The following is a 144179-nucleotide window of genomic DNA, read 5'->3' as shown; positions in this document are numbered from 1 at the left end:
GCAGGAAAATGCATGCACTCATTTTGCAGGGAAAAAATTGGGATTAAATGGGTTAAAGCTGGAATTTTAAACATCTGAAATGTAGTAAAGGAAAAAGAAGAAAAGGAAAAACTCAAACTTAATTAGTTTGATTTAGTATTATTATTTTTAAATATTAACCCTGTCCATCCAACAGCAGAAAGCAGAATCATGGTTTGAATACACTGAAGATGCTTCTTGTTTCCCAGCAGGAGCTCTAAGACTCTCTATAGGCTCCTCTTGTGAGTCTTTTTCTGAAATTTATTTATTTATTCACATTATTATGTATTATATGAATTATTGGTATTGTTTACATCTGCATACTTGTGCAATGACAAGCAGAGACGAGCAGATTATTAAAGGGTGGAGAGGTGATAAAGCTTTGCAGGCTAACATGAGTCCCTCTGATGTTAGAAAATAAAATAAACTAAAAGTTTCCTACTTTGTTAATAAATAAAACATAAAGCAACTGAGAATATCTGGAGAGTAAATTATTATTATTATTTTTTACTATTTATTTATTGTTATTTTTAGATATTACAGTTAGCTTTTTTAATTTTAAAAAAAAAACAACCTTATTTTACTTGAATTTTACTTTGTTATTATTGTAATATTAGACCCTCCAGTCATTATGAAAATGAATGAGAAACATTCTGGTGAACTGCACTGTCTTTATTTTACATGACAGCCAGAGGTTGACTGTATACAACAGACAGAGCTTTGTAATGTTTTGATTCTTTAAAATAAAATTGGTCTGCATGTCTGTGTTCCTGTGGGTGGGAGTGGGCTGAGGGGGCGGGCCGTCTGTTGTCTGCCTGCTGCAGCTTTAAACACTCACTGTGACATTTTCTCGGGCTGATGAAGCAGCTGTGAGTTTGCCACTTGTGCACCATATGTCTTTAATAAAAGCAGAGTGTACCTTCAATTTTGATTTCTTTTCATATGGGCCTACGATATGTGGACAGTGCTGGACAGAAGGTTTTCATTACTCTGTTAAAGTCACACTGAAGTGAAATCTTCGATCATACAGGACATGCGTTTGATGAATTAAGCCCCAGATGTGTTTGTGGATAAATACTGAGATTTAAACCTGAAAGCTCCGGCACAGCTTCTCTGGTTTTACCTTTATTTTAATGGTTGGATGATCCCAAGGGTTTGGGTAATGTAAATAACATAAATGCACCTAATCAATAAGAAAAAGGAAAAGTTGCAGGTGCAGCAGTCTGAGCAGTTTTCCCCTCCACCAGCTTTTCCAAGCGTCTGCCCAGTTCCCCCCAGCTGCAGATGCCCCAAACCCCTCACATATTGGGGGTCGAGGTGTCTTAACTTGTACTCGGCTTCTTGTCCCGCCTCTAAAATCTGTTATTTTAAATTAATCGTCTAATTCCTTCAACAAATAAGCACAAAAACCTTTCAGTGCCAAAAAGTTGATTGTGTTCATCTGGACGTTGGGACGTCCTCACCTGGATGATTGAGCATGAAACACATGAAACGTTCAGTTTTGGCTTTTATTATTGTCTCCTGTATTTAATCCTCACCTTTATGTCCTCTTGTTTTAAGTTATGGTAGTGTATCATTTCCTGTTTTACTCCAGTGACTAGTTTCCTTTTGTTTCTTGGTTGTTTAGTTGTTCCTCTCATGTGTCCAGTCTTCAGTCGTCCTTCAGTTATTGGAGATTCATTTTGCTTTTTCGGTTCGTTTGCTCTGCACCGTGTTTGTGTTCCTGTTGCCTCCTTGTTCCTTGGATAACTTTGCCCTTTTGTTTCCGGACTAATATTAATTTGGACTTTTTAAATTTGATTCTTGCTTGCTTTTGTTTTTTAACTCTGCCTGTTGCTTCCTGTATTTCTGTCATATGCGAATCACAATACTAGTGGAGTTTCTTCTGAACCACCTCATGTCACTTCCTAAAATGTTTTATTCCTGCTACGGTACCTGAGAAAGAAATTTGGCCTGTTTAGTTCACATATCCGGTGTATGTCTACTGTAAGACCATTAACGACTGACGGTGTCTGAGTCGTGTATATGTGATCTGAGTTACAGCAGAAGCTGATGTCCAATCCTCTGCTGACATTTCAGACTCATCCTAGTTTATAATCAGAAGAGGAAATGACTTTCCTTAAAGTCCTCTGCCAACATCGATTCTACAGTTTTAACAAATACTCATACCTCATGCACGTATGGTATCAATTTCAAAATCATACGTCACCTCGCTCTCAAGTTATTGCATTCTCAAGAATTTCAGAAAACCTGACCTATGACCTTTAGCTCAAAGTCACAGAGACTCAAACCTGTCCCACATTTAGTGGATACACATATGGCATCAGTCTGAAACTCCTATGTCGCCTTCTTCTTGAATTATTCTCAAGACCTTCAGAAAAGTTGACTCCTGACCTCTGACCTCGAAGTCAAGGTGCCCAGGATTCAAACTCATCTGAGATTTTTAGATGTATCCAACTGATTTTCTTCTTAGGTTGTTGCATTCACAAGATTTTAGGAAAATTTGACCTTTGACCTTGAGGTTGAGGTCACTGATATTCAAATTCTCAGCAGACACACAGTATCAGTCTGTTCTCGAGTTCTCGCATCCACAAGACTTTCAGAAAACGTGAGTCCTGAGCACTGGTCCAGGTCACTGAGAGTGGACACATCTATGGTATCAGTTTCAAAATCATACGTTCTCTTGTTCTCGAGTCATCTCATTTTCAAGATTTTAGGAAGATTTGACCTCTGACCTTGAGGTTGATGTCACTGAGATTCAAATTTTTTGTAGATACACCCATGGTATCTATTTCAAACTCCTACGTCGTTTCGTTCTCAAGTTATGAGAATCACAAACTTGTGGGTCGAAGCCGCCCACCCGCCCAGCAGGGTGTCGACAGAACCCATCAGCCTTTTAGGCGAGAACATTAACAGCATTAACCTTCTGTTCTCTGCAGAAGGTCAGAAAACTTGAAAAGTGTCTCTCCAAGTGTCTTTAATGTTTTGCTTTTTTCTGCCCATCAATTCAAAACCAAACACCTGTTTTAAAATGATCCAAAACCACGAAAGTTCCCAGAACTAGGAGACAAAAACAAGTTCTTGGAAGTGTTTCTTTAAAATTATACTGTTATCAAAATAGTGTCTGTTAATCTTGTTTTAATCACTAGCACACCTTCACTCTCACACTGAGCGAATGTACCAGTTTGTGCTTAAAATAACTTCAAACAACTGGAGCTTAAATACCTGGAAATAAGATTTTCTTGATACCAAAAATCCAGTGGAAACCTAAGTGGAGCGGAACAGTTTGAACATCACACTGAAAAGCGACTCTTCCCTATGGGCGGAAAACTGACGCTTTTTTCTGCTTCCCAGCTCTCTTTTTTGATTGGTCTAAAAACAGTTTGGGTTCTGAGGAAACGTGTGTGACTTCTGGAAAATGATGTGTGCTATTAAAACCTGGATTTTATGGTATAAACCATTACACATATCTGTTTTGATAACATTTTACTCACGAAGATACATTCTGATGAAATTCTGATTCCATGAGGGCAGCAATGATAAAGATGATTTAGAGCACTCGCCTTTATTTTCTTTTAAATCTTATTATTTCACCTTATTTTCCAAGTTAAGGATGGAAAAGGAAGTTATCTCACCCACAGCTGACCAAAGAGAATCCAAGTCATGAAACCAGCGTAGTAAAGATCATCATCTCTGCCAGTAAATCCTTCAGCTCAAAGGTATCTGGAGCCGAGTTTGACCTGATCTCAGTTGGAGGCCTGGGGTCAGTTTGACTCTGTGCCAGTCCTGCCAGATAAATATGCTTTGTGCTTCCAGAATCTCTCCAACATAAAGAGATCTCTCACTGCTCTATGAATCTCCAAATCTGTTCTCCATCTTAACTACGTTACATTCTGCTGGATCAAACACGCTTCCTTGTGCACGCTGCTGCATTAATAAATCAAATCAGATTAAAAGCAGCCAAACCAGCTGTGATGTCCTCACTCAGAAATGACAGAAAGGGTTTAGAAAGCAGAGATTTTGACAAAGTTGCCAAGACAAAAATTCATTTAAAGCTTTTAATGCTTTAAAGCTGTTAAAAGAAACATTGCATTAAGCCGTGCAAGCATCAGTGACATGACTTCATGTCAGAAATCTAAATAATGATGTCGAATAAAGTCAAAAATTAACTTTAAAATAAAGGAACACATCCCGTTAGGCCTTATGTGGGCCTGGAGAACAGTTGACTGGTGAGTAGTTGTTGGAAGTTGCTCACAGTTGCAGCGAAATCGGTCAGTGACTGTCAGTGTTTTATCCCAGAGCAGTTGGTGAGTGGTTGCCAGATAAAATTGGTTGCCAGGTACACACTACTGAATCAAAAACCTTGGTCACCAGCAGATTGCTGCTGTCATCAATAGTTTACATGAAGGATGCCAATATGTCTGCAAATACTTGCCAACTGCTCAACTTTTACTCTGAAGGGACGCCGTCCTGAGCGTCCCTTCAGAGTAAAAGTTTCACCTGTTGGAACATGTTTGCAACAATAGTTTTACCAAAGCAAACCAATGAAATTTTGAATGAAACTTTTACTCTGAAGGGACACTCAGGACGGCGTCCCTTCAGAGTAAAAGTTTCACCTGTTGAAACATGTTTGCAGCAATAGTTTTACCAAAGCAATCACAGGAAGTGTTACGAGGCAGCATCTTCTTCTAGAAAAAGACACAACCACTTACCAACTGGTAGGCAATAAACATGTCCCCTAGCAACCATGGTTGCCAAGGGGTTGTTGACCAGTCACTAGCCCTGTGTACCCGAGGCTTTATGAAATGATTTACTGGTATTCACTGGTTTGGCACACCTCATCCCTGACTTTCCGGTCCAAAAACCTCTCTATGAGTCTGATGCAGCACATCAACATTGTCTCCTTTACAAAATGAAACTCTAGATGAGCTCAGATCAGATGCAGTTCAGAAAACACCACCTCAGTCTGAAGGGGGATTACACCATGGATTTGCTGCAGATGACACAATCACTCACGCTCTTAAATCTCACGAATTATTGAAATTCTGTCTAACAAGAAGATATTTTTCCGCTTTTTGGTGACTCGGTGTGACCTGATCACTTAGAAAAAGATTAAAGGCAGAGAATGGGAAACAAATGTGAGACAACACCGCGGGAGGTGGAGGGACAAAAGAAAGCAGGTCTCACACGGTCCCTGCCAGATACAGAGTGCTAATGGAAGCAGGAAACGCATATTAATTTTAATACTTTATACGCAAATATTTCTGTGCTCTCCCACCGGCTTGTGTTACTCAACGCTCAGAAGACGAAAGCCAAGCGCTTCTCATGTTTCTGACCACAACAAACCCTTTTCTCGTGCACGTCCAGCTTCGGGCCGAGTGTGCAGGGAGGGGAGTTAGCTGTGATTGGCTAATACCTCGGCCTGTTGCTCCCCAGGGAGGACTTCGCTGAGGTGAACTACATGGACGATTCTTCTTGCGAGAGTGCCTTCACGTGCTTTTTGTTTTGCAGCCAACGTCCTCGTGTTTGTGGAAAACAGGCGGCGATGGGGGGCAGTGAGCAGCTGGAGCAGAGGCGGCCGTGGGGACTTTCCATGAAATTGGCTACTTTCAGACTTGTTTCCATGAGACAAAGCATTTCTTTTTATAGTGGAAAAATTGCCAAACTTGTGTTGCTATTCCAAACACTATGTGTCATATTAGATGAGGCCACTATGCTGACTGTGGAGCTGGTAGCATGAAAGGAACTTGCTCACCTGTGAAGGTTATTTTTAAAGCTGCTTTATGGCTGCAGGTCTTTATGGGGAAATAATTTAAACATGCAAAATTTACAGACAAACAAACAAACACAAATAGGAATTCCAAGTGAATCACTGAATAAGCCCTGATATTGCTGCATGTTTACTAGTTGAATTCACCGTATCATTAGGAAGCATAATGATGCAAATCAAAGTGACAACAGGTGAACTGGAGGAGCAGCAACAGGACAACCCTTTAAAGGAGATGGTTTGTGGTGGCCACAGACCATTGCTCTCCGTATCCCTACTGAGTGATTGTTCTCCAGTTTTGCTTTTTGACAGTGAATTCTTGTCACTGTTAATAATGCGAAATGTAATCAACAAAAAAATAAACATGGCCACCAATCTGCTAGTTTTTGGGTATTTTGAATTTAGCTAATGCTAAAAAGCTAATGCTAGCAAGCTTGGTTAACAAGCTGCATTTATAAACTGTGCAAATAGCAGACTAATAAACCAGCAGAATAAATTCTGAACTGAAGTACAAATCATCTTGATGGTTTGCAATATATAAAACTTGTCAGATTATTTACTTAAAATGCTCCAAAATAAAACACCAGCACAGCCGGGGTTAGCGGACTAATGCTTAGCTACAGATTCCTACATCGGGAGACCTGTCAATCAAAGCAGCCGTGCCTGTCTCAAGCGTTCAGATGGAGACTTGGGGATTTATTTGCCTTTAAAATGAGTGGCCACTAGAAGAGCTAACTCCTGGGTTAGCTTCATCTTTAGGCCCCAGAGCTTGGCGCTACCTGCAAGGAGATTTTTTACTGCATTATAAATTTTGAATCCATAAACCTTTCCTTTAAGTGAAATCTATCACATATTACATATCTGTATTAGCCTCCTTACTGTCATGAATGAGGAAATATATCCAGTGTTGCTAACCCCTACTACAAACATTTATCCCCAACGATGGCCAGAGATTAGATTGTATTCTGAAAAGGTGATTTAAATTGAGACCCGGTTAAACAGTGAATGACTGGACTCTCCAGCACACGCTGAAATAATTCATGTTGACTTTCAAAGCATCAGAGAGTTGAATCAAAGAAACACTGACACTTCCCATAAACTTAATGCTGAGCTGGAGGGGGAAAAACCAGATCTGTGGTTCGAGAGCGAGTGGAGTGACCCAACCTGGTCAAGTGTAACTGAGAAGGCCATGTCTGGTAACCCCAGGTGCACCGGAGGAGTTAAATGATGTGAGGAAATAAGCAATAACTGCAGAGCGTGTGTGTGTACTTTTACAAAAGCGGTGTCAGGGTCGATAAGTGTCCCGCGGTGGCAGCGAACAGCTGGAAACAGACGATCTCCGACTCTGAGAGCAAGACTTGTTTCATATGCAGCTGGTTAAAGAAGCAAGGACTTCAGCACAAGTTAGTGCTAAGTGCAGACAATGTGGCTGTTTGAAAATCAAACATGAGATAATGAAGAGCCGAAGCTGCAGATGCTGTGTAAAAGTGAATGTTTTTATAGTGTTGTTATACAGTTTCCTACATGTTTCTGCCAAAAGACTCCTGGCAGCCTGAGAGCTGTGTGGTAAAAAGTTTAGATTGACTGGGGACACTTTCGTGACTCTTTTACTTTAATGTCTGCGCCTTGAGCACCCCCATAGGATCCAATTAGGAGATGCATTGGACTCCTGAGCTGCATCCCCAAGTTAAAAAAGTGCAGCTTGATCCCTTAATAAACATTTTGCCATACAGAATACATTATTAGCCTTATTAGAGTTCATGAAAATGCCACCAATCACCACCAACATTTTACATGCTGTAGTTTTCCACAAAGGAGGAAGTGCTGTTCTTGATTTATCCAAACTCTTTAGAGACTTACAGAGGAAATGTGAACACAATTAGCTTAATACTGTTTATATGTTTGCCTTAAAATCACTGGGTGTCATTAACAGGCCGCACAAACAGGGCATAAACCGCCTGAACCAACATTTCACACACAAATCTGCTAATCATTGAAATTTACTTCCATGAATTTTCTCGTAGTCGGCCGCTGACCATGAGTACAAACCAACAACGAAGGACAAACTGCAGACACACAACTTTACACTACTGTTACTTACTAGCATGATTATTAATTATTAAGCTGATTGATCTTTGGTTGTTATTTACAGTTTTCCCAAACACCGTCAGCCAGAATTAGAATTAAATACTTACCAGTAAGACATTAAATTGGATATGAAGAATACAACATACTAACTGAAAAGGTTGAAATTGGCATCATCGTATGGTTGTCGTCACTTACAGTCTCATGTCCTGGTACTCTCCCGATGCGGGAGAAACTGGAATTTTTTCCTGCATGTCTTTATCCTGTCTTCCTTCTCTCACCCCAACCAATCACAGCAGATGGCCCCGCCCCTCCCTGAGCCTGGTTCTGCTGGAGGTTTCTTCCTGTTAAAAGGGAGTTTTTCCTTCCCACTGTCACCAAAGTGCTGCTCATAGGGGGTCATATGATTGTTGGGTTTTTCTCTGTATCTATGAAGCGCCTTGAGGCGACTTTTGTTGTGATTTGGCGCTATATCAATAAAATTGAATTGAAATTGAATTTCTCATCTCATGCTAACAGATCAGCTGCTCCTTATCTAGCACCTCTTCTTTTCCCCGTCTCATCCGTCTGTGGAAACACTTCAGCCTCAGACACTAAAGGTTCAGTCAGACTTTCTCCTGCTTTTGTCTTGAAACATCGTCAGATTTTCATGACTTCAACAAAACGTGCTTATATTAGTGAATAAGGCCCGATGTTTGAGTGTGTAATATTGCTATCAGAGATTCCCAAACCAAGACTAGACCCAAAGCCAATCGTGCCATTTCTTCCCCATCATTACCAACGCTGGTACAGACGGTGTGATGGTCAAGTCCCACGAAAGCTCCCAGACTGGATGATTCTGACAAATGTTATATTTAACCAGTCTGCAGGGAAACAACCACCACAAGAACTCAGATTTCTCTTAAAATCAGGCAAAATAGAGCAAATTCTTTTTGTTAAATGTAACCCTGGGACAGTTAGAGTCTGTCCCAGGGTTACATTTGCAGCTTTGGAGGGGCTGCAGCTCATGTATTGTGTGTCCTGGCCCTATAATAAGTCTGGGCTTATATACATGTTACACTGTCTGCTGGTTCAGAGATGAGTGCTGTACTGATTTGGTATCCACTGAGCCAAACCAACAGGAAGTCCCTTTTCTTATTTTATCACTAATATGCTGCAATGATGTTGAGAAATCTGTAATTGATCTTTGATACAGTGTAGTTAATGATCACGATAACAATGAGTGACATTAAGCATTTTTCTCAGTCTCATCTCAAACGCGTGTTCAAAAAACAACATTATTATCAGATTCATAATGAACGGCACTTAGGACCAGAGATGGGCACGTTACTGTAATCCGATTACTTTTTTCAAGTAACGAGTAAAGTAAGGGATTACTATTGCAAAAACGGTAATTAGATTACCGTTACTTTCCCGTAGGAACGCTGCGTTACTGCGTTACTAAAACCGTGATTTTTTTGCGAGAATGTCTCATGACAGTGACGTAAGCGAGTGCGACGTTCGTGACAACAGCTGTGTGCAGATCAACAATGGATCATATATCGAGTGCAGAGAGAGTATGAGCGTGCAGCGTTTAAAGCGTGGAAGTACTGACCTTACTTTGAGTTTGATTCCATAAAAAGTGACAAAAACATTAGTGTCCGTTGTGCGTGGGAAGAAAACTTCTTTTTACAGCAAAAAAACCCCTAAACTTCCAAACAAGCACCGAGTAGCTACGACGTAATGGGAAACTCACAGAGAAACTCGCGGATTCTTCCACTGACCGCTGCACACCTGCACCAGGGTAAACCTCCGCCTACCCCACTCCTGCTTTACAGGTGAAAATAGAGCAACAGGACCGCTAGTCTTTGACTTTATTTATTTTCTGCTGTGTTTTACTTGCATCTATTTGAAAGACTGAGTGTAAACACAAAAAATATTTTATTTTATGTGCTGGAATGTGCAGAAAATAGGTTTAAATATTAAACTAATTTCTTCCAGTCAGAGAATGTTGCAGATAATTAAATTTTTGCTTGATGCATAAAGTTAAAAGATTAAAACTAATAAAACAAGTTTTAAAAAGAGACTTTTCCATTTGATTACATTTTGTATGATGGATTATGTAGAAAAAGTAGAATTGGGCTGAAAGATCTATCACTTTATCACCTATTCAGGTTGTAAATCGTGTTTTTAAAAAGTAACTAGGTAACTAAGTAATTAATTACTTTTGAAAATAAGTAATCAGTAAAGTAATGGGATTACTTTTTGGGGAAGTAATCAGTAATTAGTTACTGATTACTTTTTTCAAGTAACTTGACCAACACTGCTTAGGACACAGATGTATCTGTGCATGGACGGGAGGAAACACAGGCTCATGGTATTAAATCAGTATGCACCTCTGTAATATCAAATGGCAAAGAAAGAACCAAATGCTTTGCTGATTATGTGGAAATGTTTGTGAGAGTGAATGATGGATCTGTCAGCTGACGCTTCAGTACAAGCTGAGAAGCCCACGCAGACACTACGGTTTCATCCGATACTCATGAAACTGGTGAAATCATTGCTGGAATTGTTCCTCTTGAAACTCTATTTCATGTTTCACACGGTTTCCCAGGCGGAGACGGACCTGAAAGAGTCCCACACTCAACAGTGCTGTTAAAACTGAAACAAGTGAACTGAATCTCCGAATAAAACGCTTTCTGTGTTTGGACCGGAATAAGTGAGATCCTCTTAATAAAGTGTAAAGTTACCGTTACACCAGTCAGCCATGACGGCGGTTGACTGTCAGATGGTGGAAGTAAATACATTTTCTCACAGTGTCTCTGGTGGTGTAGCAGGAACAATCTGCATTTAATGAGCTGGGAGGAGGCCGGAGTTTAGCTTTCCAAAGCGAGAGCAGCAGGAATGGATTCATCAGTGAAAGCATACATCCAGCAGCATTTCACTGCTACTGCAAAGACAGCATTCAAATACACAGACACTGAAATTATGTTTTTAATCAGATTAAAAAGGAAAAGCTGGGACTAGTTTTCTTAGTTTGAATTCACCTTTTCTCATTATGTCATTGAACCAGGGCGAGCTGTAGTACCAAATTATAGCAAAGCAGTTCCTTTATCTGCAGGTCTTTATGCAAAATATGACCTGGACAAGAAGTGACCACAATAATAAATAAACCTGAACTCATACAGAAAATGATTACAAGTTATTAAAGTCAAAACTTTATTTTTCACAAATAGAATATCAAGTAAATTTTACATTAACTATTTAACTTCTGAGATACAGGATAAAGTTTTAAAATGAATAAATAAAGTTTGCACTGAACGTGACGGGAACACATTCCCGACACGATCTGGTGCTCAGAGTAAGAACACACTGCTGACATTCGACTCGCAGCCCCCTGGTGTTAAATTATGCCAAACGATGTCTTGACTTTCCCACTGTTACATTTTCTATTCTATTTTAATTTCCATACTCTTGAACTCACACCGGGAATGTATTCCTGCAGACTGAGTAATGATTTTGGGAAATGCAGTCAGGTCTCGGGAGGCAGCCGTAAAACTTTGCTCCCTGGATCCACTGGAAAGATGGAATAATCAAAACCTCCAGTTTTCTTTGATCTACAAAAACATCTCTCTCCGTATTACCACTGTAACATATTCAGATCAGTAAAACTGAGCAAAGGTCCTCCAAAAGGAAATGTGAAATTGGAACATGAGCCACTACTCTGCTAAAACACAATATTACACTTTCATTTGATGACTTCTTAAGTGGGGAAACCATAGAGACAGAATAACTCAATATGAAGATGCCGTTTATGAGCGCTGATGTCATCGTGCAGAAAGTCGTATTGCATGTTGGTAAAAGCTTTCACGTTGGGAATAAAACACGAGATTAGCACTGATCTTTTTATCCAGAGTCAAAGCATGTGAAGAACCTCTGAGTGGCTCCAGGCAGGTTTTTTATATCCAAAGACGCTGCTTAAAGCAGAGTTAGTGACCGCAATCATTTTTACAAGCTTCACAAGGCTTTCAGACGTTACCATAATGAGGGATTTTATTTTGTTTTTAAACTGTTAATAATGATGTAAAGCTATGAAACTGCCAGATATTAAAAATGTGTCTATTATTATAAGATGGATCTGCAGCAGTGACCACAGTTGGACATCTGTTCATTAAAGCTGTGCAGGTCATTAGCGATGCATGAGAGAACGAATCTCAAAACAAGTGTACAAGAGACGCAAATATGTCGTCCAAGTTATTTCCTAGTTAGTTCAAAGGAAAACATCATCTAGTGCACAGAATATGAACTACAGTTTGACAGAGCCAGAGCAGAACGATGATTTCAAAACTAAAGAAATGTGAGAAAATGTAACAAAATGACAAACCGACAGATTTCAGTTGGAACCGACTGAGGCTCCACGACACAAGTGCAGACGTACTGACTGCTGCTTTGTTACACGACCACTGTTTCTGCACGGTAGCAGGTGGAGCCTGAGTTCAACTGTGAAAATACCAACCTTCAAAATAAGTTTAGCAACTTTTTTCCTGCAAGTTAAGATTGTGATTTGAGTGAAATGAGATAATTAATGTTCAGTTGTTGGTGTAACTGGTAAGCTGAGAGCACCTATTAAAACACCGGTGATCAAGTCAGCTAAGTAACTACCAGCTTCTGATCATCTTACTGTAATAATTCTAATATATGTAATATACATATCTATTAGGGGTGCAACGATACACAAAATTCACGGTTCGGTTCAATACTTTGGTGTCACAGTTCGATATTTTTTCGATGCTTAAAAAATGTTCATGCTTTTTTAATTTGTCATTTATTAATATTATAAATATATATTTTAACTCAAAAGTACAGTTTTTAAATTTAATGTTGCTGAAACAACAAAGTAATAAAATAATAAATCTATCTGATGGAGAAATCCCTCATCTTTGGAAAAGAGAGTTTATTACAGAGAAACGTCTCTTTCCAAAATAAAAGCTATACTATACGCTTCTTCTGGGCTATATTCTCAGCAGCATATTAAACATATCAGGTCCCCATAAGGAGAATCATGTGCTAACAGCTGTCTAAATGACTCGGCTAAAGTTTGTAGCATGCTTGTTGTTTTTCTCTGCTTCCACTTGTCTTTGCACTAGGATGATGTCCGTGTAAATGTGCAGTCATATTCGTTGTGTTCCCACTAGTGCTGTCAGCGTTAATCTGAAATGACGTTAACGCCACAACACGGCAAATCTCCGTTAACGAGCTACCGCGGATCGCCCCGTGCATGGGGCTGGACGGCAACACCTTAACAAGCTAACTGCGCTAACACACTAGCTTCCACCAATTGGAAGCTAGTGTGAGCATTGCTGGCACATCCAACATACTGTTTTACTTTAGTCCATGACGCGCTTACCTTCAGGGTAATACGTCACATGAAAACCAAAATAGTTCCAAACGCCAGATCTGAATGAGGGTGGGGGAGGTTCAATTTGCCATGTTGCAACGAGCTTAGCTTCTGTCTCGCTAGCTTGCGCTGCGCTCAGTGGATCTGCGCTCGACAGTGCAGCCTAGGCGGAGTAGTCGAACGCAGATCCACTGAGCGCTCAACACAGACAGCATCGTCAGAAGAAAAGTTGATAAAATAAATTAAAAATGTTGTATTGTTATTCACACATATGTATTAAAACAGATAAATTTTCTTCTGCTTATCCGAGGCTGGGTCACCGGGAGCAGCCTAAGCAGGGAAGCCCAGACCTCCTCCTCCCTCATCCACCTCCTCCATCCTATCTGTGGAAACATCAAGGCGCTCCCAGGTTAAGATATATCATTTCTCTAGCATGTTCTCCCCATAGACAATTTTTAAACTGTCAGTTTAAAAAATGCTGATTATTAATCCCAATTCTTTATGTCATTATGTTCGTTTCATCATCCCCCTGTGATGTAATCTGCTCAGCGTACGTCGCCCATATTTAACTTAACTGGAATTTTGGTCGACTCACTGATAATCAATACAATACTAATCTTTGCTTATTGCTGTTTGCCAGAATTCTATTCAGTTCACTTTTTTCCATATAACTGAATCACGGTTATTTTAAGGGACTTTATATTGTAAGGCAAGGACCCTACAACTATCCAGAGAAAACAACAGCTAGACAACTCCCTATAAGCAAGCAGTGGCAACAGTGGGAAGGGAAGCACCCTATAGTGCAACCTAGGTCTTGGCTGCTTTTGCTGTTGTCGCACCCAAATTATGGAGTACTCTTCCTCTTGGCATTCGCACATCTGATCCTATTCAATCTTTTAAATCACGTCTAAAAATGTACTTTTTTAGCTTAGCATTCGAGGCTAATTAGGGTGATTTTCATCTGGCTCTGCATTTACATACATGCAATTATTTTATATGTGTAATTTATTTTATATTTGTTGTCTGAACTGAAGAAGCTTCTTGGATGAAGGTGAAACGTCTTCAAGCAATTTAAAGAAGTCCAGACGCTTTTCTTTCTAAGCTCCTGAGACTCTGTTTTACATTGTGATTTTATCTGAATTGGTATTACTGGAAAGCACTTTGGTGTACTTTGGCCTTTAAATGTGCTATACAAATAAATCTGATATGATATGTTAACAGGAAGACACCGGGACAGGGAGGGGCAACCATCTGTTACGCCGCCTAGTGAGTGTTCGACTTTTTGCTTCTTGGGCTGAACCACAGAAAAAGACAACTCACCTGCAGAAAACCAGGAATCAAATGCAGCACAGAGAAAAAACTAAAAAAAGGTTTTTGTGTGTGTGTGTAGTCATGTGACCATGGTATTAATAGACACAGGAAACTTTGGGCAGATGTGTCGCAGGGAGACAGTGTGTACTTTCCCCCCTGCAGATGGAAAAAACATAGGAAGCAATTAAAAGCTGGAGGTCACGTGCCTTCTCACCCCGACACTTCAGGAGCAGGAGGATGCCTGCTAAAAAGATAAAGCTTCTCTTTCTTGAGCTTCTATTACAAAGAGACTCCTCCACCCTGCTCCACCCTCCTTAGTGCACGGCTATTTATTTGCTTACACAGCTTTCCCAAACCCCATTCAGCCTCTAAAGGTCAATAACCACACAACACCTGTCTCAGGCCACACTAACTGGAACAAAGTCTGTTTTTCTGTTTGTGGACAACAAGAGCACACACACACACACACACACACACACACACACACACACACACACACACACAAAGCTGCCTGCTTTTGCGCAGTATTTATGGTGAGACGAGGTGGGCAGACATGTGGGAACCCAACACCACATTTACATCCAATTGCTGTGCAATGATGAAGTGGTCCATTTGGTTCAGATTGACTGTTTGTCCACGGCAGGCTTTGTTCTGCAGGCCTGCAGATCCATCATGTGCAGGAGTCGGTGGGACGTCTGAACTCAGCCCCTCATCGTGACACACGTGATGATATTTATCAGCTAAAACCGACCCGATCGTCCCAAACAGAAGGCGTTTGGTTGGATTTCTTTGCAGCGTTATAGCTTGGATTTATAATGTGGTCTAATATGATCCGAACCTGTATTTTAATGATCTAAGCTGCAGCTGGAGCCCATGTGTGGCTGTCTGCTGTCCTTTTTGTGGAAAATAAGTAAATAAAAAGTGTGTAGTTCAAAAAGCACTGTATTCAGATTGAAGCTATTCCACCTGTTCTCAGTGCTTCTCATTTATTTTCCTTACAGCTAGAGAGAGAGAGAGAGACGGGTGAAAATTAAAGCAGTGAGAAGAAACATCTGTCCGATATGAAACAAAAACAGCCGTCAATCTTCAGATGTTGCATTCAGATAACAAAAACCTGTTTTGTTGTTCGTACCTTTATCATTTTTATTTTTCTGTAAGTCACCCAACGCCAGCGAACTCTGCCAGGCACCGAGAAGCATAATGACATCTAAATCAACAGGACTCAGCAACTGCAGTTTGTTTTAACTTGTGCCTGCTCCCAGTTTTACTGCCAGACAGAGTTTGGCTGTGGTCTTCCCTTTGCCGAGGCCTACAATCCGCACCAAATGTTTCACATTACCCAGTGTGAAAACCCTCCTCTTCCTCGGATTCTTTTTTACTGGTCCATGCATCCATGGAAACTTGATATTTCATATTTCATTCTGGTTTGTGGATGTCATTGCAAGTGGACGCCGGTTCACATGCAACCGCCCGACCGCTGCCTTTGATCGGCCTGACCGCGACTAATTGTGGACGGTGAACAAATGAAAGAAATATCGGGAGATTTCATGGGAATTGCCACCGCGGCCGCGCTGCCCGGTGCTGCTGTTAGCAGTTAAAATAACCTGTGACTACTTCGTTTGTTTCCTTTTACAGTTCAGCAGAGATAATTCTGATCAAGCGGAAGTCCACGGAAGCGTTTGCGGCTTAGAGGAATTCTGGGATTTAAAGCCGTAGCTCCTCATTCACATTCCCAGCACATGGAAACACAACACTTGCACTGCACTGCTTTTTAAAAGCCTCGAGCACAAGTCGGAGCACCTCCTTCACATGTCCTGTTTGAGTCTGTAATAAACTGCGTACAGAAACACAACACCACAACCACAAAATCCCCACATGTTCTTAAAAGGTATTCACGATAGAGAGCTGAATTGTTCTGGCAAACAAAATTCATTCCTCGCATAAAATATCAAGGGAAAGATGTAGAAAAAATTTAAAGCAGCATAAATGTTCCAAATGTTTAAGAGTGGCCGGCGGATCCCGAGGGGCTCGTTCGCGATCGCTCTTTGTTCCTCGTACAGGATGTAACTTTGCAAGCTGGTTTTCATTCAGGCTCAAACCAACAGCTCACTCTCTTCACATTTATCTTCGCTGAGGTTTGCGTGCAAGTGTCTTCCTTTTTGCGTTTCCTGTTTTTTTTTAAATGCATTAAACCATTTTCCTGCTGCTTTGGTGCACAAACACGTCGATAGGTTTAAGGTATGTGTTCGACCACGTAGCATGTTGACCTGCGCGGCTTCAGGGAGTGTTGGTAAAAAGGCGGCCGATTTTCCGGTTAGGAGGGCAGGTTAGCCACGGTCTCAGCAGCAGGTGACTGGAATGAGGTCATGATTTGGTCATGGGAGGGGGGACGGCAGCCCCCGTGTGTGTGTGTGTGTGTTGAAACCTCTGAACAACTGCTGTGAGGAGACATCAGAGGGCCGAGCTACGCTGCTTTTCTCCACCGTCCAAGGTGTCGTTTCACGCCGCCGAGCCCAGCCGCTGTGAATCCTCCGGATTGATTTGCTTATCCATGAAAGAGATGGACTGCTGCTACGAGCCCCCGGAGATAACACGGGAGGAGCCCCGTACACACCGAGGAGAAAGACTCTGAGCTGCCTGTGTAGCATTTACACCACTTTATCTCACACCCCTGACTTTCCATAAAAGGTTATTTGCAGAAACTGACCTCCTAGAGTCCTGTGACATTTGCCATTAAGCTTGCGCGAGTAAAGCTTTTCCATGTGCTGCTTTAAGCAACTGCTGCCACTCAAATAACTTAATAACATCCACATTTCAACCCTGACCACCCTTTACTTGCAAAGATTAGTTTTTATTTTAAAGTTACTTTGCTCTGTGGTTGGGTTTTACTCCACCTGTGTCCACTGCTTTTTCCAGATTTCTTTTTCAATCTCGTGATCCTGCAGCTTTCTTATGACCGTCTGCTGAAAGCTGCTGCTGGTGTTAATGAGACCAACGCTGCTAAAGAGCAGGAGATGCAGAGGAAGCTGAAGGTTTACGCTCACTGTGTCATGGAGCGTTCAGGTTCAGATGCTCAGTGTAAAAAATTTTACATAAAATTTAAAAAGAAATGTAAAATGGCCATGTTATATTATATATATATATATATATATATATATATATATATATATATATATATATTTAAATAAATAAATAAACATATATATATATATTTATTTATATATATATATATATATATATATATATATATATATATATATATATATATAAAAATAAATAAATATATATATATATTTAAATATTTAAATATTTAAATATATATTTAAATATAACATATATATTATATGTATATGTTATATTTCTGACATTTTACACATAACTATAAAATTATTACAATAAAAATATATGCAAAGTAGATTTTTCCTTAGTAGAAATTCATGGAGGGATGGCTGGAACATTGTGACCATCATCACTGTAAATGTTGTTTTTCTTAATTTATTTTATAACTTCTGAAAAAAAATTAATGCAAAAACATTTAAATTCCAGAAATTGAACTCAATATCTGTTCGGCTATATTTTTGCATTATTCAAAGCAATGATTCAAAGGATGGTTTGCAGCTGACTCCTGTGTGTAGTTTCAGGATGCTGTGTGTGTTTAACAGCTACAGTTTCTGGCTTCACTTTGCAAACCGTCACGAGCTCTGTCCACGCCCCTGCTGACACAGGGCCCACTGAGCGCTGTGACAGTTTTGCAGAAATAAGCTTTTAGCTGGGATTCAGGAACCACGTGTCCACTCGGTGTGACAGCATCAGGTTGCTGAGAGAAAGGGAACAATGTGCAGTTACACACAGACAGATTCAATTTGGTTAAACATCACAAAACAGCCAACAGCTACGAGCTTAATTATAAAGTAAATTAAATATAATTTCAATGTTTTTTTTATTGTACACTACAATTTACGAATAAATGCTAATAAAAATAGATGCAATAGAATAACGGACTAACAAGTCAGGTTTATACAAGAAACAAAGAAACAATTACAGTGTAAGTAAATTTAAAAATAATTTAAAGTGCAGCATAAGTAAAAAAAGGAAAACTCATGATACATAATAGAGGTGGGAATCACCATACATCCCACGATACGATATTATTGCAATTTTTAAAAATATTTTGCGATATTCAGATTCTGTACATAAAGGTAAACTTTATCAATATTCATTTTCTCTAATATCAAAGTCTCACACTCAGTCTTTCTCTCATTTCAGTTTGATTGTTGACAAACTGAACGGTTTGTATTACAGTCTAGTCCAACTTAACTGAATCAACCATCTGGTACAATTATAGCTATTCTGAACTATGCAGTTTATGAAAACTATGCAGCCCCTTCAGCAACTGAAGAATTTGAAAGTAAATTAAAACAAAATATAATTTTACATTAAATAAAAAAGTTTTAAACGTAATTAAAATAAAACATGTCTTAAATTAAAATAAGTAAACTGTCATGTTTATTGCTGCCAAAAACAAGTTAAACACATTTGGACAGTGAAGGAATGTCAGGATTCTTGCTCAGAAAAAGGATCAACATGCTCTGAAGTCAGAGCACAAAAACCTTTTTGTAACAAAATATCGATTTCTGCTGTCCCTGTATCCATACATTATTAGCAAACAAAATATCACCATACTACACAGTATCCATTTTTCCCCCACCCCTACTACATAATGAATATTAATTAAGAATTTAAAATAACAAAGATGTAAAAAAAGTTTGAGTCCCGCCATAGTTTGGTACACGCTCTGAAGAGTTCACAGTATTATGACGTAAGACAGAGAAATATTGTTTTTACATATAGTTACCAGATAATTACACACTGCTTAAAATTATTTATGCCGTGCTTAAATTTACTTACAGCACAGTTTGTGACTTCCCTATAAAATACCTGATTTCTGCTAAAATACCAGGAAATTATGCTTAAAATGACTTATTTTAAATGTGCAGTGTAATTATTTCTTTGTTCTACAGATTTTGAAACGTCCGCACTGCACAGGCTGCCCAACTGTCAGCATATTAATGGATGTGTCTACACCAGCTGCTGTCTGAATGCATAAATATGGGATGAAAATAAAGTACTTGGTGCTCGTCATCACATCTCGTGTCTCGTTTTTAGTGACTCGGTGTGTTCGGCAGCAGATCTCCGGGCCGCTCACTGACTTCGCCGGGCACCAAATCAGCTTGGCATGCTGCAGCAAGCCTTCTATAAGACATTGTCTTCAGTGAGGTATCGCCTTTCACTCTTTTCCTTTCTATGCCGTTTGCTGTGCGAGGGCAACAAAGCGGCGTAAATCTCTCGAACTACCTGTTTGATAGTCGGCCAGAGGCGCCTGATCGCCACTGCCAAGTTGGGGAGGGGGGGTCGGTTACTGCTGGGAGCCTGAATCTCATTTGAGCTCGTAATGATGGTTAAAACAAAAAGCCAGCGTAAGGAGAGACGGGAGTGTAATTAGCAACAAGTCCAGTCTGTAAATACTCAGCGGCTTCAGCCTGTTATGCGATATGATTCATGGAGTGTGTTGAAGAAGAGTGAGTGTGAAATTTCCTCTGCTTGGCGTTCTCGGCCTTCAGATCCGACAAGATGAATGAGCTTGATGAGCTCTTCGGTTTCCGTCTCAGCCTCCTCGCATTTGGCCTTCACGGTTTCTTTCCTCCCTCGCTGTGGAGCCACTTTACAGGAGCCACGAGAAATGCCGCCATCAAAGAATGACTTTGTTAGGATATTATAAGCTGATGTGAAAGTAAGAGAGGGGAAGAGAGAGGAAAGAAAGAAAACACTGGTAATGGATCATAAGTTACACTTTTAATGGAACGACGTGATTTGATCTGGGTGTCAGCTCTTTCTAACCGATCGGAGCGAGGAGGGCCGCGAGGTTTCCTCGGGCTGTTTGTGCTCCAGATGATGTAAAAAGTGAGAAGGAGGAGGACAGTTTAGCCCCAAACAATTAGTCTCTGCAGACCAGCGAGCCTGCACGGTGCCAAAGGCCTGCCAGAATGAGAAAGTCAGATGTTCCTCAAAGCAAACGTCAAGTCAGATTGACTCATTTGTGGATCGCGTTCAAATGTGAACGTATCTGTCTGGGAAGAGCTCCGACTCCATAAAAGCCGTCCCTCGTGTCTCCCCAGTATCTAATTGTATCTAACAGGAAATGAATACTTGATTCACCAGCTTAAAGAGGCAGAACTAATCAATCCCAGAGAGCCAACAAAAGGATTTTATGCAAAATTACTGATGAAAAACGAGCTTCTTAAAGATACAGGGACCCTGCGCCGCTCCAAAATCGGAATCAGACAGACTAATGTGGGAATTATACATTCACAAGCCATAACTTACAGTTCAGCATAAAAATAATAATTAATCAAAAACTAAGAATCAACAATAATGATATTCCATCATTCTTATACAGAACACAACATGGGATGTTTTTCATGACCTCACTCTAAAGTCAATGTTTTTAAGGTTTGGACTCCTGTTATGTTGGTTTCCAGGAACACCAATTATGTTCCTGGGTTAATTTGACCAGGGGCGTGTTTCCTCATCCAGAAGTGTCAGACACACTGGCATTGATTATTTTACAATTTTCTTTTATGATTTTGATTTTTTTTGTTTTCTGTAGTGATGCACATGACGTGACATCTCTTCTGTTCTGGGTCAATCTGACCCGCAACATAGAAACATCTATGATTTATGGCTTTTAATATTTACTGTTGAGTTTCCTTCAGTTTATTGTTCACTGAATATTTTTTTTGGCACAAGCTTCTTTTATTTAATTAATCTACTCAGTCCAGGTCTTAAGTGATGACGTATGAACCCTGCCTTCAGGTCCAAACTGAGTTTATTAAGGCTGTTGTGTTTTTAACATGTTTTAATGTTTTGTATCTTGTTCTGTTTAATCTGAACAAGCTCTGAAAAAAAGTCAGTGATCACTGTCGGCCTCTTTTGGTTTTAATCATCACTTTTCATTTTAAAACCTTACAATGTAGCTACAGCCCTCGTATTGTGGATGGATTATCTCAGTTGTTCTCCTGACTGAAGTTTGGTCCGTTTACAGCATCCTGCCATGCGACTGTATTTGTCTCTAACCATCAGGAACCCTCACTTTAACTTTTATCGAGTGGAAAAGTGTTAGTGTTCATCCTCCAGCTTCACTGTTTATGCTAACATAGCTGTGTCGCTAGCGATCACGTAGCACAACATTATATACCAGCTAGTCCAACTTCAGTAACCCTACAAACGTCACTGCTGATTAGTTTCCTGTCTTCATTTATGTTGGAAGTGATAGCAGAGCTGTACGTCTGAATTTTTCAAAAATCACTCAATCAGAACATGCTATATCACATTTAGATGGAGCTAACTTCCTGCTAACTTCTACCTCCGTTGCACTTAATAAATTCTGTTTTCATGGACGCCTGGATGTTAAACGTACCTGGTAAAGCAGCCACACTGATCATTTTATTAAAGATGAAAGAATTTAGACAGTTTGTAGCTTTCAGTGATGCCGCAGTGTTCGTTTGACTTTGGGACCTGAAGCAGAGTTTGGACTCAGAAATAGCTAATGACGTTAATGACGGCTAAAGACCGGATAGTAACTTCTTTAAAAAGAGATAAACACAAAAAAGTGGAAGTTAAGATTTCTGACCAATTAAAATCAGGATGCCTATAAACATGTAGATTTACTTCAATTCAATTTGGAATTCAACTTTTATTTATATACAAATCACAACGACGCTTTCCCACTTGTGCACCATCACAGCGGCTGAGCTGACTTTGTGTAAATTCTTGCCAGCACATTTTTATCCTGCAAAGATTTGATACACGGAAGAAAATTTGTTGTGTAAAACACCTGACTTCTTTGCAGTTCATATTCATTTTTCACAGTCAGGTTGGATCCTGACCAAACTCGAGCAAAAAAACTTTCCTCTGAGAGGGAAATGTATTTATTCTTTGCTGAACCTTAACTGTAAAGCTTCACTTTTTCCTGTCTAAAAGCACAGTGGCTAATTTCTTCATGTGACAAGAAGTAAAAAATGTGTTTTCCACATTTCTCTGGTTCCTCTGATTTCCTTCAGCAGACCAAATGCATGCTTGTTAGGCTAATTAGTGGTTCTAAATCGGCTGTGCTTGAGGATCTGAGCATGGAGGACTGTGTGATTTAGCCCTGTGATGGACTGAAGCCTGACGAGGGCGTCTGATGCCTCTTTATGTAGGCTGGGATAGGCTTCAGACTCTCTGCAACTCTTGTAGATGAGACAGTAAGAAAAAGAATGGACAGATGGATGGAACGTAATTTTCACATACGCATCGTAAATTATTATTTTTTCAACTTAAAGCTCATTTTTCAAAAATGGTGAGGCCGTACTGTAGCGAAACCATCCCTGAGAAGGGTATCATAACCTCCTGAAGCGAAGAACAAAACATCAGGCGGCTCAAGAAGAGTCCCAGCAAGTGCAGCCGCCACATACCACATTTTAACAAGTATCTTACCACACTCACGCTGTAACCAAGTCAAACCATATGGACTGAGGAGAAGGGCGGGTGCACGGCCCAGCAGAGGTGTCCCATCTCAGGATCAAGTCATAAGTCATGTTGAAATACCTCAGAAGACAACAACATGTGGACAATTACCATCCTGGAGGTGGAAAACAGAAAACAGACAGAGCTAACAGAGAGATACGAGCTTTTTGTTTTCATGGAATAAGTGAAACAGCAGTTGTTTTAATGACTGAACTTCCTCTTTTTCCTTGTTTTATTTCCTGTTTTGTTCCTTTAGCTTGTTAAATTTCAGCCTACATGGCACGCTCACATTTATTTTGAACAAACTTGTTGCAGCTTGTCATTAAACACTGAAGTTTACACTGAGTGATGATGACTTCAGTGATGTCAGTACGCTGAGCAGAAGGAGCTACACTGCGTGTGGAGGGGTTGGAGCACCCACACCTAAAAGATGTTTACACCAACGGCCCGAGGAAGGAGGCCAGCAACATCATTTAGTCACCCTCTGTTTGAACTTTAGCCATCAGGCAAACAGCACAGATCTGAAGCAGCGTTTTGCCTCCATCACCTCACCACAACCACCCATACACTCACTATCATCATCATCATCACTCTATGTAATCATTCCTTCGGAAATCAAAATATTTTTATAATCTGTCTGTTTATTATTGTTATTATTAATTGTTTTGATGGGTGTAGCAGACATGCTAGTCTAAATTTAGTTGTTCTTGTATAATAAAGTTTATTGTTTTGTATTCTATTAATAAAGTTGCTAAAGTTAATCTTCTCATTTGTGATTGGATTATTTCTTTTTTATGAAGGTTTATAAACTTTATCAATAACAAACTATAACTAAAATAAAAGTTGGATATAGAAAATCACTTGTTGGTTCTGCTGATCTTTGCATGTTAATGTTAGCATTAATGCTACTTTGCTGACTTTTTGAAACCCAGAGTGATCGTGTTTGGAAGTGAGGGACTAAGCTAATAGCTAGGCTAGCGTGCTAGCATGCTAGGTGTGTGCAGACATGCGTGCCTGCTAATTAGTGTAACAGTAAAAGTAACAGATAAAGAAGATGCTGAAATGGGTTGGAAGTTCTGTCAGAAAAGCCGTGGTATTTGTCAGATACAGACGAGAGGTTCAGGGACTCTGACAGAGGTGTGCTTCAGCTAGGGCTGCTCGAAAAATGATAATCACGATTATTTGACGATATTTATTTAACAATAACAATGTGTTGAATAATGACTTTAAAAAATAATATAAAATAGTGCAAATACTGATAACAGTGCAAATGTTTGCAATATAAGAAATAAATGAAAAATGTAAACATCTATGTTTAGTGAACTTTGCAGCGTTGCTCTGTGGTGCAGCTACGACGCTGTAGCAAAGTTTACACACTGTGTCTACTTGATCCACGTCTGACTCCGTGAGCCCATAATGTTTCCACACCACTGAAGTTTTTTACCTCTTTTCAACCAACGGCAGTCACTCTCCTCTCCAAATAACTTCTGCTTAACTTTCTGAGCTTCCCTCGGGTCCTCTTAATTGACCCTGTGCACAAGAAAATGCTAACTTCCTGGTTTGAGACCGGATGTGGGGTTGTACATTTCCGGTAGCTTTACTTTGCGGTCAATCGCTACTGCAAAGATATTCTCCAAAATCATGTCCAAAACTCGAAAATGGAAAGATGGCGTTAAGTTACAAAGAGAAGGTGTGAACACTCACCACTGATGTGTCACAAAAAATCTAATGATCAACTTTGACGTTTAAAGAGTTTAGATCGATCAGTTGTTTACATCACTCAACACAAGCAGAACTGCATCACTGCAGCAGACACATCGTCCACATTCAGAAGCACATCTCTGTATAGTGACTGGTCTCATGATCTAAACAGGCAAATGTTCAGCATTCAAACTACAGGTGAAGAACAGTCAAACCAGATGTTTTCCCGTTATGTCGATATCAGCTAGTCAAGTACACACGTACACAGCATGTTAACAAACCGTGAAAAAAGCCACACAAAAAACTGAACGATTGCTGGTAACGGTTTCTATACATTAGTATTTACGAAGGGTATGTTGTGACTTACCTTCAAAATTACAGTGGTAGCGGTTCACCTTTCACCTCGCTGTTTCACAGATTTTTTAGTGCAAGTTTGCAGGCTTATTTTTTTACGTCACATTGTGTCCTGATCGCTGCAGACGATCTCCTCCGTGACGTCTCTCCTGTACAGAATCGCTGCATCGATGCAGCAGTGTGACTCTGAAGTGCAGTGCTGTACGTCCACGATGTCCACGAAACGTTTTGCACCGTCAAAAAATAAAATTGGCTACTTGATTTCACCTATCGCTGGTTATTTTTAGAACATAACACCCGCGATAAAGGAGGGACAGCTGAGAAATATAACATTTGAATCCATTTTCTCTTTTGCTCTGAGGCGCGGGAAAAATATCGACAAGTCGATGAACATCATTTACAGATATATTGGGTAAATGCCCGAGACATCTATAGAAATGTAAATCGCCGCTTGATTCATTCATTCGTTTGCTTAACTTGTTTCTGACCGTAAACAGGGCGCGAATAGGACACCGGAAACAAAGCTCCACACAGGAGTTTCCGCACCGGAAGTAGCATTTGCTAACGTGCACGTCAATTGTTGTGACGCGTGTTCGAAATGCAGAGAGGTGCGCTCGATTTGCCACATGGAGCAGCGCGAGAGTAAAGCACGAGGGAGGGGCTAATAATCGGCTCAGTCATTTTTAATGAAGCCCAGATCGTAATCGAGATTAAAATTCGATTAATTGAGCAGCCCTAGCTTCAGCTCCCAGCACACACCACGCCCCTAAAAAGGGAAGAGGGATCAAGGTAGAGGGAATTCATCTATCTTTTGCACCAGGCCGTGATTGTGCTTATAAAATCCTATGAAGTTGGGTATTTTAACATGTGAGTGTATGGGGACTGACTCACTGTTGGTGCCAGCCTCAAGTGGACACTAGAGGAACTGCAGTTTTTGGTACTTCCAAACCGCAAAAGTAGTAAAGCTCTGTGATTTGCCCTTGGCTGTTTATTTTGGCTTTCACTCGACATTTGGTTGGTGTGGTTTGGCGTACACCCCCATCACCTTAGTGGTGGGTGAGGCCACCTGCCACGTGACGGCCTTTTGCTGCGTATCTTCCCGTTCTCTTTGTCCTCAGTTTCAGGTCTTCATTGCTAAACTATCCAATAGAGGCAAAGAAATACTAATAAAAAATACTTATGACATTGCGCCCAATAATGAAAAAGTGCAAATGAGGAGAACACGACACAAAATGCACGGCTTTATCTCTAAAATGCTAAGCTTAACATTAAATAACACCCTACTCTAAAGTCAAACAAACGTTCTCACGTTGCTAATGGAGATAAACAATTAGTCGTCTGCTGTGACAGGTCAGCGCTGTGAGCAGGCCGGTGAAAAATCGGGCCACTGCTGACAGCTCCAGTTAAAAGTATCTGTGGCACAAAGTAAAACATGACCTTTGTTTAAAATTGCCCAAACATTCCTCCTCCAGAGACATGCAAAACGTTTTAGTTCTACACAGCATGTGCACATAATGATCAGCCACCTGGCCCCGCTACGTTTTTTTCCTATGTGGGAATTTCAGACTAATTCAGCCAGGAATGTCAGATGGCTTCTCAAGATGATGCACCTGATACTAAAAAGAGCTCCAGTACAAGATGGATAGCTCCCCGGAGAGAGCTGCTCTTCTTTCCACCCTAGAAGTTTCAGCCTTTATTTTTTCACCAGCAGAGGTGCTTTGATGGCCTCCCTTTATGTCATTTAATTTTGAAGATACTTCTCTTAAGAGGAGAGCTGGCTCGGATAAATCTCACATTATCTGCAAACTTGCTAAAGCTACAAAGAAGACATAGTAAAAAAAGCCCTCTCGCTTTTTTGTAGCCCTGAAGATGACGGTTTGAGGCTGAGACAAGGCTGCACTCAGTGGGGGACCAGGAATATAGCCGAGGTCTGGAGGGGCGGGGGGACTTTGTAGCAGCAACTTCAGAGAAGGTGGGACACCTCAGGATCAGGTCGATTACAGCTTGCGTGCCCGTGTCCAGGTTTATGACGGCGTTGTGCTGGAACAGATCTTTGTTGGACGGAGGGGCGAGGCAGGTGTTTCCCCCCCGCTTTCCTCCTCCTCCTCCCTCATCACCAGGTCATATAACTCAATGACACACACACACACACACACACACGAGGATGAGCCGCCAGCTTTCTTCTCTTTTAAACTAGAGCCTCACTTTCCTTCTGTTTAACCTTTGACCCCAGTGAAACAGTTCACAGCTTAGAGACACTTCTTAACACCAACATGCCCCCCCCACTGTGGGAAGTCCTGACACACAGGAACACTTATTATCATCATTTTCTTCCTCTGATTAGTTTTGGTGCCTGAAACAACTGCAGCCGAATAAAAATGAAGTTTTGTTTTTTGTTGTTTTTTTTAAATAATAAATCCTGGACATAAAAATTGAATAAGATCAAAAATTAAATGTTAATGGTTTAAATTTTTTTTTTTTTTTAATGTAAGTACAGTCAAAAGATTTATGCCCTAAATACTGACTTTAAGTAATTTGATTACATGTAAATTTTCCATTTAATCAAAACATTAAATCTGGAGATTTTTTAAGTATAGTAGTTTTCCATTAAGACTAGTTAAAACAAGTCAAGTGAATGAAGCGCTTTAACTGCACTTCCACATTTCAAGTTGTCAGCTGTGCTCGTCGTCTTGTATGACGACAGGATATTAAAATCAAAGCTTGTGTGAATTTTCTACTTTTAAAATAAAATTAAATCTGTGAATTCATCTTAAAATCGCACCGAGGAGGTTATGTGATTTTAATTTGCAGCAGCACTCAAAGTAAAAGTGAACATTGTGCATCATAAATGTTAAACTCAGACAATAAAGTTTTCTTATTGTTTTCAGATCCAGAGATTCAGGTTTTGCATGTTTTGGACGACCTGCTACATGAAGCATTAGCATGGTGATATCCCACTATCATGCTTACGTTTTTATGCTTGTATAAAGTCATTTTGTTTATTTAACATCTTTCTGAAAGCATTTTCCATCTGTTTGATATTTTTTGTTGGACTTTTCAATTCAATTCATTTTGAACTAAATGTGAAATGTTTTTCAATTCAATTTTATTTATAAAGCACCAAATCACAACAAAAGTCGCCTCAAGGCGCTTTATATTGTACAGTAGATACAGAGAAAAACCCAACAATCATATGACCCCCTATGAGCAGCACTTTGGCGACAGTGGGAAGGAAAAACTCCCTTTTAACAGGAAGAAACCTCCAGCAGAACCAGGCTCAGGGAGGGGCGGGGCCATCTGCTGTGATTGGTTGGGGAGAGAGAAGGAAGACAGGATAAAGAGATGCTGTGGAAGAGAGACAGAGGTTAATAACAGATATGATTCAATGCAGAGGTTTTCACACAAAGTACATGAAAGCTGTTCTCTGTACCAGCTGTAGCTACATTACCTGTCCACAGTTTTAGCATGTTAGCATACATGATGGAGAGGCTGCGACTAAAATGTTTTTGGGATTGTTTCATTTCTATTACACAGAATTTGAGTTTTCACCTGACAATGTTAAGCCCAGGTTGAGCATTTGTCCACACATAGGACTCAGTTCTGCTTCCATGTGCCATCTTTGTTTACTCTTTCCCACCCAGGCTTCTAGACTTCTGGTTGGCCAACATTTCTGCACGGTTAGGAATATATCGCCACCTGCTGCTTTGGCATGTTCCTAGCAGCGTTTTTCTTTATTTTTGCGTTTACGTGTGGACGGGATTTAAAAAAAAAATGAAAACAGAAAATCTCCGTTTGCAAAAATACCAGTGTACGTGTGGACGTAGCCTTACAGTGCTTAAAAAATCTTTAATTTAACAATAATATTTTTGAAAATATGAATCTCTTTTCAAACTACAAGATGTATATAATCTGGAGTTTGCATTATAGTCAGAAGGTAATGGGTAACAAAGTATCAAAGCAGGTGTAAAAGCTGCACAGTGACATTGAGCAGCAGTCGACAACAGGACTGGCCCTCGAGTCCCTGGAGGCCTTTGACTTGACAACTGCCTTTATTCGGTTGTTTTAATGGCCTGTTGCACCACTGTGCTCTGCTCGCAGAGAATAAAAAAAGCAAATTGTGTTTGTGTGTCACTGACTGTCCTTCCCTTCTGAACAAGTCTGAGGATCAGAGGTCTTTTCTCTAACTCCACTGGGGGGGCCATATGGTGAGCAAAGAGTGAGCAAACCTGCACATGGCACAGTCTCCCACCGCTGCAGGAGAGCAAAAGCAACCCAACACATCAATAAAGCGTGCGTCTTTCACATGCAGAAATACCAAGCTATCCGTCACACCGCAGGGGGCGGGGCCAGGTCACTGGACTCCTCTACACTTGATCTCATGTCGTCCTCCGCAGACATGCTGCCCTTCTCTCATTCTCACATCTGAATCCAGGCGCTGTTAGTGCAGACTGTACATCATGTTTCATACTTTGTTTTTCTTTTTTTAAGCGGGCTCTGAAAACCAACCCTCACTTTATCGCAGGGAAAAAAGCCACATTTGTAATATTTGGAAATGGAAGTGCATCAGGATGGGGCTGCTGTTAGTAAGGACACAAAGCTTCATGTATTTCACGTGTGCACGTGTGGAAACCAGTTGTTGTCTGAACCGCTCACAGGGAGAACTCGCAGGTCTGAACCCAGGCAGCCGATATACGAGACTGATACAGAATGAAACTTGTCAGCTTGTATTAAAATGCTTTTCAATCACCTAAATGTAAACAGTAAAATGAATATTCGCCCTCATATCTTTCGTATTCTGCAAACACTTGACGGTGTCCTGATAACGCACCTTAAAATCTCCTGTGAGAGCGTCCGTGAACTTTTCCCGTGCCCCTTTTCCTTCCTTTCATTGCTCCAGGGATTGTTTAAAGATGACATCTTTATTTTGGGTTTCATGCTTGAAATGTTAAATCCACAGATAATCTTGTTCTTTGTGAACCCGCAAAACAAACTGAAGGAGCCTGAACTTAACTCAGCTTTGTGCTACTGTACTCTGCACTACGGGCATGCAGGTATTTGGATAATATATGATAAGCGATTGCCGTAAACCACCACCAAGGCAGATATGATTGAGGTGACCAAGCTGATAACGGCCCTGAACAAAAGGCCCGTTTCTGATAAAGGAGATGGCGGAGACAGATCTTTTTCGGGACACACGATGCTTGATTTACACGCTTTCGTGAGTAGAAATGTGTTCATCTTTTGATGGACGACTGCGATCTTTATCTGACTTCCAAACTATCCAAATGCCATCATAATATCAATTTTTTAGCACGAACGATAAACTGGTTCGTTGCGTTGCAGATGGGGAAATTCTCCCGGTCAGGGTCTTTACTTTGATCACCGCCTCAGCGAGCTGGCTCCTCAGGTCTCAGATGCACCAACACCTGCGTCCATGTTGTTTAGCCATGCTCCATTGGCGGTCTGTCAACACGAGTGCTGATAGACCGCCAAGGACTAATTCAAAATAAATGACAAACCTATGGGGAAAAAAATCACGTATAGAAGAGAGACAGTCTATGTTGTTAAAAAGGAAGCTGTGTGTTCAACTGGACACGTATGAAGGTTCATACAAATCTCTCTTAGGGATGAAAAGCATCTGCAAACATCTGCATGCAAGAACAAACTGTGTTCTTTGGACGAGGTTTCCTTAACATTTGAAATGATGGTTTCTGCTCCTCAGCTGACATTTGAGTGATTACCTAATACAGAAAATATTATTTTACTTTTTAAATACTTTTTTCACCAATTTTTATGCTTTTGTTTTTCTCAAATGAGTCTTAATCACAGCAGCATTATGGATCAAGTACTGTCCTCATATCCAGATCATCAGCTTGTTCTGATTAAGGCTTGTTTTGTTGATACGTTTTTTACAACAATAAAACTGGTTTTTATTTGAGGTTCTACTTTTTTAAAGTAACGAGTAAAGTAAGGGATTACTATTGCAAAAATGGTAATTAGATTACCGTTACTTTCCCGTAGGAACGCTGCGTTACTGCGTTACTAAAACCGTGATTTTTTTGCGAGAATGTCTCATGACAGTGACGTAAGCGAGTGCGACGTTCGTGACAACAGCTGTGTGCAGATCAACAATGGATCATATATCGAGTGCAGAGAGAGTATGAGCGTGCAGCGTTTAAAGCGTGGAAGTACTGACCTTACTTTGAGTTTGATTCCATAAAAAGTGACAAAAACATTAGTGTCCGTTGTGCGTGGGAAGAAAACTTCTTTTTACAGCGAAAAAAACCCTAAACTTCCGAGCAAGCACCGAGTAGCTACAACGTAATGGGAAACTCACAGAGAAACTCGCGGATTCTTCCACTGACCGCTGCACACCTGCACCAGGGTAACCCTCCGCCTACCCCACTCCTGCTTTACAGGTGAAAATAGAGCAACAGGACCGCTAGTCTTTGACTTTATTTATTTTCTGCTGTGTTTTACTTGCATCTATTTGAAAGACTGAGTGTAAACACACAAAATATTTTATTTTATGTGCTGGAATGTGCAGAAAATAGGTTTAAATATTAAACTAATTTCTTCCAGTCAGAGAATGTTGCAGATAATTAAATTTTTGCTTGATGCATAAAGTTAAAAGATTAAAACTAATAAAACAAGTTTTAAAAAGAGACTTTTCCATTTGATTACATTTTGTATGATGGATTATGTAGAAAAAGTAGAATTGGGCTGAAAGATCTATTGTTTTATTACCTACCCATATGGAAAAAAAATAGTAAAAACTTATATGATTTAACTCATGAAAGTGGCCACTTTCTCATTACTTTCAAATATTTTTTTAGTAAGTATCCAAAACATACAAGTTTCATTATATAATTTTTCAAGGGATCTTATATCTGTTTTCACTCTTGTATGCTTTTCATACAAGTTTCACACAAGACAGATACAAACTTTATAAGATTTATATATATCTTTTCCATATGGTATTCAGGTTGTAAATCGTGTTTTTAAAAAGTAACTAAGTAACTAAGTAATTAATTATTTTGAAAATAAGTAATCAGTAAAGTAACGGGATTACTTTTTTGGAGAAGTATTCAGTAATTAGTTACTGATTACTTTTTTCAAGTAACTTGACCAACACTGATTGTGGGGAAGAAGAAGCTGATCTACATTTCTACCCTCACCTGTGGTCACGAGCTGGGTCGAGCCTGAAAGAACGACGTCACAGGTACAAGTGGGGGAGATAAGCTTCCTTCATGGCTGGGCTCTCCCTTAGAGAAGGGGTGAGGAGTACTCGGAGTAGATCTGCTGCTCCTCCACATCAAAAGGAGCGACTTGGGGTGGTTGGGGCATTTGATTAGGATGACTCCTGGACACCTCATAGGTGCTTTGGGCATGTTCCACCAAGCGGTCTTGGGGTCCCAGGACTTTGTTACAGTTGCAGTTGTGTGTTGTCTCTTTACGACAGCCTAAGTTAATGTTAGTGATGTCACAAGTATGCACCACTGCCCTCTGCAGAGTGTGGGGGAAACATGCTGCACATGGAGGCACGGACTGAGATGGACCTCATATCTTTACCTCCTAACTCAAAGTCTCATTACAGGCTGAACACTGCTCCCTTCATGTATAAGACAGCAGTTGTTCAACCGGGCCTTGTAAGGTTGGCGAGGAGTGTGTTCATTAAAGGACGAGCCCAGTAACAGTGTGGTCATGACGAGTTTTTAAATGTCCTGCTGAGTGTTTCTGCCGCCTCCTCTCAACCACCGAATACAACCAACGTTACAACCAGGTGGAGAGACACCTCCAGGCTGGCTTGGGAATCACTTGGTGTCCCACTGGATGAGCTGGATGAGCTGCCTGAGGTGAGAAAAGTCTGGGCTCTCTGCTAAGACTAGTGGTTCATGTTCATGGATAGGACACTTCACTAAAAGGTCTTCATAAACATGTTAGTTATTTTTCCGGCTGACCTCTTTGCGTTGTCCTTTTCAGACAGAAATGTGGGGAGGAGGGTATTTAAATCAGCCGTACACCTGTGATTAACTGACTCAACTCTCCGGTAGTTACTGCTACACACAGATGAAACCAGTAAAAGCAAGATGGGTCTTCTCAAAAGGTGTCATTTTGAGTCCCGACAACAACAAACAAAATGTTAGTTTAAAAAAAAAAGAAATGCAAGAAGATCAATTTTAAAAAAGACGATCACCCCGTTCATTAGATGCTGAAAGAATTAGCTCTGCGCTGTTGTTGCTTTTATTACAAAGACAGAGAGAAGAGCAACACTTTAAAACACACAAAAATAAATGCACGACTCGAGCCATTTGTGTGAATCATCAGAAGGGTGATTTAAACTTTCCAGATCAATAACTCATAAACGAAACACAGCGACAGCATAAATGATCCCTCGCTGGCGTCTCTGTGGGGCCAGCTGTGGGACGAGCTCCCAGTTTTTAGGAGACTGACGTCGGCTCTACCTGTAAGATCACAGCTCAAACTTGACTTTTTGATAAAGCTGGTAAAAGTGTTTGTGGATCAGATGACCCATCGTTAATTATGCTGCTGCAGGCTCAGGCTGCTGGGGGAACTTCCCACGATGCACTGAGTACTTCTGCGTGTCTTTGACTTCTATATTATTTCTGCCACAGCTGATTTGTTCTTGCCACCTCTTTTTGCTCATCTTCTGTTCATCTGGAGGGGATAACGTCACTCATCCAAGAAATGTTTCCTCCACTGAACACGCTGTGCAACTTTGCAGGACTCGAAAATATGTTTTTGAAAAACAAATAATTTTTTTTACATTTACACAAATTTTTGTGTTTTTTACACACCAGACTAGTATTTTCCTTTTTTAAAAAACTTTGATTATTAATGTAAATCTGGTGCTTTCGTCACAACAACACAAACATGACACAAAGATCCAACACAGTGAGGACTGGCTGCTCAGAGCGTCAGAGCGCCATTAGTCAGGAAAGCGCTGCAGCTGCTGGAGCATTTTAATACCGGGGAGTTTATGATCTCGCCCATTCACAAAGTGCCTCCTTCCCCAGGGGGTCATTACTGAGCTCCCGACTTCATAATGGTGCTTAACATTACCAATAAAGGGGGGATCCAGTGTCAACAAACAGAAGTGGTGATGTTTAATCGTTTGTGAGCAGAGGAGGCAGCTGACAGATCTGAATCACGGGGGGTTAATCCAGGATACACAACAGGAGTTTTGGCAGATATGCACCCTTATGTGGGGAAAAGCAGCAAACAGAAAACAGCCAGTTTATTGGGCGTTTAACCCTTAGAAACCTGCAGGACAACGAGCTGCTATCTGCTCCTGTCTCCCTGCTAATCAAAGCAGGCGAAGCATCTCTGCGAGCTCCTTCCAAAGGTTCAGCGTTTCAACTTGTATCACTTTGGCTTGATTTGCATCGCTTCTAAAATAACACCTGATCGTATTTGCCTTCTGGGCTCGTGAGCGTGACTTGTTGATGTTCCCTCGGGCTGTTGTTATTTGTCACGTCAAAAAGTCAGTTGGGCTCTCCAACTGCCGAGATGTAATCTCTGTCCTCCCTGCAGGGACGACGTCCGCCTGAATCAAAGGCAGACGACGATTGTATATTTGGCATCACTAAATAAGCAGAGAAACAATTTAGGGCTTCGTCATTAGTGTGCCAAGTCTCTGCATTCAACCATGAGATATGCTGAAGTATTTTTGAATACTTCGAGTGTCTGCAGTCAGATACTTCCGTTTTTAGCGAGCTTTTCTTCTGAGCGTTGTTGCCTCAATATTTCATCTACTTTTTAATTCTTCTTTTTTTAAAAAATGATATATAAACGTGTTTATGCATGAAATAAATCGACAGAGTGCAGGTCATATTTATACAACAGCTTTTTATAAAGGGAATTCCTATTTGACATCAAACAAGTGTCAGCGGTGGCTGCTGTGGTCCACAGCCTGCAGCCCTGCTGTGTATCCTGTAAATATGTGCAAGAGGCTCTCTGCTGCTGTTTTTCTCTAACATATTGCACAATCTCTGTGCAATCACTACAACAACATGGATTTTAGCTGCAGGTACTGCAAACACCCTTCTTCTGATCATAGACACGTGAACGCTCTGCAGTGAAAAGGAGACGTAAATTAATTTGTGGATGTTATTAGCTCAGAGTTCTGAATTAAGCCAGAACTGAAAAACATCGACCCTTTTCTAGCTGTTTTTGGGCTTCCAGTCAACACTGGTCTAACCGACCCTACACACTTCAAAATATTAGCCTTTACATCACTTTTGGCTAGACGTTGCATCTTTCACTCCTTTGGAAATCTTCAAAGCCACCTTCAGTTTCTTTTTGGTTTAGAGATGTGATGTCATTTCTTAAATTGCAAAAGATAGGCCTTGTGGCGAAGGGCAAATACAGAGAATTTTATCGTATCTGGGGCCCCTTCGTAAATTATTGCAAGTCATTAAACGCTCTACCAGCTGATTAATATCATATCCCCCCCTTTTTTCTTTTTTTTTTTGTGTGTGTGTTTTGGGTTTCTTCTTAGGTTTTGTTTTGTTTGTTTGTTTGTTTTAATTTTATTTAAGCGTGTGTGTGTGTGTGCCTGTGTGTGTGTGTGTGTATTATCGTATCTGTTCATGTAAGAAAAACTAAAAAATATGTGAGGGGAACAGATTGTATTGTCACTGTAAACTAATGTACACTTGTCTCTCAATAAAAATATGAAAAAAAAAAAAAAAGAACTGAAAAACATCTTAATTTAAAAAAAGTGTAACCAAAGAAACTGCAAGAAAGCAACCAATGAAGCGAGCTGCATAACTCCTCACATGGCACTCAAATATTCACTTGTTCCTGTGAGCAAGCACACAAAATCTATTTCATTTTATATCTGTGACACTGTTCACGTGGAAAGCAAAAGGTTGCTGGTTCGATTCCAGCCAGAGACACACATGGTCTAAAACTTCACGAAGACAATCATGTGGGGCGACCTGCTGTGATGACCCCTTGTGGCAAGAGACGGAGCCAAAAGGAGCTCAAACTATAAGAAGATCCCAAGCTGCTCATTTCTTTTTTATTCACTCCCTTTGCCACACCATGACATGCAGGTAAGTTAGAGTTGTAATAATATAGTTTTTTACATGAAGTCAAGACCAAAAGGATTTCGTTTGTTTGTCTGACACACGGAGCCTTAACCTGTTAATATGACTGAGGGTGTGAGTTGGGGAAAGTTACAAAGTTACAGCTTGTGGGTCACAACAAAGAATGAAGCAGCACTAAAAACTCAACAAGAATGAGCAACGATTCATCAGGAACAAGCACGATGTGTGTGAGTCAGTATCAGTGTGTGTGTTTGCTGGCCAACGTAAAGAAAGCAAATAAGTAGCTTTCATTTATAAAGCATCTTTCACAGACAGGTGATCACAAAGGGCTGTACACATACAAATAAAAGAGCCCGTGTCACGGCCACGCCGCCCGCACGGTCACAGCAGGAAGCAGCAGAAGCTCCAGGCGTCCCGTCCGCATCCAGGAACACAAAGAAGATAAAGCTCCACGCTGCGAGGGCCTGCAACCAACTTTCCACAGCTTTTATGATCATGCATATGGAAAAGCTTTCAACATACGCAGTGTATGAAAGTTTCAGTTTCAACTTCCTGTTTTAATCTGATAGTCCTTCGTCTCATGTTCAGTCCCCTTGTTTCATTCAGCTGTGTTCCCCGGTGTTTCACATCTCCATGACTGCCTGCTGCTTTGATCTTTGTTGTGTCGTCCCTCAAGCTGTGTGTTTCTTCCTCGTGTGTCTCGTCACATTGCTTTGCTCCTGCCTCGTGTTGGGATTCTCAGCAACAAAACTGACTTTGAGTTTTAAACCTGACTTTCCGAGACCTGAGTTTAGGTCCAGCGCAGTCCGACACACACACAGCGAAACCTGACAACAATAATCTGTAATGTGTGCAAAGTAACTCCATGTGCAACACGTTCTCACTCCCAAAGCATAACATTTTATGCTAGGTGACAAATCGTCAACATATTGCGTTTTCGGCTATCCACCACGTTCCTAAATGACGACCTCGGAAAAATGAGGAAAAATGAGAACCATATGGACTCAATCTACACATGTTCGCTCTTTTTCTTCAAATCGCTTAGAAACACACTATTTAACATCATTAAAGTCCTGGTTAAGCTCAGGAAAAAGGTTATGGTTAGGGCTAGGGATAAGGTTAGGTTTAGAGCTGGAATACAGGGCTGGAACGTCTATTACCGCGGGAGCGTCATTGCACTGGATTTCGGCCATAACCCGGCGCGTACCATAAGAACGCCGAAGGTCTCCTTTCGCGGTCCTCAGGAACGCCGCGGGACGTGACAAAATGTCGGCATGTTACGCCTCGGGAGTGAGAACGGGCTGCCATGTGTTGCATAACTCCACAGTTTCACGTAATGCTGCCTGTGTGCTCAGGTAAGACAAGGAATAAATGAAGATATTTATCCTTTAACCTAATTTCAGGAGCCACAGGATGAATTTGTAGTTACGTGACAAAGCAATTATCCAGCACAGGTGCGACTAAGCAAACATTTACTTTGGTCCCTTCAAAATAAACCTGCATCTTCCAACCATGTAGAGGTTGCTTTATCATGCACTCTGCACCAGCTCCTCAGTGCAGCATATCTGCATCATTGTTGGTGTCGCACATGTTTGTGCAGTAACGCACACTAAAGCCCGCTCCGTGGCTTTGTGCTCGATCTCCCTGTAGCAAAATGTCAGAGCAGGCTGGCACTCGCTCAAAAATAAGATACAATATTGCAGTTTATCAAAGACGGAGCGATCAGCAGAAAGACTCCTGTGAGGCGCCTCGCCCTATAAAACAACATGAAATCAAACAGCTCGGGTGAACTCATTCAACATCATTGTTGAGATGACAGCTCATTCTTTTGGCAAGCGAGTGAAAAGGGCCTGTTACATGCTTCTCTGACACTTTTCATTAACACCTGCACAAAAGCAACAGTGAAAGACGAGGACGAGGAGAGGCGAACCTGACCGTATCCCCACGCTCATTCATCACAGCCAAAGGTATCTGCGTCCTGCGTTAGAGTCAATAAAGCCGCTGAAACTGGAGCTGATTTCTTGCTAAATTCCACCATTAGTCACAGGCCCATATTTCAGGATTAGCCAATCCTAAAAGGGGTAATTGTGGCTCAAGAGGGGGCTCTTAAGTCTGTCTGAAGCTGTGTGGAGTCAGTGTTTGTTTAGGTATTATTTTGGGGGGGAACTGGTGTCTTTCTGCGTCTTTATGCTGTAAAATTCCTGAGTTTGTGGCTCTTTGAGGTTTTGTGATTCCACTTTGAGGACAAAAAAGGGTTTCAAAGAGAATCCTCATGAAGAGTTATGTTTGAAAAAGTCTAATGGTTACCCCGTGAAAAAATTCAGTTGTCACATGCGAGCTGCTCAGCGTGGCCCGATCACGTTTCTCCGTTGAGGTGAGGCGCACACAAGACAACACGACGCCCGAGAGCCACTTAAGTTCCTCGCCGACATTTGATAGAAGCCTTAATCGTTATTTTGGGGCAAAGCGGGACAATGGCGCCTGCGGGAGCGTCGTCACGTCGAGCTGTTCGCATTACTGCTCAAATCTGTGTCGTGCCTGTTAAATCTTTGCAACTGGGGGAAATTTTTCAGCGCCCGGCTTTTCCCACAAGAGAAATCACTGGGAAACGAGCGATTATTTGCAACCCTATCCCGTTTGATTTCTCTCTGCAGTGAAAGGAAATAGTTCCCATTGAGCTTTGTGAAACAAGAAAACCATAACATTTGGTCAGTCGCTCTCGTGTGGTTTTAGAGAAAACCAAAATATCTCGTTCAGGGACAGGCTTCCACAGGCTCGCCGTGCACGGTGAACTTGGGCTGAACTGGTTGTTAATGATTATAACCCTGATATATGCGGGTACATATTGTAAATGAGGGCACACTTAGGAAACCACAGGGGCCTTGTTATCCTTTTGCTATTTTCTCGCTGCTTAAGGAGGTCCACCTGTTCCCTCTTAAGTCACACCGTGTTGCTGTTAACTCTGAGTATTTTAAAAGTAGCACGAAGACATGTAGAATCAATGCTGTCAGCAAGTCGGACCAAACATCTCTGATCCTCTTAGAATCACATTAAAATATGAGCAAATCCACAGTCAGGGTATTTTATCAAGGAAGATTATATTTGTTGCTTTTTGTATTTACACATCTGCAGTGTTTTTACAAAAATCGCTGAAGAATTTAAACATGAAAGTGTTTTGGCTGTTTTTCCAGAGAAGTGGAACTGTGCTGCGTGTCATGTTATTATAAGAGAAAACCGTTCAATGCAGTTGAAAGGAGAAAATATGAAAACTAAAAACATTGCATTCATGCTCACTTGGAGCTGTATCGAGCATCTGGTGAGGACTTCCCTGCAGGACAGCCTGTATTAGCTTGTTGGGAACAACTCGAGTGCAGCGGGTTGTCGTGCAATTAAAGTTTTAATCCCAAAGTAAAAACTCAGAGTTACATGAAAGTGTTCTCCTGAAAATGTGACACAGGTTTGAGTAAAAGGAGACGGATGTTGTGATGTAATAACCAGCAGAAATGAACGGACACCCCGGTGTTTCTGATGTTTTTACTTGGTGAAACCACCACAGAAGGAAGAGCTCAGGAACAAGTCTGCCCTGCTTAACTGAAGTTACAGGAACTGGTTGCCTAATATTTTGCTTTCAGTTATTGAATGTACATTTAATACAAAGTATTTCCACATATTTGTCTTTTTTTCTGTCATTACTGCACAGGGAAGAACGAGACGACACATGAACCGTGAACAGCACCTACAAAGTTGAGAGCTTCTACTTTATTTGTTCCTGTAAAGTCAGATTATTTTCACATTCGTCTGTTCCTGGAAACAGAAACATTCAAAGGTTATTGTATCGCCATCAAATGCTCGCGGCCCCTGTGTGCTTCAGTGTTGGGAGGCTGAAGTCCCACGCAGAGTTTTGCACACTCGTGCCTGCGTGTTGTACTTGTGTCCTGTAACCAAGCTCTTTGTGGTGTTTGTGAATTAGCTCCTGTAACGCTGGAAATCACACTATGCAAAGAATTTTGTTTTTTTTAATTTAGTGAAACTTTTTAAATGATTTGTTCCAGGTTTTTGATCTTTTTGTCAGTGTTCACTTGTAAAAATCAAGCTTTTTATACTTGATTGTTACGAGCAGTGTTGGTCAAGTTACTTGAACAAAGTAATCAATAACTAATTACTGATTACTTCCCTCAAAAAGTAATCCTGTTATTTTACTGATTACTTATTTTCAAAAGTAATTAGTTAAAACACTAGTTTTAAAACTTGATTTACAACCTGAATAGGTGATAAAACAATAGATCTTTCAGCCCAATTCTACTTTTTCTACATAATCCATCATATAAAATGTAATCGAATGGAAAAGTCTTTATTTAAAACTTGCTTTATTAGTTTTAATCTTTTAACTTTATGCATCAAGCAAAAATTTAATTATATGCAACATTCTCTGACTGGAAGAAATTAGTTTAACATTTAAACCTATTTTCTGTATTTTCTATATTTTTATTCCAGCACATAAAATAAAATTGCTTTTTTGTTTCCACTCACTCTTTCAAATAGATGCAAGTAAAAGACAGCAGAAGTGGGGCAGGCGGAGGTTTGCCCCGGTGCAGGTATGGCGCAGTGGTCGTGTCAGTGTCAAGGATCTCCGTGAATTTCAGATTCATGTGGCAGCGCACTCGGAGCTTGCTCAGAGGTTTAGGGGTTTTTTGCTGTAAAAAGAAGTTTTCTTCCCACGCAGTGAACAGCAGACGCTAATTTTTTTTGAGCTTGAATTTAGTGATGCAGATTTAAGTTACAGTACAAAGTTGTTTGTGAAGCCAAATAAATCTGTAATAAGTACAGCAACCTTTACAGCAAATGAAATTCAAGTGATGTTTAACATCCAAAAATTCTCTTACCAAATTTACAAAGACAACAAACAGCCTCAAGCACTAGCCTCACCTCCTCCAAACTCCCAAGATCCCACTCCAGTCCCTAAGTCTGACGTCATCAGCTGTTTCTGGGTCCAAACTCTGCTTCAGGTCCCAAAGTCAAACGAACACTGAAAGCTAAAAACTGTCTAAATTCTTTCATCTTTAATAAAATGATCAGCGTTGCTGCTCTAGCAGGTGTAACAGTTAAGTTTAACATCCAGGCATCCATGAAAACAGAATTCGTGAAGGTTAACGGAGTTAGAAGTTAGCAGGAAGTTAGCTCGCTAGCTTCCACCTAAACATGATATAGCATGTTCTGACTGAGAGATTAATGAAATAATTCAAACGTACAGCTCTGCTGTCACTTCCAACATAAATGAAGACAGAAAAATAAACAGCAGTGACGTTTGTAGGGTTACTGAAGTTGGGCTAGCTGGTATATAACAATGTGCTACATGGTGGCTAGCTACACAGCTATGTTAGCATAGCATAAACAGTGAAGCTGGAGGATGAACGCTAACTTTTTTCCACTCAATAAAAGTTAACGTGAAGGTTCCTGATGGTTAGAAACAAATGCAGTCACATGGCGGGATGCTGTAAACGGACCAAACTTCAGTCAGGAGAACAACTGAGATAATTCATCCATAATACGAGGTTAGTCATTAATATACGGCTGCATGGGCTGGGCTGTAGCTACATCTAAGGTTTTAAAAACTGGGCTTTAAAACATGCTGCCAATGAGCAGTGATTATAAAAACTGAGAGAGGCCGTCACTGATCACTGACGATTTTAGGGGCTTGTTCAGATTAAATACAACAAGATACAAAGCATGAAAACATGTTAAAAACACAACAACCTGAATCAACGCAGATTAGTTTTGACCCATAAGCAGAGTTCATATGTCATCACTTAAAGACCGGATACAGTGGTCCAAACTGTTTTGGCAGTGCAAAGCTAACCCACATAATGACGAGTCAGTTTACACACAGATAAATCTATCTATTGGATAATAAGCGAAACATCTGTTTTCATAGTCTGAGTAAAAACAAGTGTCAGAGGCCAGGACTACACTGGAAAGGTCTAAATGGTTTACTGGTACTAAATTGACCAGGGGTAAATCTGTGGATAACAGCAGTGAAAATATACCTGAGGTTATACTAACGATCTGTATGTGCTGGTTATGTTTTCCTGTACACACTCTAGCATGAACACCCCCTGATGTGTCAGGACCATGAGGATAATTACGAATTCTGAAACAAAAATATGCAGAATTAACATGAATGAATTACTTGATTCAAGTGTTTCCCTGCAGTTTAAAATGTCAGCAGGCTGCTTGGTTTTACTGTCAGTCTTAACACATTTTACCTTCTTTCATCAACAGGTTTCTACTGGTCACGTCGTTATTCCCTCCTCTCTCTGACTGCAAATCAAATTCCTCTTGAAGCCTGCAGTGGGGCTGGCTTCGAGCCAGGCCTGTCTGCATTTCAACGATGGACTCACACAGCAATTTGCCTGAACAAACTTATCCCAGCTGTACGGCTAAACCTCTGGAAAAGGCATCACTGCGACAATTTCAGGCATGTTTGACTTTTCAAATGGATTTTCAGAGATGTTCCTTCCTGTAGCTGCTGTTATTTGAGTCAAAATAAAAATAGAATCAAAGACGCACACCTCCTAAAGATGGCATTCAGTCCATGTGCGAGCTGTTTAAGTCAAAGTGGAAACATGTCAGGAGATGAATAGCAGGACAATAAAGGCTTTGACTGCACTACAAAATGACACCATCAATAATACCCTTACCATAATAATGGAGAGGTATAAAAACAGATGTTTTAAAAAGTAGAAGTAGAAGCAAACATGCCTCTGATGGTCCGGACTCGTCCTTCTGGCACTGTATGAGGTTAAAGGATCTACTACCCATTAAAACTGAAGTATACCTCGAAAAAGTACATGAAATGTGAACCAATATAAACAGTAATATTTCAATTTATCAAAAACACCTTTAGTAACATGACAACATTTTTATAAGAACCAAGACAAAGACATGCATGCACAACCCTGACATGGATAAGAGGAAGAGAAGGGATAAATTACAGATTCACCTTTTCTGTGTGCACAAACAAGGAAATATTACTTCAGGACGATCTGTGTCTTACAGCATTTATACTACAAACATCCTGAAAATTTAACAGTTTGGACGCTGTGAAATATTCACTGTTTTTGCTATAATTTCATGCATGTTTATTTAAAACAAAGATGCTTCAGTCCAGCTAAAGTGCTCAGTGAAAAATGTTCCTGTCTTAAACCCTCCCGCGAACTCTGGTCGTGCAAACATTTCAGTGTTCTGTAACTCTCACGTGGATTTATGCAGAAATATTTGCATGTTCTTTCTCACTTTGTGCTTTGTTTCTTTCTCTGTTGTGAGGACAGCTGAGACGTGAGTCTTTAGGTCTTTCATTTTCATTTGTAAATACTTTGTAAAGCTTAGCCAGTCGAGGTCATGTAAAAACATATCTAACTAATAACTATCTGAATTTGCAATTGTAATTTTAATCAAGTGTTTAAAAACATCTCTATTAAAAAACAAGCAGTTAGTTCATCTTATTCTTTAATCGTCTACTTAGATTTTCTAAATCACACCATAATCCATTAATGACCTTATATAGAAACACTGACTCTGTAAAGTTTAATGACGCTTAATCACATTATAAATGAGCTCATTGATCAGTACTAAAAAATATCTGAGCTCTAAATGATGAATAAAGTTTTAAATAATACTTTATTAGTGCTTAATAGCGTGTAATTAATATGAAGTTGTTACTAGCTGGTGTCTGGTCACATAAGAGATTCTCTCTTCCCAATTGGTCACAGCAGATGGCCCCGCCCCTCCCTGGGCCTGGTTCTGCTGGAGGTTTCTTCCTGTTAAAAGGGAGTTTTTCCTTCCCACTGTCGCCAAAGTGCTGCTCATAGGGGGTCATATGATTGTTGGGTTTTTCTCTGTATCTATTATTGTGAGTCTACCTTACAATATAAAGCACCTTGAGGCAACTGTTGTTGTGATTTGGCGCTGTGTAAATAATATTGATTACTTTGTGGTAAATTACTGCAGTATAGCTAACAGCACAGTCTAACAGCAGCTAACTGGTTTCTGATTTCCATCACTATGAAGCTGTTTCAGGTCGTTTTCTCCCCCCATACAGTATTTGAGTGAAATTTGACTCCAGACTTTGAATGACCCGTTGCATTACCCTCCTTTTCTTCTCTTCTTCTGATTTCTTGGTGGATATACTAATGTGCTCGGGATCATTATGCTGTTGAAAGCACCACTTGTGGTCCATCGTCAGTTTTTAGACACATGGCTTCAGAGTTCAGGATTCACAGTTTAATCGATTATTGCCTGCTGCCCAGTCGCTGATGCAGACGATAGCATGTCCGCTCATTCATGGCTGCTGTTTGGAGGTTCTTCTGTTAAAAAGCTGTCTGCAGTTTGTATCACACACTTGTATAACACACTTCAGCAGCGATACTTGAAAGCTGGTGGTTCTGGTGGGGCGCTCAGCTCTGGACCACCTGAAGATAATTTTCTTTAAGGGGGAACATGAGCATAAGTCCAATGTCAGAGAAACCATCATCTTTTTCTCTTCTTTGAAGGTTTCGTGCAGGTCTTCTGATATCTGCACAATAAGGTCACACATTTCAGTGGCAATTCACCTGTTGCTTCCTAGAAAAGGTGCACCTGATGTAAAATTTCACAAATATAGCACAAATATTTGATGTCAAAACAAAGACATTTCCTTCTGTTTGATTGCAAAATTTCGGTTTTGTGTGTCATATCCTCCTGAGACTCATCCTGTTCATTGTGTCCTCTGCAGTGGACAAAAAAAGTTAAACTGAAACATCCTTTTTTTTTCCTCGGTTCTCGGGAGAAAATGCTGCAACATTTACTGTGAAACTGTGCCTCTGTATACCAATCCTATTTAACCCTGTAACACATATTTGATACATGAGTTTTTGAGACCTCTCCATCCGGTCGTAGCAAAAATGATACAAATTATGATACAAATCATTATTGCAAATGCAAAGTTTCAACGAACATTTCAGTTTCAATTGTTCCCTGGTTCGGGCTTTGCATGGCCAAATTTTGTCTGTAATATATTTCATGACCCCAAGGTCGTCGTGAAAGGCCAGGGAAGCTGTTCTGTATCCAGGTGTCCAGGTGTGGCGTCTCTGTGCACCTGGGAATTCTGGGAAATTGTGCCTGAAACTGAGCTAAGATAAGATTAGAAATACTTTATTTATGTCAAAAGTGGTGAAATCACCGAATAAAAGCATCCGGTTGAATCTAAAGTGTTAAAAAGTGAAGAGATTAACAAATAGAAATCTAATATGATACAATAAGAAGGTGAAATATAAAATGAATGCAGGTGTTGTCGTGTTTATATGTGTAAAGTAGACACATACAGCATCCCACTATCATCTAGCTGTGTCCTCTGTGCAGCTGTGGACAGAAAAAATATTTTGGTCAACGATGCACGCAGGAGCAATACGCTGAAAAGCCTCGCATCCACCCTCTGTTTTGCTTTGCCATGCTTCGTTTTCTGTTTTCTGTACGCTCCAAATTGAACTCATCTTATTTTGGAGATGATTGCATCCCCTCTTGCCGACTCCAGAGTAAACATTTACTCCGAATAGGAAATAAAACTAGTTGAGTAAAGTGTACAGTACAAGCTCGCTTCTTGGAAAGGCCGCGGAGGAGCGGTGGTTTGGGTAAGAACCAATCGCTGGCTCTGCTCAGACTATCCTGTCAATGAGTCCCTTAATACCATAACAAAACACGAGGCTGACACGTACGACAGGCCCGTCTGTTTGTGAACAAGTCATCACAAGATTCCCATCCAGGGTTAGAAAGTTACATACACATCAGTCCTGACACGGAGGACAAAAAAAGCCTTTTAAACGGAGGCTGGTGGGGGGATTTGTATTGTGAAAGGCATGAGAGGAGCGAGGTGTGGCGCTTTGACGAGCTCTTTGTGAGCACAGGGCTCACATATTAATTGCAGCGCAGGGCGGCTGCCGTTGCTGTCAGAGAGCTTTGGTGCACAGCGCCGGGTGAAATACCGCAGGCTTGAATCAAACGCCTAAATACTTATCACACGTATTGTTCTCTCAAAGTGAGTGCTGAGTGTCAGGTCAATGCACGAAGGCTGATGTATCTGAAGGCAGCGTCTGATCCCGTTTGTCAGAAGCACGTCTGTCATTACCTCAGTAATGAGGAAGGTCTTGAAATCTGTCAGACTGCACGGAGCTGACAAAACACACATCATCTCCTTTTTACAAACTCTGATAAGAACGGTGTGCATTACAGCAAGTGATGACCTGTATAAACACTGAATACTACAACACTGTGTGGAAACATGCACGCCTAATCAGAGGAAATTCACCGTACGTGAGAGGCGGAGAAATAAGGAAAAAAGACACAAGGAAACATAAGAAACTAGAAGTGGGCAAACAAAAGGAACGTGGCTGTTTGACTGACGCTAACAATGGAAGCAGAGTTTACATAAAGGTCAAAATGCATGAGAAAATACACCACAAAGTAGCACAATATATCAACTGTGTTAGCTTTGTCACACAGCCTCCAGGCTGACGTACGGCTGTTCAAACACAGTTGTAGGAATCATCTCAACAAAACACATCAGCTCTCTGCTGTCAGACTAAAGACACTCTTTAGTGTGGGTGAAAAAATAGAAATTCATGTGTTTCATGTGCTGTTTTTTTGTCTGGGCTCTTTCTGAGAGGCAGGCTTGGTGATTAGCTCACATTGAAATGTTTCAGATCATTAAACAAGTTTAAATATTAGACAAAGATATAACAGGTAAACACAAGATGCAGTTTCTAAATGAGGGAGTTTATTAAGGGGAAGAAAATCCAAACCAACGTGTCTCTGTGTGAAAAAGCGATCGCCCCCTGAACCTGATCTGTGTTTGACTTAACCGTGTCCCAACATCTGCAATCAAACGTCCCTGAGTTTGTGTCTATGTGACAGCCTGTCACAAACAACCATTTGCACTCACATTCACTATTATGGGTAATTTAGAATCACCAGTTAGCCTAATAACTGCATGACTTTTAACTGTGGGAGGAAACAGAACCCACAGCAAACTAACCAGACTGAGGATTTGAACCCAGGACCTTCTTGTTGTGAGGCAACAGCACTAACCACCACACCACCAGGATGTCAGCCCAGGGTTAGCAAAAGTAGGAAAGTTATGATTACAAGGCTTTTCTGCACGCTTTTGTCCTTGGCAGGTCAAACCACAAAAATAGCGAGAGCGTACAGGTGGTGTGATCTTGTGAATTCCTTGAGTCCAAGAAACGAACCACTCTGACTAGATTGTATCAGGTCATCTCAGCAAGAACAAATTAAGTTGTTGAATTTCATACAGATCCTACATGATTTAATTACGTTCATAGAAACATAAAATTATTTTGTTCAAATTACAAGTTAGACTTTTGTAAATGTGACAACAACCCAATTTCCTTGTTTTGAGTGCAGGACCAGGAAACTTTGTATAACTTTTTTGCCTCGGTCAGTGACATCACAACTGCACTTTGTATTTACTGGGTTATTTTTGTCTAATATTAAATGTGTTTGATGATGTGAAACAAGTAACAAGTGTAAGTGTGACAAATATGCAAAACACCAGGAAGTCAGGAACGGGGCAACACATTTTCACACGGTGATATACAACATTTCCCTAATGTTCAAAGCACATGGCAACAGTGGGGACGAAAAACTCCCTTTAAAGACAAAAAGCAGCTTCAATAGGACCAGACTGTGACTCAACAGGCTGCGGTGATGATGGGGTCATATAAACTCTGCAGCCTCATAAACACAAAGTGACAGACCACAGAGAGGAAAGAGCACCAGTTATGGGGGGATGCTGTGTTAATGCCATAAATAAATAAAGCTTGTAATAAGCGTAATAATAATAATAATAACAAAGAAATTATTTACAAAATGAGAAAATGTTTAAAATAAAGTAAAAATGCTGAACCAGGATCTCCACAAACACACACACACACTGAGTCACACCTTTGTGCGCTCATTGTAAACTTTCTATCCCACTGGGACAGACTGGTCTTTGCTAAAGAAAAAGAAAAAAGGTCAGTAATAATAATAATAATAATAATAATAACTTTGTATAATGTCTGTTAAGAAATCCAAAGAGTATAACTAAACAAAAGGATGGAGGTTAAGAGTCCCGTGATGAGACATCATGAGTAGGCAGTGCAGACTTTTGGACAGATCCAACGAAATCACAAATCAAAAGCATTCAGATAGAAAAAAGAGCACAACAACACCGTGATCTTAAATCTTACAGTTGACCTGTTAATTTAATATGTAGTTTTTACTAGAGTAACTTTGCCTCATCCAAAGTTCAACACAGTCATTTATCTGCCTTTGTGCTGCCACCATTCGTTTGCTGTCTGCAACAAGCCTGTTTAAGCCCCTTTCTCCTCCCTTTAGACAAAGGCTCTTCTCATTGGCTGCCCCTTGCAAACACAAGGTGTGATTTATATGTTCAGAGCCGGCGCTGTGTGCCCGAGATCATCATATCAGAGGAATCTATGCTCTCACTGAAGAGATACAGAGCCAGGTAGAAACAAACGACTGAAACACTGAGTGTTTAAGCTGTGTGACGTCTTATTCTTGATGGTACAGAAGTGGAAAGAATAACCAAACAATCAGACATTTAGCGCAGGTTTCTGCTATACTAGTGTTTTAGGAATAAAAGAGGATTTATTTGGAATATTCACACTAACCTGTGTGAGTGAAAACAAACACGTCATTCCTCAGAGGAACCACAAAACAAACACACATGTCTTCCTGAACGGCCGACAGACACATTCCTCCACAAATGCAGACAGACATGTTGCACCCTTCTTTACACCTCAGCACCGCTCAGCCCGTCTGTGCATGTGGTTAAGATGAAGTGGTCTTAACAGCTCGCAGATGCTCGCCGTGCGCTGACGGTGGGCAGGTATTCAGGGCTGACTTCATTCACTGTGACAAGTTTAAAACACATGCTGGCTTTGTAGCTTCAGCTACAACTTGAAAGGCCTGGAAACACATTTGGGTAAAATGAGCCAAACTAACCATTCTGCCCCGTTTGATCCGTTTCATCCAACTGCAGCTCGTGGTGAAAGAAGAGGACACAACTCAATTACAGGTGCCATTAACAGGCGTGGATCAGCTGTTTCTGGTCTGTTTGGACTTTAAAAAGTTATGTTTTTTAACTAAATTTCGAACATTATATTCCTGCATTTCCCCTACAGCTTTCCTGGTTTTCCTATGCACCTGTATACTTTTAGGGTCAGAGTGAATTGTCAGGATAATGATTGTTTTTATAGCTGGGTGCAAAAAGAGAAGCAGTGAGATGCTGTCCTACAGACCTTAAATGAACATTTTGGGTTTTAAACCGATGTCTGCCATGTTTATTGTGCTGTTCTCAACCCTTTATCATCTTCATTATCTTCTACAGGCTTCAGGCTAACGTTCCTTTGCAGTAACACCCCGGAAATCTGGGTAGGGACAGATCTTTCCAGGAAGTGCGAGTGGCAGGAAGTGTTTAAACTGTCAGGGCTCAAACTTTCCAGTTATTTATAGTCCTTCATTTATTTTTGTCATGATCAGGCTGTGTGCAGGCAGGAGAGGACCCAAACGCAAACTCACGGGAAAACAGGACTGAACTCAAAATACAGCTTTAATGCTGACAGAGGATAAAGGTGATACGAAAGAATATGAAACTAAACTAGGAAGTACTACGGAAGTGACTCACGAGGAAACACACGGAGGGGCACAGTTATGAGGGAGACGCAGACATGAATACACAGAGGGTAAACGAGGGAAGTGGGAGCACACGGGGAATACAGGTGACGCTGATAATCATAACAAGACACGGCAGGAGGAAATGCAACACTGACGGGAGACTGTCAAAGTAAAACAGGAAGTACACAGAGGTTCAGACAGGAGGAGAGAGAGCACGGACATAACGGGCTGGGGAAAACATGGAATAAAACACAAGGAGGGGAAACAAGGGTTCACAGATACACAGAGGGGCACACAGGGGGTAAATAAATAAGGAACATCTTAACTAAACAACCTAGGAACCAAGGCATAAATAAAGAACAAAATACAAAACACACGAAAAACTAAGAATACTGAGCCAACATGGCCCAGGACCATGACAACTTTATTTTTTAGAATGAGCCAACAATACTATTTCATACAGCAGCATTTCCAGATGCAGAGCTGTTTGTTTTTTATTGAAAACACTCAACTAGGGTGAAGATGCATGATTAGAAAATACTGGGCCATCCTCAGAGTGCATTTTCAGGTTTCATTTGGAGGATTCGGTTATGCAGAAGCGCCGAGTAAAGTTGACGTTTCAACAGTGCGCTGACTGATTAGACATCAACATCTGTGCTCGTGTGTAATCTGTCCAAAGATATTAGCAGGGTTATCATCGTGCTGCAGGCCACCAGATGTCTGGCAGGCTGTAATATTAAACAGCGTGCTTTAACAATGAATGGCAGAGCACCTGCAACAAAGGCAACTACAAAGGGGCTTCCTCTGACAGCGTTTCCTCTCTTCTCAGCCTCCTGCGTGGCCCCTGCACCATCTTGGAAAAAGATCTCAGGGCCGTTGCTCCGGACCAGACGCCGGTCCCCTGAGAACACTCAAAAGCAGCTCTCACAAATTGAGCACCGACAGGCAGAAACTGAGGCTGCGGTGAAGGAGGAGGGCACGGTCACCTGCACGTAAATCTCTCCAAGTTCCCCTTTCATGAGACCCGCTCGAGGAGAGCAACAACAAACAACGGTCAGAGGGTCGGGGATAAAGCACAGACCTGCAGCTGGACACGTTTAGGAAAATTATTTACTACAGATAATATTAGGCCGAGCCGGACACCCCTGATATCCGAGTCAGTCGCTGAACACCTGTGTTTCCCAGCAGTCTGTGAACATCCACTGTACGTGAAAGTTTAAAACCAATGACTTTTAAGGATGGAAAACAGATGCAGGTAGAATATTCGTAACCTGACACGGTCACATGGCTGCGATGATGAGAGCGACCTGATGATTGGAGAAGTGTGGATGCAGCTTTAAATCAGAACAACTGAAAGTAGGTGATGTCCAATAAGCATAGGCTGTACAAAAGGAGATGTCTGTTCCTATATGCAAAATACGCATTTATATACTATATATAAGCATATTGTATTCAAGAAATATTTAATTGTGCTGAAAAAATACATCTTTGCAGAGTTGATTTTGTGCGGTTGTGTCTTAAAAACACAAACTCACCAAAATCAGAAGATCATCATGAAAAAATAATGTGATCAGCACATGAAGACAGTTAAGTTCTGTTATTGTCACGATGATAATGTGACAAAACTACAACAGCGACACAGCTGAGCATAACTGAATGATGACCGACGTCCTAAACACACTCAACCTGTCACAAATGCACAGAATCATAACTTCCAACATGCAGTGTTGGGGAGTAACGGAATACATGTACCGCCGTTACGTATTTAAAATACAAAATATGAGTAACTGTATTCCGTTACAGTTACCGTTTAAAAAGGTGGTATTTAGAATACAGTTACTTTGTTGAAATAAATGGATTACACGGCGGTACTTCCCTGTTTCATATTGTGGCGGGTCAGGACTGTTTGGGTTTTGTTTGACAGCTACGTTCTGTTGTTCCAGGCGGCAGCGTTACGGTTGCCATGGTTACAGGGTGACACTCTCTCTGCGTGTTTCCTGGGTGAGAGAGGCCTTTTTGTTGTTGTGCTAAGCTAATAGGCAGAATGCTACAGGTATAGCTCTAAAGAATGTAGCATCATGGACAGTGTAGTCCGTGCTGCAGGGAGAATGGACTGCTGTACACGTTATGTGTCTGTGAGCGAGGGAGGGAGAAAAAGGAAAAGTAGGAGAAAACGGGAGCTGGAAGCATGTAAATATAATAATAACCACTGCAGCCAAGAAGAGTGCCTGACGAGCCCAGTTGTAAGTAAGCTATTAAGACTCGACTGTACACCGTGTTCGTGTTTTCCTCTGAAACAATAAGTTCTGTTGGAGCAGCCTTTCAACGCCTCTCTCTGTCTCTGCTAGCAAAGTTGACCCAGACAACAAAGTAAAGCTAGTTTTCGGCTACGAGCGCGACACAGAACCCACCGTATTAGCCAGAGGTCCCTTTACTACGGTTCGGAGCCGCGGACCTTCAGTAACAGTAATAAATCACAGCAATAGTACATTCATGTAGTTGTAAACAGCATGATAATATATTAAGTAATCCAAAGTATTCAGAATATGTTACTCTCATTGAGTAACGTAACGGAATACGTTACAGAATACATTTTGGGGCATGTATTCTGTAATGGAACACTGCCAACATGCCAATAATAAGTCCACCAATATGCCGTGAACGTGTGGGCTCTCAACGGTAAACATAAAACAACACGACGCCTAATTAGCTGATGTTCTTTAACGCCACCTGAGAACTTCTTCATTTGTGCACCAGCCAATTAGAATCCAGGGATCGAGACACTGTTTTTCCTGTCATGTGATGACGCTTGTGTCTGCCTACTGAGCATGTGCAGTTGCTGCATGTCCCTGACTTCTCTCTGAAACTGCTCAAACACATTGCAGTGCTGCTGTGTTTATATTAGCCTAACGGCACCTCTGTGGTTGGTCACTGTAATTATATGTCAACAGGCCCTTATTTCACTACGCAGCCGAAGCTTTGCTGGTATTTAGTTTATTATATACATTCAAAGTTATATCAGTGCTTTATGTTTATGTTTTTTTAAATATCAAACATTGTATATAATGTTTATATGTCAACTAGATGTTTAGCTCTTTGGTAACTTCTAAATCTGCTTTACTGTAAAAAAAAACTGTAAAAGATGGATGCAGCTTCCACGTCTGAAAAGTGAGGACAGCGTGGAAGAGCCACAAAGATGCATTTTTGTTAATGCCCAGCAGGAGGTAAAGAGACCTGCAGTCCAATAGAAGTCTATGGGAAGTGACCCTGACCCTGACCTGTGAACTCTGAGTTTTTAGGCTCAGTCACACATTTTAATTCATATGAAAAAGAAAAAAGAACTTTTCAAATGTTGGTGCCAGTGAGTGTGCAGCATCGCCTCAGACCCCCCTCACACTTATCACTTATTATGATGCTGATGGGCAGTTACGCCCATCTTCATATGTCACTGCAGTGGTAACACCTGGGAGAGCAGCCACACTGATCACTGTGTTTGAATCAGTTTGTTTTTTCTCTTTGCTTTTGAGAAATGAAGAATGTTGAAACCAAAAAAGGCAAATGACATCAGACTGAACAGGCAGTCAACAAGATCTTAACAAGATCTGGGAGTCAGTTCACAGTGTGTTCTCCTCTCACTTAACAGTGTCTTCTAAATAATAAATGAACGTGGTTATAACTAGAAATAAAAAGTCAAAAATGAATAAGCGATAAAAGGAAATAACAGAGAAAAGCCTAAGAACTCACGGAAAAAGTTCTTCCAGCTGCTAATATCAATAATAATTTGTATGTACTGTAATACAAAGATCAAGCAGTGACACATGTAATGTGAACTGTATCACACTAAACAAGCACATTTACTGGTATCTACTCATAACAAACATGGCCGCTTTATTATTTCAGCGCTGCCTGTCTGTGCTGTTCAAACAGCCACTCCATCATCCTCCTCAGAAATAAATCAAGTACACCACAATGTAAGCATTGGTTATTCAAATGGGACTCTCAGATAACACCGAGAAAAAGCAAACAGCTCGCTGCCAAATGTGGCTCATGTAAAACTAATTATAACACAGGCTTTGTTTGCACCTGTGGAGACGCAGTGTGTGCACAAGCCTCTGTTTCTGTTAGCTGCTGACGTGACGGCGCAAAATTAGTACTAATAACTTTAATACTTTATTAACTTACTTTTGTCTTTGCTACTTTGCTGTCTACTTTCTAATTCTGGAGACATTAATAATAGATTTGATTGAAACCTATTATTTATTTATTTATTTGTTAAGATATTTCATGAAGTGTGTGTGTGTGTGTGTGTGTGTGTGTGTGTGTGTGTGTGTGTCTTCAGGTTGGGATCTGCTTGGATTAGAGCCACCATACACAGCATCTTTTATCTGCATATGATTTTAAGCACATTTGTCATCTTGCGTATAGACATTTTATGTAGAATTAAAAAAATAATAATTGCTTGCATTTGCAATCCAAATTATTTTTCCTTTCATTTGGAATTTTCACTGAGGCCAATAAAGTCCTTTGTAAGGTGGGAATCCGTTTTATATTTTATATCAGGGGTTGCTGATGGGAAGAGACGTCTCTGAGTATTTCTGGTGTATATGAGCCTCGTAGAGCTGTGCAGGCTTTGTCTGTACACATGAGTCAAATTAAAAGCAGCCCACATTTAAATGAAAATAAAATAAATGAGTGAATGAGCAACACTGGAAATGGTTTGCTGACTATTTATTTTTACAAGATAAATTTAAAATATAGTTGCCAGGCAAACATCTAACATTAAAATGTTTTAACCATTAATTAATCAACTATTGAACTGATTTTATTCCACTATTATTAAGTCGGCCAGTAAGTAAAATGTATAAAATAAGAGATAAAAATAAAACATATAACAATGTAAAGCAATAGAATAAAACAACAAATTAAATTAAATTAAAAACCTGTATGTATAAAAATGTCTTCAGCTGGTTTCAGTGGAGTCTGCATGACGTGAAGACAGTGGGAGTGGATTCCAGCTTCTCTCCCTGAAAGCCCGATCGCCACAAATGTGGAACCGAGTAAATGTGGCCAGCAGCAGCAGCCTGATGTTTGAGTGTGTCAGAGATAAACTGGGGCTGAGACCATGAAGGGCCCAAAAAATTCAAACTAAAATGTTCTGGCAACCAATGAAGAGAAGCCAAAACTAGAGTATTATGCGATTTTCTGTTGGCCAGTTTAAAGTTCTGCAGTCTGAAGACCAACCAAAGCTCATTTATTAAAACATAAAAATAATAATCATCTTTCAGAATAATCAGAAACTGTATTTTATGCTGAATGCACCTTTCAAACCTATTTATTTACTATCAAAAAGGACTAAAAGTGTTTTCTAATTGCTGCTGGAAATATTTGGTATTTAAAAAGTAAAACTCTCACATGTGTTTCTTTATTCAGTCCCATTCGGCCTTTAAAGAAACTAATAAAGCAAAATAGGATATTTCAAAGCAGAGAAAATTGAAGAGCCCTTCTTTGCATTTCCACTTGAATGTTCTTTTGTTTGACCCTTTATTTAAAAACCTTTAGACTTTGAATAAATAGTCATGCCAGTGATTCCCTAAAGCCTTTTACGGAGGGTTTCAAGGTGAATGGAAGCCACAACCACTAGTCCTTTTACTGACAAATGACTGCGGCCAAGCCCTTTCCTGGCTCGGTGAATTTGAAGGGGGTGGTGGCTTTCACCACAAACTTAATTAGGTTTGTTTATTTGGGTAAAATTTACATTCAGGAACCCCGTGCACATCCTTTATAAGGACACGTAAGAAAGGGCAGAATTGTTAAGGAGGGGAAGTTAGGACAAAGTTTCGTGAGCAGCTTTGTTTATCGATCTGTGGGGTGCAGGCCATTCAAATGATGGCTGGTCAGGCCTTTGAATACCTTTGAAGGTCATCAGAGTGTCACTGCACGTGCACAGAAAGTTCACAGCAAATAAAACTATTTTTTCAAAAGACCGAAATTTGAAAAATAATCATTAAATATTTTATTTTTATTGCAAATCCTGTTGATTACATTTGAAAATAACCGTAAAACAGACAAGTTTTGTGCATATTTGTAGGATCTGGTGGATTTTATTTTTTATCTACTGTAAAAAATGAGAAATATAAACTTTCTAATGTGAAGCACATGCACATTTCTTCCTTTCAGCAGAAGACTGCCAAAAAGTTTTGGGTGTGTTAAAAAAAAAAAGCCAACAGGGCGTTAAAATAATTGACTTCCCTGAGTGGTTCTGAAAGCCTGACAGCACCAGTTTGTAGAAAGAGTCAGCCTGGAAGTAATCCAAGGAAATAGTTTGAATATATTACCATGCTGAAATAGGCTGTAATCGTTATTAATCGTTATTTTAATTCATTTGGATAAGATACGCTTCATGTAAATGCTCACAAATTATGAACTGTACTATGCAGAAAAATAATAATACTCTGAGTTTAAATAAACAATGTTCAGTAAAAACAGCTTTATCTTTTCATAATGAAAACAAAACACAGTTTCTGATATCAATAGGATGCAAATGGAGCTTTGCTTTGCCGTGCATTATTTGCATGGCTTGCCTTTAGACTCTGCTATCGTCAGACTTGCTAAGTTGGTCAATGTAAACGTGTGCTGCAGCACTCAATCACTCTGGATTTGGCGTGTTTGTTTAGAGCCCAGGCGTGCGCTTCTTCACAGGTGCTTGTGTCAAAGCAGGAGGCCGGCTCACTGAGGCATCCGCTGGTCAGTGTCTCCCTCTTGTGTTCACTTCAGAGACTGCAGGAGCGCTTTCCAATTCAATTCAATTTCTTTATTGTCCCACAAGGGGAAATTAGTTTAGCAGCAGGAGGATAAAAATAAACAGAACAATACTATAAAATAATAATAACAATAATAATGATAGAAAGTTCAAGGACAATTATTTGCCATTAACGAGACAAGACGCAGTAGGGATAAAAGAGACCTGGAGTCTTTTAGTCCTCCTCAGAGGTACTCTAAAACGGCGGCCAGGAGGCAACAACTCAAACTCACTGTGAAGTGGATGGTTCACACAGTTAATAATAGAATGAGTCTTTCTAAGCACATTTCTATTGTAAATGGCCAAAAGTCCATCTTGCCAGCGCCCTGAAATTTTGCTAGCAGTTTTTACCAGAAGTCCCAACCGATTCTTATTCTTCACCGTCAGGTTACCAAACCAGGCAGCGATACAAAAAGACATCACAGATTCGATAAAACTTCTATAAAATTAAGACAACATCTCAGATGAGACATTAAAAGATCTCATTCTCCTTAAAAAGAACAGTCTTTGTTGAACTTTTTTAGTAGTGGCATCAGCATGAGATTCAAAACACAGTTTATGGTCAAGTACCACACCTAGATATTTATAACTCTCAACGATCCCAATATCGACAGTTTTAATGATAGTAGGTGATGAGCTATAAGAGGACTTCCTAAAATCAATAATCATGTCTTTAGTTTTTGACACATTAAGTGAAAGGTGCTTTAATGTTACCACAGCAACAGCGTGCAAACACTGTGGTAAGATGTAGTCAGACTGTGACTGACAGCTGACAGCGACATGATCTCTCATATATTGTGGAGTTTTTAGCTCACGATATAAAGTCTGCAGAGGGAATGTTGTTGTGATTTGACACTATGTAAATAAAAATGAACTGAAGGAGGGTTTTTTTAATAAACTACAAAAAGTAACTAACAACAAAGAGTTCTATGAGATGAAATGTGCAACATCTGCATGTTGTTAGATTTGATTTAATCACTTAATTGATACATTTTAAAGAAGACGATGCTTCAAGGAGAGCAGAGCTGTGCTGACTCAGTGCAGCAGTTTTGTGTGATTGTGGAAATATCAAATCATATGTACAAGTGCCACAAGATGATGTAGGCTGTGATGTTTAATCTCAGTTTAGGTTTAATAATGTCAACTTACTGTTTATTGGCTTTTATGCTTTTTCCATATTTTGCACTTTTAATATACTAGCTACGCCTCACGGATCCCCTAAAAGTGTGTCATTTGTTATTTGCTATCAGGAGAATTTTTATGTTCTGTTGTATGAATGTAAATTATATCTGCATGAAAAGAGGTTGCTTGTTTATATCTTCATTAATGTAGATGTGTATTTATGGTTTGATGGAGGAAGAACAGCCAAGGCTAAGGCTGATAGCATATTTTCATTAAATACAAGCAGCTAGAATAAAAGCAAAAAAGCATAATCACACTTAAAAGTTACTGATGATACAGCAGAGAGGAGCCTCACCATGACATGGAGTGCTCAGCATAACATTTGCATATTTGTTGACCTTTGAAATGGAATTACTTAAGATTATAATATGATTTATTATTATTAGTGGAATTAATGCTGTGCCCCTCTTCAGACACCCCTCTGCGTCCCTTTCTTCACATTTAAACTATAATCTACTCTTACTGACTTACTGACCACTTTTAGACTACGAGTCAAATTCTAACCATATATTCATGTAGCACTTCATTCTATACAATTAAAGTATTTTATCTGCTTCACATCCATGCCCTGTTTTGAAGTTGGATTACCCAGAGGAATCCCACCAGGCACACGGAGAACATGTGAAATCCACAGAGCTGGGATTTGAGCCAAGAACCTTCGTGCTGCGAAGGATGGTGACAGCGGTAACTGCTCCATAACCATGCCATGTCACGGTCATATCAACTCCACATGGTGATTTAATGAAGGACTCTTATTGGTATTTTACTGTGAAATACTGACAGCAAGAAAAAACTACTCATTTATTAGGATCCTTTCAGACAGTTTTCTTTAAAAGAGAATTGAATGACCTACCACTTGCCCAAAGCTCACCATCCCACGGATTCTACGTTGGATCAGGCCTTCTGTCCATAAAGTTTGCTTCTGCATGCTTTTGAAGCTTCATGTATTAAATGTTAAATATGAATAAAACTTGAATTAAAACTTGAAACAATAAAAAAGTGAGCTTGTATTTTCCTGCTGTAGTGACTAAGAACATATAAAGGCATACATACGTTACATACATACATATTATACACACAGTGCAGTGCATATATGTACAGTCTGTATAACTAATTGCTAATTACCCTGATGTTAAACACAATTATAAAAGCAAAGTATTATTTTTTAAGTATTCATTTCTAAAGGCAGGGAGAAGAGCACTGACAGATGGACAGCATCAAATACGTTATTACAACACAAACCATGAACCGCGCGTTTGTAATAAACTTTTACATGAGCGGGATATTCGTCCAGGCTGCTGCTCTCAAAGTTACAGCACTGGTCACAGAGCGGACACACGCCCAAAAACAACACTGCAAGAGTGACAGCGATTCAGCCTATCACCGTTTACGGTAGGTGGGACTTCCGGTGACATTGACAAATCAGTAATGGCGACACAAGAACAACTTAAACATGACAGCAAAACAACACCGAGGGGGAGTGAACTTATGGACAGCAGTCATATTTTGAAGAAATATTATAAAAATTTCATCTAATTATCTGCAATTTCAATCCAGCGAAAAGGTAAAACGACTAACGGTGGTTCGGTTTTGATGAATACGGAGGTGTAACTACTGTTAGGAACTGCTAACTGTCCAAACTTTCTGACACGGACGCAGTTCGCTACATGGAAACCAGAGCCAGCTAACGGGCTATGCTAGCTGACGTTAGCAGATGGCTAAGTTACCCAACGATCGAGCAAAGCGGCGGCGAAAAAACGGCCGAATTTAGGGCTTTTGTGAAACCGCGTGTCTATAAACGCGATACACAAGTTAAATTATGCATCTTTAAATGTTAAATAGGTCATGTCAGGTGCTCGACTTTCATCTTAACTTTGATTTTGTCTGCATATCCGTTATGGCCACCAGTTTTTTGGGGAAGCCATGATCCAATCAGAGTGGGCTCTACAGTTGATCGAGCTAACGTTACTGTAACTGTACAGGGACGGTCGGAAAACAGGGCAGCTGGTCCTCCAACAGCGTTTATCTACGTGGCGCTGATTGTTATGCATGTTTTTTGTTTTTCTTATAGGTGTTTATGACATCGCTGTGTTTTCTAACGGTGCAGATACGTTTTGCAGTCACTATGCAGCTCTATAAGTCAATCATGCTATGGCTGTTGAGACCCTGGAAATTTCTGGCTCATAGTGACACTTGTAAGCAGAACATAACGTCAGACACATGTCAGCTAATTCTTTCTATATAAAAGAATCCTTTCTCGGGTGTTATTATTCTCTGTGCAGGAGAGCTTTGCCTTTAACCCTTGTGCCCTCCTCAAATTTTGCACCCCTTTCCACACCTTCGTGGACAAAAAATGTTCACGCACAAAATCTGCCATAAAATACAGCAATAATTTTTCTGCGTGTTTTCATAAATCACCAACTTTAACCTTTTCAAAATGAGCAAGCTTAAATGATTTTCAGAATTTTAACCCTTTAAATGCCGGTTTAGACATTTGAACCACTGCATTTTGTTTTTACCCCCCCCCCCCCCCCCCCCCCACACACACACACACAAGATGAATTATTTTCCGTATAATGAATAGAATTACGGACATGTCAAACATCAGCAACAAGTCTGATTTGAATGGATTATTATTTTTTGTGTAGTGCACATGTATAATCATAATCAGCATACTTTATTAATTCCTAGGGAAATTATGTGGGTTACAGTTGCTCCAGTACAGTAACATTAACAAAAAAACTAGACTATGTAACAATACAATATTTTAAGATATAAGAAATAAGGAATAATACACACCCAATCTGCCATAAAATCCTCATAAAGAAATACATTTTTCTGTCTTTAATTTTTCATAAAATCGCTTAATCAACTGGACTTTCTCTCAAAGCCACACATACATCACATATTATTTCAGTTCATATTTGTTCATATTTCATATGTTCTGTTGTGTTTTCAGTGTTGTTGCAGTTTCCATAATAAATGTTCTCATTGATGAATGAATGTGTTTCACACACACATCCATACAAATCACTCTTGGGGCTCCCTGGTGGTCACAGGACTCCATAATACAACTGGCAAAAATACAAGAATTTCATGCATTGGTCTACCACGGGGAAATGGTTGAATATGGTGAAGTTCAGAAAAAATGTCAAATATCGCTGCTTTTCTTCCAAATGAAATGCTAACATTACAGAATGCATGGTTTTATACTGCAATGCAGAGAGATTAAAAAAATGTTGTTTCAGTGGAAGTGAATGAGGCATTTCTGTCCACGAAGGTGTCGAGAAGGATTATCAGGCACTACACAAAAAATACGAGTAATGAAATTAAATCAGTCACCACCAATGTCCTATTCCCATACTATTTATTATATGGAATCATAATCAGGTTTAACTGTTAGACGGGCATTGAATTAACTCAGTGGCTGTTTCCGACATTCTTTGATCACTGATAAACATGATTGATGTTGTTCACAAACAACAGTTAACATATTAAAATCCATTTTCGGATGGTATGTGCCTCATCTTGTTTTCATAGAATTAAAATCACATCAGTCATGTTCTTATTTTCCTCCTCTAGCTGTCTGGTACTAGGCCTGGGCGATATGGCCTAAAATCCATATCGCGGTATAATTTGAAGCACGTGCGGTAACGATATATATCGCGATATATACATTATACATTTTCTTCTGTATAACGTATTTTCCACACTATAAGGCACACTTAAAATCCTTTAATTTTCTCGCTAGCTTCCACCTAAACATGATATAGCATGTTCTGACTGAGAGATTTTTGAAACTAATTCAAACGTACAGCTCTGCTACCACTTCCAACATAAATGAAGACAGAAACTAAACAGCAGTGGCGTTTGCAGGGTTACTGAAGTTGGACTACCTGGTATATAAAGTTGTGCTACGTGATTGCTAGTGACACAGCTATGTTAGCATAACATTAGCATAGTGAAGCTGGAGGATGAACGCCAACTTTTTTTCCACTCGATAAAAGTTAACGTGAGGGATTCTGGTGGTCAGGGACAAATGCAATCACATAGCAGGATGCTGTACACGGGCCAAACTTCAGTCAGAAGAACAACTGAGATTATTCATCCACAATAGGAGGTTAGTCATTAATATACTGCAACAACATGGGAACAGAGCAGCTGCGAGAGAATTCAACATTAATGAATCAATGTTACAGAAGTGGAGGAAGCTCAGTTTTTGGCTTTCCCCGTATTTCAAAAGTGCTTCATCTCTTTGCTATGACTGTCGCCATAATTTGCAGATGATAATGGTTTTAGCCGCTGCGATGCTTTCGACCAAAACAGGCGCAGCTTGATGACATCATCAACATGCGCTATCGCGATAGAGCGATATAGTCAAAATCTCTATCGTTGGCCAAATTTATATTGTTTCTATCATATATCGTTTATATCGCCCACCCCTTTCTGGTGCCTTCACAGGTATTCAGTAGATGTCCGGCCCCTCAGAGACATCAGGTGGTATGTCGCATCCTGGCCCTTCTCCTGGGGCGGGTATGTCCCCAGGGCCCATCTTGGGCCCCAGCCCTGGACCAGATCCCTCACCGAGCTCTGTTCACAGCATGATGGGCCCCAGCCCTGGACCCGGAACACCCAATGCACCTCACGGCATGCAGGGCCAGGGACAAAGTGATTACTCTCAGGACAGCATGTACTCTATGCATAAGGTACAGCGTGCACACAGTACTACAAACTATGTCGTGATGTCATTAGTGCTAAAGGAAACTGTTAAAGTAGATATTTATATCACTCTGATGGATTCAGTTTTTTAAACCTTTTAGTATGCTCACTAATAAACCGACCAAACTTTATTTATCCTTTTTTTATATCATATAAATATATATTCGCTTAGATGAAGGAATACAACATATCTGTTGTTTGATAAATTGATACAGACATAAATAATAAGTGAATTTTTGCAGTACTTTTATCATCTTTTTATACTCTTGAGTTCATGCAGTGGAGGGTGGAATAGATTTTTTTGTTATGGTAATTTTTAAAGATTTTGGCAGTTTCACAGAATTACTGATGTTACTTCTGCTTAGGCAGGCAGTTCATGTTGCTGCTGTAATAATCCCAACTTTGGAACTAATAAAGGCTGTCTTATTTTATCTTATTAATGTTTATTTTTTGATATGATTAGAACCATCGGTGTGCTAAATTCAATCGTAAACTGGCAGGAGTGTGTTTTTGCAGTTGACTTGTGTAGATCTGAAACATATTTTGCGTTTTCAGCCCATGGAGGGGATGAATGACAAGTCAATGGCAGAGGCAATGCACTTTGGTCACATGAAAGGTGTGGGGATGAGGTCTCTCCATAGTGGCATGGGACCTCCACAGAGTCCTATGGACCAGCACAGCCAAGGTTTGAAGCCCAAGTCCTTCAGCTCTCTAAGCAGCCTGGTTTATTAACTTAACCTCATCATCCACTTGTGGTGTTAATGTTTCTCAGACATCTTCTAAATAAAAGAGTTAATATTAAACAAGGAGGAAGCAGCAAGGAAATAAATAACCCAGCTGTGTGTTTTCCTCTTTCTAGTGTGTTAATGATTAAATAACCTCTAAGACTCGTTGGCTTTTGCTCTGATCCTGAGGTTGTGACCCAATTCTTCAAGGCTTTGATGTGTGGTTGGTTGTTTTTTAATACTGACAATGAAACCTCCTTTCTGTGCACTTAAGGGTACATGTCTCCCCACCCATCCCCAATGGGAGTCCATGAGCACGCTTCAAGTCCCATGTCAGGAGGCGGAGGTGGACCTACACCACCACACATGCCCCCTGCCCAGTCAGGCCCTATGATGTCAATGGATCCCCAAGGAGGCATGTCCAACATGTCCAACATGGGCCAGCAGGTGAGGGGGTCATCTGCTTTTAGTCCAGTACAGCTGCAGCAGCTCAGAGCTCAGATTCTGGCCTACAAGATTCTGGGTCGTGGGCAGCCGCTACCGGAAAACCTTCAGCTGGCCGTTCAAGGTAAAAGGAGCCTACCCACAATGCAACAGCAGCAGCAGCAACCACAACAACAGCCGCAGCCGCAGGCACCAAGTGCCAGTCCTTACAACAGGCCTCCAGGTACGATACAGATTTATGTTGGTACAAATATTTTGTGAGTTTCTTTGTTGTGAAGGTCTTTGAACATGAACAAGTAAAGATGAAGAAGAATTATGATTTGTTTTTGGTTCTTTTTTGTAGCTTAATGTGAGACTGTAGAAAGATGCCTCAGTCAAAATATAAACTGATCTAATTACATAGTTTAGTTTTGGGTTTACGTTGCTATTAATAAATTGAGTAAAAAGCTTGAAATTGTCATCGAGCCCAGATTGAATCATTCATATTGAACCTGCTTTGTCTGACAGAGAACAGAGATTTGTGTGATTAATGGTGTAATGACAGAAAAGAGGCGTGAAATAATTTTCCTTTACAGTTTCAAATTGTAGCAGACATATTGTCGAACTATGAAATCTGTTATTGTGTTGAAAGGTATGCCAATGGCACCTATGGGGGGTCCCCAGTCGAGTCCCTGCCCAGCCCCGGCCATGCAAGTACACAATCAAAGCACAGGACCCAAGCCTTGGGCCGATGGTAAGTTTGGCAGGTGTATGTGGTAAACCTGGGCTCTGTGACCGATAACACAGGGATCTGCATGTGGCTGCACAGTCAGTCCCACTTTTCATTCTGCTCAGTCTAATCCAGCATGCAGTGCCCAACAGGTTTTTCTGCATGACTCATTTTTCTGTCAAATGGCTTAAAGCAGATAGATCCCCAAGCATTTACTAAACTTCAGTAAAGGTGAAGAGAATAATGGTGCAGTAGTACTGCAAGAAAATATGACAAGAAGATGAAATATTTAGAATGAATAGTAAAACAGTCATCAATTAAAAACAGATACAGAACAAGAAAATCTCATCTTCCACTGTGGTCGATTTAAAATTGAACAAATAGAAAAATGAATCTGTCAGAAACATCAGAGGCTCAGGGAGATCTTTCTGACAGCTAACTGCTCCCAGGTGAGGACACTCTTTCCTCTGTCATGAGCTCTGGCGTTGTGTTGTTCAGTTAACCGTGTATGAGGAACAGAAAAAGTGACCTCCTAAAGCCAAAGGGGGAAACATCCATAAGATGTGTGTAAGTGCCAGGTTGTCTGTAAACACACAGGTGCATTTACTGAATTGAGAAAACCCTGGTTGATGTGCGTGTGTTCATTTTTCTCCCAAACTTCCCATGTAATAATTTGGTATTTAGGAGTATTTCCCAGTGCAGACATTTTTACAGACGGTATTTTTACCTAACGTATCCAGTTCGTCCCTTTAGAGTCATCACAGTGGATCCATCTCACCCTCTGCACCTTCTCTCACACCAATAATCTGCTCATCCTCTCTAACTACATCTGTAAACTTTCTCTTTGGCCTGAAAACTTTCTTGTGTGTTTATAATTCTTTGTCCAGCGTATTTCCTCTCTCTCCTCTGTAGATGTTCAGACCATGTCCTCTCCAAAGATCCAAGCTGAGCTGTCCCTATGATGTGCTCATTTCTAAATTACTTAGTGTCTCCAAACCATCATAGCAGGTCACTCACATCTTGTAAACCTTCCTTTTCACTCTTGCCGCTGTCCTTCTGTCACCGATCACCCTTGACACTCGTCTCCACCCCGCTGCACTCTTTTCTTCACATCTTTTGTCCACTGTCAGTTGCTTTGAATGGTTGCCCCCAGGTATTTAAGCTCATTAAGCATAAAAAAACTCATGCAGCTTGTTGTGGTTAAAACCAAACTGAAAAAAACGAAACCATACTGACACATAGGACTGATGTGAGGTTGTTGTGTTTTTAAACTTTTAAAAACCTTTTGGTACTGAAGGAATTTGAGATTTTGGTCATGTGAGACTGGACGCAATAACCAGAAGTCTTTGCTCTCCAGGTCAGTGTGCTGAAAATCAAACCATTGCACAGAAGCAGCTCACTCCTGTTGCTAGTGGTCGCCCCTCTCCTGCACCACCCCAGGCCTCTGCTGTGCCAGCCGGGCCCATGCCGGGCAGTTCGGGGACCCCTCAGCCTCCCGGGCAGCAGGGCTCCGTAATGCTCCCGATACAGCACAAGCAGAACCGCGTCACGCCTATCCAGAAGCCCCAGGGCTTGGACCCAGTGGGAATCCTGCAGGAGAGAGAATACAGGTAGACACATTCACGTATTCATCAGTGGTCTCACAATAGTGCAAAAACTTCACATCTACACAAACTGCCTGCATGAAATCAGTGGTAAAGGAAAGTTTGAAGATGAATTCATGTGTCTGCTGCACAAAACAAACTGCATTGCTCTGCATATGTGACATTACATGAGTTTAAGTCACAGATCCAAACATTGACTGTGACACGAAGACTTGCGAGCAGAGTCTGCGAGCATTTGACGAGGGTTAAGGTTACAAGCTTTACCCGTACGAATATGATAACGTGAGAAACACTTTGTGGTGGAGCCCCTATGGCCTTTCTTAAAGGTGCCTCGCGTGCTCAATCACAACTCACTGTTATCCCCGCAGCATGCGTATTTTTCTAAAAACAAAGATTCCCGAAAGAGACGTTGGGAAGCCTCCACGGACCTTAATCCTGCTTTGGCCCTAAAGCTCGTTTTTCTCTCCATAAATTTGATGTTGTTTCGATGATCTCTTCTTCATGTTGTCTTGACCAAGCTGCATTGGTTTAGACATGATTAGAGAGAGACTTGTCCTCAGTCCACCTTGTTTGTCCAGTGAATACATTGTGAAATACTGTGCCTCTCTCAGTGTTGTGGAGCAGCACTGCATTATTGGTAGTGTTATGTAGTAATAAAGATACTCCTGAGGCTGTTGAATACCGTATTTCCCGGACTACAAAGCGCACCTGAATATTAGCCGCACAAGCTAAAATCAGGGGAAAATCCTGTTTTATACATACATTAGCTGCACCTGACTAAAAGCCGCAGGGTTCAAAGCTTGTGCAAAAAGTAGCGGCTTATAGCCCGACAATTACGGTAATCAAAACAACTTTAGATCTTATTGATTTAATGCAGTTTCCCCTCAGAAAGCTACCTGATGATACTACTAAATAAGTAAAGCTCACAGTGTAGCTGCACCATGGATGTGTGAAGAGGACCAGAACTCGTACTGCGGGCAACAGACCACCCAGAGATATAGGGGGAAAACTTTCAGTAAGACGACACAAAACGTGCAGGTTTTATGGTTTAGTTGGACCTGAGTGTCATCATCCTTGTTAACATGCACCAAAGAAGCTAAAGAAGCACTGGGAAATTAGACTTTAAGCCTGAAAGATGCTTATTGAGCAAACACTCAGTATGCACCTGAGGCAATGAGACCATGTGTTGATGGAGGCTCTAATGAAGGTAACTGCAAAACAAAACATACGTCAAAATAGCCCTGCTAGATTCAGATGTTGCAGATTGCTGTGAAAAGTGCAATCTGCATCCAAATCTCATCTAAATAATATGATAACAGCTGACAGGTCTCATGGCAAATGGATATAATAATAATAATAATGGATATATCACCATCGTCCAAATTTCCAGTGATGTAAATACCTGACAGCATGTGGTGGACAACACTGTATGTGTGTCCAGTGTCCTGCAGTTTAACCAAATGTCTCCGTAATGTCTCTCAGACTGCAGGCTCGGATCGCGCATCGAATCCAGGAACTGGAAAGTCTGCCAGGCTCGCTGCCTCCGGACCTCAGGACTAAAGCCACAGTGGAGCTCAAGGCTCTGCGTCTGCTCAACTTCCAGCGTCAGGTACAGCTGCAGCGTTTCATGTCTCACGTGCCTGCATCAATGTAAATGCATAACTGCAGCGGCTCGTAGTCGAAAGAGCTCACTTTTGTTATCACTGGAAGTTCATCAGATCACCCGCCGTGTGAGTGTGTGCGGCGCTTTTATCGATAAATCCACACTGGCTGGTTTGCTGCTCAGGTATTCTTAGAACAGAGGTGCCATTTCCACTGATTTATGTTAAAGGTACACGTACATACAGAGTTTGGACTATTGGAATATTATTATTAATTTGTTTCTTTAGGCTGAGTTTCATTGTTGTTTTGGTTTATTGACACTTTCAGAATTCTTAATTTCTCTTATGAGGGTCGTGCTTTGTAATGAAGTGGACCAACCCTGTTTTTAAAGGAAGCTCATTCAATCATGCAAACGTTTAAATAGAAGCCAAATTGTTCATTTTAAGCCCTTTGATAATACAATAGTGCCTCAAGCTGCAGTTTAGCACTATTTTCAACTCGTACTCAATTTGTACTTTAGAGATGCAGGTTAGATTAGATCACTTTAGAGTTGGATGTGTAATCCGTTGATGAATATCCCAGCTGAGGCAGGACGTCGTGGCCTGCATGAGACGAGACACGACCCTGGAGACGGCGCTCAACTCGAAGGCTTACCGGCGCAGCAAGCGGCAGACGCTGAGGGAGGCACGCATGACCGAGAAGCTGGAGAAGCAGCAGAAGCTCGAGCAGGAAAAGAAGCGCAGGCAGAAACATCAGGTGAGTCCGTGTAACAACCCACAGCACTTATTATATCATTTATCTTATTGTTGTTCTTGTAAAAACTGCAGTGCCATGGAAATCAGTAAAAGTAGTGGTGCAACGGATCAAAAATCTCACGGATCGGATCAATTTTCAGATCAGTGAAAAAAGAAAAAAGACAAAAATGTAACATTTACTTATTGAAGTATTTTTTGCCTGTTAAAAACATTCATCTCTAGACTCATTCCACACAATATTAAAAACAATTATGGTTCAATATAGAGCGGTATAGGGCTTTGTATCTACTACTCAATTCAATTCAATTCAATTTTATTTATAAAGTGCCAAATCATATAAACAATCTTTATATTGTAAGGTCGACCCTACAATAATACACACCGCTCATTATATCTCGCTCTGCTGTGATATAACGAGCGGTCACGGTCACGTAGCTTTCCGCTGCCCTGGAGCTCCACCCACTTGTAGCCGTTAGAGCAACAGAAGATGCCTGGGACAGTTCAGCCATAACTTAAATCTTTTCCTGCTCATACACGCTTGGAACGATCTTGCCACTAAAGTGGACGCGAACGGGATATCATAGCGTGGCTCAAGCAGGTCTTGGAGGTCTTTGTTTCTTTGACCTTTCATTGTCAGACACAACGTAGGAACACGCTGGTTACATTAAGACAGATTTAAAAGATCTGGATCAATAAGTTCAGAACATCATCAGTGACAGTAGTTTTATATGTCTAAAGTATGACATCACAGACAGACCAGTTATTTAGGAGCTGTTATGGTTGTAAATTATAGGTTTATTACTTAGAAAATGATTAATGAAGTATTTAGATAATAATAATGTTTCAGATGATTAACATACAGGATAATTCTGGTTCTATAAATGTTGAATTTTGATTTCTCTGAGGTTTCATAAATACTTATCTCTGACTGTAATTTCTGGTAACTGAGGCACTTACTAGTCGTTATTGTTAGTTAGTTCTTTTGTCTGATCTCAATGAAGGAGACGATTATTCAGACTTTCAGCTTTATAGCTTCATAGCTTTAGCCCAGTCGGACTGGGCAGCAAAGGCTGCTTAAATACCACAAACTCCTCCGCTCCTTCACTTGGACCGCTAGTGCTGACCATAACTACCACAGACTGACCACGCGCACCATACACATACTTTTTTTCCTTCTTTTTCGGATCACGTGCGTACCAAACCGTGGAGTGGGGTCAGTTCAGATTACAGATCAACCGGGATCCGCTGCACCGCTAATAAAAAGTATTCCTGACAATTTTTGGTTAAAAAAACAAAACGCTGCCGTCTCATTTCCTGCAGTCAAAACAAAAGCAATCAGAAACCTGTCAACAGTGCGACAGCATCCAGCAGGTGACGAGCTGACAGGAGAAAACTCACGTGGCGTCAGGGTTGTGTCTGCAGAAACAAAAACCTGTGATTTGTTTTTCAGGAATATCTCAACAGCATCCTCCAACATGCCAAGGACTTCAAAGAGTATCACCGCTCCGTGTCCGGTAAGATGCAGAAGCTCACCAGAGCCATCGCCACCTGGCACACCAACACGGAGCGCGAGCAGAAGAAGGAGACGGAGAGAATCGAGAAGGAGAGGATGAGGAGACTCATGGTGAGGAGCGCCAAACCAAGATCAATCTTTTTGGAAGTGTTTTCATAAATGCTCAGAGCAAAAGTTACGGATATACAGGCTGATTATTCACTATAGTGGCTGCAAGCGCATCACAGCTTACAGTAAACGTGTTTGTTGCCAGCAAATGAAGGATCTGGGCCTGCTGAGCTTGGACCAGCCTGCTGGTGCTGTTCTTATGCCAGTTGTTGCCACTGAGCTCAGTGTTGGCTCGACACACTTAGACGTCTGTCTAAATGTTGCTCTCTGCATCTGTATAAGAAATGTCCCCAAATGCACCAGCAGACCAAAACTGAACCTTTCAGAATTAGTATTTAATGCGGGTGATGGTCTCAGTGAGAAGCAGGATGTGACTGTCCACTCGTTTTCCGCTGTTCTCGATCTTCTCTGGTGTCTGATTTCATTCCGACTCATTAAATCAGAGCTGGAGTTTGTCAGCTAAATAATAGCGCACGATACAAACGTCCACAGTGTCGTGCTGCGGCTCTGCGGTCCTGTTTCGCACTTCTCAGCGCCCCACTCGGCTGCCAGCGCTGTTAGTGCTGCTGAGGCCTCATTACACGCATGACTGAAGAGAAGGGAAACTGTAGAAGTGCCGTATGATGCAGACAGAGGAGGACTTTGCCACAGAGACAGTTTACAGATGAGGTCGCTGGTGTGCAAATACACAGTTTAGCCATTTAAAAGTTTAAAAATTATTGTTAGCATGTTTTGTAAAGGATCCATTTGTAATCATAATAATAATTAAAGATCCTAAAGGTTAAACTGGCAACTATATGAGTGCAGTGGAGTTTATTTGTAATCCCGTCCTGTTATCATAATGGATCATTTACACTTTACCGTTCCAGCAGCTCTCGTCTTTAATTTGATGTCACTTTGGTTCATCCAGGCAGAAGACGAGGAAGGGTACCGAAAACTGATCGATCAAAAGAAAGACAAGCGTCTGGCCTACTTGCTGCAGCAGACGGATGAATATGTGGCCAACCTCACCACCTTGGTGTACGAACACAAAGCTGCTCAAGCTGCCAAGGAGAAGAAGAGGAGGCGGAAGAGAAAGAAGGTAGGAGGACGAAGGTCAAGTGTGTGCTCTGTGCAGCACTCAGCTTCAGACAGACAAACACAATCAAGTGGCTGCTGCTGTTTATCCTTACGTGTAGGATATGTGGCCAGTTTGTTTGCTCTTCTCTCAGTGTTCTCAGATGCTCCTGAGTAAATATTTCACTACAACTACACTCACTGACCACTTTGTTAAGTGCACCAGTTCAACTGTGCATTAATGCTCGTGTTGCAGCGACTCGGTGTGTCCGGCCACGTAGGCCGAGACAACCTGCTGACGTTCAAACTGAGAATTAGCTCAGGGTCAAGGACAAACGGGGATTTAAGTGCCGTTGAATGCGGCGTGGTGGTTGGTATTTCTGAAATGGTCTGGAAAAGAGAAAATATCCGGTGAGCAGCAGTTCTCTGGGTGAATGCCTTGTCGATGTCAGAGGTCAGAGGTGAATGGCCTGACTGCTTCAGGCTGATAGGACAGAAACAGTAAGATAAATAACCACTCGCTGCATACAAGGCATGCATGTTAAACCTCCAAAGCAGCATAAGACCACTTGTGTAAGCTAATAACAGGAAGCTGAGGCTCACAGGATCGACATCAACAGATGATTTTTGATTTCTGCTCTGATATTCAGACTGTAGGGTCAGGATTTGGAGTAAACACATCCTGCCGTGTATCAGCGAGTCAGGCTCCAAGTACCAACAGGATATTGTTTAAAAAAACACCCCAGCTACTGTGGCTGACCTCGCCCATCCCTTTGTGATAACGGTGTGCCCGTCTTCTGAATCTGCTTCCAGCAGGATAACATGTCACAGAGCTGCCTTACAGGAGTTTCTTGAACATGAAGAGTTCACTTTATTTAGTCGTTCTTCACAGTAACCAGCGTCATGGATGTGCAGCAGCTCTGTGATGCTGTCACACACAGTATGGACCAAACTCTGTGAGGACTGTTTCCAGCTCCTTGTTGAAAGACCTACCATAGAACCAAGTCCGCCAGAGCTTATATTATATGTTTACATGCTGTGGAGCCATTTTTGGGAGCATTTCAAGTTGCTATACATCAATACAACCATTACAGCCCAGATTTTAATAATATGTCTGCATTAAGTGCATAGTAATTACATAAATTGCAAAAAAGTGCAATAAACTACAAAAAAATTGAAAATCGTTTTTGTTTTTTTAACATATATTTTTAGTTAGAGAAATTTAAGAGGCTTATCCCTCAAAACTGTAAATACAAAAAAGTTGCACAAAATAGTTTCCCACCACAGGAAATTTATTTTGAGTGTCTTCATAGTTTTATTTTTGAAATACACCAATTTTTATACACTGCAGGAAAAACGAAAATAAATATTATAATGCAAATTTGCAAAAAAAGCAGCATATGCATCAAAATAAACTATTTCCAGCAGTGCAATATGAGTCCTAAGCATCCCAGAAACCACACAGAAAGTCATAAAGTCAAACATAACTTATAAAAACACCAGTATAGGCTCATAAGGCCCCGATGGTAAAAAAAAAACTACATTTCCGCGAAAATGACGTCACTTCCGGTTTCGGGCAGGTCATGGCGGACATGCGATAGTTCGCGCTGATGGACTTAGGAAGTGTTACGAACAGCTGATCGGATTGGCAAAGCGTGTTTCTGGAATATTATGTTTTTGTTGCTGCAAGTGCTTTTTATGCAGTTTTTGCAAAACTATATGTGGAAGGAAACTGTGACCGAGGACAAGCTGATGGCATAAGATGTAAGTACAACTCCTCCGGTTTCATATGCAACAAAAATTATTGCGCTAGCTCACGTGGTTGCAGAGCTACCGGGATTTAAAAATAGTTACGCAAAACAGAGCGTGCTGCTCTGACCGGCTTTAAAGGGTTAAGCAGTTCAGAGGGATCCATCCTGGTCCTAGCAATGTGTACCTAATAAAGTGTCATGTGAGTGTACAACAGGAACACAAAGAGCACCTGAGATTTCCCATTCCCTATAACCGGTCAAAAAGAAAAGAGAAAGCACATATTATTATTATTATCAGTGTTTTTCCAGCTTTGATATTTGTCAGTGTTTTGAAGAAAATGCCATCTGATTGGTTGATGTGTTATTTATGTAGAAGGTGGATGGCGATGGTGAAGGCACTAGCGCAATTGGACCCGATGGAGAGGTGAGTTACTGTTCATGTTAAATGTAAAACGTGTTTTTTAATTTGATCTGCAGCTAACTTTGAGTTTACTGAACGCAACCTCATTGTTAGCACGATTCCCACTCTGCAGCTTACCTGCTCAGGACTGCAGACAGAGTCGGTGCTGAGATGTGACAGCAGTGGCAATAAAATCACACGAGTCCTGCACTTATGTTCAACAGGTGGACACAAACATGAATGAGTGACAGTCGTACTGATGGATGTGTAAAAAATCAGGCACTTCTGTTTCAAAGACACTTTCAGGGTTCACGTCCCCCCGATGTCGACAGTTGTTCGCTCTTCGTCCTCTGAATATGCTGATAATTATTCCTCTCATGCATTTGCTGAGTCTTTCATTGTGACTGCTACAAAATCCAACCTACTCTGACAGAAAAAAGAAATAAATAAGGAGGCGAACAAACAAACAGTAATTATCCATTGAGAGGCAGACTGCACCCTGGGCGATTGTACAACAGAGGCATGTTGTAAACAGTCCTCCGAAAGCAAAAAGACGTCTGTGCTGTTTGTTTGCAGTCGTAACTTTCCACACTTTTAACGATGTTCCTCTGAGTGCTCCAGAAGCTCAGGCTGAACTTTGACGGCAGGTTTGGTGAAGCTCGCGGGTGTTTACCTCTAAAGGGAACTTTGGAGGTCTGAAAGTTTGGTTCATGTTGGGATTTTATGTTTTATAGCTCTTGTTTAATTGAGGTTATGGAACTAATGAAAAGTGTTTTACGTTCATTATATGCAGATTGCATCAGCGGCGGCTGATGAAAGTGAAGCTTTGTGGTTTATGGTTCTCATTTCTAAATGGATTTGAAGATCTATATCATACTTTGATCAATATCAAAGTCCGCCGCTCATCTTAAAAACTTAACAGCTCATATCTTTTCAAAAAAAAAGTTAAAAGACTAAAGTTTGAAGATGAGTTCAGATTTATGCATGCTGCTTCTTGTGTTTCCTCCTGCAGCCCATGGATGAAAGCAGCCAGATGAGTGAGCTGCCTGTCAAAGTGATTCAGACTGAGACCGGGAAGGTTTTGCAGGGAACCGAGGCCCCAAAATCCAGCCAGCTGGAGGCTTGGCTCGAGATGAACCCCGGGTGAGTTGCGCAGCACTGTTGTCGGCTTCTGATCTCTTTGAAACGAAACCGTTGGACGCTCCGAGATTCTGCTGGTGGCAGTCTTCGTGTGGCTCGTAATGCTCACACAGACTGCATTTTGTAACGCCAAGAACAAAATCAAAATCAATTCCAAGAAAATTCTTTCAAGTCTAGAATTAAGCATTGCTGTGTTTTCAGGGCGTCATGCACACCAAGGTTTGTGAGCGCGATGACTGATGATGGCGAAAAATCTCAGATAAGCTTTAGAGGTGGGAATCACCATACATCCCACGATACGATATTATCACAATACTTAACGCACGATACGATATTATTGCATTTTTTAAAAATATTTTGCGATATTCAGATTCTGTTCATAAAGGTAAACTTTATCAATATTCATTTTATCTAATAACAAAGTCTCACACTCAGTCTTTCTCTCATTTCAGTTTGATTGTTGACAAACTGAACGGTTTGTATTACAGTCTAGTCCAACTTAACTGAATCAACCATCTGGTACAATTATAGCTATTCTGAACTATGCAGTTTATGAAAACTATGCAGCCCCTTCAGCAACTGAAGAATTTGAAAGTAAATTAAAACAAAATGTAATTTTACATTAAATAAAAAAGTTTTAAACTTAATTAAAATAAAACGTGTCTTAAATTAAAATAAGTAAACTGTCATGTTTATTGCTGCCAAAAACAAGTTAAACACATTTGGACAGTGAAGGAATGTCAGGATTCTTGCTCAGAAAAAGGATCAACATGCTCTGAAGTCAGAGCACAAAAACCTTTTTGTAACAAAATATTGATTTCTGCTGTCCCTGTATCCATACATTATTAGCAAACAAAATATCACCATACTACACAGTATCCATTTTTCCCCCACCCCTAATAAGCTTGGATCTTAGTGACCTTGGCCTCGAGGTCAGAGGTCGAGTTTCCTGAAAACCTGGTGCGTCTAATAACTTGAGAAGGAAGTCACCTCGGATTTTGAAGTTGATACCAGTCTTGGCATCCTTGATAGAATTCACGCGTTTTTATGTAGCTGGTTTCTCAGTGGAGCAATATGATATGTAGCTGTTCCACCTGATACTGTGTCCATGAAAACACATCAAACTACACTCGCTGTGTTCCCTCTGGTCACAGAGTCCACAGCTGGATCCCAATTCAGGGTCTGCAGCCTTAAAGTCTGCAGCCTCAACGGTCCACAAGGGCCGCGTACTCAAAGACCGCTAAGGCCGGAAGTGCGAGGCTTGTGAAATGGGACGGTCTAGCCTCTGTCGCGCTGCCCAGGTTGCCTAGCAACCATGATACTAACAGCTGGGAACGTTTCATACAGCTTTGTTTGACAGAAATGAAGGAGAAAATCTTTTGTTCATTTGTTTGTTTCTACATGAGCTTTGATCATTCTCAGATTAAGCTCAGCTATTGAACGGCGTATATTTTAAAGTAAAGGCTTTAAAACCAAGTTAGTACAAACGTCACTAATGTCACATGACTTTGCCGACATGTGGCCAACAGTAATGTTTTAATGTTCTTCGTTATTAAACATTTGCACATAAATAAGTGACATAATATTCAGTACTTACTTAAAGTTTACTCTTCGGGCGCCCCTCATCCGCCGTTTTTTTTCGGCCGCCGCGCTATGCATTCTGGGATATGTTGGGCCGTGAAGTCTACACCGCCACGTCCTTAAAATTCAGGGAAATGAAGGACGCATTTGAGGGCCGCATTTCGAGCAGCCTTCGAATTGGGACAGCCTTCGTCGCATCGCTGTGACGTAATCGGCCTTAAAATGCGGCCTTTAAGGCTGCAGACCCTGAATACAGCCCACGTTATCACTAAAGCACCCGTCGTTTTCTCCGTAGCACCTCCAGGATCGCAGGTGTCGCTCTGTGCAGCAGAACCATGAGCACGATCAGGTGGAAAAGATTCGTCATTGCCAAGAACACCAAGAGAAGAAAGTCCAGTTTGACTTTACACGACTTTAAAACAAAAAGCAGCAGTTTCATCGTCAGTGAAATTATACTGAGCCAGAAAAACAGCACGAGCTGCTGCAGGCAGACAGTTAACAAGGCAGAAAAATGACTGAATTAATAACATTAGCTTAAATGTTTTAGATTTGTAAATAATATTTAATAAGACTAGGATACGTTGAAATTCTCCTTCCACACTCTGATGATATTGTCTGAATATCAATATCCCCGAATCAGCTCATCTCCTTCATAGTTAAACATGTTTATAGTGTCAATCTTTTACTCGCTCTGTTCATTTATGTATTAATAAACTCTCTTCACTATCTGGAGAGTTGTTGCTCGTTAGATAAATTGTGCTGAAGGTCGTCATTATGTTTCTGTGACGGGCACAGATGTTTTAATGAGGCTTTGTTTTCCTGTTGCTTCTTTTGAAACAGGTATGAAGTGGCCCCGCGGTCAGACAGCGAGGAGAGCGGCTCAGAGTTTGAAGAGGAGGTAGAGGATTCTCTCATTAATAAACGTTATGTTGCACAAGATCCACCAGGGGGAGCTGTTCACTTTATTATCCACATCAAAGTTCTTTGTTCCACCTGTGCTGCTGTTATTTTATTAAGCACGCTCACAGTCATGTGTTATCAACTTTACCTTATAAGGAGGAAGATGAGGCGTCCAAAGGAGAGACAGAAGAGAAGAAGATAATCGATCCCAACGGAGATGGAGCCACTGAGAGAGCTGCCAAGAACATCATCGAGTATTGTATTTCCTTCTGTTATCTCCCATTTACTCGGCATGTGTTGCATCAGCTAGAAAGAAGCGTTCAGTTCACATACGCTGGAAGTTGAGTGTGTAGACTGTTTTCTAACAACCTGGAACCTGATTTTCCTGCAGGAGCCTCACGAATAAGCAAACAAACAAACCTCTGGCTGCCTTTGTGTTGAATGTGGATTTCCAGAGGAGCTCAGACAGTTATTAGTCTGAGCTCCTGGGGTCAGGCTTCAAAATTAAATTTGTAAGCTGGTTCAGTTTGAGTTAGAATACTTTCAAATGCTCTCTGTCTCTGTCAGGTCGGCCAAGCAGGATGTGGATGATGAGTACAGCGTTCCTACTGGCCAAACCAGCTCCCAGTCTTACTACGGCGTGGCCCACGCTGTCATTGAGAGGGTGGAGAAGCAGTCGTCGCTGTTGATCAATGGGATGCTCAAACAGTACCAGGTACACACACGTATACAACATGTCTGCTTTTGTAGAAGCTGTCCACTCCTCCCTGTGCCTGAATCTACCAGAGGTCTCTTCCTGTTAACAGGGAGTTCCTTTTTTCCACCATTGCCAGGTGCTCCTCACAATCAGTGGATTGTTGAGTTTTTCACCCTAATATTGTATCTTTGAGGGAACTTTTTGGTCCAACAACATGACAAGAATTTAATTAATGAGTCAAGCAAGTCTACATTGGTCACATTTGCAAATAGATGGAGGGAACATATAGAAACACTTGTTGTGAAGCTTCTGCTTTTTTCCAGCTTTGTTCCAAACAGTGTGTCCGATGTTTCCTTTGTCCCAGGCTGGTCTAAAACGTCGTTCTTGCCTTTAACTGGTTCGACCTCATTTGTAAGCGCTACCACGGGAACTTTGGCGTGACTGAGCAGGGCTTCCTAACTGTTCTTGGACAGCTTGTCCTGATCCTGGCTGAACAGTGTGGCCCAGCGCTGCCACCAGCAGACACGTCTAATTTGTCTTGAATGCCCTGTGAGGACGTAGTTTCAGTTCAGTTCTACCGAGTCTGTGAAAAACATCTAAAGTGTCCAGCTGGAGCAAGATTAAGATGTTGAAAGTGTAACGAGATGGCAGAACGCTGCACAGAGATTTGCAGCATCATGCAAACATATCAACTCTTTCAGCAGCTATTTTATCTTCCATCATCAATTATGTGCAAAACAGACGTAATGTGGATTTCAGGTTAGAGAGCAATCCACCAGGAATGTCTGCTTGCATGCGGTTGAAATTGGAACTTCTTTCCAAATGAAAGCTGAGTCAGATTGTGCCCTCTTTCAGCAGACCGGCTCCTTTCAAATCAGCGAGAACTGATTTGCAGAGCTAAACTTTGTCTAAATGTATGTCTGCATGTTCACACGGGAAGCCTGTCTCTAATGTGGGGCATTTTTAAGCACGCGTGGGATCCACCCGAGCATTCGATGTGTGATTTGAGAGGCATTAGATAAAGTCATGCAAACACTGAGCTTGCATGGACAGTCAGCAACTTGATTGCAAACAGAAAACAATATGGCAGCTTGTTTGAGACCAAAACTAGTGCAGCAAAATGTATTTATAACAACATGGTAGCAATGAAGTTTGCTCATGGAGGTGCTGAATTAACCCTTTAAGACCTACCATAGAACCAAGTCCGCCAGAGCTTATATTATATGTTTACATGCTGTGGAGCCATTTTTGGGAGCATTTCAAGTTGCTATACATCAATACAACCATTACAGCCTAGATTTTAACAATATGTCTGCATTAAGTGCATAGTAATTACATAAATTGCAAAAAAGTGCAATAAACTACAAAAAAATTGTAAATCGTTTTTGTTTTTTAACATATATTTCTAGTTAGAGAAATTTAAGAGGCTTATCCTTTAAAACTGTAAATACAAAAAAGTTGCACAAAATAGTTTCCCACCACAGGAAATTTATTTTGAGTGTCTTCATAGTTTTACTTTTGAAATACACCAATTTTTATACACTGCAGGAAAAACGAAAATAAATATTATGATGCAAATTAGCAAAAAAGCAGCATATGCATCAAAATAAACTATTTCCAGCAGTGCAATATGAGTCCTAAGCATCCCAGAAACCACACAGAAAGTCATAAAGTCAAAGATAACTTTTAAAAACACCAGTATAGGCTCATGAGGCCCTGATGGTAAAAAACTACATTTCCGCGAAAATGACCTTCACTTCCGGTTTCGGGCAGGTCATGGCGGACATGCGATAGTTTGCGCTGACGTCTATTCCAATGTAGGAAGTGTTATGAACAGCTGATCGGATCGGCAAAGCGTGTTTCTGGAATATTATGTTTTTGTTGCTGCAAGTGCTTTTTATGCAGTTTTTGCAAAGCTATATGTGGAAGGAAACTGTGACCGAGGACGAGCTGATGGCATAAGATGTAAGTACAACTCCTCCGGTTTCATATGCAAAAAAAATTATTGCGCTAGCTTACGTGGTTGCAGAGCTACAGGGATTTAAAAATAGTTACGCAAAACAGAGCGTGCTGCTCTGACCGGCTTTAAAGGGTTAAAAGAGTCCAGTCTGAGTGCTTTCAGTAGTTTCCTGGTTACACAGACGATGAATCAGCAAACGTTGGCTGATCTGCAGAGAAGACCAACTTTGCATAAGGAACATTTTAGAGACTGTAAAGTTCTCGTATAAGTTGCAAACATTGGACCACATCGGCGTCCGAGCTGATACATTAGAAAAATTCAATTAAAAGCTTTGGACCCCCCCTACATGCTGCAGCTCTCACTGCAACTCAGGAGCACCGCTGCTGTCAGCTTTAAGCAGAGTTTACCCGACAGCTGAGTAACAGACTGTCTGCTTACGAACAGCTTTAGCTTTAATTGGATCTTCATTCTCCAGCTTTGTGCTAGTCTGAAACAAAGGGTCAGCGGATGAGTTTGATAAATGACTTCTTTTGGCTTTTTACCCACAGAGGTTTGGATTGTGACTACAGTGACACGCGCTGGCGTTCCTTTATCTCCCCCTGGGTGTTTGGACTTGATGGACTGCATCATTACTGTGTGTGTCTGTGTGTGTGCGTTTCATCAGTTTTTGTCAATGCTTTCTGTTCTCATATACTCTAAATGCATTGTGCAGTCCATGCACGTCTGTTTTTGTTGTAAATGTGAGTGAAACAGTCGAGCCGTCGAGTCTTCCCGGCGCCGACTTCCCGCTGTGCTTTCAGTGCCACCAGTAACAGCTTCATAGTCATCAAACGCTACCTTCAGCATGAACACAGGCTACAGATGGCAAGAAAAAGTTCTTATAGATGAGAGCGATTTCCTTTGATAATGCGATGAATCCACACCTCAAATGTTCGATACTTTTTATATTATTGATTCATGTAAACAAGCATCACGTTTCAGCCTCCTAGAGGTCTGAACTAAACTTAGTACCTTGATCAGAAAACTAAACTTCCTCTTTATTTCTCTTAACCTTTAACTTAACTCTAAAAAATTTCCCACATGTGGGACTAATAAAGATTTCTCCTAATCTTAATCAGCAAATTTGCGTTGCCGCCCTCTGGACATGGAAACAAATCGGTTTCAGGTTTTCTGAATATTCCCGAGTCTGTGGGCAAAGAGCCGGTGACTGTCACAAGTCTTCGGTCATAGATGGAGGCTTTGTAAACAAACACGTCTCCTGTTAGGCACATGAATGCGTCTCAGTCAAGCCTGTCTGCCTGTAGCGACGCAGACACCCTCATCTCGTCTTCAGCTGCAGCGTACATGACCGTGAGAGACGTATTGGCAGAGATCTGGAGCTGGCAGCTGGGTACAGCTAGCATTTGTTTTCTATCCAATCACGGTGCAGTCATCCTGTTTGTCTGATTTATGGTGTGCCAAATTTAAAATGAGATATGGCGCGCTGCTTGGGGAAAATTGGACATCCATTAATCGGATCAAACGTCTGTGGTGTCAGTGTATATATATAGCAAACCTACATTCACAGAGACTATGCATTCAGCTGGGAATACATTTCTTTTCACAACCTTCATCTCTGCAATTAGCTCTGCTGCTGCATGTAATGAAGTATTGTGCAGTTTATTGGTCACCTTTTCTGTTGCCCCTGTCCTCCTGACCTTTCCTCAGACCGTCCTTCGCTGATTGTTTCCCCACAGGCGAAACCACGCAGTTATTTTTCTCCCAATGTTTAGGATATAAAATGCTGTGGTGGCAGTAACATCAAGTTAGCCGGCAAAGCTCACAGTGAAAAATGTCAAATTAACTTCTTCTAAAGGTCTAAAGGTTTCACATTTACAAGTACAGAGGCAGAAGAAATGCCTTCAGATTCCAGATGTTTGGCAGTTCTTTCTTTTAGGCTGTCACAGCTAAAGGCACAGCATGACATCATGGATATGTGCGTCTAGTTATGTTTAAAAACTTTAAGACATGTATGTCTGTGAAGGTTCTCAGTCATCCAGGTCATCGTAGTCTAAGGAGCTTGCAAAGAAAAGCGTCTGGACTTCTTTAAGTTGCTTGAAGACGTTTCACCTCTCATCAGAGAAGCTTCTTCAGTTCTTCTTCAGTTCTAAGGTCAGTTTCACACCTTGGCTCAGGCGATTAGAGGATCATCAGGGGGTCCTTTTGTCCCTCTGTGGGGGGAAACTCCCACTAGGTTTATATCTGGGACTCTCCACCATTTGACCTTAGAACTGAAGAAGCTTCTCGGATGAAGGTGAAACGTCTTCAAGCAACTTAAAGAAGTCCAGACGCTTTTCTTTGCAAGCTCCTTTGATTTAAGACATGTATAATTTCTGCACTTTTCTGGATTTTTCTGGATTAAGTCTGTAGTTCCGAACTTTTTCTGACATGTCAAAAAAAAGGATCAAAGATGAGTTTCAGTGTAATCTTTTGTCGCTTTAACATCTTTTTTTCTTCTTAATTCAACTTAATTTCACGGCGTATGTTTACCTGTCGCCATCTGCACCCCACCTGCAGTGGCTCTGTGCCCCGACAGCAGGCCCCGCCCCACAGTGCGCTGCTCCACAGTGGGATGCTATAAAAACAAAGATTGCACCAACAAACGTACAGAGCTGGATGTTAGAAGGCATTAGAGGCCCGTAGTGCTGCACAGACCATCCTCAACATGCAAGAAACTTTAATGTGCTGCTTTAGCTTCATCACCTGATTGTTAGGACTGCCCTGTGATAGGATAACCATAGTAGTGCAAGGATGCATTTACTTGACTTGTTGCAGGTGCCTGTGATTGCCTTCATATTTGCTTTTATTATTCACAGCAGCCATAAGGAGAGCTCCGTTATTCATGTTGGAATATAGATGATTGTAAACATTATTAATTGTATTGTCTTTTTGACATCTAGTTAGTGTATTTCTCCTTTTTCGCTCACGCTTTCTTCTCTGTGTTTTAGATCCAGGGGCTCGAGTGGATGGTGTCCTTGTACAACAACAATCTCAACGGCATCTTGGCTGATGAAATGGGGCTCGGCAAAACCATCCAAACCATCGCCCTTATCACCTACCTGATGGAGCACAAGAGGATCAACGGTCCCTTTCTCATCATCGTTCCTCTCTCGTTAGTGCTTCTCTTCCAGCATCAGTCGTGGCTCTTATCTCGCAATGTCATGACACCCTAAGATCTAACGTTATTAGAGTCACCTTTGAAAAGAACTTCAAATGATAATCACTCGTGTGAAGGCTTTCTTTTTGTTCGTGTATTAGCAGCACTACATGTAAACTACCCCGAAGGTCCTTATGAGTGCTCCCTCACTCCCTTCCTGTCCTTTTAGCGATTTCCATCGGTGCCAGGAACCTGTTTAAAAGGCGTAGGCTATATTTTATCAGCTTCAGCTTTGTTACATGGACTCAGCATCCATTTGAAAAAGCACAAACAGCTTGTCAGCATGACTGCACCTGGAATTAAGGGGCACTGTAATAAGAAAAAAGTGTATTTTTATATCTTTGTAATAGATTTGTGCTCTGCACGTGCCCCCTGAGCAGCACACGGGCTGTAATGGAAAGCAGGAGAGTTGGTGTTTGCTCAAGTGTCAGGTGTTCACATCCATCTCACTGTGATAAGTCCAAATTCATGCTTCGTAATTATTCTAACAATATCAAGTACAGTGCATACTAAACAGGGTACGAGAATTCACTTTGCAGTGTGGAAAGGAAATGGGTCCAGCTGCTCACAGCTGCATTAAACATGCATTGTGCATGAAGGTGCTTAGAAGTTAAATTGGTGTTCTTAGGCCACTTCCTGTTAGTATGAGGTGGATGGAGGCACGGACACAGGAGGCACAGGTCTCGCTTCTCTTCTGTGTTTTGACACCAGGTGCTGAATTGTGGAGCTGCTGGTTTGCTTTGCCTGTGATAATTGAGGCAATGTGCAGAGAAAAGTTCAGCCAATCAAACTGCATTTATTCAGATACGTCAGTGCAGCTGCTCGGCACTCAGATTGTGTTACTGAAATAACCTGAGAGCACGCTAGGTTGTCATTCAACATTTAAACTGCAGGAGAAATGAATCATTGAGTAATCAGAACATCTTATGTAGCCAAAGCAGCGAAGTTCATGCTAACTGCTAATGGAAGCTTGCCCTGTGGGAGAGATGCCACCTGAGATGGATATGACATTACTGCTCTAGTGACTGCAGCAGGACAGAGGCATTACATCATCAATAACGTTTATGTGACCCTGCACGCCCCTCAAACCACACGGTGTTCTGGTTATGGCTTTCTTTTCTTTACTGTGCTTTCACAGTACTTTTTGGGTTTAGCACAGTCTTCGGTCCAATCAATCAGCTCTCCTGCTGCCTCCGCTCTCTTGTCACCCAGCGTCACTAAAAAGACCTGATTACCCCTGCTGCACCGCCGCTCCCCTGCTGCAGAGCCAAAGACCTCACCTCTGCCACAGTTTAGTTTTTAAGCTGCTAAAACAGCACGGGAGGATAATTAGCATGTCTGAGTGTTTTTGCCCCGAATAAAGATGCTGAATTTTAGTACAAGGCTGTGTGCATCTCATTATAGGGTCAAAGGAGCCAAAATATTTGATGGCAGTTTTAATAATGAGTAGAGAGGCTTGTATTTATTTCATTTATTTCATGTGTGGGACACTTTATAACTGTGCAACATTAAGGCTAAAAACAACCCATAGTGCATTATTGTCCATTACAAAATAATATCTGATAATGTGAATAACTGATGACTTTACGGGTGTGGTGGAAATAAATCTTTAAAACTGTTTTCAGAGTGTGGGAATATGTCCAGTTACTGATCCAGCTTCATGAAGTGTGTGATTCCCCTCACAGGAAAGCAGCGTGCTGTCGTTCAGGGGGGAAAAGTCAAAGTGGTTTAAGGCTGATGAAAGTGTGCAGAGTGCAGGAAAACACTCGTCTTTTTAATTGTTATTCCTTTTAATGTCGGTTTCTAACTGCAGGTGTTTGAAGATTAGAGCGAACAATGGTTGTGTTTTTAGCAGCAAGCCTATTTTTTAATGATTAATGAGCAGAGCACTTTTTTCTTTCTAAGTGATGGAAGCTGAGCGGAGGCTTAATTCGCTGCTCAAGGCCACTGTGTGTAATGTGCTCTTGAATATGCATAGTGTGCAAATATGGAGCCTAAAACTGTCTGTTTTTTAGCACACAGCAGTTTGTCCCAGTGTGCCACTGAACCAGAGCTCATCTCGTCTCTGCTTTTGTGCATTTTCATGGTTTCTTTGGCTGTTTTTGTAAATGAAGTGTTGATGAATCTGTCGTCTTTGAAGATTCTGACCACATTTACATGCTGTTTTCAGGACCTTGTCTAACTGGGTCTATGAGCTCGACAAATGGGCTCCGTCTGTGGTTAAAATTGCTTACAAGGTGAGACAAATCTCTGTTTTTTAGTCTAGTGTCTTCTTTCACTTCACAGACGTTCAGATTTTCTGCTCTTTACGACAGAACGTTGTCTCTTCTTTGTCTCTCCACATATTAGGGCACCCCTGCTTTGCGTCGTGGGCTGGTGCCTCAGCTCCGCAGCGGGAAGTTCAACGTCTTGCTGACCACCTATGAATACATCATCAAAGACAAGCATATACTGGCTAAGGTGAAAAGGATCAAACCTCTTTCTTCTATCTATAATGTGCTTCCTAACTTGAACCCTGTTGCAGCGTCTCCGTCTTCACAAATATCCACAAAATGAGCAAAAGGAAATTATGTCCGCCGCTGCCGAAGCTCAAATCACCAAAACATCTGGAGAAGCGACAGAACTGTGATTGTTGATTGTTTCGTGCAGTAATTTGAGAGATGTTGCGTTTCCTCGCTTTGCTTTTCATCTCGTCAGTTGAATAAATCATGCGCCATGCATTATTCACTGACGCTCGCTTTTGCACTTTGTACATTTTGTTGTTTTTAATGAACAAACTTTTCATCTTCAGCTAAAATTCTGATTTTTGTTTTTCTCACTCGAGGCTTTTTAAAGGTTCAATATGTGCAGTAATTGTATTTTATTAACATAAAAGTTTTGCAATAACACCAAGTTTGATTACTTGTGATGAACAGACCTGATTCCAAACATGTTGGGACGCTGTGTAAAGAACACAGTGATATATTTTATTCACAACAAAACACAGAAAACACATCAAATGTTTAAACTGAGTGAAATAATTGTTCATTTTGTATCTGATGGCAGCAACAGTTTGCCACTGTGCAGCATCCTCTTATTTTAACATCAGCCCACATCATCAAACATCTGGAGCTGAGGAGAGCAGCAGCTGGAGGAAAGCTTCCGGCCTTTTGTTGCTCCGACTGTTTTTCAGATGTGTTGCTGCCGTCAAAATCAAAACGAGCCAATATTTCACCTAAAATTGTGCATTTGTTCAGTTTAAACACGTAATATGTTTTCTCTAAAATATGAGATCTGCAATCAGTGAATTCTGTTTTTATTGACATTTTACAGCTTTTTTGTGCTCATAATACACATTATATGACAACATATACATAAACACGCTAAATAAAAGGCAGAGTCACAAGCTTGTTGTTTGTATTTACAATTATTCTGCTGCCTGTTCTTAATAAGTGCTGGCCTGTTGTGGGGTTTGTTGCTCTGTTTTTTTGTTTGTTTGTTTGTTCCTGTGTTTTGTTTTTGTTTTTTTGTTGTTGTTATTGTCTGTGTTCCTCTGTCCCGCTGTTTGTGAATGTGTAAAAATTTTGACACTTGCATAAATAAATACATTAATAATAATAACAATTATTCTGCAGCCTGACGGTCGTCAAAGTGCAAAATCAAACTCCTGCAGCGACGACTGAGATACAAACTGAAATATTTAAAATGCTCATTTGCACTCGGGTTCTGTTTCGTGTCTCCTACAGATTCGCTGGAAGTACATGATCGTTGACGAGGGTCACCGCATGAAGAACCACCACTGCAAACTGACACAGGTGCTGAACACGCACTACGTGGCCCCCCGTCGGCTGCTCCTCACCGGGACTCCTCTGCAGAACAAGCTGCCCGAGCTGTGGGCGCTGCTCAACTTCCTGCTGCCCACCATCTTCAAGTGCTGCAGCACCTTCGAGCAGTGGTTTAACGCACCCTTCGCCATGACAGGAGAGAGGGTAGGTGCCAGGAGAGCGACCAGTGTTTTAGTTTGAAGCTAACGCTGGCTGATGCTGAATCTGGGTTTTGCAAATCAAGTTAATAATTAGTTTTAACCTTCGTAGATCAAACAATAATACATAATGCATTTTGTTTTGTCATGTAGTATAAATTTACAAAGGAGATATGAGAAAGAGATGAATCATTTCTGAAAGCTCTGTGATTAAAGAGACTGAAGATGTTTTACAGTTTGGCTGTCGTGATCTCACTCATGGCAGAAACCATCAGCAGGAACCTCGGGCACATAAATGGTTAATACGTCCTTCATGTCATTTGGATCACGGCCACTTAAAACTTTTAAAGTGATGATAAGTACAGACATTATCATTCATTATCAGAAGATACCAAAGCTTCTTTGCAAAAACTGAAATCCTTTTAAAAACTGTATTTACAGCCTTTTCTTGCTGTAATGGGCTGATTTTTACTGAACACAGAAAAACCCTAACCCCATTTAAAGCTGTTAAATGGACCTGCTTCCATCTGTTCCCCTCAGCTCGCTGCTTTTCTTTGCAGCAGTCACATGTTTCATTACTCCTGGCAAAGAAGCAAAGGGAAGTTATTTAGGTCATTTATGTCTAAAATTTAACACGGCTCATTTAAATTCATAAGGGGGAAGGTTTTTATACCCACTGCATTAAGACTCTGTTAGTGTTCTGAATGTCTGAGTATCCACAGGGAATTTTATTTCCTGTCCCTGGAAAGTTCAGTGAGTCTCACAAAAACAGGCAGGATTCAAAAAGTAAAAGATTTCAATAAATAGACCCCTGAGAGTTAATCTGGGTGTCGTCACTATAGGAGTGACGTTTCACGTCCTACATTTAGAAGCGGTTTCCTCATCGACGGCTTTCGATGCTTCTGTACCGTCCAGAGCGCAGTAGGCTGAACGAGCAGTAGCCAGCAGGGAAGTGGTCTCTGATATCTGTCTGTGCTCAGCAGTCATGTGACTGCGGTTTGGACAAAGGTCCCGGTTCAATGCTAGGAGAGGACGCAGCCCTTTGGGGTCGTGTCGTATCAAACATGTGGACTTTCATGTGGGAGAAGGCAAAACTTTCAAATCCCCCGTATCACTGCCCGCTCCCACAGAGTTCAACGATCCATCTTTAGATTACATACAGCTCATCTCATATTACTTTTTTAGATGCATATAATTAAAAGTTATAGATGATTTCCAAGCTGAACAATAAGTTGTGTTCTGCTCATTTCCAGCTGTACAAGCATTGCATGATTTAGGAAAAGAATATTTAAGCGTATTTTTACTTTCTTGCATTAGCAGTTGCTGTTTTAGTTCATGAAAAACACTTTGGTGCCCTGAGTGCAACAGAAGCAGCGTGGCCAAACAATTTTTAATTAAAAAGGCACCCTTAAGGAAAACGTGGATTCAGGTACGCTTCTTATCATCAGTAAGGTTTCAGTGATGTGTAATAATGGCAGCAGAGTGAGTCAGTGGTTGGAAACAGGCCGGACCCTCCTGTCTGGGATTTGCATGTTCTTTGTGTGCCAGCGTGGGTTTCTTCCAGGAGCTGTTGTTTATCTCGCCGTGGAGAACATGGCGTGATAATAACAACCTGCAAAAGAGCTTCTTTCTCTTAAGAGTTTTACTTCTGGGTTAAATGACGGTTTAGCGTAAAGTCGGCAGGCAGGAATCTCGTCACTCTGCATGAAACAAACAGCTGCGAGGCATCACCTCTCACTCTTTCTGACGTGTTCAGGTCGACTTAAACGAGGAGGAAACCATCTTGATCATCCGGCGTCTGCACAAAGTGCTCCGCCCGTTTCTCCTGCGCAGGCTGAAGAAAGAGGTGGAGTCTCAGCTGCCAGAGAAGGTGAGCTTAACACGACTGAACGTTGATGTAGGACGCTGCAGAGTTCTCAGTGCACCAACCCTGCACTGCTGTTTGCATGTAACGCATGTGTAAGTCGCTCCTAATGAGCTGTTTTTACACTTTGAGGAACGGGATAGTCTTCGCTGACCTTGGATGCAACATTCCTGCTTTCCAAAGTAATTGAAGCTGCAGGTTTGTACTGCATCGAGCTCCTGGCCTCACTGTGCCGGAGGCGGTTCAGAAAGTAATTGAAGAAAAGGAGATAAAGTAGTCTGTGTGACCTAAACACATTGTTATCAACTTATACGGTTGTGTTGCTTAACTGTTGTGACACAGAGCCAGACACCTTAACTGATGACAGGAAATTATCCGTAGCCTTCTTCTGACCATCCATTTATTCAAAAGAATGAAAGATTTTGAAGGAGATGACTTTCCAGGCTGAAGCACAAAGTCACAGCTTGTTCTTTGTTATTATTCTTTACGCCTTTATTTTCATTCTCATTTTGTCAGTGCTGAGCTCAAACAGCCTCACTATTGGAAAGACACCACTGAGTTTCATTTAATTATTTATGTTGTCGTTCACGCAGGTGGAGTACGTCATAAAGTGCGACATGTCTGCCATACAGAAGGTTCTGTACCGCCACATGCAGAAAGGCATCCTCCTCACTGACGGCTCAGAGAAAGACAAGAAGGTAGATCATCGGCTCCTCGGCGGCTTCACTGCGTCGCTTTGTTCTGTCCGTGTGTCGACAAAGCCTTTGGGAAGAGTCTGCAGTTTGACATTAGAAGGACCTCGAGCTTTCTTTGAGTGCACATTTGCTATGTTTGCATAATTTAATTGGATATTATAAATTTAATTTGACTCCTGAAGCTACATTTTAATTTCCAAAGCACTCGCGGGAATATTCTGCCCATGATCTGCGTTCAAAACAAACTAGTCGGTGTTACCTACGTCCACGACGTTGTAAAGAAGTGTAGTGTTTTTCAATGTGCTGTCCATGGATACGTCACGATCGTGCTCATCAGTATGACCATGTAAAGGGGGGAGGAGCCCCTCTGAGAATCGCTGCCTTGTCGTGGTGGAGGGTTTGTGTGTCCCAGGGATCCCAGGGGCTTCTACCCCCTGCTGGGGTCTCCCATGGCAAGTTGGTCCTGGGTGAGAGACCAGACAGAGGGTGATTCAGAAGCCCAATCATGGGAACAGTTCACCCTGCCTGGGATGGGGTTACCGGGGCCCCGCCCTGCAGCCAGGCCCAGGGAGGGTGAGCGTCTGGTGGCTGGGCCTTAGTCCATGGGGCTCGGCCGAGCACAGCCCGAAAAGGGACGTGGTCCATTCTCCTGATGGCCCACCACCCACAGGAGGGACGTTAGGGGTCGGATGCAACTGGGACAAGAAATGCCTCCTGAATCTGAATCTCCTTTTGACTTTATTGAGCTTCATGACAGATTTTCATCTTCTTTTATTAACTGAAGAAGCTCTAACAGCCCAGTGCACGCTGACTGACTTATTTTAGAAGCTGAGGAAATACTTCCTTCATGAGTTGGTAAAGATCAAACACAGAGTCGGCACCGCTCTGTTTCTCTGCAAACACGGCTCCAAATCAGTCAGAACGGGGTTCCTTAAACAAATGTTGGAGCGGTCGAAACTTAGTTCACACCTTGTTTTCACTTCCCACAAGTTTTTAAAAAATAGTTAATAATAATAATAAGGTCTTGTAGATGATTGGTAGCATCAGCATATCCAGACTGTTTTGGGTCTTTTTTACTCGTTTCATCTCTAATACATCTCTGCAGGGCAAAGGTGGAGCAAAGACCTTAATGAACACCATCATGCAGCTGAAGAAGATCTGCAACCACCCGTACATGTTCCAGCACATTGAAGTGAGTGTGGGATTGTTTGCTATATTTTATGTCGATTTCAAACTGTTGCACATTTACTGAATTGTGATATTTAGGTTTGAGCTCAGGGTGAGAAGCAGATCATTGATCACGTCTGTGTCACCCTGGTGTTCACCGCTGTTCCAAGTGAGCTGTTTCACTTCAGAGTGGAGTCTAGGATTCACCACACCTCACACACCAACATTAAACACCTGGTCCTTTTACATTTGCTACAAAGTGTTGGCTTGTGATGACCGTTAACGGCAACATCGGCCATATTTGTTCCACGCCGTGCTGATTCGTGGTGTTGTTGGGACATTGCCTTTAAACGTAAAAGTAATTCCTCAGATGCCAGGAGAGCATTAAGCGTCTTGTCTTTGCTCTCGCGGGGAGTAATAGAACATATGGCTTGCAGTGTTTGCAGAAATTGATCAGGCTGGTAGACTTTGAGGCTGACGCTCGTTTGAGCCCATCTGTTCGGATGCTGGGGCGACTCTCTGTAACTGCTTCAGCCTCATGATTGAAGTCCTGATAGAGTCGTGTAAATGTGATCAAACAAAGGTTTTCATTGATGTTTAGTTCTTGTGTTTGTTAATGTTGGTTTGGTTCTCAGGTCTCCACAGAAACAGAGCTGATAGATCAGCTGGTTAAAACCTGCCTGTTAATCTTGTGACATGTTCACAAGAAGTCATATATTTGCCGTTTATAGGACTTAGTTTAATTGTCTGTGTTGCTTTGACTTGTTGCTGTTCTCCATTGCAGGAATCCTTTGCAGAGCACTTGGGCTATCCAAACGGCATCATCAGTGGGTGAGTGGTACGATCAAACGCCTCGCGTCCTTCACTGTTACACTGTTACTGTTATGAAAACATAATAACACAGTGGCCAATCGATCTGTTTTGTGCTTTGAAAAGCACATTTAATTTAAGGCAGTGCTGTAGATGCTCATGCTGAGTAAATAAGTAAAATAAAGATTTAACAGATTTAAGCTCATATTGATGCTCAGACATCGTTAAGCACTTAACTGCTATATTCAGTTCTCCAGAGATTCAGTTTCCTGCCATGAACGTTTGCTTTTAATTTCATCTTTATTAATTATAAAAAAATCCACACATGAAAGTGAATGATTAATATTGTTTACGTCAGTTTACACGAGTGCAGTGATAGAGCTCGTCAGTTTGTGTGTAATCATTTAACACCTAATTCAGGATGACGAGGTTTCACATGCAAGAAGCCAACGTGTCGATAACTGCTGCATCTCTGCTGTGCTCGGCACTAACTGGCACCAGAGAGCAATTATTCACAGCAGCAGTTCACCTCGAACCCCTCGTGTGAGAATGGGTCCACGTTTAGATCACAGGATGCAGCTTTGCTCTGGAACATGCCGGAAACAGCCAGCTGTGTTGCAGGAACAGGACGCGTGAACCCGACGTGAAAGACGGCGGCGATTTCATGGAAGGCGTATGCAGCACGCTGGAACGAGAGTCAAAGTTTGAAGTGTTAAGCTCGCCGCCTAATGCTGCTTCAGGCACGAGGATCTCTAAACCTTAGAACAGGCGTTTCCCCGCAGCACGGCGGGCAATAAATGCTCACAAAGGAAATAGCGGCCGTTTCAACTTATGTAGCGCTCAACTCCAGGTACACGACGCCCAGCTGCAAACAAGTGGAGTTGCCTGAGATTCACAGAATTTACAGAAAGTGTAAAACTTTTGTGATTTATATCGATGTCTGGACGATAAATGTGGGAATCTGAGATTTTGCTCATATCGCACAGCGCTAATTTTGCAGGATTCTTACTACAAAACATTCCAGTAAAACAGGCGTGCTTTTGTCCCATTTTTGTGGAGACAGTGAAGGTTCCACGGCGTGCAAAGAAGAGCGTAAAGTTTGAAAAGGTTAAAGGTCGAGAAGCTCTCATCGTAAATTGAAACCTTATTATCTGCAGCCTTCATCACGCTCGTTATAAAACATATTACTGACGTTGTTTTAAATAGCACAGGTGTAACCAGTGATTTACCTCAACATACCTGAATGGGGGGTGTCCAGTGGAGTGTCACCTTATTTGCTACATAAACTGGGAACGTTCGCTTTAGGCGAGGTGTTATAGTTTTGCTCCACTTCATGTCACACAAACGTATCTTGACCTGAAAATAGTTCACGATAAACAGAAAAGTCTTTAGTTTAAAAAAAAAGTATGATTCAAGGCAAAGAGAAAATAAAACATTATAGAAGCTACTTAATAAAAGATGCATCGTGCACATGAAACATGATGAATAATAAAAACCACTGTTCATACCTGCTGTAAGCAGCAGCAAGCTTTTAAAAATGCGAACAGATTCTCTGTTTTTCAGAGAGAATTAACATCAGCGCCTGTGTGTTTGGGTTTAGCTGATGTTTGTCGTTGAAGTCAGGCCACAGGCCGGCATTTCTCTTCATGGAGCTCCTGTGTTCAGTGACACGCTCATTAACAGAGCAGGAGGACATACAGCAGGGAAATAAGGATCGAACATGTCACCAATGTCCTGAGTAAATATATTTCTGAAGCTGCTTTTGAATCCACACATGTGAAGAAATCAAACCATGGACAGAGTTTTTAACCCTTTAAGACCTACCATAGAACCAAGTCCACCAGAGCTTATATTATATTTTTACATGCTGTGGAGCCATTTTTGGGAGCATTTCAAGTTGCTATACATCAATACAACCATTACAGCCTAAATTTTAATAATATGTCTGCATTAAGTGCATAGTAATTACATACATTGCAAAAAAGTGCAATAAACTATAAAAAAATTGAAAATCGTTTTCGTTTTTTTAACATATATTTCTAGTTAGAGAAATTTAAGAGGCTTATCCCTCAAAACTGTAAATACAAAAAAGTTGCACAAAATAGTTTCCCACCACAGGAAATTTATTTTAAGTGTCTTCATAGTTTTATTTTTGAAATACACCAATTTTTATACACTGCAGGAAAAACAAAAATAAATATTATAATGCAAATTTGCAAAAAAGCAGCATATGCATCAAAATAAACTATTTCCAGCAGTGCAATATGAGTCCTAAGCATCCCAGAAACGACACAGAAAGTCATAAAGTCAAAGATAACTTTTAAAAACACCAGTATAGGCTCATGAGGCCCTGATGGTAAAAAACTACATTTCCACGAAAATGACGTCACTTCCGGTTTCGGGCAGGTCATGGCGGACATGCGATAGTTCGCGCTGATGGACGTAGGAAGTGTTATGAACAGCTGATCGGATCGGCAAAGCGTGTTTCTGGAATATTATGTTTTTGTTGCTGCAAGTGCTTTTTATGCAGTTTTTGCAAAGCTATATGTGGAAGGAAACTGTGACCGAGGACAAGCTGATGGCATAAGATGTAAGTACAACTCCTCCGGTTTCATATGCACAAAAAATTATTGCGCTAGCTCACGTGGTTGCAGAGCTACCGGGATTTAAAAATAGTTACACAAAACAGAACGTTCCCACTCTGACCGGCTTTAAAGGGTTAACAACACAGTCTTGGTAATATATTGAAAAAAATCCAGCTGTATATTCTCATATTGGAACTGTTTAATAAACAAATCACGCTGAAGACACAGAAACATTAAAGTAGCTTCAAGTTCCAGGAGACAGAGGACAGATTAAAAAGCTCAGATAATGTGTTGATGTTTCATAATGTTCTTCAGAGATTCAGTGAACATGTTTTCACAGAGATGACGTAAAAGCCCAGAGCTGCCTCAGCTGTTGTTCAGCTGAGTCAGGCTTTCATTGGCCAATTTGAAACCATTCCCTGCTGTCACACTAGATGCCACGCAGGCTTTAAAAGTCTGTTAATAAAAGTTTATGATCCGTTTTGTGTCTTTACTATCTGCACTCAGGCCTGATCTGTACAGAGCATCTGGGAAGTTTGAGCTCCTCGATCGCATCCTGCCGAAGCTCCAGGCCACCAACCACAGAGTGCTGCTGTTCTGCCAGATGACCACTCTCATGACAATCATGGAGGACTATTTCGGATACCGCAACTTTCAGTACTTGCGTCTTGACGGTGAGCTCACACACACATCTGTTTGAGGTGTCCTGAGCTGAGCCTGTGAATCAGGACGAAGGCAGAATCAGCATATTTTAAAGTCCTGAAAGAAGCTGAGTGGAAACAGAATCAGATCCTGTCTTTGAGTTTTGTTAATATGCAGTGAGGGGATTAATGTTGTCGTATCTTTACCTGAGACAGTAAAGCAGCTTGTGGTGAGTGCTAGAGCTGCTGGATTATTGCACTGCTCAAGAAAATGAAAGGAACTGTGGAAATCACACGTGGGACTCAATGCACGAATACTCAAGCTGAAAATCTGTACGGATGTTCTTTGTGTCTAATTTACTGAGAACAAAACGATCGACTTGATTCAAAATCTCACCAAATGTCAGAGTTAAAAGCTGAAAGTTGCTCCCACATGCCTGGACGCACTCTCAACAACATCTGGACGTACAACCGATGAGACGGCATGTGGTGTCCTGGGGCATTAGTGAGCCACTGGGTAAACTCTGGTGCTGTTTGGTGGGTTCAGATTCACTGAAGGTTCTCGAGTCACGTCCTCGTGTTTCTGTTCCTTATCAGTCCTCGCTGGGTTCTCACTGGTTCTGCTTTGAGAGTCACCACCATCACTAGCAGCATATCAAAAACATAACACTTAAATGCTGTGGATCGAATGTTTGTGCATGTTTGAGGTTTTCCCCTCTTTGATGTGATCAGTGTTGGGGTCATCGTTAAAAAAAGTAACTGTTGCACAAATTACACAGAACGTTTTCTTAAAAGTAATGCAGTACATTACTTAATTTGTTACATTACTTTTGTGTTTCTTCGTAAAATGACATGAAACATTGTCTCATAGTTACCATTTAACAATCTAGACCTATAGGTTGCTGTCATACACACCAACACAATGAACGATTTTTCTCTTCATATTTAGGTACGAACACAAACCAAAGATGGAAACCATTATAGAAAGACTTCAAAGCAATCGTCATGGTGATTCTACTTTAGAAACATGAACAGATAGAAAGACAGGCTTCAGCCTAGGGCTGGGCGATATGACCCAAAATTCATATCTCGATATTTTTTACCTGGACGGCGATATAAGATATATATCTCGATATATTTTTTTTAAAGCCATAAAGTAAGAACAAAAAGAGAGTTCTTAGTCACACTGTGTCCCAGATGTCACACAGGCACTTTTATTAACATACAGCATAGATGTACATAAAATTTACTCAAAAATAAATTATGAGCATTTATTAAATAATAATGCTCCATAAATAAAAGAAAACAATGTTGTTTTTGTGCATAACAAAAAGCTCACAATTGTGCAGTCAAAATGTAAACTAAAAGACGCTGAGCATAATAACAAAGACAGATTTCACAGCTGCTGTGTTCCCAACTCCTACTGTGTGACTCACAGCATTGAGTTTGAAATCCTCTTCGTAACCACGTCTCTTAACAGGTGCCATTTATGGTCCTTATACACAGTAGGGTAATATTAGGTTGAAGCACAGTACGTATCACTCCGCGAGGCTCTTCGGTAGCCGTAATGCTCCGACAATCCATCAAGCCGCTGCAGCTCCGTAGCTTACCAAAGTCGTACTAAAACATTTTTGACAGATTGCTGAGCGCCGTGTTCCACATAAAATCGCTTCGCGGCCATCAAGCACAACCAGAATTCATACATAAGGCGCGCTGTCAACTTTTGAGAAAATGAAAGGATTTTAGGCTGTGCAGCGCCTCTGGGCTGCATGGCGTTAGCGTGGTTAGCTCGTTAGCGTGGTTAGCTCGTTAGCGTGGTTAGCTAGCTAACACGTTGACGGCGTCCAGCCCCACGCACGGGGCGATGTGCAGTAACTCGTTAACGGAGATTTGCCGTGTCCATCTTGTCGCTTCCTGCAGGTGAAGCGATGGGGGAGGAGGGGGAGTTGTGTTCAGTGAAGGAGGGGCGAGGCCGAGTAACGTTGCATAAAGACAAAAGTGGACGAAAGAGAGGCAAACTTGCGGCTCCACAAGTATAGTTATAACGTAACATAGACTATATCGATATAAAGGATATTGTCACATCTTATATCTCGTATAAAAATATATCGATGTTTTTTAAAAACTCGATATATCGCCCAGCTCTACTTCAGCCTGATGGCTCATCAGTTTGTTACCTGTTGAAGTTCAGGGTCTGGCTGCGGGCTGGAGTTAGCGCTCACTCAGCTTCAAGATCACTCTGGGGTCTTGGCTAGCTTAGCGTTAGCATGCTGTCTGTGCAGGTGCTAGCAAAGAGCTGAAGTTGTGTTAGCAGCATATTGCAGTTGTTTCTGTCCTGGATGCAGTTTTCACTTAAACATCATGCTTCTGTCCTTTTGTGGAATAAGAGTAATGTCCATACAGTGCAGACTGAGACACCATTTTCCTTCTCCTGCACACGAACTAGAGTGAGCTGATTGTAGCACAGTAAGCGAAGTCGATAGGCAAACAGATGAACAATTCCAAGGAATCAAACTTACTGCAAACTGCTTCTCTACAAGAACCGGTTGTTGATGCTCATCCCCTGGCAGGGTACCAGTGCCTGCATATGGAGGTCTAAATAACCCTCCAAAACTTTCCTCCCCAGATCACCACTGACCCACTGCCCTTCATGCTGGCGTCCCCAGACTCTTTGACATCTGTCACAGGCTCAGTTTTGCATCTGTGGAGAGAACGGGCTGCTGTGCCAGACCTGCCAGTTCTCATGATGATCTCAGGTCAAATGAGTTGATCCACACAGTGCTGGTCTGTGAGCACATGTCCCACTAAAGGACTCTAGAACCCCATGCCAACCTCATGAAGTTGGTTTCTGGCGGTTTGGTCTGATATGTGCACGAGTAGCGTGCTGGAGGTCACTTTGTATTGTTAGCTTGCTCTTCCTGTTTGTGTTCACACAAAGGAGCAGATACCAGTCCTGTTGCTGGGTTGATGTCCTGGTGTCTTTTCCACATTCTTCAGAATGTACTGGGAAGCACAAAAAAACCTTCTTATCGATCTTCACATATCGATTTGCCACTCTTGGTGCAGTTGGACGGCCTGTGGAACTTAATTGGGCTGCGGTTATCTCACGCTACCAGCAGTGGAAACAACAGGCAAAAAGCAGCATAGAGAAAAAAATAATTCAAGGAATAAGGAGAGGGCAGCGATCTGTGGCATCCTCTGTTTGGGGGTCTTGTTGTTTCCTGCTGTCACTGCGATTTACAACAAAGCATGAAAATCTTGATGGTTGATGCAGGATGATGTCCCTGAGGTTTGCTGTTACACTGTGATGTGTTTTTGAGTCGTGGATTTTGGGCAACACTGAAATTATTAATCAGTACAAATTACAGTTCACAGACTTTAGAAGAACACTTGACTTAATAAACTTTAAAAATGGCTTTTGAATTAAATGTGAACCAAACTCACGGTCACGGTCAGCAAAGGGCAACAGTAAATGAAACGCAGCGCATTAGTCACAGTATATTTGTGCGCATTGAGCCCTTTAAATACATTATATGGTGTTCAAAGGACAACTTTCCTGCCTCTGCCATTCGGACTATTTTAATTTGTTGTAACTCAACAGCAGCCAGATCCACGCACGTGCCATCGCAAACAAAAGACGGGTTATTAGCTACTGGGTCTGGCAGCAGAGACCCGAATCCACTGTCATTGATTGATTGATTGATTGATTGGTTTTTCCCCCGGGACTCATACTGAAACACAATAGGACGTTTAACTCGATAGCGTCTGTTTCCTTGATTTTAGCCTTACTGCAGATTTGTTTTTCCCAGCAGTGGAAACGAAAAGCGTTTCATCAAAAACACCACAAACAGAAAGACTGTCACAGTTGGGCCAATTAAAAAAAATAGAAGTTCAATACTTTTGTCTTACTTTGTTAGATATAAAAGCACATTATACACTCCTGTGCTAAAGAACACAGTGCAGCCTGTCCTGCTTCACACCAGCTCGCAGTGACTCTGTCTTCGTCTTTTATGCCTCCATGCTGCTTGGCTGTCCATCTGTCTCTGCGTTTGATGTCCGTCCTCCTCACTCTGATGAAAGCACCACTCTTGCATACTTTGAGGGAAATTCTTGAAATTTAGAAAATGTTAATTTGCATTAAAAGGAAAGGTCTGTGTTGCAGTGACTTCATGGTGTTCTGCAGAAACACTTGGCTGTTATTTAAAGCAATAAGATAGATAGATAGATATAATTTTTATTTCGAACATGCAAATATAATTGAAATAACAACAGAAAAAAAAACCAAAAAACAAAACTTAAAAATCATCAAGTTTTCATGTACATATCTTTGTCTACAGAATGCGTGTGCTCGAAAAGGAGTAGGATGAAGTTTACACTTTTCTTGTTCCTACCCCCTTATTTCAAATTTCATTGCTTACAAATTCATATCCAGGATTCAACATTATTTGATCATATATGGTTAACTATGTACAAGTCTAACACATTGAACATACACAAATAAAAACCATTTTCAGCACGTAAACCAGAACAACAACAAACTACATTTTTACATAAACTAATCACCCTGTCTATAACACCCGCTTAATCTCTGAGCTTGTTTTATATCTATGTGACAAACACCTTAATAAACACACAATGAGACGACTCAGTCACTGAGAGGAAGATTTCCTATATTCATGCAATTTATTTTTTTTGAACAATCGTGTGAATTTTTGTATTGATGTACTTGTCTTGATTTCATCTGTACAGGTGTTCCACACACTAACTCCTCTGATAACCAGAATGAATCTATGGATAGCCCTTCCACTTCCCATTTATGCCCATAAGCCACCAACAACCTCAGTGAGCTGGAACTAAACGAGCTGTTATAAGGTCAAACCACAGATATAAGATAGGTTTGGTCAGACGTGGATGTGAAAGGCAGTAAATCACTGATGTGATTTTTGTCTTGGCGTTTTGTGGTGAAGAGTTCTCATCAAATCATTAACAGTTTCAGTCTGCAGTCTGAAGCATCATTTTGATGCTCAGCATGTCCACTGTCTGCACAGTACAGCAAACTAAATGAAGATAAGTAAGCTCCTTACTCTGGACCCGTCTCTGGACTTCAGAGACGCCTCTTAAACAGTTTGATTGGTCTGAGATGAGGAGCAGTTTACACACGCTGGAGCAAACCAACAGGAAGAACTTCATGCAAAATTCAAACAAAGTGATGATGTTTCTTATGATGCAAAAGGTTAAAAGACCTACACCATGTAGGTGTTTTAACCTTTTGTTTCTACATATTAAAGGATCCCTGTTAAGAGTTCATTCCGGACCCTTCATTATACTAAACCATAACAGGCCTGTTAATGCAGTTATGTTATTTACCTGTGGTGTGACACACTCTTTGAAGTTATGTGCATCTCTTTCATACACTCTCTGTTTCTCCTGAATGTCAGAAAATGGATTATTCTTCATCGTCTCACTTCCTTTTGATGTTTCTGCATTACTGCGTGTATTTGTTTACTTTGTTTTATGTCTTTAATGCATCTAAGGATTCATTTGATAATATATTGTAAGAGATAGTAAAATAAAAATTCAAAGAATAAAAACAGATTTCGTGTTTCAGGAACCACCAAGTCCGAGGACCGAGCAGCACTGCTGAAGAAATTCAATGAGGAAGGCTCTCAGTACTTCATCTTCCTCCTGAGTACCAGAGCCGGCGGCCTCGGCCTCAACCTGCAGGCTGCTGACACCGTGGTCATCTTCGACAGTGACTGGAACCCTCACCAGGTCCGTGACTGCAGAGTTGTGCTCAGTATGATGTTGATCATATTCCAGGTTGTTTCGTTAAGTGTGCGTTTACCTGGATTTTATGTTTCTGTGTCGTGTTGTAAAAAGATGGCTGTGCCTGTTTTCTATACAAGTCCCACAGAGATCAGGTTCTGTACCCACTGCTGCCCTCTCTGACCAGCCAATCAGAAGCAGGGACGTCAGTGAAAGCGTCCCTGGCTGTCAGCCAATTATTTACAATCTAACAACGAACAAAATGATTCTGTAGCCTAGCAACAATAACAGCAACGATCTGGAAATGAGCTCGTGGGCACTCGGGGGAAGAAAGCCCGTAGAAACAAGCTCTATGATAATAAACATACAGTCCTGTGCAGAAGTTTGAGGCAGGTGAGGACAAATGCTGTAAACAAAGAATGCTTAAAGGAAGTGTTAATCTTTTATTTTCATCAATGAACAAAATGCAGTGAAATCTAAATCACATCAGTCTTTGGTGGGACGCCCTTTGCCTTCTTCTACGTACACGTGCACACAGTTTTTGAAGGAACTCGGCTGGTCGGTTGTTCCACCCACAGATGGTCCTCACATCCTTCTGTCTCTTTGTGTAACCCCAGACACACTTGATGATGCGGAGATCAGGGCTCTGTGGGGGCCGTACCATCGCTCCCAGTACTTCTTGATCTTCTTTATGCTGGAGATAGTTCTTAATGACATATTATTTGGAACCAAAAAACAATCATTTATATTTCTGAAAGCGTTCTTTGTTTACAGCATTTCTCACACCTGCCTAAAACCTTTGCACAGTCCTGTATGTTGAAACAAATGAAAAGGACGCCATAATACAGCAACTGGAACAAAGTGTTCGTCTTCATTTCCAAGGTGTGTTTGGTTCTTCCCGTGAGGACGCAGCTCTTTTTTCCAGCTTTAGCTTGTCCAGCGCCACCCGGGAGTTTATTAAACCTCAAATTTACAAAAAGGGAAATAATTGAGTGACTCAAATATTTAATAAATGATTTACCTTTGCTTTCTGGCTCCAAAGGTTTCCACTGATATGCAAATCAGAGGAACTGTGCCTGGGTTCATATCTTATTGATACCCCACTACATTGATTTGTGACAGCGTTGGCAACTAATCCATTTTGACTTTGGCGAGAATCATTGATTCATTTTTAAAATGGCATCGGGTTGTGAAGCAGCCAGCAGCTTGACTCCAGATGAATTTCACAGAGTGGACCGTGGGAGGCGATGGCGTTGGTATCGAGTCAGGTGCTACTGTTGAGCTTTTGCTTTTTAGTTTTCCCGGTGTTTTCAGGAGAGTTGGAACAGTTGGAGAGACGGTGCTGTTAGCCTGGCTGTAGGCTGACAATCATTCGTGTCGTCTCAGTGGTTGAGTTTGTTTCCAGCTTTAATGTAAAACAGCCTCTTTCATGCTGATGCAGGACCTTCAGGCTCAGGACCGGGCTCACCGCATCGGCCAGCAGAACGAGGTCCGCGTGCTTCGTCTCTGCACCGTCAACAGCGTCGAAGAGAAAATCTTGGCTGCTGCCAAATACAAACTGAACGTTGATCAGAAAGTCATCCAGGCCGGCATGTTTGACCAGAAGTCGTCGAGCCACGAGCGCCGCGCCTTTCTCCAGGCCATTTTGGAGCACGAGGAGCAGAACGAGGTAGGGTCGTATTTCCATATGTTGTTGTTTGTCTCCAAGGCAGCATCGTTTGGGGAAGAAGATGAGGTGTTAGATTTGTTACAAGACTCTTCCCTGAACATTTAGTCTTCAGTTAAATTATGCTTTGGTTTAATAGAACTACTGCAGGCTCGAAGTTATTCATCCTTTTAATATTCCAGCAGGGCTCTAGACTAACTTTTAACCCTTTAAGACCTACCATAGAACCAAGTCCACCAGAGCTTATATTATATTTTTACATGCTGTGGAGCCATTTTTGGGAGCATTTCAAGTTGCTATACATCAATACAACCATTACAGCCTAAATTTTAATAATATGTCTGCATTAAGTGCATAGTAATTACAGAAATTGCAAAATAGTGCAATAAACTACAAAAGAATTGAAAATCGTTTTTGTTTTTTAACATATATTTCTAGTTAGAGAAATTTAAGAGGCTTATCCCTCAAAACTGTAAATACAAAAAAGTTGCACAAAATAGTTTCCCACCACAGGAAATTTATTTTGAGTGTCTTCATAGTTTTATTTTTGAAATACACCAATTTTTATATACTGCAGGAAAAACAAAAATAAATATTATAATGCAAATTTGCAAAAAAGCAGCATATGCATCAAAATAAACTATTTCCAGCAGTGCAATATGAGTCCTAAGCATCCCAGAAACTACACAGAAAGTCATAAAGTCAAAGATAACTTTTAAAAACACCAGTATAGGCTCATGAGGCCCTGATGGTAAAAAACTACATTTCCGCGAAAATGACGTCACTTCCGGTTTCGGGCAGGTCATGGTGGACATGCGAAAGTTCGCGCTGATGGACGTAGGAAGTGTTACAAACAGCTGATCGGATCGGCAAAGCCTGTTTCTGGAATATTATGTTTTTGTTGCTGCAAGTGCTTTTTATGCAGTTTTTGCAAAGTTATATGTGGAAGGAAACTGTGACCGAGGACAAGCTGATGGTATAAGATGTAAGTACAACTCCTCCGGTTTCATATGCAAAAAAAATTATTGTGCTAGCTTACGTGGTTGCAGAGCTACAAGGATTTAAAAATAGTTACGCAAAACGGAGCGTGCAGCTCTGACCGGCTTTAAAGGGTTAAAAGTTAGTCTAGAGCCTGTTCCAGGGTTTAGTAATCGTTTTAGTTTTATTTTCTGTGGCGGCTGATTAAAATTTGTAAACCATGCTTCACTGATTTGAGCTGAACATGAGATGATTGTGTTGCCTGCCTCCTTTGCTATTTTAGGAGGAAGATGAGGTGCCTGATGATGAAACTCTGAACCAGATGATAGCCCGCAATGAGGATGAATTTGAGCTCTTCATGGTAAGATAATGACACATCATTGCGAGATTGAAAGTAAAATTACCATTTCAATGTAAAATTGATGAAATGACAGGTGTTACAATATGAATTCACCCAAAATAGAGAAGCAGACAGCTGGTTCTTTCACATCTGTAAGACAAATGGATTATAGGTTCATGTCAAGGCTGTTTGTGTGGTTCAATGTCACCTGTACTGAGGCCCGTCCCCTGCCAGATGCTGCCTTTTGCACGATAAATTAATTTAAGACCAGTTGATGCGGGAGTGTGACTCTGGAGTGATTCAGAGGACACCCCATAGCAGTTTCACTCTTTGCTACTCATCATGGTCCTCTGTGTTGGCTCAGCGTATCACTAAGATCACATTTCTGATGTTTCTTTTTTTAAATTCTCACCACATAAGCTCGGCCTCCTGCGATTTTCATCTCTTAACTCTTCTAGAAGCGAGTCGAGCCACTGAGCAGCCATCTGTTTGTAAAACTTGTTATTACAGCGGGCACCAGGACAAAGACTTCTGCAATCTGCAAAAGAAAGCTGCTCTGTTTTGACTGTAATCTAAGTGAAATGTAAAAATACCTTCTTCTCCTGACTTCTGCACACTCTCATAACACAACATTACTTCCTGGCAGCTCTAAAAGCTCCCTAAAAGCCTCCAGCTGATCCAAAATGCTGCAGTGAAGCTATGAATAAGGACTAAGACTGTTTCTTCCACATTAGCCTCTCATTCAGTCGAGGGCTGGGCGACGTGAAGACGATCTAATATCACGATATTTGTTATCTGTATCGCGATACACGATATGTTTAAGTAGAAACTCAACTCGTATTCTGTCGCTCGTCTGAAACTCGCTGCTGCCGTATTTTTCCCTACCTGTTAGTCTATAAACGCACATGCTCAGTGGGTCAGGTAGAAGACTAGAAGATGTTTTCTTTTAATTGTCCAGCTTAGTCTAAAAGCACTGGTGCAGTGCGCCTAAAGCATTCAGAGTTGTGTGTTTCACTCTAACCTGATGTGTGTTTCCTGTTCTTGCCGTCCAAGCGCATGGACATGGACCGGCGCAGGGAGGATGCTAGGAACCCAAAGCGTAAGCCTCGCCTAATGGAGGAGGACGAGCTGCCTTCTTGGATCATCAAAGATGACGCCGAAGTGGAGCGGCTCACCTACGAAGAGGAGGAGGAGAAGATGTTTGGTCGAGGGTCTCGCTGCCGTCGGGACGTGGACTACAGCGACACGCTGACTGAAAAACAGTGGCTGCGGGTAAAAACGTGTTTCGTTATCAACATGTCAGCCTCGGTCTCCACGCTGCAGCCACGTTAGAGGGTTTGTGTTTTCCCTGCAGCTTCACCTGGAACCTCAGCAGCTAATTATACGATCATAGGTGATAAATGTGATTCACATGAACTCGACTGGGTAATTAAATATTTATATTAGTCTCTGTGCTTCACACCACACTTGTATTTAGTCTCTCAGTGGATGAAGGTTGCAGTCGAACATGCAGTCTGCTGTTGAAGACTGACATCAACCTGCAGTTTAATTACTCTGCTTTATTTTATTGTGGGTGGATCTGCTCCTAAGGAAGTATGTACAGGTGTGACAGGAAGTATAACGTACAGGTGGCTTATCGACCAGCAGTAGTTTTTTACCCCTCTGCTGTAAAAGCCTGATGAGGTATTGTTGTCTCCACGATGTGGAAGCCCAAACCTGTGAATGCGATAACTCGAGAACTAAGCAGCCCAGGCGTTTCAAACCGATACGTGATTGGTGTGTCTACTAAAAATCTCCGCGACCTCGAGGTCAGGCGTCACAGGTCACGTTTTCTGAAAATGTTGCAAATGCGTTAACTCGAGAACAAAGTGATGTAGGAGTCTGAAGTCTCAGTAACCTCGGCCTCAAGGTTGTGACTTAGAATTTCAAATTAATACCATAGATGTGTCGACAAGAAGGCCGAGGAGTCGCACTGGCCACTGCCTGTAGTTTTAGAAATACTGTAAAGCAGACAGGTAAGTTAAAAGTGCCTCACTAATGACTCTTTAATAATATATATATATGCAAGTAACAGTTTAACCGAAGTCTCATTATGACTGCATGCTGTAGTTTTGCTTGATTTGATGCTAAAGGCATCGATTCACACTCAGCAAATAAAGTGTGACATGTTCCCCTGGCGAGAAACTCAGATCCATTTTATTGACTTTGGCTCAGTTCTGCAGGAGAACAAAAATAGAAAGAAGAAAGTTTCAGGCCAAGGTGAGAATATATTGAAACGCTGTCAGCTGAGTTTCAGACGAACGTTAATTAAAAGAAAACAACTTAAACTTTTAGGCTTAAACTTTTTAGCAATATAACAAAGCTAGAGATGTGATGATCATAGAAGTCGTTTGTCAGGGAGCAAAGCATCCCCCAACTCAAATGGTCTGAGGCATATAAAATATCAACAAGTACTGAGGGAATTTCAAAATATGAACGTGGTATAAATTGTCAGGCCTGTTTCCAGTCAGTCATTGGCTAAACCTTTTATTCAATTCAGTTGAATTGATTGCAGTGAATCAAAAGAACAATCGCCTCTCGGCACTTTATGTTGTGAGGTTATGAACCTAGTCAAACAAATCACACGGCCCTCTATGAGCACTTGGCAACAGTGGGGAGGAAGAACTTCCTTTCAACAGGAAGAAGCTTCCAAGTGAACCAGGCTGAAGGATGAGAGGGGAGGGAGGATAAAAGACACACTGGGTATGTAAATATTTTAGTGATGAAGCTGTAGGATTAAAGGGTCCAACAGCTGATGGGTATTGAATAGCGGGTGCGACACAAAGGATGTAGTTTGGCTTGGTTGTGCTTAAATAAGCAGAGTCTTCCTGGAAAAGGTTTCTGCAGTCTGGCAGCATGTGTTGCTCCAAAATGATTAGAGCTCGGGCCTTCAAAAACCTCTCGCTGTGGCTTTCTGTACCTCTGTGCTTTAATACATCAAGAGCTTTTCTCCTAGATTGCTCCGAGGAAACTTAACAAATCAAACATTTTGACACTTTTTATCGACCTACAACGAGTTGTGTGGCTTTCCCTCCTCCTCAATGTGAAAACACTGTTGGTCCTACAGTGTAACAGCATGCATCTGAATTTTTGCCAGGGCTCGCAAAATCGCTAGCCCCGACGTCCCAGGGCTAGCGATTTTTCCAGTCGGGCTACCAAAATCTAACTCAGCCCTGCCCGTCGGGCTATCATAGGAAGGAAAATATATGTCTATGCTTTTGCATTCTTTTGCCAATGTAGCTGAGTAATTATGTCATTGGCATCGATGAGCCACTTTCAATGTGTGACATATTGAAATCGCGTTTGAATTTGCGCTTGCTTTTTGCTTTCACTTTCATTTTGCAATCGCGCGAACGGTGTGTAGAGAGCAGCAGCACTGATTGGTGAGTGACCATTAATTGCGCACCAATTCCTCTGACATCGTCTTATCATGTGAAATCTCCCACAGAAAGCTTAAACATGTGAGAGGTTGAGTGCGCAGAGAATTGCTGAGCGTTATGTGAGTGTGTGTGTAAAAGCAGCAGGATTTACGCTGGTATTTTAGTTCTGCTCAGCTAAATAAGACAGGTCAGGGTGAAGAAGTGACAGCCAAAGAAAAGCTCACCACAAAATGGAAAAGTTATGACAAATCAGACTATGAGGCAAAAAGAAAGCACAGCTTTTTTGGTTTCATGGACAAAAGAATTTCTGTGGCTGCAATATGACGAGCTAAATAACATGATGTTCTGCCAGGTGTGTTGTGAGTTTCATTTGATTTCTGAGTCGACAAGCGCCTTTGTTACTGGGACCAGTAATTTTAAGAAAGACCCCATCAGAACCCATGAGAAATGCATTATTGCCCAGTCTGCAATATCTTTCCCAGAACAAACAGCAATTGCAAAAAACATACTAAAAATAAACCAAGCACAACAAGAACTCCTGAAAAATCTGTTTAGAACAGCTACTATGTTGCAAAGAGTGAACTACCTTTGGCAAAATTTAGCAGTCTTTGCAAACTTCAAAAAGCAAATGGCCTAGATCTTGGTTCCACTTGCCTCTTACCCGTGACTTCAGTGGAAATTTCAAATTCAGGATCTGACACAGATTCATGTTCTACACAGTTCTTACAAGTTCATAGAAATTTCTGTTCAATTTGAAACAAGTATTTGAGTTGATGGTTGTAATTTTTATACAGTTGTTGTGATTTGTATTTTAACATTTTTTTGATTAATTTTTGTTTCCTTTACAATATTATACATTAATGTATAATATTGTAAAGGAAACAAAACATAAAAAAATTGCTCTCTTTTTTATTTGGGCTACTTAAATTTATTTTGGGCTACCAAAAACTGAAGAATGCCTGCCTGAAGGGCTACCAGGGATTTTGAAATTTTGCGAGCCTTGTTTGCAATGAGAATTGTTTTTGATTGTTGAGATGCTTGCTGTAGGATTGACCTCAGCTCCGCTGCGGCTCTTTTCACGTTTTAGGCGATTGAAGATGGAAACCTGGAGGAGATGGAGGAGGAGATCCGGCTGAAGAAGCGCAAACGCAAAAGACGTCAGGACAAGGACTCCGGCAGAGAGGACGGAGGCGCCAAGGCCAAGAAGAGACGTGGACGACCGCCAGCTGAGAAGCTGTCCCCCAACCCGCCCAAACTCACCAAGCAAATGAACACCATCATTGATACAGTGATCAACTACAGAGACGGGTGAGGAGAGCATCCAGAGTTTCTGAAAATCTCGCAAAATGAGCGTGCTGCATGTTTGAGATAACGTATCATACAGTTAATATACCAGCAGTTCATCTTTCTGTTGTATGAGCATTCAGGAAAAATAGCATCAAACAGGTGATTCACATCAAACAGGCCTTTTGGGATGAATGAAACGAGCCTAATAATTGGCTGGATGATGTATATAATAGCTGATCTGATTAGACACTCCAGTAAGTTCAGTGTTATTTCCATAGCATACAACATATGGAAGCAAACACGTTATAAAGTTGAGTAGAACATTAGCTAAAAGCTCCTGTGTTTATAGAGGAATGCCTTATTTTTCATTTCACACCAACAGCATTAAAGCTGTTAAAACTTTAATTACAGTTGTACTCTCTCCATTCAGAGCGGGCCTTCTGAAACACTAGACAACCTTCTTATGCATATATTTATTTCTTCAGAGCTGTGCAGCATAATTCATTTAGCTCCGGAGCTGCAAAGAAACACAAGAATGCGCCAGATTACATTTGGCTGTCTGAAAGGTACAAATGCTTATAGCAGTGGAGCAGTGGAGCAGTGGAGCAGTGGAGCAGTGGAGCAGTGGAGCAGTGGAGCAGTGGGCTCATCCTGTGGAGACTCCGAGGAAGGAATAAAATTACTTACATAGCAAATATAGGAGATGGACCCTCCAGTCTTGGGGTGACTGGGACTAACACCTGATTTGTAGCAAAGGAAAGTGTTCCTTTAAGTTCTTTTATCAACAAATATTAAGGTTTTGTTTTTGTTGTTGTCTTTTGTTTGCAAGCGAGCTGCTGCTGTTAAACTTAAATCAATAGATTGGCCAACAGATCATCCCGTGGTCATCGATATCCAAACCAAGTCCCTCATAAAGGCAGCAGAAGAAGAGCTGATCCAGCATGTGTTAAAAATCCAGCTAACGAGGAGCTCGGTGCTTGATGGTGTCGCCCTCAGTACACGAGCTGACCTGAGAAGGTTAACTTGTCGTGGTTACAGTAAAATTTACGTTTGCATGCAAAAAGGTGGCGCCGTTTGTGAGAGCGTAACAAACAGTGGCGTGATTATCCACTGGAAAGTACAGCCTGACGTGAGGTAATGTCTGAGAAACGGGAACCTCGCATTGGTTCTTCCCAACAGGCCAAAGAAAATAAGCGTGCGTCTGATTTGTTGTGTCTGGATACTTTCTCTTTGCCCACATGCAGAGTCACGAGCATGCATCTCCCTGTGACGTCCACCCACGCATGACAGAACATGTGCATTTGTGTTCACATTGCTCTGAAGTGCACTGGCTCACTGCTCGGCTGAAGCTTTTCCAGGAAACTGCTACCTGCCGTTCCAGAAGCCGAATTCTTTCCTCTCCCTGTTGATGGTTGTTCTTCCCAGAGCATCTCGATCACTCTGGCTGCTCTCTCCACACTCGACTGGGGCAGGACTTTGGATCCCGGGGTTACAGTGATGTTTCCTAATAAAACAAAGTGTGACTCCGCATTGCTTAAAGCAGGCGGAGTTCAATCTGTTGCTGAAATGTAATAAATGCTTATCTCCTCAGTGGAGGCAGCAGCAGCATCCAGGAAACAGGTTCAGGCTTGTTTGGCAACACCTGTGGTTTTAAATATGACGTGTCACGCACAGAACAATTGGTTTCTAAATCAGTAGTCGTTGATTGAACCCCAGCTCTTTGATGGAAGCCAGCAGTCGAGCGTGTTTCCTAAAGTCTTTGTTGCTGGGCTCGATAGGCGTCATACATCAGAGATATTAAACCCGTCCTGAAGCCTCCATCATCCCTGTGGCTTCAGTTCACACAGCACAGCTCAGCTGTTCTGCTGCTTGTGTTAAATAATAATAATAAAGTTATCCATTGATTTTGCTGATGTCACACACTGGACAGCTCAAGTTAATCCAAAGTGTTTAAATGTTAATTGTGAGCCGTTTGGATTCAGGCAGCTGAGCGGGAACAGTGGGAACGCTGTCCGAGGATTGACGCTGTGGAACGTCATCTCTTAGTTGCTCGTATTTTTTCCCCTTGAACTCCTAAATTAACGACTGCAGATTTGAGATTTCAGTATTTTTCCTCCTGATTAAGAGCTGGCCTGGTATAAAATGATTGATGAAGCCACAAGGAGATCCTTAAAAATAATCCCACATGTTGAAATGTTTCTGCCAAGTCTCTGCACACAAAAAGAAGGGAAGTCAGTGCTGGCAGAATCTAACAGATAATATTGGACGTTTGAGAGGAAAATGGCCTCTGTGCTTTCTTACAAATGCAGATGAGTTGATCTTAGTGACATGCATGCTGGGTCCTCCTTATCTCTCTTTTCTATTTTCACAAACTCTGCAGAAACTGCAGGTAAAGACGCCGCCGTCGGTCTTTGTGCACGCCGTTACCGCAGGCTCACTGCTGCAGCTGTGTGTTGGATATCGCTTCAGAAGACTCCACAGATCTAGTTCATAATTATTGCCTTAAATATCATCTAGCAGGAAAATAAGTGGATATATCAGGATGTAAAGTACTACCGGATACTTTGAGTGAAGTTTGATTACTGCTGGCATTTTACTTCCTGTGTTCAGAGACGGCCTCTGTACTCGGGGAAAACAGCTCGTACGTCAGATGGTTTCAGGAGCTAACCTGTTAGCTCTGCGCTCGTTTTTCCTCCTGATCTCCAACTTCACTTCTTTCTGACTCTTGGCACTCTGAGATCCTTCCAACTCTTCTTTGCTTTGCTAACTTTAAATTGACCCAAACACTTGTTATTTCTGGCCATTTGATAAAGAATATTTTAGCATCTGAAGCCCGACTTCTAATCTAAACTGCTTTAAAATGAATTTTGTTCCAGCTCCGTGGTTTTGCTTTGGGGAGAAGCCAAAATCTTTTTGATGGGAAGTAATGTTTCTGTGTTCAGGAAAATAAAAGTCTTTGGTGATTCTTTCTGCAGTAGTCACTTTATCAATCATGTAGTAGAATATGAACCTCTCTGACAGGAGTGACCCTCCCACAGACACTGATGCTGATGATTGTGATCAGCGTAAATCACAGTAATTAACTTCTCCCTTCGTTAAAGTCATTATTAGTTTCCTTTTTCCAAGTTTGCTGTCTGACAAAATGTTATATGTCACTTCTCCATGTGCTGGGCCCTCAGCTAAAGGTAAAAAGGCCCCACAGTACAAGAGAGACGTCGATGCAATTAGAGGATTTAACGTGAGCAGCACTTGGCAATAGTGGGAAGCAAAAACCTCCAGGAGGCTCAGGTATGGACAGCCATCTGCTGTGACCAGTTGTAGAGTTAAAAAGGAGACAATAGATCAGGGGTGGGCAACTCCAGGCCTCGAGGGCCGGTGTCTGCAGGTTTTAGATGTGTCCCTGATCCAACACAGCTGATTTAAATGTCTTTAAGCTCTCCAGAGGCTGGTGATGAACTAATCATGTGATTCAGGTGTGTTGACCCAGGGTGAGATGTAAAACCTGCAGGACACCGGCCCTCGAGTCCTGGAGCGCACCACCCTGCCATAGAGAGATAAAAACAAAACACACTATGTGAGAGAAATGACAAATGCTGTAGTGAAAAATAAACATGCATGTTTAAAAGAGGAGAGGCGTGAAGAAATGTCCCCCGGCAGTCTGAAGCTGTGTCAGTGTAACTGAGGGATCGTGCAGGGTCACCTGATCCAGGTTTAACTTGATGCTTTATCAACGTTTAAAGTGTCCAAGCTGGGAGCTGCTGCAGAGGAGAGCGGCCTGAAAGCAGAAAGCAACAACTGCCACAATGATGTGGATCTTAAAATATTAATGGTGTCCTTAAACGAGTCCTAAAGTAACATTTACACCCAGTTGGTCTCGTTTTATTAGAAACACTGCAGCAGTCTGACCGCAGCATCCGTCCCACGAGGCTTCCTGCGCGCTGTGATGATTGTTGGTCTGTGATAGAAAGCACCGGCAGTGTTAGCGTGCAGTAGAGTTTGACGGCATACAAACTGCTGTTTTTGTTTTTCCAGCTCTGGAAGGCAACTCAGTGAAGTGTTTGTCCAGCTTCCATCCAGGAAGGAACTCCCAGAATATTACGAACTGATCCGAAAACCTGTGGACTTCAAAAAAATCAAGGTTTGTGATCCAAGATGATCCATTCATTTGTGCAAAGGAGGGATGGGTCCAGGTCCTTTAATAGAAGAGAATACTCTGTAAGATGAGAAACTCCTTAAATGTATTTAAAAGATCAAAGAACTTTCTGTTTGATACTCTATTAGTTTAAATTTAGCTCCAACAGTTTTTGGTATTTTAACAATCAGCTCTTTTCTCTGTTACTCGAATAATCCGGTAAATCCGTCCGTGGAGCTTCGTGTCCTGATGGATTTGAAAAGAAGGGCAGACGGTGAAGCTTGACGTCGGTGTAGTTTAAGGTTGTGCGACCTGTGTGGATGTAGGCGTCAGTGCCGCTGTTTTGTTTGTCTTTCGACAGGAACGTGTGAGGAACCATAAATACAGGAACGTGGGGGACCTGGAGAAGGACGTGATGCTGCTCTGTCAAAACGCACAGACCTTCAACTTGGAGGGATCGCAGGTCAGAAACCCGGCTGTGCTTCATTTTCCTGCTCATCTCCTGGACTTCACTAGAATAGCTTCATATATTTATATATGGTTAGAATGATTGTGTGTAGGCGGGGCCAGCTGTTTGTTCGGTGACGGGCTTTCCCCTGAGAATCCTGGCTCGTCGTCGCTCGCCATTGCTTTGATCGGCTCCTGTTGTGTCGGACTCGAGCTCGTTTGCAAACACATTGTGTTCTAGTTATTAGCACTGAGCTAGCCTAAATGAACTGTACACCCCCCCCCCCCCCCCGCCCCCCCCCCCCCCCCCGCCCCCCACAGATATACGAGGACTCCATCGTTCTTCAGTCTGTTTTCAAGAGCGCCAGACAGAAGATCGCCAAGGACGATGACAGCGATGATGACAGTGAGGAGGAGGAGGACGACGACGACGATGACTCAGAGGCCGAGGGTAAGACGCACTTTGTGGCTACGCACACCAACACACACACACCAGAGACCTTTTGTTGTCTCATTGAAATTCTTCTCAGTGCAAACCCGGCGAACGCTGCTCGGGTTTTATATTCATGCCAGCGGCAGCCGATGCGCTGCTGCTGACAGACGAAGATGATGTTTTAGACATAGGAGTGAGTCATTATTAAGGGAGGACATTTAAAACCACGAACTACAGCTGATGTGCAGTAATGACACCTGAAAGATTGAGAGAAGGATCCACATGAGTATCAACACAAACCCCTGACAGACCTGCATCTAGGGCTGCCACGATTAGTCGACTAGTCACGATTACGTCGACTATCAAAATCGTCGACGACTGATTTAATAGTCGACGCGTCGTTTGAAGCTTTGTAAGATCACAAAAGACGCAGGAATAAGTAGTAGAATTTAAGAGTGTAATAACGGACTGAAACAGAAGATGGCAGCACTGCATGTACAAGGATGCCAGCTGCTGTTAAACCCCGAAGAAGAAGCTGTGTCCCAGAATTCATAGCGCAGCCCAGCTCAGTTTACAACAATGGCGGCAGCTAGTTAGTTTTAATATTACTCTTATTATTCTTTCTGGGTCACAAAATAAACGTTTAACATATTTTCAGGCGAGAATGTAGCTGTGTAAACCTCAAATATCTGCTCAGTTTATCAAGACACCACATATTTTCAAAAGCGCTCCGACGTTTTCGGAGACGTCTGTTAGCCACTAGCTCGATAGCTAGCCGGGGGCTAGGCTCACTAGAGCCGTGAGAACACCGGACTCCCGGCTAATTGTTTTCAAACCCACCGCCGTCTTTCGCTACTCAGGTTAAACATGATATATAAGTCACTTAGATAACTTAAAATGTTATTGTTTGGCTTTTTTTCAGTGTTTTATTTGTTCCAGAGTAAATCGGTTTGGCTGAGATTAAAGTTATAGTTTTTACACAGCTGAATAAACATCAAGCAGACAGCTGATTATCAGAAGTGTGAGATGCTGGAGAATTTACTCCGGTGTCCTGTTATATTTTAGATAGCAAGGAGTTTATTAAACTTCACTGAAACAATCTGCAAATTTCCTTAAAATTTAATAAACTATCATCTTGTCTTTATTTTTAGTTAGCACAGACCTTAAACACTTAAAGCTGTAAGCTAATGATAGTTATATAAGAGCAGATGCTGCTGGTGCAATAAGCTGTACGTTTTACGTCCAATGGATGATGATCTGATTAGTCGACTATCAAAATAATCGTTTGTGGCAGCCCTACCTGCATTAGGAACGGCCTCCAACATAAAAATCTACCACGTCAGCTCAACGTTCAACAAATAGTTTTGTTCCTAATATGTTTGGTTAAACAGGATGTCGTAGTTTTTATTCTCAAACATGCTGAAGGGAAGCGGTGCAAGACTGTGTTCACGTTTCTCCCGTGTTTCAGCCAAGTCAGTGCGGGTAAAGATCAAGCTGAGCAGGGAGGCGCGCGGCCACGACAAAGGCAAGAAGAGGCAGAGCCGAGGGAAGGCCAAGCCGGTGGTCAGCGACGACGACAGCGACGAGGACCAGGATGATAATGTAGGTGGTAAAATAATTGTACTTATGTTGCCGACACAGTTCAGCTCCATCAGCAGCTGTTGGCTGTCATTAAATCTTCTGTAGAATAAAAGGATAAAAACTTGTAGTGTGAGCACATGCTAAGGCTTATGTAGATAATGAAGTTTAGTTCGCTATATTTCCCGGTACTATCCGCCTTCATCCTCCGCTTCACTCAGTAATGTGAAGTTAAAGCTGTGCAGGCACCACGTCCCTCTCCTCTTTCTTGTCTGTTCCTTTGTCTGTTCTATACGGGAATAAAACCACGATGAGGCCACATAAACGCCGTTCTGTGGTTACAAACTGTAGAAGTTTCTCGTGAAGCTCGGTACAGCAGCAGGAATAAGACGCAGCACATACAGGCAGCTTCAGCCACTCAAACAGGGAAAAGTTCAAAGTTTCATTGATCTCGTGGGATGAGATTGTGAAGATTTTAACTTCTTTGTAAATCGTCTGATGCAATCACACTCAAAGTCTCTGAAGACCATCTTTCCAAATTCACAGTTTACTCGCGTCACATAGAGCGAGCTTCCCCTGGCTTCGGCCTCATATACCGACAGTCACAAAGCTCCGTGAAGCACGCTTTAATTCCTCGTCAGCTAGCACCTCTTTTATCTGTGTTGATGTGGCGTTTGCCGCTCATTTAAAAGCCAACTCGCACATCTAACGACCCAAAGGACCATCAGAAGGATGTAAATGAGTCCTAAATATTTCTTAAACATGGCTTACAGAGCATGTTTGTGAAGCAGAGTGTGACAGGTGCATGTAAAAACCACACGTTTATATTCTCCATTTATTGTGCGATGCTGTGAGAACGAGGTGATGTAGGACTTTCAGTTGATACTGTAGGTGAACGTACTGAAAATCTTGAATGAGTTTGAATCCCAGTGACCTTGACTTCAAGGTCAGAGGTCAACTTTTATACCATGGGTGCATCTACTGGGAGGCCGAGGGGTGGCCCTGGCACCTCGCTGCTGCCAGCTAAACCTGATTGACTTACCCTGGTTTAGTTTATTTTATTTTTATTTTATTTTCATCTATTTTTCCATAAAGTCACCAAACTACAGCCAAAATGTTACTGATGCTGGAACTAAGCGAGCAGTGTTTTCCTGGGCTCACACCACACGGCAGTCGTCACTGAGTCAGGCGCTTTTCATCTAACAAGTTGATTCTTCCTTCACAACAATTATTTGACATTTTTATTTTTTAATCATGGACATCGTTAGGCTGTGTGGTCTCAACCCGACATAAAGGGAGTTCACGGGTCGCTCTGTAGGATCCGAGGAACGTTTCCGTCAGCAGCCAGTTGAAACGCAGTATAAGGGACTCTGCATCATTCATTATGTGTGGCTCCACGTTCACTTACAGTCAGTAAGAGTTGGCTGAGGAAGGCTGATTTTATGTGAACAGCTTCAGAGAACAGACGTCACAGCTGCTAAAAATGCAGCTGTGACATCAAATGAAAGCAGCAGTGCAGGCGGTTCCACGCACGGCTAATTTAATTTAGGATTTGTAAAAATCATTTTTATTACAAGCATCATAAAAGCCTTTAAATCTGTCTCACTGGATCTGCACGACTGTTTTCAATCCAGCTTAAGAGCAACAACGTTGGGTTTTAACGTGATTACATGTCAGCGTTTGCACCACCTTCACATGCCTCAGTGCAGTGCTTCTCCATCATCTTCTGTTACGCCCCCCTGAGGAAGAAGAAAACACGCCCCGCCCACTCTCCCCGTCACTATAAATAGTATCATTTGTCTATAAAATTGTTATTACATTTCTGCATAACATTGTATCCTTATTTACGGAGCCCCGCAGGGGACATGGGAGAAAAAAAAAAATTAAGACGGACTTTTGCGAGATCTCGCAAAAGTTTTAGCTGCATTCTTCGGAGGCCGCCAGCTCGAAGCCGACCGGGAGGTCGAGGCACGATGTGCCGGGAAAGCGGTGTTCCTCCCGGCTGTAGTAGGTCTCGACCTCCCGTTAGCTTCGAGCTAGTGGGTGTCAGATCTCCGAAAACGTCGGAGCACTTTTGCAAATATGTGATGTCTTGTAAACCGAGCAGGTATCTGACGTTTACACAACTACATTCACACCTCAAAATATCTTAAAAGTGTATTTTGTGACCCAGAAAGAGTAATATTACAACTAAGTAGCTGTCGCCATTGTTGGAATTCAACTTTTGGGAGATCTCGCAAAAGTTTTGCGAGATCTCGCAAAAGTTTTGCGAGATCTCGCAAAAGTCTGTCGTAATTTTTTTTCTCCCATGTCCCCTGCGAGGCTCCGTACTTATTAACATTAAAGAAAGCAAAAAAGAAAGAAATGTAGATCAACTTAAAACAAAGACTAACGATGTTGTTTAGTCTGTAACAGAAAGGATTTAAGTACATGTAGTAGTACTGCAACTCTCTAAACTACTACAAAGTGCATCGATTTGCCTGAAATATAAAAAAAATCCTTCTTCAAACTATAAACATTTTTTGAACCATTTGATTCTGAAAATAAAATTAAACAAAATCAATAAATTTAAATTGATCTGCAACATTAACTGCTCAAGTAAAGTACAGATCCTGAGAACGCTGCCACCTACTGTAGCGGATGTGCAACTACACTGTATGAAGTCCGTGTTCCCCAGGCGGGGGCACTATTTGAGAAGGACCATCTTAGTGTGTTTTCCAGCGTAAGTGAGCAGCTTACCTTTGTCCAGGTGTTGCATCAGTGTTTGTATTTATGATGCTGAGTGTTTGAGTGTCTTATGTTGGCTGAGCTCGGAGCCTTCACGTTAATCCGTGAATATGAACGCAGCGATTTCATCAGCTGTCTGCGGCCGTGGTGGGAGCACGCTCCGCCCTGACGGAGTCTGTTCAAAGGACAGCCTCCTTCACTGCTCTCCTCGTTAGCCTCAGAACAGGGAAAGATGTGAAGACCATCCCACCTCTTTTTTCCTCCGGAGAGCTTTCTTATTTCAGCGTCGTTGTTGTGCGACAGGCCGCTCTGCCTCTCGTTGCTGCTTCGCTGCATCCTCTGCCGCTTAATCTTCCTGGTTCTTAACACTCTTCTTCTCTTTGTCTCTGCAGGATCAATCAGACAAGAGCAAAAGTGATGACGAGTGACGAAGGAGAAGCAAGGGCGCGAGGATATTGTTTACAGCACTTAGAAACAAAGGACAATATCTTCCATTGCTGTTGTTCAGGTTCATGTTCCTTAAACGTTGCTCCGTGTGTCTTCTGTGTGTGTCTGTAGGGCGTGTGCTCATCTCCTCTCCCACCAGCTTAGAAATGTATTACTTACAATCGATAACATACAGCAATACCAATCAGCTTATATTTCTCTTTTTAAGACAATTTTGTAGTATATTTTTTAACTACGTGCTTTAACAAAACACAAAATGTACAAAAAAGAAAAACACACATTGGTCATCCTATTTGCGCTTTTGCTTTGTTTGTAATCGCTTGCTTGCACTTTAAAAAAAAACTCTCAGTATCCTGATTTTTAAAAAGTCAAGTAAAACAAAAATATGTATCACCAGTGAAATCAAAGCTAATCTGGAGAAATGGCAGTTTCTTAAGTTTTATTGTTTTTAATGTGTGCCGTGCCAAATGTAAACAAACTGACCGTTAGCTTAACCCCTCCCACGCGCAGCGTCTGTCCAATCACAGCTAGGCTTTTTAAAGAAATAAATATGAAAGTAAGTAAAAGATTTAATAGTTATCTGCCTCAGTGTGTAGATTAAACTGTCAGTGTGTGGGCTCCATAAAGAAGCTAACACGTGCTAACTGGCCCAGGCTGAGGTGGGGTGAGTGGACATTAGCTGAACCATTAGCTGGACAGCGTTTGGAACAGTCTGTGTCGCGTGTTGAACGTCATGTGGACAAGTCCACAGTCCAGTCCAAGTCCTCAAACTGTTGAAAGCTGGGCTCACGTCTGTGTTAGCATGTAGACCAGTCTGTGTGTCACAGACGAGTCCACAGTTACGACACTTTCTCTCAGAGCTGTAAAGAATGCAGAGGAGAAACCCAACGTTCACTCCTGCTGTTCATCGTAGAACAATCCAGTTAAATCTCACGGTTCAGTCTAGGAACGGGCAGAAGTGTCAGGCGGGGTCCTCGTGGTTCAATGAAGGCTTTCTCTGTTTGTCGTGGACCAACGTGGGTTAGGGTTCTTTCACCTGCCCCAGGGAGGAGGAGAACTCCCGCAGGACTCACATTGAGGCGAACTTTTCTTGACGAGGGGCAAAATGAGAGATGTTGACTTCATTGTGGTGCAGACAGCCACAGGTAGAGGCGACGAGTGGGTGAACGTTGAGGTACTTCTGAGTTTCCCAGCTGCTCTGAAACTCTGGCCACTAGCTGAACTTTAATCCAGCGTCTCCCTCGGGCTGCACATCAGTCTGTGGAGATGCACTTTTGTCTCTTATCTGGGACTTCCTCGAACTCAATTATCTCTGCAGCCTCTTTATCTATCCTATCCTCACGTGCACATCCTCGCTGTTATTACCATCAGCTCAGTCTCAGTCCTGCAGCAGCGGCGGGCTCGCTGAGTAGCCCAGCTTACTGCTGCAACATCAAACATTCACACACACCTGATTACTTATATATTTACCTACAGTAACAGGACATTATATAGATCACAGACAGGGCATTTTAGTCATCACAAAACAAATGTAGATATTAATCAGCCTCTGAGCCTGAGCCACACAGACCCTCACGATCAAACCTCTGTGTTCTGTCATCACGTTACGGTTCACACAGACCTGCTCTCTGCTCCATCAGCCCCACCTTAAAGCTTCCTCCTGCTCTCTCCCCAAGCAGCATGTTGGCCGCTGTCCTCCACCTCTTGCTACATCTCGCTCTTCGTTAGCTACAGCTGCCTCCTTTCTTTCACCTCCCACAGAAACTGGAAATATGAAAACAGAGACTGTAAACTGGGCCAATTATTGGTGTTTTTCCTTTGGTCTGTAGGTACTCTGTTGTGCTGTGACCGCTGGTCCAGCATGTCTTTGAACCTCCTCAGGCTTTTTGAGTCTTTGGACCTAACATAATTGTTTTCATTGGTTTGAACAGTCGATAAATGCTGAGCAGCTGCTGATAGATGTGTTTGTAGCTGTGTGGAGTGAGGGATTCCCCGAACAGTCTCGTGTCACCTTACTGTTTGACCCGTCATCAGTTTACAGCAGTGATTCACTGTTAGGTTCCCAGGGCTGCAGGGCAGAACACGCTAAACTGCATGCTGCAAACAAGCAGCGTGTCCGTACTTAAAGAAGAAAGTACTTTTAGAAGAACATGATTTGGTTGCATCGGGCTCTGTAAGGGAAAGCCAACACATAACCACTAAACAGCAACTTACAGAGCAGTTTTGCTGTTAGCCCACCAGTTATAGCCACACTGAGTGACTGTGACTGTTAGACTGTTTGGACATTAGAAGACTAACTGCTTCCTCTGATTCTCCCTGGAGACCTGATGACATGTTATCAGTTTGCAGAGATACAAATGGCGTTCTTACCTTCTGAATGGCTCAGCTGTGTCCCTGCATCACCTTCAACTGTTCACACGTTTAGTTAAAGATCAGCAGTTGCAGATTTTCACAGCTCACTGAGCTCAGCACCTTGTTCACGAGTAGAGCTGCCTGCACGTTGAGATACAGACTCTCTGCATCAGCTTTTGGTTTAAAAAGGGAACATTTGTTTCTTTCAAGGTATTTAAGATCATCCTGTAGACATTTCTAAATACCTGAGATGTTATAATACTGTGATGTCACCGAGGCCTCGTGTCCCTGTTGTAACTTAAATATCCAAACAAAATAAAAAGGCTCTTTAAATACTCGCTAAGAACTTTTTGGATTAGCTGGCGGGAGCAGAGCTGTACTCGTGTGTCTATGCGTTCACCTTATGTCGAAGCTTTACAGTCGCAGTAACTGTAACAGGAGGGCGGGGCTTAGCAGACGGTCAGTAACGCGACTACACGATTGTGAAAGCACAGGCGGATAAAAACGTGCGTCTGTAGCCGACAGACGAACTTGACACAGCCAGAAATGTCCGACGCTTTTTTAACCGCTTCTAGTAAGAAAAATATAATCGCTCACGTGTTCACGTGTTCTTCCTCTAATGTTTTTAACATTCTCTGTATCACAGCGTTGTCGCATTAATTTTCTCGTTTCGTTGGAGTTATTTTCTACGTAGAAAGCTCGCAGAGTCTCGTTTCAGACAGCGGGTTCACGGGGAAACATCTCGCTTCGGGGAATGAAACCAGATTCTGTCGTAGCGCTAAATGTAGCGTCTGAATACATGTTACAGTCGTTTTGCAAAAAAATAGAAAACGAAATCATAAAAATCTGAAAAATAAGTGTAACAAACCGAGTGTGACGGGTTGCGACGGCCTGAATTACTACAAAGAAAACAGTATTATGAGATTAACGTGTCGGTTTGTTTCAGGTGTTCCTTGTGAATTAGTTCTAAACCCTCATTTTATTGTTTGTGTGTTATTTGTAGCATGCACTCTTGACAGTATACCGTGCACATGCAGATATATCATTTTTGTGTAATATGTGCTTGCCGACTCTCCGTAAGTGTGACTTAATCTTTGCTTTCTTTGCACAGTGTCTTTGTGGTTGTATCTCATAGCCCAGGGCAAATAAACATCACTGATTTCCAACACAAAGATGGCGTCTCTGGTTTTATTTTGCCTTCTGCTGTTTGTTGTGTTTGTGTTGCCAATGTTGCCGCTCACCTTTGTTCTGACACTTTATTTCAAAAACTCGTTAAACTCCTGAAGTTCATCTGTTTTCGGTTATAAAACTCAGTCTTTAATTAGGGAGAACTGCAAAAGTCATGAAATATGAAAGATCTGAATGTGCTGTTCTTCTTCACTAACGTTAACGAGCAGCGTAACCTCAGTGGTTTCAACTGACGCAGATCATCTTATTTTATAAACACTGTTCAACTCCCACGTAGGGATGGGTACCGGTTCTGACATAAACGGTAGTAACCAGACCGAAAAGCAGCGCACATTTCAGTGCTTTTTTTTTCCTGAGCTGTGATACACTTTAGATTCTAGCCAATCATTTTACGTTTCCGAGGATAGTAGGCGGGTCCAGGTACGTACGTTCTTTTAGAGCAGAGCTACAGATTAAAACGTCCAAGGCGAAGCGGTCAAAGTCTGGCTGTACTTCACAGCAAAAGATGCAAACTCAGCAGCCTGCAACAAGTGCTTTAAGCTGATACTGCGATACTGTCAAAGGAGGTAACACCTCAAATCCGATGAAACACCTGGCGACGCATAGCGTTTTTTTAAAAGCCGAGAAATGCGCCGTATTTGATAGCTTGCTGCGAGACCTCACACCGAGCACATCTACTGCGGGTGTGGTGCCTGTTATCGACAGGAACAAAAAGCCAGAGGTGGTGACACTGCCTTAAATCACCTCTGGCCTCAATCTTTTCATGCATTCAAGGGAGAACCAGTGCAAGCCTCACACGCTGAACTCCCACTGATAGTCAACATATCCTGGTGCAAGAAGACCCCTCCAGAAGTCCCGTCTCCACGAGGAGTCCTGGAGGGACAATGTTTCACAGGCGGTTTGAATATTGTGGCTGACGTGTGTAGAAATGTAGCGTGTGCCGGCTTCATTTCTCAGATTTAACATTTGTGAGAGCTCATCTGTAAGACTGACAACAATATGAGTAATTCATGTCAAAAACACAATAATGTATTCAAGTTTCTTTACTGATGTGGAACCATCGTCTTTGAAGCATGAAGGCATCCACTTTGTTATGGATGATAAACGGGAACAAAATGCTTTGCAGCGAGCGGATAGGGATGTGACTTACGGCTCATTAAAAAGCCATTAGCACAAAAGAGCATCAAAGCCATGGCCAGTGGCTCCACAGCCTCCGGCCCATGACACGGCGTTCAGCCCTGAAGGCGAAGCTCAAAGGAAAGGTCATATTAGGCTTTAAAAATGAGGGCCTATTAAGTAAGGAACCAGCCACAAATGACTGCAAAACACACTTCTATGGCAGAAAGTCACATAATTAGCACCTCTGCCTATGTGACAAAGACAGACATCTTTTCCAAGGCTTGGGTGTTCATTGACAGAGTGAGAAAACATCACTGAAGAAGAATTGCCGTTCAATATTATGAAAGCAAGGCCCACATAACACCTGACAGGCCTTTATTTTGCATGTGCTGAGATGGTTTTTGCGTAATGCTTTCTGCTACACGATGCTTGGTTGAATTAAATATGTGCTCTGGGCAAGCAAAGCCCACAAGAGCCTTGAGCCATAGATAAAACAAATCGCACTTGAAAAGACAGGAATCACACTGCCAGCAGACAGTCGGAGGTTCGAGTTTTCAGCTTTTCAATCTTTTCAGAGAGCTTTAGTGTCAAGAGGATGGGTACCGGTATCCGCTGCCATTATGGCACCGGTTCTGACATAAACGGTAGTAACCAGGCCGAAAGGCAGAGCACATTTCGGTGCTTTTTTTTCCTGAGATGTGATACACTTCAGATTCTAGCCAATCATTTTACCTTTCCAAGGATAGTAGGCGGGTCCAGGTACGTACGTTCTTTTAGAGCAGAGCTACAGATTAAAAATGCCCAAGGCAAAGCGGTCAAAAGTCTGGCTGTACTTCACAGCAAAAGATGCAAACTCAGCAGCCTGCAACAAGTGCTTTAAGCTGATACTGTGATACTGTCAAAGGAGGTAACACCTCGAATATGATGAAACACCCGGCGACACATAGCAAGAAATGCGCCGTATCTACTGCGGGTGTGGTGCCTGTTATCGGACCCGGAGTTAGCAACATCCCCCAAAAACCCGAAGAGGAGAGTCCTGGCCCCTAGCCCTGCCAGTGTAGCATGATGAGGATGATGATGCAGCAGCAGCCGTTCTTCTCTGCGTGAGTAGCTTCATGTTGTTCGTGTGTAATTTACGTTGAGTAGGCTAACCACGTTATTACATTAATGCATGTAAGGTGAACTAGCAAACATCATCATAGCTACATGCAGCTGTCTTCTTGTTTGATGGCAGATACTCCCTTCACCCTGGCCAAAAAGGCTAAAATGACCAAAGAAAAAGTGGAAAACAGTTAAACATGAGAGGTTTTTGGATAAAGTTTGTGTTTTTTCCATTGTTTAAGCTGCTTCCAGCCAAGAGTGATACCATATATGCCCCATAGCTGCAGAAAAGGCTAACATTGTTATCTTTTTACAAAAAAACAGCTGAACATGAGAGGTTTTTGGACCAATTTTGTGTTCTCCATTCTTTAAGCACCGGTTCGAGCACCGTTTAAGCACCGGCACCGTTTCAAAAGTACTGGTTTGGTACTGGTATTGGATAAAACCTAAACGATACCCATCCCTATTCCCACGTGATTAGGAATGTTTCAGAAGATTTTTATTTCAAAGCTTTAATGCTGACAGGACGTACTCTGCACAAATAAAAGAAAAACCTCAAAATGTTTGCTTGTTTTTCAAAATTGCTTCAGTTTCTGTCACTTTGAGCTCCCAGCCTGATGGAAGGCAGGGCCCAGCAGCTGCCCCACGTCCGTTTAGCCTGAGAGGTCAAAGGCATCAGCAGTAAGTACTTTAAAATACAACAGGAGTGTTTTTGGGGAGACAGCTGTGGCTGTGAGGGCTGAGCAGTGAACTGTATCTACAGTATTACGTGAACGTCTCAGTGCTCCTCCCTTTTTTTCTTTTTCTTTTTTGAACTTTTGCTGCATTTTGTTATTTGTTGGTGTTTTCATAGGTTAGAATGCGTTTGACCTCTCAGGGCCACCGTAACTAGACCGTACACAGATATGGAAACCTCATGTAGGAAAAATGAGGTTCATGCCATCACAAAATTTGGATATGTTAGCAAAAACCCGCCCGCTCTAAAAAGTATTTATTAAAATCTGACCTTACTAAGCCACACCCCCTTTGGTGATGTCACATTATTGTAGGCCGCCTGGTTGGAGGATTGCTTTGACAGCCTGGTGAAAGTTTGCAGACAGATTACCACCATGTTACCTGTCTGAGTGCGCCTGCACTGATGAGAGCAACTCACCTGTGATGGACTTGGTTCATTCCTATATGGTTATATGCATGTTTACAGTTAATCTCTGATTTATCACCATAGGCAACTTTGTCACTGTTTGCTTCTGTCTGCATGTAGACGGCTGACTTGTTGCTAACTTTACTCCATCAGTAGCTTTGAGGTCAGAAACTGACTGTAGTGGTTGCAGGTGGTCCCGTCACTTCAAAGCAACGAGAGTTTTGTGAAATCTTTGCAGAAAGTTGCAATAAGTTTGGTCGTGCCACGTCTGTCACAGTATTTTATATTCCTCGTACACATGTTAAGCTTATAAAAGCTGCTAATCCTGTCAGTTTGGTTGTACCAGGCTACAGATAAAAGCTGGCTGCACTCTTTTACACTCGTATACATTAGGAGACTTTTCCAGTCACAATATTAAATCTGCCTTGAAGGTGAAAATAGGAAAAAGTGCTGAACTCTGATTAAAATCATACTGAAGTGAACAAAACCAAAAACAGCCCCGTCTTGTATTGAGGATCTCCCTCGATCGGAGCCCCTGCAGCTGTCCGCTCTTCCCGGAGCTTCGTGCTGCATTTGATGGCAGCGCTGCTGTGCAGCTCAGACACTGGAGGGCAGACGATGAGCCGCCGCGCTACGCAGCTGGCTGGACGGCACATCAAAACAGCCCTGCTTTTTGTATCCCTGCCATTTTAAACAGAGCTTCACTAAGCCAATTCCCCCTGAAGAATGACCATCCATCGCCCTTTTTATCTGCCTCTTTGAAGTGCGGAGCTGTTGGGATAGTCTTGAGCCCAGGAAGAGAGGGGCAATTTGGATGTTAATCCTCGTCTGAGCACCAGAGATGTCAGCTGGAAAAAGTCAGGTGCTGGTGTAATTCCTGCTATTCCTCTGTAGCTTTTGTCTGAGGCTCCACCATCATCACATTCTCCAAGCAGCACACGCAGGTCCCTCCAAACCGAATCGAGGAATTTTCCTTCCTAATGACTCGTCCACAGCGATCTGAAAAGGCCAGGTGCTCTCTATTATCAGAGTCCAGCATTGCAGCACGTTTGCATTCAGGGCGGGAAACCGGAGCGTCCATTCTAGCGCTTGCACAACTTAAAAGGACGAGCGGGAAAGGGCTTTGTCTCCCTCCGGATTCCGAGGTTCACTATCAGTTTAACGCATGATCGAGGAAAAGGCTCGTTTTCCTTTGCAGTGCTGAAACCTTTTAATCTCAAAGGCTGTATCTCAGATGGGAGGACAACTCGGGCGGCATGCAAAGGTTAGAGGTACACACGGAAATCTTGGAGGCCAGGTCACGTTAGCGCTTTCACCGCCGACCGGTTTTTCTATTGATTTATCTGGAAATATCTATATCTGAAAGTGCATTTTCATTTTTTTAGTAGATGAAATATTAGCGTAAAAGCTGGTGGCCGGCAGCAGATCCTCAGTTATTATACATCTGCTCACATTTAATCGTCTCGATTATGTGTGTGTCCGTGTCTTTTTGCCGTTGTCAGCTGGTAACGAGCTTCGCTGTCAATCCCGAGACATCATCAGGAGTTCATAACTTCAGCAGGACCTCAGGGTCAACATGGCGTCTCTCTCAAATGTCTGCGTCAGACAGGGAAGCTTCTGATTTGAGCTTAAGAGCTTCACTTTAGCGAAGTGAAGTCGTGAAGATGAGCTGGAAACAGGAAGGAGTTTTATGAAAGGCAGGATCAGAGCGACCAAGCACACCTTTAATCACTAAACACGGCAGCATTTCACTGCAGATGATGGAGAGATTATATCTCTCGGCTGGCCTGGGAACGCCTTGGTGTTCCCCCGGATAAGCTGGAGGAGGTGGCTGGGGAGAGGGAGGTCTGGGCCTCTCTGCTTAGGCTGCTGCCCCGTGACCCGGCCTTGGATAAAGCAGATGAAGATGGATGGATGATGGAGAAATGGAGGATGTATGGAAGATTTATAGAGCTTCTTTCAAAACTATCTGAAAACTCGAGGATTGTGGTCACGTCAAAACTTCTGAAGCCTGCCTTTGTAAACCCGACGAAGCCTTTTGAGTCCAGCAAAGAGTCCTAGTCCTCATTTAGAAGTTTCAGCCTGTTCGTTCTTGTATATTTCCAGCTCTGCTGATATACTGTTAACCACAAATGAATCCACTGGAGGAAAAATTGCCAGAGGAACAAGTGAAGAGATGAAGTTTCAGTCTCCAGCTGCCAAAAAGTGTGACAGCTGCACCGAAGCTTTGATGAACTTCTCAGCCCACAGAAATCTTCACAAAATGAACTTTAGCTGAATATTTATTGGATCAAAGGAGATCCTTTTATTTTCAGATCACAATCCTCGGCTCTCAGATCTGGAGTCGAGCCTTCGTTACTTTCTGACAGACTGCAGATGAACTCCTCATTACGTCAAAGTTTAAATGAACTCCATCTGGTTGTCAGTTTGACTCTGACTGGAAATTCTTTCTCTCTCCTGGACTGAGATCACCGTCTCATCATCGGATCGACTGACCCGACAGGCTCTGCGTGTCTCAGATTTGATGAGCGACTGATGACATTTGTGAAGCTGGAGGGTTCATGAAGGTGTGCGGAGCAGCACATTTTAGAGATTTATTTCTAAACACTGGCTTCATGTTAGAAACCAGACTGAATCACGCGGCTCCTTCCAGTGTGGAGGAAGAGCAGCTCTACTCCGAGTCACTCCCGAACCTCCGAGGGAGAATCCAGACACCCCGGTGAGGACGCCTGTGCCAGCAGCTCGTGGCCACAGGTGACGGGAAGAAGATCGATCAATAAATCGAAGGCTTTGCTTTCTCGCGCAACAGAAAAAGCTCCGAAAGTTGTCGATGTCAGACAGGAAGTGTGACTGACAAAGCTAAAGTGTTGGGTTCATGGCAGAGCTGTAACCTGGTCCTAACTGTCCCGTAGAAACGACCAACAGCTGATCAACCAGGTCTTGATATTTTTATACAGGCTAAGCTACCAGCCTGTTATATAAATGTTCATCCATTATCTTCCCAAATCACCTCTTCATGAGTTAGAAGAACAGCTTCCAAACTTCAGAGGAGCAAAAGAATAAACTACAAGTTTACAGTAACTTCATTTCAAGCTACAGCAAAGAATAACTGTCCACCCATATGCTTTCATATGAATTAGGATAAGTAAGCAGCACCGAGGTGTTATAGAGGTGTGCGATGGTGCCTGAGTGCTACATCTTAGACTGAGTACGGCTTCTTCTCTCTAAGCCCGGCTTAGGCTGGCACAGTAGCATCTGAACAAACTACACGTGTGTACAAACAAATCTGCCAGTCATCAATATTTCATAACTGGATTTGTTTGGTGTTGCATGTCCCACCGGGAGGAGGCCCCGGGGCAGACCCAGGACACGCTGGAGAGATTATATCTCTCGGCTGGCCTGGGAACGCCTTGGTGTTCCCCCGGATAAGATGGAGGAGGTGGCTGGGGAGAGGGAGGTCTGGGCTTCTCTGCTTGGGCTGCTGCCCCCACGACCCGGCCTCGGATAACCAGAAGACGGATGGATTATTATTATTATCGTTGTCTGCCTTACTTTTTGAATACTGTTATTAAATTATTGATTATTGATTCAGTTTCTTCAGCCAGACCGTCTCTGTGCAGCATGACAGCATCGCTGCTCTCTCCCCTTCAGACTGAGGGAAACTTGTGTCCTCGTGTAGAGAAACGTGGGCGTGAGGATAGTGCGCAGACAGCATGCAGTCTGATTGACTGACTGCACACAGTAAGAGTGGAACTGGTCCATGTGTTTGTTGTAATTACTGTAAGACATGTCAGTGAATGAGGCCCAATGCACTTTGCACAGATGAGACCAGAGATGAGACGTTTGGTTGTGATGAACAGTGACACCTGTGGATAAATCCCAGCACCACCACGTCATACCGGCTGTGAAGCACGGTGGTGGAGCGGGGATGATTTAGACAGAGTGCTGTGGACAATAAAAGGCTAATTCACTTCTCTGGGGAAGGAAACCTGGAGGAAACCCACGCAGCACAGAGCTAGAAACCCACTTATTTACTACAGCTTTAAGCTTGGACTGATTTGTAAAGGTGTGACGTTTGCCCCATAATGATGGAGATAAATGGGCTGTTTTCGTTCTGCACGGCTGCTCTGACTTACAACTGCACTGGCTTAAAATTCCCACTGTGCCAAGAGCCGATAAGCTGCGTGCTGCAAAGCTGAATTAGTTTCTATTATCACTAATTGTTGTTAATGAATTGGTCGGTCATGTTGTCCAATGCAGTGCATTAGTCACAGACTTCATTCTGTTATTCTGTGATTAAATCAGACAGTTTATTTTTATTATTAGTCCTGCAGCACAGTTACAGCTGGAAACGATCCTTCCTTGAGGGAATTCTCACAACAACAGTTGGAAAAATGTTTCAAGTTTTTACCACCGAAGAAGAAAAATGTTTTTGTCATTTAAAAAAACCCAAAGTGCCATGGAACAGTCGTGGGTAATTAAAACTAAAGTCCACTAACGAGACGAAATAATTAGATCCAACTGATGATGAGATAATGAGGTTGGCAGGAGAGGATAGTGGAAATCCAGCCGCACTCAATCAGGTTTCAGTGTGACGGCTGCTCCTTTATGTCAACGCTGAACTTTAAAGTCTGTTATTTTTCTACAGTTTCTTCTTTGTTGACTTTGTTAATCAGTATCTGCCTGTTTTGTGTGCTGCATTTGAATTAAAAAGAGTCTTATTGCTTTTCATGGAGATAACAAAGCAGCTGTAGAATGATTGGGCGTTGATGCCACCCACCGGTTTGAAGGACATCAGCACTTTCACATCTCGCCATACTGGAACAAGAGGGTGGATTGCTGAGTTATGATTTAAGGATTGTGAGGTGTGTCACCCATAAAGATACATATTTGCTGGTCTGTAAGCAGCTTTATAATAAAATACTGGAATTTCACTCATCAAAGCTGAAGCACAAAAATCTTGGACATGCCAAATACTTTCATATAAATATATAAAAAATGTTCCAAAAGTAGAAATATGATGGAGAAGTCCAGTTCAGTGACTGGAGTAGCAGAGGTGAGTCCTTACAGACAGAAACCAGCCTGGGACACCGTCATTATGGATGACGTATAAAAGAATTAAGCTGCTGTTCATACCAAGGTTATTATCGTTAACGAAAACTAACGAAATAACGAAAACTAGAAGTGAAAAAACATTTTCGTTAACGGAAATAAAAATAAAAACAAAAAAAGGAAAACTAACTAAAACTATAATGAGTGTTCACAAAACTAACTAAAATTAACTGAATTTATAGCAAAAATGTGTTTAGTTTTCATTGATGTGTGCGTGTCATACAAGAGTCAAGGGTGAAAATGAAGTTTAGTTTACAGATTTTTTTCTTGCTGTGTCTCATTATGCCAGCAGGTGGCAGCACGTTAGTCGAGTCGTCTGTGTTGCTGCTCCGTCCACGCGCAGAATCATGTCAGGAAAAGTCGGAAGAAAGCGCCAGAGTCCAATTTGGGATTACTTTGAATATGACTGTGTTTTGGATAAAGCAAGTGTCTTGTAGTGGAAACAGACAAATTATGAGGGACATTTCTAAAGGGAAAAAAATCCCACAAACCTTAAAGTGCACTTGAAAAGCTCACACAAGAAGGCTAACCTAGCTTAGCTTGAGAAGGTAAGGGAGCACACTCAACCCTCATCCCCAGAAAACAGAAGCTAACCCCAGGCAAGGCAGCATGATGCATCCCGAGACAACAGGACGGGGATATCTACACAACTGTGTGAGTCAATTACCTTCAAAAAGTTTATCAATTCACTTGAACCAAAATTACGAACACCCGGTGCTGCGAGAGTTAATAGTCTCATTGGGGCCAAGATATACATTTTATAGTTGCCTGGTATCAATGGTTGTTCATCTGCCTTTATTTATTTATTTATTTATTTATTTATTTATTTATTTAAAGAACCCATAGGTGGGAATGTGAGTTGTCTGTCTCTGTGTGTTAGCCCTGCGACAGACAGGTGACCTGTCCAGGGTGCAGTATGGTAGCTGGAATAGCAACATACCCAAGGATGAGCAGAAGAGAATGACTGATATGATGAAACTGGGATTTTGTTACACTTAATTATTGCAAACACAACTAAAACTATAACTGAAACTAATCAAAACTAAACTGAAACTAAGGATTTTCAAAAAAATAAAAACTAAACTAAACTAGCAAACAATTGGTAAAAACTAATTAAAACTGATATAAAATTGAAAATCTGAAGTCAAAACTAAATAAAAATAAAAACTAATGAAAATTGCAAAACTATTAAAACCCTGGTTCATACTCAAAAGGGCCAAACTCTGTAATGCTGTGAGTCTACGGGGCCTGCCTCAGGTGGTCACTGGAGGAACTGCAGTCTCTGCCTTCAGGTTTCAGCTCAGCTTGTGTTTACCAAGTGCATCAGTGTGGAAACAGAAGAATAAACCGAGGACACAAAGAGAGGTTTGTGGATTTGATGTCATTTCCAGCACGTCACTCCAAGGAAGCATGCCTGTCTGCCACTGATATCCTGACTAACACTCCTCACACTGAGCAAAAGATCCAGAATCTGGATCCAATGGGGTGTTTTTTGTCTGTAACATCCCAGCCAGTGAAATTATTGTAGATGTGCGACATTTGAACAAAGACTCAGCCTGACAGCTCTTTTTCGGGGAGGCTTAGAAAGGTCAGATCTGGTGGTTTCTTAACTAAACAATCTCCCTAAAGCAAAGCAAACCAGTGAGACGTTGGTCTTGGTGACCTTCAGGAGTGCCACAGAGATGATTCAAAGGAAAAAGCTCAATTCCAGCTGAATATATAGTTTCAGTAACTCACACAGATCTGCATCCATCAGGGCAGCCGTCTGTGGACAGCTAATATCAGAAGTGCGTAGCAGAATGTCTTTACATGTCATTTGTCATGAACTGTATGAAAAAGCTTTTCATTTACTCAAACATGCTTAAAACAAACTAAAGTTTTCTGTTGGACCCAACAAAGTTTTAAGAGAAGGAGCAACAGTATCCACAGTGTTATGCCAAACAGACTGAGTTGTCTCTGGATACTAGGAAATACTTTTGATAACAAATTCAAAAGTTTAAACCAAAAATAAAGTCAGAGCTGCTTAAGCCTTAAAGTCATTAAAAAATCTGTTTTTTTCTCTCCCTCCTGAGACAAGACTATGACAGGGTTCGTTAGATGTCCTCTGTTCGGATTTTATGATGATTTTACACAAGTTTGTATCTTTTCAAACCCAATCAAGACAGATATTTTATCTACTGTCATCTACTGTCTCTGTTTTGTGCTTCAGTATCTCCTCTTTAGTGTGTTTAACCAGGAAGTCTCTCACTGCACAGCGAGAATCTTGAATACTAGCATTAGTTTGTTTTTTAAAGATAATCAGTGTTACCATCAAACGTTTTACTCTTTACCATCCATCCATCCAACCACGCACCCATCCATCCATCCATTCATCCATCCATCCATACACACACCCATCCATCCATCCATCTAACCACACACCCATCCATACACGCACCCATCCATCCATCCATCTAACCACACACCCATCCATACACCCACCCATCTATCCATCCATCTAACCACACACCCATCCATACACGCACCCATCCATCCATCCATCTAACCACACACCCATCCATACACGCACCCATCCATACACGCACCCATCCATCCATCCATCTAACCACGCACCCATCCATCCATCCATTCATCCATCCATCCATACACACACCCATCCATCCATCCATCTAACCACACACCCATCCATACACGCACCCATCCATCCATCCATCTAACCACACACCCATCCATACACCCACCCATCTATCCATCCATCTAACCACACACCCATCCATACACGCACCCATCCATCCATCCATCTAACCACACACCCATCCATACACGCACCCATCCATACACGCACCCATCCATCCATCCATCTAACCACGCACCCATCCATCCATCCATTCATCCATCCATACACGCACCCATCCATCCATCCATCTAACCACACACCCATCCATCCATCCATTCATCCATCCATACACGCACCCATCCATCCATACACACACCCATCCATCCATCCATCTAACCACACACCCATCCATACACGCACCCATCCATACACGCACCCATCCATCCATCCATCTAACCACACACCCATCCATACACGCACCCATCTATCCATCCATCCATCTAACCACACACCCATCCATACACGCACCCATCTATCCATCCATCTAACCACACACCCATCCATACACGCACCCATCTATCCATCCATCCATCTAACCACGCACCCATCCATCCATCCATCATCCATCCATCTAACCACACACCCATCCATACACGCACCCATCCATCCATCCATCTAACCACGCACCCATCCATCCATACACGCACCCATCCATCCATCCAACCACGCACCCATCCATCCATCCATCCATCCAACCACGCACCCATCCATCCATCCATCCATCCAACCACGCACCCATCCATCCATACATGCATCCATCCATCCATACACGCACCCATCCATCCATCCATCAATCCATCCATCCATCTATCCATCCAACCACGCACCCATCCATCCATCCATCCATCCATCTAACCACGCACCCATCCATCCATCCATCCTCCATCCATACATACATGCACCCATCCATCCATCCATCCATCCATCTAACCACACACCCATCCATACACGCACCCATCCATCCATCCATCCATCCATCTAACCACGCACCCATCCATCCATACACGCACCCATCCATCCATCAATACACGCACCCATCCATCCATCCATCCATCCATACACGCACCCATCCATCCATCCATCAATCCATCCATCCATCTATCCATCCAACCACGCACCCATCCATCCATCCATCATCCATCCATACATACATGCACCCATCCATCCATCCATCCATCTAACCACACACCCATCCATACACGCACCCATCCATCCATCCATCCATCCAACCACGCACCCATCCATCCATACACGCACCCATCCATCCATCCATACACGCACCCATCCATCCATCCATCCATCCATCCATACACGCACCCATCCATCCATCCATACACGCACCCATCCATCCATCCATACACGCACCCATCCATCCATCCATCCATACACGCACCCATCCATCCATCCATCAATCCATCCATCTATCCATCCAACCACGCACCCATCCATCCATACACGCACCCATCCATCCATCCATCAATCCATCCATCTATCCATCCAACCACGCACCCATCCATCCATACACGCACCCATCCATCCATCCATCAATCCATCCATCTATCCATCCAACCACGCACCCATCCATCCATACACGCACCCATCCATCCATCCATACACGCACCCATCCATCCATCCATCCATCCATCCATCCATACACGCACCCATCCATCCATCCATACACGCACCCATCCATCCATCCATACACGCACCCACCCATCCATCCATCCATACACGCACCCATCCATCCATCCATCCATACACGCACCCATCCATCCATCCATCAATCCATCCATCTATCCATCCAACCACGCACCCATCCATCCATACACGCACCCATCCATCCATCTATCCATCCAACCACGCACCCATCCATCCATACACGCACCCATCCATCCATCCATCCATCCATCCAACCACGCACCCATCCATCCATCCAAGCCACACATGCATCCATCCATCCATCAACACATCCATCCATCATCCATCCATCCATCCATCCATCCATACACGCACCCATCCATCCATCCATCAACACATCCATCCATCATCCATCCATCCATCCATCCATCCATACACGCACCCATCCATCCATCCATACACGCACCCATCCATCCATCCATCCATACACGCACCCATCCATCAATCCATCCATCTATCCATCCAACCACGCACCCATCCATCCATCCATACACGCACCCATCCATCCATCCAACCACGCACCCATCCATCCATCCAAGCCACACATGCATCCATCCATCCATCAACACATCCATCCATCATCCATCCATCCATCCATCCATCCATACACGCACCCATCCATCCATCCATACACGCACCCATCCATCCATCCATCAATCCATCCATCTATCCATCCAACCACGCACCCATCCATCCATCCAAGCCACACATGCATCCATCCATCCATCAACACATACATACATCATCCATCCCTGCATCCATCCATCCATCCATCCATACACGCACCCATCCATCCATCCATTCATACACGCACCCATCCATCAATCCATCCATCTATCCATCCAACCACGCACCCATCCATCCATACACGCACCCATCCATCCATCCAACCACGCACCCATCCATCCATCCAAGCCACACATGCATCCATCCATCCATCAACACATCCATCCATCATCCATCCATCCATCCATCCATCCATACACGCACCCATCCATCCATCCATACACGCACCCATCCATCCATCCATACACGCACCCATCCATCTATCCATCCAACCACGCACCCATCCATCCATCCAAGCCACACATGCATCCATCCATCCATCAACACATACATACATCATCCATCCCTGCATCCATCCATCCATCCAACCATGCACCCATCCATCCATCCATCCATCCATCCAAACTTGTAAATGAAAAGGTTGTAAAAAGCACCTACATGCACTTGGACAGACTTACAACCAGGGCACTGAAAAGTGTTTCATATCAAGGAATAAAGACAACATCATATAGAAATGTGATAATATCAAAGCCTGAACCAAAGTGTTGTCACTATAAATCTAATCGTAATAAATATACCCTAAATCTCAACTTATCTCCACCACACAAAGATGTCCTGGTGTTTGAGTGCAAGTTGTGTTTATTGTGAAAGATTATGTCTGCGTTTCTTTTATTTCCCGTCTTTCTTTCTTTCTTCTTTGCATTTTTTAGTCGTCTGTATTTTCAGTCCCACCTTTCAGGCTCACCTGCTGAATCCAGAGTCTGTTTAGTTCTTTGTGACCTAAGAGTAAAAATTCTTTCAGCTGTAACATGTGAAAAAGTTTCAAATGTCAGTAAACCAAGTGTCACCCCCACAGCTGAAACTAATGAAGCCACCAGAGAAGCTGGAAAAAGAAAAGCTTCAGATCTTCAGGGTGTTCCCAGGAGAGTCTCTGCAGACTCCACGTTCAACTTTTAGGACACATCGCTGCATGCTGAAAGAGAAACAAGCTGAGCAGGAAGTGAAACCACAAACTGAGACCCCGTTCATGCAGGAGCCTAAACTCACCAAGGACCTCAAGCTGTTTGATCGGTGGGACAGCTCGCTCTTCTTTTGGCAGTATTACAGAGCAGACAAACACCAAGGTTGTTTCTCTACTTCAGGTGCTTGTGTCTGTTCCTCTGCAGAAACAAAAACTCAGAGATGATTGAAACTATGATATATCCATATGCAGTATCGATGCTCATAGCTGTTCGCAGAAAAAAATCAAAGTGAAGAAAAAGGAGATTTGAGCTTTAGATTGGAGCAGCTGTAAAACTGATTTTGTTGACTATCTCAGCTTCACAAACATGAGAGGTGCTCACATAAAGGTCAGAAGAGAGCGAACCAGAGTGGAGAAAAGAGACTTTCTGGAGAGTCGAGCATCAATAAGCTTTTCATCCCTATCAGCTGCATAGAAACAGCTGCAGTCACCAGGTGGTTTAAGCTGAAAGCAGCGATGGCAGGTGTTGTTCTTCTGTGATTCAGGCCTCGGCTGCCTTCTGTTGTTACTGACAAGGACACAGATTTCATTTTATGAATGATCATTCGAAAGCGCTGCTATACCAACGCAGAAAAAGCTTCATACAGCGAAATGTGACAACCTTCAGCAGCCGTCAGCCCACATCCATCCCTCCAGCACGGTGGGACACGGCGGGTTAAACAATTTTGTCTGAAGGCTGTGACATTTAGCCGGGATAAAGGAGCAGCACAATAATGTCTCAACCTGGGAAATAAGCAGTGCTGATATTGATTGTTTGCGCTTTTCACGGATCAGTCTCAGCTGTGCATCACGGTCCCACAGCTCTTCTCACAGGTATCTGTTCGCTGTTTAACACTGGTGACGTCACTCCTCAGGGATCAGAATGGGAGCACGCTTTCTTTCCTGCAGTAAAGTGACTGAAAGGACTGAACAACAGCGAAAAAAGTAAATGATGCCGTGCAAACAGACACATGAGGCAGTAAACACTGATACACCAGAGATAGCTTTGAAAAGCGTAATCCACTCGATAATCTTTAAAGCTCACTCTCTTTGTGTTCCCACGAAGCTGTTTGCTCTGTACTTGATAGCGTCTTTAATTTTTGTATTTGCACTCCATTTTTAAAAGTCCCGTTTATACTGTCAGGCTGCTTGTCACCACAGAAGAAGACTTCAGAGGGCCAATCAGCCAATCACGTGTCTCATTATAGACATACAGATTTATTTCTCACAGGACTCTCTGCAGTTCTGTGAAACTTACTTAGTTACTTTTTAAAAACATGCACAACCTGAATACATAATAAAGCAACAGACCTTTCAGCCCAATCCTGCATAATCCATCACATAAAATTAAACCAAATGAAAAGTCAATTTCTAATTTTAATTGTTTAACTTTATGCACATTGCATCAAGCAAACATTTAATTATATGCAACAGTCTCTGTTATATTTTCTGCACATTCCAGCAAATAAAATGTTTTGTGTTTACACTCTTTCAAATAGATGCGAGTAAAACAGCAGAAATAAATAAAGTCGAAGCTTCAGCAGCTCTGAGTCCTGTCGCTCTTATGCCGCAAACAGAATCACGGGTTAGTAACACAGTAACGCAGCGTGCCTACGGGAAAGTAACAGTAATCTAATTACTTTTTTTGCAATAGTAATTCCTTTATTTGTTACTTGAAAAAGTAATCAGATTACAGTGACTTGTACTGCCCATCAACCTGAGACGGTTTGTTGAGACGCAGCTCTGCAAACTTCAGAGACGCTGTGATGTTCTTTGCAAACAGAAGACGACCTTTCCGAACACGCCATACTTTTTCTGATCATGCTGGCATGAACTTTGGCGTTCATCATGCTAGCTGAAGCCTGGAGAGACGGAGACGTAGCAGTTTTTTCCCTCTGAGCACTGAACGATCGAAGGCTGTGAGATTGTGTCAACATAAAACCGCCAACGTTTCTTCTCTTATAGAGGCGTCTGCGTGAGGCGTCTGCATGAGGCGTCTGCGTGAGGCGTCTGCATGAGGCGTCTGCGTGAGGCGTCTGCGTGAGGCGTCTGCGTGAGGCGTCTGCGTGAGGCGCCACGTTGTCTGCTTTTTGTGTAAGTTAACTGTGATGCTTTAATAAAACTTTTTGACTCGTGTGTTTGAGTCTGTTTTTGGCACCACAGTGTTACGATTGTCGGACGAAAGGAGAACAATAACGTCTTCATCATTCTGGGGCAAAGAAACCTCGTTGACCGTGTTGTCAGAGTGAACAAATATATTTAGATTAAAATGTAAATTTACATGTTTAGGAACGAGTAAACAAATGATGCTGTGCTGACGTTTGTCATTTAATTAGACAGACTCTTGGAAAGTCGTTCACTGTAAGCTGAAGAACTCAAATCAACTACCTGTAGACAGGAAACTGAAGCAGAGCCCATAATAACACTCAATAAAACACAGAGCGCTCGATGCAATATTTAATTAGTAAAAGAATGAAAACGAGGCTCAGCGTTCAGTATTTTAATTGCATTTTGTAGGAACATTTTGTCCATATTTTTGGCAGCTCGTCACAGAATGGGACGTAAAGGATAAAATAAACTCTCTGAACAGCTTTGTCCTTTGTTTTCATTCATATTTCATGCTTGTTGTGTAATTTTACCCTGTAGTTTATTTTTCCCCACGTAATTTAAAAAGTAGGACAGCACTCTTTATTTATGAACTATTTATTCATGCACTGCACGGCTGTTTTGGACAGGCACCATCCTCGTTTAGTCAATCCCCCTCACATATAAAGTATTATCTCTGATAAATTAGCAGCTCTGCTTTTGTCAAACTTTATCTTTGGATGTTATCATACAGTTTCCTGCGGGAACGACCAGTGATGCTAAACTGGGTAATTTTAGATGAAAGTCACATGATCCTCAAAATGGAAATAGTTGCATGGTCAGAGCTGTGCATCGACGTCACGATGTTTGACCTGCCATAACTGATCAGCTGGGACTGCATCGTTTGCTGCTCGTTATATTGATCACCAGGCATCTGTCTGCAGGTGGTGCACGATTTTTAACAACAGCCGCCTGCTGATACACTCATTAACATTTGTAACCCCTTCAGTTACTCGTTCATCTTAAAATATTGTGCAGGGAAATAAAAATCTGAACATCTGCTGAGCAGAGTTACTGGAATTTTCTAGTTTTTGGTTTTAAAGTTCATGTTGAATTCGTTTGTTTCGCTTTAGGTTTCAGTGGCGTCACTGTTTGTGTTGTTGATGATAATTTGAGGGAGATTTAAGAAGTTGAGAACATGTTTCTATGGAAACAGCTGCATCCCAGTCACATACATGTGAAAGTCTCAGTACACACAAATGCATCGTGGCCTCCTCGTGCTGGTTGTATTTCACTAAAGCTACAAAGAATAAAACAGACGACTAAACATTTTTACTTTCATCGACTATTTTTTCTCTTTAAAGAGAAAACAGGAAGAACGGGAACGCTGCTCTGCGGCAAAGCGAGGACGGACTGATTGAGAGCATCTGGTGGCTGATGTCTCACCTTGAAGAGAGCAGCGAGTTCAAATAGAGCTGCCAGGACAAAGAGGAGCAGAAAGAGGCCTGGCATGTGGGCATCTCTTCATTCCATCATTTGACCCTGATGTGCTCCGGAGGAATTCAACGTCTGAAAGAGAAGCGGGATTAGAGACGGCAGGCGGAGCAGGTGGCTGGCTGGTAAAAAGAGAAGATCGCGGCCTGTTGTCTCAGCAGTTGCACCTTCTGATAACATTTTCCCTGCAGCTGCTCCGTCTGGCTTTGATGTGACGAAGTTTTACAGTTTGTCAACAGAGCCGCCGCAGATTCATCCTGTCAAAACTTGGGCCTTATTTATCAGATCTGTTGATATAGTTTAGTCGTGTAATCAATCCCAAATGGTGTGCTTATACTCCGTTCATAGAGGACGCTGAGCACGTCAACACACTTTGCACCTGTGACCTATGAACTCAACCTTCCACAGATTTATCACCACAGGAAGCCAGCACAGACCAAATGTGTTGCTATATAAGAATAAAACTGTAAGATAAGTTAAAACACACACACATGTCGGCCGCACAGTCCTTTGTGATATTGCTCAGGATGTTCTGAGTGGTATCAGTGCTCACGATGAGAGAGGTCAGCACTTTGATTGCATTTGGAGAGCTTTTGTGTAGTGTGGAGGTCTGGGCCCAACATAAGCACCAGGAGGCCATGGGACATGAACACATTATTTCTAAACACAAACACAAACTTTGGGAGTGTGCTGCAGCTGCAGAGATGGTGGGAAGACACAAAGGTCACCATGGAGACGTCAAACTGCAAAAGTCTAGCAAAGCCAGCAGGAAAACAGGTAGTGTTCAAAGTCTCGCCTAGAGATGAAATCAACATCATTTTGTGACAAGGACACTTCAGCACCAGCATTGTTTGATGCAGGGATCAGAATACAATGTGCATGTGATTGAATAGTGACGCCACATCATCACCTCGCAGCATCCCGATAGAAAAACGAGGGTTTGATTCTTTTTTGGGGACTTTTCTACAACAGTTCTCTCACTTTTGTGCTGACCACACGGAGCAGTCGCCCGCTGAGAGCTTTTTCTTCTGTGTGACTAATGAAAAATGATTTTAGGAGTCGTGAAATAAATCAAAGCTGTTTCGTACACATAGCTTTGGTTGACTCGTTTTACATTGTTTGCCTGGCCAGACGTCACGCGTGTAATGAAATGTCATGGAAACATGAGGTTTTTAGACCAGCTTAATCTGACACTGTGAGCAGCGTTAGAGACAAATATCTCAGTCTGTCTTAGCAACATGCTAATGGCAGATGTGTTATCTCACCCCTGCTAGAAAGATTTTTCATAATCTAAGGAGCTTGCAAAGAAAAGCGTCTGGACTTCTTTAAGTTACTTGAAGACGTTTCATCTCTCATCCGAGAAGCTTCTTCAGTTCTAAGGTCAAATGGTGGGGAGTCCCAGATATAAACCTAGTGGGAGTTTCCCCCCACAGAGGGACAAAAGGACCCCCTGATGATCCTCTAATCACATGAGCCAAGGTGTGGAACTGGGTGTGGGTCCCAATCAGCCAGAGTTTCAGGTGAGCTCATTGTGAAACCTGGCCCCACCTTATCATGCGAATTCCTGAGGTCAGATGACCCAGGATGTGAGTGGGCGTTAAGGCGTCTGGGGAGGGAACTCAAAACTGGATTATAGATGGCAGACAGTTGGTGTCGTAAACCACCTGGCTCATGTGATTAGGTAGAGGATCAATAGAGGGTCCATTGTCCCTCTCGGTGGGTTACTCCAACAGAGCTTCAATCTGGGACTCTCCACCATTTGACACTAGAACTGAAGAAGCTTCTCAGATGAGAAGTAAAATGTCTTCAAGCTACTTAAAGAAGTCCAGACGCTTTTCTTTGCAAGCTCCTCAGACTACGATGACCTGGATGACTGAGAACCTTCACAGACAATCTTTCGTGGTGTTTTGTTTGAGTCTCAGCAGTGACAGGTTTACAGTGCAGCCACAGACTGAACAGATGAAGCAGTGGAAAGTCTGGAAGCTAAAGAGCCGCTTTGTGTCACAATTTTTGGATTCATGTTGTTGTATGTGTCCACGAGCAGCCTTCAGACATCTGTTTTCTTGTGTATTCCTGTCAGTTTCACTTCCTGTTTGTTAGTATTGCTTGTGTACTCTCCACAGCTTTTGTTCTTCATGTATTTGTTGTCCCAGTGTTTTATTTCCCCTTGAGCGTGACCTTCTGCCTGCTGCAAACTTCTGAACTGCATCTCTGACTGAGCACCTGTTACAGCCTGTCTCGTTTAAGCATCTGTGTGTTTAAAGAAACTGAATATAAAGCAGCCATTGTTTGCTTGTTTGTTTGAACGGCTAACAGCACTGCTTTAATACAAATGTCGTTTAGATTAAATATTTTATACTGTTGAGCCGAAGAGGACGGCCGTCATCGTCTGCAGAATGATGAGGAGTGTGAGGGAGCGAGTGTTGTTAGAGAGAGAACCCTTCAACACTTCTAAGCTGCTCGATTAATAAATCTGAAGAGATTAACAGCCTTTAGTGTACTCAGGGTCAAAAGTAATTTATTGGCAGCTGTGAAACAGGAATAAAAGCATGTTGTAAAGCAGAACGGCCACACGAGCGAGGCAGGTCTGACAGATTGCCGTATCGATCGAACAGGAAAAGGGGAAAAGCTCATTTCTTCCAACGTGAAATATGGCGCTGCATTTAAAGTGAAACGTGTCGCCGTGTGAGGAGTCGCTGTGAGTCGCAATGTGTGAAATGAATTAATGAACAATCAGAGGAGGAAGAGCAGAGCCGTGCACAGCGGACGAGGAAATAAAAGATGTGATTCGAGACATTTCCAATTAAAAAAGGTGAGTAAGGGAACCGTTTGTTTTTGTGTGAAGCTGATAAATGGTCTTCATTAAATTGGAGTGGGCAGCTGGGAGTCTGCCTGCTGAATCAAACTGAACAGTTGGAGGCAGAGGTGAAGATCTATGAGCTCCGTGAATTCACTTACAGTTGAATGAAAGCTAAAAGGTGGCACAAGATGAATTAAACAGGTGCACCAACAGAAACCAGCCATAGAGATATTTATTCAAATCTGTTCCCTGTAACGTTCTTCCATTTGTGCAACATCTCTAAAATTAGAAATATCCTGTCTCAGAGTGAAAAACTAGTTCATGCATTTATTACTTCCAGGCTGGACGACTGTAATTCATTATTATCAGGATGTCCAAAAAACTCACTGAAAAGCCTTCAGCTAATCCAAAATGCTGCAGCAAGAGTCCTGACAGGGATTGTCTTTTATCCTGTCTTCCTTCTCTCACCCCAACCAATCACAGCAGATGGCCCCGCCCCTCCCTGAGCCTGGTTCTGCTGGAGGTTTCTTCCTGTTAAAAGGGAGTTTTTCCTTCCCACTGTCACCAAAGTGCTGCTCATAGGGGGTCATATGATTGTTGGGTTTTTCTCTGTATCTATGAAGCGCCTTGAGGTGACTTTTGTTGTGATTTGGCGCTATATATTGGGAGGGGTGACCTTCAGCTTTAAGTTCCTTAAAAGGCAGCTTCACTGCAGAACTGGAACTTGAGGATTTTCTGTGCTGTCTGTCGTGATGAGTCTCAGAAAAGTCTGAGTGCAGCATCCAACATGTTTAATCCATTTTTATGGATAAGTGGCTCTTTTGTGTTTGATAGCGGCGGCTGTGACACAGCAACTAGAAGGTCTCATTTTGGGAAGTAAATGGAAGAGAGGTGTGCACAGGCGGGGACAAAGTCATCACCCAAAGACTTCACGAAACACCTGTGAAAGCTGAGGGACGAGAAGACTTCAAGGATTATATTTTTAAAGTATTTTCTTCATATTTCACCCTGATTAAAGGTTTTTTCCCCGCTGTGCTCAAGCAGATACCAGATCAGCGCACACCCAGAAAAAGACTTTCTGAAGCGTTCACGACAGATGAGCTGCTCATGAAAAAGGAGACAGAGGTCCATTTTGCAGCCTGCCCACACAAACCAAATATTCAGGCAAACCCTGAGCATTCCTGCAGTCCTCTGGGTCTGCAGAAAGGAGAGCTTCACGGACATGAGGACTGTGAAAGACGACTTTCTCAAAGCAAATTCTGCGGGAAAGTCTCATAACCATCGAGTGGGTTTATTTTGAAAGACGTACTAGCTATAAATAAATGCATTAGAGCCCAAAATGCTTAGTGTGCAGCTATGAGTTAAAGGGGAAAATGTTGTGTTCTAGGAGAGGGCTGAACTTTAAGATGACAGCCAGGCTGGGATCTGCAGGATCAGAGCTCTGAAAACTAGCACCAGGCTCTTGCATGTCACATGTTTTGCTCTGAGAACCAGAAGCTTTGAGCCCAGAGGCTTCAGTTTGAAACAAACCTGAGAAACAGCAGCAAGAAAGACTTTCTCTGCATTTTAAACTGTTAACCTGCTGAAAGTCTGCAGGTGGGACACACAGCTGCAGACACTTAACGAGACACGAAGGCGACCCTCAACAACACACGGAGAGCAACGCTTACCAAAATAAAAGAGGAAGAGACGCAGCAGAACAGGGGGCCACGACTAATGTGACACAAAAAAACACAGACAGAAACTAAAGCTGACGTGGACGCACAAAGGAGGCTGCGATACACAACAAACCGAGAACACGTCCTGCTGTGAAACCTGGAAATATCCAGAAACAGACCAGGAAATATAAAACTCAAAA

At 41.9% G+C, this 144179-nt stretch overlaps 1 protein-coding gene across 1 annotated transcript; it reads left to right on the top strand.

Annotated features, from left to right (window-relative positions):
- Window positions 1-59386: 59386 nt before the first annotated feature.
- On the top strand, window positions 59387-117865 carry smarca2 (SWI/SNF related BAF chromatin remodeling complex subunit ATPase 2). The gene is made up of 34 exons (XM_087849511.1): window positions 59387-59529; window positions 62427-62671; window positions 63240-63369; window positions 63684-64076; window positions 64485-64586; window positions 65920-66172; window positions 67649-67775; window positions 68351-68524; window positions 69974-70147; window positions 71055-71225; window positions 73325-73375; window positions 74364-74494; window positions 76913-76970; window positions 77129-77226; window positions 77540-77687; window positions 82617-82780; window positions 84996-85062; window positions 85175-85285; window positions 86551-86793; window positions 88543-88656; window positions 89244-89348; window positions 90451-90537; window positions 91297-91343; window positions 94415-94581; window positions 100157-100320; window positions 101756-101983; window positions 103242-103319; window positions 104352-104570; window positions 107805-108025; window positions 112037-112142; window positions 112498-112599; window positions 112905-113034; window positions 114485-114618; window positions 117714-117865. The coding sequence occupies exons 2-34, from the start codon at window positions 62438-62440 to the stop codon at window positions 117747-117749; spliced, it is 4767 nt and encodes a 1588-aa protein (XP_087705637.1). The 5' UTR covers window positions 59387-59529; window positions 62427-62437; the 3' UTR covers window positions 117750-117865.
- Window positions 117866-144179: the final 26314 nt, after the last annotated feature.

This window comes from Neolamprologus brichardi, chromosome 12 (assembly GCF_056152115.1).
Source record: "Neolamprologus brichardi isolate AB-2024 chromosome 12, ASM5615211v1, whole genome shotgun sequence".
Taxonomy (NCBI): Eukaryota; Metazoa; Chordata; class Actinopteri; order Cichliformes; family Cichlidae; genus Neolamprologus; species Neolamprologus brichardi.
This window is presented reverse-complemented; position numbering and strand designations above follow the sequence as displayed.

Coding starts and splice junctions, on each gene's coding strand:
- smarca2 (XM_087849511.1), top strand. CDS start 62,438: ATGTCCGGCCCCTCAGAGACATCAGGTGGTATGTCGCATCCTGGCCCT. Junction 74,495..76,912: donor TGGCTCGAGATGAACCCCGG/GTGAGTTGCGCA, acceptor CTTTTGAAACAG/GTATGAAGTGGCCCCGCGGT. Junction 82,781..84,995: donor CTCATCATCGTTCCTCTCTC/GTTAGTGCTTCT, acceptor TGCTGTTTTCAG/GACCTTGTCTAACTGGGTCT.